Source organism: Saccostrea cucullata, unplaced genomic scaffold (genome assembly GCF_032062105.1).
Source record: "Saccostrea cucullata isolate Sc308-1 unplaced genomic scaffold, CSIRO_AGI_Scuc_v1 ctg253, whole genome shotgun sequence".
Classification (NCBI taxonomy): Eukaryota; Metazoa; Mollusca; class Bivalvia; order Ostreida; family Ostreidae; genus Saccostrea; species Saccostrea cuccullata.
Window position 1 is genome coordinate 21,807 of NW_026930548.1, and position 114,336 is coordinate 136,142.

General features: G+C 32.7%; 7 protein-coding genes and 1 long non-coding RNA gene across 9 annotated transcripts; 6 read left to right on the forward strand and 2 right to left on the reverse strand.

Moving 5' to 3' along the window:
- Positions 1–9,831: 9,831 nt before the first annotated feature.
- On the forward strand, positions 9,832–13,185 carry LOC134228992 (uncharacterized). Its single transcript, XR_009984112.1, has 2 exons — positions 9,832–9,901; positions 12,808–13,185. It is a non-coding gene; the product is annotated as an uncharacterized LOC134228992 (long non-coding RNA).
- Positions 13,186–14,900: 1,715 nt separating this feature from the next.
- On the forward strand, positions 14,901–23,331 carry LOC134228993 (nose resistant to fluoxetine protein 6-like). The gene is made up of 14 exons (XM_062710702.1): positions 14,901–15,278; positions 16,517–16,701; positions 16,883–16,949; positions 17,037–17,142; positions 17,375–17,544; positions 17,827–18,091; positions 18,334–18,432; positions 18,680–18,842; positions 18,948–19,027; positions 19,127–19,249; positions 19,615–19,738; positions 22,438–22,630; positions 22,799–22,941; positions 23,180–23,331. Exons 1-14 carry the CDS (start codon positions 14,942–14,944, stop codon positions 23,300–23,302), a joined length of 2,178 nt encoding a protein of 725 aa, XP_062566686.1. The 5' UTR covers positions 14,901–14,941; the 3' UTR covers positions 23,303–23,331.
- A 2,735-nt stretch (positions 23,332–26,066) lies between these two features.
- On the forward strand, positions 26,067–31,388 carry LOC134228994 (nose resistant to fluoxetine protein 6-like). Its single transcript, XM_062710703.1, has 15 exons — positions 26,067–26,441; positions 26,532–26,710; positions 26,821–26,887; positions 26,969–27,074; positions 27,263–27,459; positions 27,671–27,838; positions 28,008–28,101; positions 28,197–28,295; positions 28,928–29,090; positions 29,361–29,440; positions 29,564–29,686; positions 29,890–30,013; positions 30,330–30,522; positions 30,631–30,773; positions 30,939–31,388. Exons 1-15 carry the CDS (start codon positions 26,090–26,092, stop codon positions 31,059–31,061), a joined length of 2,211 nt encoding a protein of 736 aa, XP_062566687.1. The 5' UTR covers positions 26,067–26,089; the 3' UTR covers positions 31,062–31,388.
- Positions 31,389–33,796: 2,408 nt separating this feature from the next.
- Positions 33,797–36,846, reverse strand: LOC134228996 (heat shock 70 kDa protein 12A-like). Its single transcript, XM_062710704.1, has 5 exons — positions 36,550–36,846; positions 36,070–36,317; positions 35,759–35,974; positions 35,182–35,341; positions 33,797–35,096 (listed from the first exon to the last, which is right to left on the reverse strand). Exons 1-5 carry the CDS (start codon positions 36,797–36,799, stop codon positions 34,018–34,020), a joined length of 1,953 nt encoding a protein of 650 aa, XP_062566688.1. The 5' UTR covers positions 36,800–36,846; the 3' UTR covers positions 33,797–34,017.
- A 6,293-nt stretch (positions 36,847–43,139) lies between these two features.
- LOC134229003 (RNA-binding protein 42-like) lies at positions 43,140–81,330 on the reverse strand. Its single transcript, XM_062710712.1, has 9 exons — positions 81,211–81,330; positions 78,822–78,922; positions 78,086–78,211; positions 77,519–77,779; positions 76,563–76,715; positions 66,618–66,817; positions 66,112–66,235; positions 64,137–64,331; positions 43,140–44,536 (listed from the first exon to the last, which is right to left on the reverse strand). Exons 1-9 carry the CDS (start codon positions 81,276–81,278, stop codon positions 44,424–44,426), a joined length of 1,341 nt encoding a protein of 446 aa, XP_062566696.1. The 5' UTR covers positions 81,279–81,330; the 3' UTR covers positions 43,140–44,423.
- LOC134228997 (uncharacterized) lies at positions 48,810–54,900 on the forward strand. 2 transcript variants are annotated; one of them, XM_062710705.1, is made up of 4 exons: positions 48,810–49,077; positions 51,352–51,574; positions 53,872–53,994; positions 54,585–54,900. In XM_062710705.1, the coding sequence occupies exons 2-4, from the start codon at positions 51,367–51,369 to the stop codon at positions 54,656–54,658; spliced, it is 405 nt and encodes a 134-aa protein (XP_062566689.1). In that variant the 5' UTR covers positions 48,810–49,077; positions 51,352–51,366; the 3' UTR covers positions 54,659–54,900. The 2 variants fall into 2 exon arrangements, with proteins under 2 accessions (XP_062566689.1, XP_062566690.1); XM_062710706.1 differs by having other exon boundaries at positions 48,816–49,077; positions 51,352–51,565; positions 54,585–54,878.
- Positions 81,331–83,721: 2,391 nt separating the features above from the next.
- Positions 83,722–84,352, forward strand: LOC134229006 (late histone H2B.L4-like). Its single transcript, XM_062710714.1, has one exon. The coding sequence runs from the start codon at positions 83,785–83,787 to the stop codon at positions 84,160–84,162; it is 378 nt and encodes a 125-aa protein (XP_062566698.1). The 5' UTR covers positions 83,722–83,784; the 3' UTR covers positions 84,163–84,352.
- Positions 84,353–86,613: 2,261 nt separating this feature from the next.
- LOC134229001 (glucose-6-phosphate exchanger SLC37A2-like) lies at positions 86,614–106,666 on the forward strand. The gene is made up of 19 exons (XM_062710710.1): positions 86,614–86,798; positions 90,251–90,332; positions 92,304–92,400; positions 92,953–93,031; positions 94,534–94,669; positions 94,832–94,908; positions 95,079–95,245; positions 96,239–96,288; positions 96,995–97,033; positions 97,249–97,266; positions 98,846–98,893; positions 99,570–99,659; positions 99,788–99,878; positions 100,171–100,233; positions 100,587–100,603; positions 101,159–101,207; positions 101,550–101,702; positions 102,057–102,154; positions 105,162–106,666. The coding sequence occupies exons 1-19, from the start codon at positions 86,725–86,727 to the stop codon at positions 105,225–105,227; spliced, it is 1,494 nt and encodes a 497-aa protein (XP_062566694.1). The 5' UTR covers positions 86,614–86,724; the 3' UTR covers positions 105,228–106,666.
- Positions 106,667–114,336: the final 7,670 nt, after the last annotated feature.

Consider the following 114,336-nt stretch of genomic DNA (forward strand, 5'->3'; position numbering starts at 1 on the left):
ATTTTTTAGCATATTCAAATGTAAATTATAAATATTAAATTTCAAATATAAAATGAAAATTTGAAAAACTTTCCATAATTTTTAAAATTGTACCTTTCTGAACTAATACCTATAAACCTTTATAACTTTGGTAAAGATAAATCACATAACTATAAAACTTTGATTGAAAATTAAAATTATACGCGGTTATAATTAATTTTACTTACTGTTAGTGTTATTCTATGATTTTTGATTAAAAAAAGGATTTGATTGTTCATCTCTGCTTAAAAGATAATGGCCTAATAAGGTTAATTAAAATGTGCATAAAATCTCATAATTTCAAACAAAGGATGTCAATTGAACAAAAGAAAAATCTAAATCATTCAAAGTATAAATATTACCTTCTCATCGGCTGTATACTTCGTTAAAACATGAAGAAATTTTAAAATTTGTGCAACTCACGAGGGCCCCAAGGCGTAATGCTTATTGGAGTAAGTTTATATGCATCAGGGATTTTTTTCTTCCTTATAAAATGTATGAATAATGTTGCAGCGATAACTTGGGAATTTAATTTTTATGTATCTTACATCAAAATCAAAAGAAAATGTGAACAGAGATATCTTTTTTTTTCTTCAAAAACAAAATCATCTATGTTCTAATAATTTTAATTTAAAAATTAGGGAAAACAAAATCTTATGTGGTGATAATGAAAAACAACATTCATTACGAGGGAGAGGAGTGTGTTTGCACTTTATACATGTCTTTTTTGATGTTCCATCAATGTCGATGGGACACAAAGGGCGATATTTGACTTATCATAATTTTAAAAAATGAAATGATTATTGCCTGTGGATTGTTCACTGATAAAACTTCCTGAATTACCAAAGTTATATTGAACGTGGCATCATTTAATGAGAAAACAAATTTTCTTTCCTTTTTTACATTTTCACTCAGATTTTAAGTATCGTTTTAATACTTTGTATAAGACATATCAGTCATTTTCAAAATGAAACATATGGAGATAACGAACAGACTGAGTATTCAAGTTCAATAATCCATAAATCAATACAAAATAGGAGCAGACCAGCACGGACCCCCGAAACACAAGAGGTGGTATCAGGTACAGTGGAGGAGTGTGCATCCCCTGACGACGGGTTACATCCGCCGTGTGCTTCTTGTCATGATCGGGAAATAACGGGAAAATCCGTCGTCAATTCAGAGCATGGATAATGAACTACGAATTAGTATTAAAAACGTCATTCAGCATTTGACTCAATGATAAATTGTATTTGCTGACAAGGTCTTTGTATCGACAATAGATCTAGAACTAGATGAAATAACTAGAAAAGAAACTCGTTGCGAGCAACGAGAGGTCTTCCGTCCGATTCTGAAAAAAAAACCCGCAAAATCGAGCAGAAAAAAGTGATAAAACTTGTTATGAAAACAAAGGAGATTGAACCCGGATCGTTAGCGTGAAAATCCAAACCACTTACTATTACGCTATAGGGATCAAAGCTCTAAATGTACTTGTATATACTTCTGCAACAGTACATCTGTTTTTGAATAATGAAAGGCAGGTCACTATTCATAATTTGGCGTCAAACGCCACGAGTAAATCTTCGCGCCTTTTCTTTGGAATGTTCCATTAAATAGGTGTGAAATCTTCGATGGAAATGAAACAAGAACGTTCTTATATCTTAAATCTCAAGGTTACGAAAGTATATTTAGCATATTTACACATTCCATATCGTATAAAGATAAGTTACACTAAATCAGTGAATATGGTATACCTTTTAACTTTCTTTTTTCTTTAAATTTCCTGTTTATCCCCACTATAAACTATCCTGATTAGTTTAACTTTCATGAAAAGGTTGAAGTGTTTCGCAGAAAAACATGCCTACTACAGTAAAGGAATCAGATAACATTTATGTTCAATAATTTAAATCAGATCTTTGAGACAAGAATGTTAATATGAACTCCATTTAACGATCTTTCGAAAAATGATTTTCTTATTTTTGTCTTTTCTATTAGTAGAATATGACACAAATCTGCATGAGCAAAACAGTGGTTACGTTTAATACTTACTATATACATCAATATTGTGTCTTAAAAACTATTACTTATAACTATGATTTAAAATCTAATTTTCCGCAAAAAAGATACTTGGTATCGTATTTCATTTACACATTTAGTCTTTTCTTTTTCTACTTTGAGAACCAGCCAAAACCAATTATAGAAGACGTTTCAGACGACCAAGGATTAAACCTTAGTTTGACACAGAGTTACAACGTAACAACGACGTGAGAATCCAAGTATTCCTTTACATTTCATTCATCCTATTTTACTTTCATTCCAGCAAACGCTCGGCTGACTCCGTAAATCCTGAATTGCGAAATGTCGGAGTTGACAGGGACAGCCGCCATTTTGGACCCGCTTCAGATTTTTAAATGTTAATATCTAGAGTTTGGATTTATCAATATTCAAACAAATTATACAATAAGCATTAAAAGAAAGGTTTCTATTAACATTCCAAAAATAAATGAAAAATATTGAAAAACAAAAATGTTAGAAAATATGGACTTTTTAATTTCACTTCCGATAGCAACCGGAAGTAATAACGACGCACGAAAAGGCAATTCCGCACATCTAGAAGTTATCATCTATCATCTCTAATAAGTCTCCAGTTAATATCTTCAGCCATTTTTGAAAAATAGGGGGAACAAAAATCCATTTTAAAATCAGAAAACTGTCAATATCTTGGAACCGAAGGTGAGTATTCCAAATTTTTCTTGTCATGCCACAACTTCATATAATGACGCATAATTCCTGAAAGTTTCACTGAAAACCACTAAATAGTTTTCGAGAAATCGCCTGCACAAAATTTTGGGGAAAAAATAATAATAATAACTAGATATGAAACTCGTTGCGAGCAACGAGAGGTCTTCCGTCCAATTCCGGAAAGAAAACGTAAAATCGAGCTGAAAAAGTAAAAAAAAAAAGATTTGCATACAAAGGGATTGAACCCAAGTCGCCAGCATGAAATTCCAACGCACGAAATATTATGCTATCGGGACCACTACTCTAAATCTATTTGTATATACTAATGAAACAGTGCATGTCTCTTAAAATTATGAAAGGTGGGTCACTATTCAAAATTTAACGCCAAACGCCAGGATTTAATCTTTGCGCCTTTTCTCTGGAATGTTCTATTGAATAGGTGTGATAGCTTCAATGAAATTTAAAAAAAAGAACGTTCTCATATCCTTAGATTCTAGGTTTAGGAAGTATATTTAACACATTTTACAAATTCCATCTTGTATATATGCACGTAACACTAAAGAGGTGAAATGGTTATGAATTTTTAAATTTTTTTCAATTTCCTGTTTATCCCCAAAGTGAACTATCCCGATTAGTTAATCGAAAAATGTTAAAAGGTTTCGCCGAAAAAAATGGCTCACCCTACGACGGTCAACGAATCAGATATCATTTATGCTCAATAACTTGAACCATGTCTTTGAGACGAGAATGCTAAAATAAACTCCATGAAGCGATCTTTAAAAAAATCGTTTTCTTATATTTGTCTTATTTATTAGTTTAATATGACACAAGTGTGCATAGGTAAAACAGTGGCTAAGATTTAAAGTTACAATATTAATTGATATTCTTTTTGAGAAAGTATTACATATAAGTATGATTTAAGATCTGTTTTTCCGTGATGCACAAAAGATATTCGGTATCGAATTTCATTTGCACATTTAGTCTTCTCTTTTTCTACTTTGAAAAGCAGCCAAAACCAATTATAGAAGACGTTAGTTTGACACAGAACTGCAACGTAACTACGACGTGACAATCCAAGTATTCCTTTACATTTCATTTATCCTTATGTTACCTTCCTTCAAGCAAACGCTCGGCTGCCTCCGTAAACCCCTATTGCGAAATGTCGGCGTTGAGAGAGACAGCCGCCATTTTGGACCCGCTTCAGATTTTTGAATGCTAATATCTAGAGTTTAGATTTTTCAACATTCAAACAAATTATAAAGTAAACATAGAAGTATGATCTCTATTAATATACCAAAAATAAATGAAAAATACTGAGAAACAAAAAAAGTTAGAAAATACGATTTTTTTAATTTGCATCCCGTAACGACCGGAAGTACTGACGACGCACGAAAAGGTGATTCTGCAAACCAGAAAGTCATGACCTATCACCTCCAATAAGTTTCCATATCATATGCTTAGCCATTTTTGAAAAAAAGGGGCGACAAAATCGCATTTTAAAATCAGGAAATTGTCCATAACTTGGTACCAGAAGTGAATTTTCCAAATTTCTCTTCGGATGTAACAACTTCATATAATGACACATATTTTGTGAAAGTTTCATGAAAAACCGCCGAATAGTTTTCGAGAAATCGCCTGTACAAAATTTTGTCAAAAAAAAGAATAATAATAATAATAAGAATAACTAGATGAGACCTCGTTGCGAGCAACGAGAGGTCTTCCGTCCGATTCTGAAATAAAAAACGAAGAATGTAGCAGAAAAAGTGATAAAAAAATTGGACATTCGGGGGAGCGAACCCGGGTCGCCCGCGTGACAATCCAACGCGCTAACCATTCGACCATTGAAACCACCGCCTCAAATCTTTAAATGCGAATATCTCGAGAACGCCTTTTTCGATTCTTAAAAAAATTACATATTATGCATTTGCTAATAAGTCTCTATTTAGATTAAAAACACAAAAGAAAAATATTGAAAAACAAAAAAATTGAAAAATTGCGTTTTTAAAATATGCTTCCAGCAGAAACCGGAAGTGTTGACGACGCACGAAAATGCGATTCTGCAAACCACAAAGTCATGATCTATCATGTCCAATAAGTCTCCAGTTCATATTCTCAGCCATTTTCGATAAAAGTGCGCGACAAAATTGCATTTTAAAATCAGAAAATTGTCCATAACTTGGCACCGGAAAAGAATTTTCCAAATTTTTCTTCGGATGTAACAATTTCATATAATGACACATATTTTGTGAAATTTTCATGAAAAACCGCTGAATAGTTTTCGAGAAATCGCCTGCACAAAATTTGTCAAAAAAGAATAATAATAATAAGAAGAAACAATAGAATCACTATAAGGTCTTCCGTGAAGACGGAAGACCTTAATAATAAGAAACAGTAGAATCACTATAAGGTCTTTCGAGAAAACGGAATACGGAATAACTTAATAAGAAACAGTAGAATCACTAGAAGGTCTTCCGTGAAGACGGAAGACCTTAATAATAAGAAACAGTAGAATCACTAGAAGGTCTTCCGTGAAGACGGAAGACCTTAATAAATAAAACCCTATGGCCATTATTTTGAAGGAAATTTAAAAAGTCACACTTTATCTACGTTACTTTAATAGTTAATTATCACTTTGCGTCATTTTTATCCCAGTAAACTTGAAAAAAAGATCTGAAAGATCTTTTTCAAAATTAGATATTTTACTAAAACCAGTGAAATAGTAAATCCAACAATAAAACTTCAATTTTTCAACCGTCAGCTTCCCTTACGTGTAAAGCAATATACCTCTATCATTTATGTGAGGTTCATATCTCCCATTTGATTCGATACGCAAGAGCATGCTCTACATACGGACAATTTTAGATCTAAAAAAAACACAAGTTAATGACTAGTTAATGAAAATGATACAGTCAGTCTCGGTTCAAGTTCTATGGGTCGAAACGAAGACCTTGTCAGCATGCACAATCTATCATTAAGTCGAATATTGCTTAGCTTTTTTGTACCAATTGTAAGACCATTCTTTTCAAATGGAATTTGTCTAAAGATCTTGCAATTTGCCCTCTCATAAGTAACACACGGCGGGTAAGACCGGTCGACAGGGGATGCTTATTTCTCTATGACACTTCGTCCCACATATGAGGTCTTTTGAAAATCCACTAAACACTTCTTTAAGAGACATGTTTTTGCACTGCTACCTGCTTGTATTGTGTCAATTGACTTTTGAGCTTGAATACTCTCCGTTGTGTCCACATTTATAACACACTCATTTACAAAAAGAACCAGATATATTCCCGCGTGCGGCAGTGGTAACAGCGTTTGCTCACTGCAGGTGGTGGAGACTGGTCCTTCGGATGAGACCAAATAAACCAAGGTCGCAGTAGATGTTAGCACGAAAAAGATCCCTCACTGGCCATGGCCATGAGTGCCGAGTAAAGGTAAAAATTTCCAGCCCTCCACAAGTAAGTGGTAGTGTCTCCATATGTAAAAAAAAAAAAAATCTCGAGAGGGACGTTAAACAATAAACAAACAAACAAAACTTAGATGTACCGCTGTATTTATTGTTTTGGTTAGAATAAATTATGAAAGTCATGAAAACAATTGCAAGTTTGTGCTCAAGATTTGGGGCAATCTTGTATTTCTTCTTGTGTTTAACATGTAGTGAAGTACAGTTATATACTAATTTTTCTTGTCAAAATAAAATCAAACATAAATCAATAGTTATTTATAAATCTTTTTTTAATATATATTTCATTCATTCGAGATATTTATATAGATTTGACGTAAAAAGTAAAAAAAAAAAGTATTAGTTTTACGAATATACCATTCGGTGGGTTTTAACATATTTTATTGTCATTTAAAATTACAAAGGGATTGATCACAAGTAATTTTAACTAATCACGCACTCTCCCTGCATGTGAAATTACAAAAAAAATTAGATTGTCAAAGTAAAACACTGCACTTTTAAAGTATACAATAACTGCAAAATTTTACAACAATACCACTTTATTACATGTGTATTTGCTAAATACTCAGTATTAGACTCCCGCCTGACGCAGTGGTAAGAAATTTTGCTCTAGATTTGATTTGATTTTGATTTGCAAGGATCTGATCCTTACTTTGTCGGTTTGAATACTAGTACCTTTGCGGAAGATGGAGACCGGTCCTTCGGGTAAGACCTTATTTATAAACGAGGTTCAGTGTCGCAATAGGCGCTTGCACGGAAAAGCTCCCACTGCTCAAAGGCCCTAAGTGCCAAGCATACATCTTAATTTACAGTACTCCGCCGCAATTGATAGCGTCTCAATAAAAATAAAAATTAATTTTCTCAAAGGGATATCAAAAAGCTTATTAATTAATATCAATCTTAACTGTTTAAACCAAAAAAAAAATGAATTAAAAGTTACATGTAAATACTGACTAAAGATACAGATAACTTGATCAGTTTTGATACATACTATATTTAAATGCCATCGAATGAAATACATATATAATATACAGTATATAAATACATGTATTACCTTATTGTAAGATGTTTCTCTCACACCAGAATAATATTAATAAACTCCATAAATCATAACTGTTATTAACGACAAATAAATTTTCTTTTCGTAAATTGGGTACGTTATTGATTGTTAACAATGTTATGCCTATATCACAGTTGCAAAAGTCAACAGATAAAAACAAACGTCGCTATTGTGACGTCACATAACGCTGCATATGAAAAAATCCTAAATATTTCTTTACCAGTATCTTCATACCATCACCCTCAGGGATGTTGTTTGAATCACTGATTTTGATCAATTCTGAGAAATAAGAATTAACTTTTATAGCATGCTTCATTTTTTTTATATTGAAATAATTTTATATCCGGTGTAATGTTCCAAGACATTAAGGGGGGACCTATGTCGTTCTACGTCAATGCAGTCGTCAATTTTTATTTTTTTTTTTAAACATATTATATTGTTAGTATAATTTTGATTCTCAGTTTTGACAAACAGATTCTCTGCAACCAAGCTGCAACAAAATTCAGCCATTGATTTTTGAGAGAAAAAGGATAAAGTTTTTACGGTTATTCATCGGACGAACTTTGATCAGAAAAGTCCTTTTTCGTTTCCTAGGAACCATAAACTCTTGGCTCAAGAAAAGATTTTACTGTTTTAATCTTTACATTTCTTTCTCATAGAAGTCGCCTGAGTGGCGCAGTAGTTAGAGCGTCTACCCTAGAGTCACGAAGTAAGGAGTTGACCCTTGAGATCGGTCCTTCGGATGAGACCATATAAACCGAGGTCTCGTGTCGCAGTAGGTGCTGGTACTTTAAAGATCCCTCCTTGCTTAATTGCCCTGAGTGCCGAATATAGGACAAAATTTGCAGCTCTTCATCGTCAAGTGGTGGCGTCTCCATATGAGTGAAAAATTCCGAGAGGGACGTTTAACAATATACAATCAATCAATCTTAGTTTGAGGATTGATCCAAAAGCAATTTCACATTTGTCATGTCCAATTTTAATAACGTTTTGTCTATTAAAAACAAAAGTGCATATCGTTATTTTCTGTTTCAAACAACCTGCCTTTATACCTTTCTGATATACATTGTGTATTTGCACTTCGTTTGCTCGTCATCTTTTATTCATGGTCTTATCGATATATACTTTTTGCAGCTGTATCATGATAAACACAACTTCCAACCACTTGTTTTGAAAGATAAGGTAAATGAATAAGTATAGACACACTAGAACTGAATTCGTACATTTTACTGACATTTGAAATTATCTTCATTCAAGCAATAATGCGGCGATCTATTTGTAAATGTATAAATGTAGCTAAAAGAATGACAAAGCTTGGAAAGGAACTATATGATGTTGCGGAGGTCCGTGTTTGCTCTGATCCTATTCTGTATTGTTTATTGGACTTTTTAGCTGAATTCTGTTTGTTATCTCCATATATTTCATTTATTTAAAAAAAAAATGTTGATTGCCAAAGATAGAAAATAAGATGAGGGGACAAGGTGGACGAAATCTCACAAAGACTGAAAACATTTGTCCATGAAAAAGCATACACACACACTAAAAAGAACAAAAACCATAATTTTCTCATATTTTAACAAATTTGTGGGTCTCCGCTCCATTTTTTTGAAAGATAATCTAAAAAGTTTGCAATAAAATATACATTTTTAGTTTACAAAAACATGGAGTGAAGACCCCTTATACCTTAAAAGTACACTTTTATGGAAAAAAAAAACATTCGCATCTTTCTGAAAAATACTTCAAGTTCATTAAGTCAAGCATCATGCATATCACAAACATAATTTAAATGCCCCAAATCATCATGAGCTATGTAGCATAGTGGTTAGCGCGTTAAGTCTCAAAGCAATATGATACTTCAGATTTCTATTGCTAGGGCTTCGAATCCCACGAATACCATCTAATAGTTCTATCAAATAAATTTTCGAGATCTTTTTTCTCTCAGAAAAGTTTTTTTCTCGTAATTTTATAAATTTCAATAATGAGAAGTTAATTTAAATACTCAATTCACATACTGAATATGATTTCTTAAATTATGATGCTATAGGCATTCTGCCTGCCTTGTTCCTCCATGTTCTTATCTAATGTATTTGGATTGATATCATTAATGTAAGTAGAGAATAAAGTTAAATATTTCAAGCAATTTCTTTTTTACTAAACAGCTAAAATTCTATTATATTAGCTTTCTAAATTTTAACATCTAAGATTTATTTTCCAAAACCATATAGTGACAAGGATATTGTATTTGTAGGAGAAGATGCGATAGACCTGGTTGGAAAACAGGTTCTTGATTTTTTTTTTTTCTAAAACTCTATACTTGTTTAAAGCAAAACTAATTTTCCTGATAATAATAAGGCGTGAAAGTTACCTTTCAGAGACATAAATGAATTAATTTTTACTTTTTTAACAAGGTCCATGCTACTTACGTAAAAGTCGATCTTTTTTAACTCGACAGTATAGACTATCACTCATTCTACTCTACTGTTCCCTGTGGCGTATCATTGAATTCACCCAAGCAGAACATAACCATATTGTGCGTAGTTTTTTGTTTACCTGTGATAATTATAACGAGACCTGCTGAAAGTTGCTGAGAAAAAAACTACGCACGGTATGACAAATTTAAGGTTAGTTGTATTAGTTCTTTGTTGTTTCCTGGAGGAAATGAAAAATTGTCTTGAAAAATAAGCAATGATTCACCACTCTTATGTACATTGTAAAAGTAATATTTGCTTGACATTAATTAGCGAAGACATCATACAGCGTGGTATTGACAATATAATGTATAAGAAATAGTTAAGTACTTTTCTACCTAATTTTAATCAATGTGATTGCATAGTTGAAGTGAACAAGGATATTAAGAGGTAAAAATCTGTACCAACTTGAGACATATCACTTATGTAAATTTATTTGCTTTTTCTTGTTTTAATGCATCAGTGAAACAGATTAATAGGCCACCATGTTTGTAAAGGTTAATTTTATATAGGCCATTAAAATCATTAAGTATGTATTTTTATATCTGGAAGTATCTGACCCATAATTTGATGAAATAAAAAAAATTAAATGATTATAAACAGTTATGTGTTCGTAGGTTATGGGTTTTCGATCCACTATCGCTCCCCGGGTAGTGGTCAGGGAATCAAGACCCTTGTTTAGAGAAAATAGATAATCTTCACGAACAACAATGCAAGGAAAAGTCATTTCATATTCAAAAAAAATTCTTGTAGTCAAAATGTTAGTGATCGATCTAATAAAAAATAATCAATAGACAATTCGAAGATACAAAGTGAACATTAAATACGGCCCCTTCGAAATGTCAGGGATGGGGTCAGGAGCTCAGGAGGAATGGGCGTTCTCTGATGGCCGGCACGCCCACCCCACTCTTTATTACTATTCTTTACTAATTCTAGATAATTTCAAGCAAATGGTTTATTTTCCGAAATGATTTTTTTTTAAAATTGCAACTCTTAAGACTTTAAATTCACATATTTTATTTAACTTTTGAAATTATTACCATTTAAGGAATAATCCAGCAATCTCTTGAAACATGATCACATGCATTTGTTAACTTATAGTTGCAAGACTGACAAAATAAGGAAGGGACCTGAATGAAACTAAGTAAAACTTATAGGTACACACTTTTAAAGCAAAGAATCCCTATAACTGTCAAAATAGGAAAATTAATCCTGATTCACTTGTATTTGGATTGATATCAAGACCCGAATATCACTTCAAGTAATTTCTCATTCAAGAGGGAAGACCGAGTTTTTCCAGAACTTAGTTGTTAAAAAATACGATATTTGGGGGTGGGGGTGCGATAAAGATCGAAGAGAAAAGGTTATCATTTTTGTTGAGGAGAGTTTTAACTCTTGAACCATATTTCTATTCATAAGGAAATACGTTACTTGCAAAATTTATACGATCAAATAATTTCTTGCAAAAATATACGATGTTTCGTATAAACTCTATTAAACAAGGCCAATAACATGTATTTACGTCAGATTTATTTTTTTTTAACTTGACAGTATGTAGATTATCATTCTCTTCATTATACTGTTCCCTGTGGCATATCATTAAATTCACCCAAGCAGAACATTTTTCCAATGGTGCATAGTTTTTATTACATTTACTTGTGATAATCACAACGAGCCCAGCTCCAGCTGAAGGTTACTGCATGAGAAAAAAACCCCAAATGCATTGTATGACATGTTTTGTATTAGTTCCTTATCTTTACATCTTTGTTGTTTCCTGTAGCAAATAAAAAGTTCTGTCGAAATAAAGCAATGACTCGCCAACCTTATGAACATGTACAATGTACATTGTAACAGTTACATCTGTTTGACATTAATAAGCGCATATTAAAGAGTGGTATTGGCAGTATACCTATATAAGAAGTAGTTATAACAAGTGCTTTAGTCCCTAAATAAATCAATGTGAGAGCATAAATTCTAAGTGAACAAGAATAATAGGATGTTAAATTCTTCAACAACTTGAGCTAATTTAGTCTAGTGTTGTTTTTATTGCTGTTTTCATCTTTATAAGCATCAGTGAAACAGGTTAAAATATATAAAAGATACAATGTCATAATTTTAAGGATAATCTTCAGTAGGCCGTAAAAATCTGTATCTGACAAAAAATTTCCAAAAAGATTAAAATGTATTCATAACAAATAGTTTTTGAAGTTTAGAGTTTTGCGATCCATCCCCGCTCTCTGGTAAGCAAAGTAGAGAATTTAAAACCCTTGATTTAGCAGAATGAAAAAAAAAAAGACCAAAAACAATTAAATTGTTTGACAAATGAGATAACTTCAGATTTTTAACCTACAAATTTCCTTCTTTATATCTAGTAATATTACTCCATATGATGTTTACGTCTCCCCGCTCAATATTCACTATTTGAAAGAATGCCCTGAGTACTGGAGATTAATTTTAAACTGAAGCAACTTAAGTATGGGTAGCCTCCTTAATGGAACAAGTCAAAATACGACTCAGTAGAGACTTTATATTTTGCTAAATAGGTCATTAGAACGACTATAGAATTTAAGAAATACTGACCTGAAACGAAGTTCTTGAAACTTTGTTGCTACAAAACTGTGTTTTTAAGCAAAGTTTTGGTACAACCCTTGTAAATGAAAAAAAAAAATTACGAGCAACCATGCAAAACCATTTCTTTGATTTTCAGAATACATATATAAAGTCTGAATTAAAGTAAGGGGGCTATTTTTTTTCCATTGAAGTTTGCATGTGCTTATGGTGATATATGGATCCTGAATGTTAAGGCACTTAGGGGTTGTTGTTTTTATTTGTAAATCATGAGATGTACACTTTAAACAAACAAGAAAAGCATCTTAATTAATTAAGTAATAATTATAGTATCAGTAGTAGTAATAGTGATGATGTAAGTATAATTCGTTTTATAATTATTATTATTGGTTTAATGTTAAATTATTTTCCCCCTAATGAAATACTGGTATACATCCGTGTTTTCCTTATTTCTATCTTTATTATTAAAAAAATCTCTTTTCATTTTGCAGAGTGTAACAAAATGTGATATATTTCAAGGATACTGGACTCAAAAAAGATCTCTTTATTATGTCCCATACCAGATTAACGGGTAAACACAATAACGAGGATCAAGTCAAGGGGATTAACTCGGTAGAACGAGAGAAAACTCCCGTTATTCTGGTGCAAGTATTTTTCTTGGTGATGTTATGCTTAGGAATCGCCATCGTTTGGCAAGTCCATATTCTGAATCGACTTCTCTGGGAAATGAACGGAGAGCTTGAAAAACTTAAATCGCTTACAAACGGTGCTATAATTGACAAAACATTGAAAAGTATTATGAATGTAGACTAATTTCTTTCAGAAAGAAAAATTGTGTTAGAAAATAAATTTGTTTTAATGATGAAAGATTCCTTTGTTTTGTTGATTAGTTAGGCTTTACTTAACGTTGATTTTATATAATATGGATGAAAAATAGGGAGATCTCAAACAGTATTCAAGATCAAAAGTCCATAAAACAATACAAACACGGACCTCCAAAACACCAGATGTTGGATGAGGTGCCATGGAGAAGTGAGCATCCCCTGCCGACCGGTTACACCCACCATCTGCTCCTTGTCATGGTCGGAAAATAACGGAAAAAAATTCGTCATCAATCAAGTGTATAAATAATGGACTAACAATTAGTATGAAAAACGTCAGTCGGCATCTGATTCGATGATAAATTGTATTTGCTGACAAGGTCATTGTATCGACCATAGAACTTAGGAGATGACTTTAACGAGACTTTTACTTTTCGTCAACTTCCCTTACCTAGGCAGCAATGTACATTCATCATCTGCATACGTAGTATATATATCTCAGTTGATTCGATACGCAAGAGCATGCTCTAAGTATGAATAATTTCTAAATTATTATAAATTATTGACAATCAAGTTGATGAAACAAGAATATCAGTAGTCTCGTTTGAAGTCATCATTTCGTAAGTTCTATGGTCGATACAATGACCTTAATGTCAGCAAATACAATTTATCATCGAGTGAAATGCTGACTGACGTTTTTCATACTAATTGTTAGTCAATTATTTATACACTGAATTGACGACGGATTTTTCCGGTATTTCCCGATCATGACAAGGAGCACACGGCGGCTGTGACCGGTCAACAGGGGATGCCCACTCCTCCATGGCTCCTGATCCCACCTCTGATGTTTCGGAGGTCCATGTTTGCTCTGCTCCTATTTCGTGTTATTTTATGGACTTTGATATTGAACACTGTTCGTTACCTCCATATTCTTCATGCATACATATTTCATGTACAAAATAAATGCAGACATTCATGGATGTTGTAAAAAATGCCTTTATTGCAAGATGTATTGATAATTAACTTTTAAAGATGACAAAGTTGGTCAGTTGTATGTGATTTCAACATTGTTAGTTAATATCTAAAAGATCACTCTAACTGCATACAATTAGCAAAGACTTCGACATATTTAGTGCATTGTATGTAGTTCAATATTTTTTCCCAAATTGCTATTTTCATGAAGTTGACCTCACATTTTGAGCGTCACAGTAGTTGAATTCCCACCTTCTTCTGTCGTGCGTCTGAGAATTTTTCTTTGTTTTTATATTTTTTTTATGTTTGCCCTTATTCCAAAAAAAATTAGTCAACTAATGAGATGAAAATACTCAAAAACAAAAGGTTTGTATTGCAATTATCACCACAATTTAAAAAGTGTACGAGTTATGTTTCATTACCTTATATCATGTATTATTTCTCTTTCTTAAAAATCAAAAGCCCTAAAAATGATTTCTTGAGCAACTTTATAAAGCAAAAAGGTTCAATTTATAGATACAGGTGAATGAAATTTTTAAACATTTGAAAACATGTTTGCGGAAGACTTGGTGAAATATTTTTAATTTCCTCGTCGAGTTAATATTAAGTTTGTTTGTATTTCGCAAGTGATGGTTAATCATATCCAGATTGACCCTCGCTCTATCAGCATATACACTGCTGGAAATGTAAATAAAACGATCATTCACAAAAGTATTGTCACGTGGAGATTACAAATTAAACTGTCCCCAATATTGACTACAAAATTTACTTAAATACCCTTGAGGTTTCCCCTAGTACTTCAGATTTCTTGTAAATTTTTGATATTAGAGAAATGATACGGTCAGTTGATTTAGTTTTGACCACGATAATTGTGCAGTCCCTGGCTTTCGGCGATTTTCCTTCCTATGAAGATAGGTTGACATTCAAGGTATATCCATATGGACTCAAAAACAAAAATGTTACAAAAGCTCTTTCTGAGCTAAAATTTCTAGTTAACAGCGCACTTGATGCCGAATTTCTAAAGAACATGGCGGAATCTGGTGACAGAGACTTGTTTGGATTAAGCTCGGGTCTATCGGCCGAAAATTACACTGTATCAGAAACCTGCCGTAGCCAGCTGAATCATACTATAAATGGATTAATAAACAGCGAATTCTGGGCTCTCAAAAGTAAGTTAACCTGTAAAGGCATGTGGAAATACTGATTTCTATAGTCATTTTTATCCACATTCAACTGTCAGGCTTAAAATTTTCATCCGCATTTCAGTTAATGCATTTTTGTCCCCCGCTTGAAAAGTGGGGGATATTAATTTGGGTTTGTCCGTCCGTCTGTCCGTCCGTCCGTCTTTCTGTCTGTCTGTAACGCTTTCGTTTCCACGCGATATCTCGAGAACCCTTTGAGCGTTTGCAATGAAATTTAGCATAGCAACTCCCTATGGTCTAAAGAAGACCCCTATTGATTTTGAGGTCAAAAGGTCAAAGGTCAAGGTCATAAATTCGCATATTCTGTCTGTTATAACACTTTCGTTTCCACACGATATCTCTAGAACCATTTGAGCTATTGCAATGAAACTTTACATAACAACTCCCTGTGGCCTAACAAAGACCCCTATTGATTTTGAGGTCAAAAGGTCAAAGTTCAAGATCGTAAATTTATACATTCTGTCTGTGTGTAACACTATCATTTCCGGGCGATATTTCAAGAAGATTTTGAGCTTATGCAACGTAATTTTATACCAAAACTCCTTAGGACCTCTCTCACCCCTCTCAAAGTGCCCCGCCCCGTTTGTTTTATTAGTATTTATAGTATTACATGTCGTTATTTTTAGCACAGGGGCATGAGGAGAGTTATTGCGTATAAAACAGGTTCTCGGCGGACTTTATGTTCTTAATACATCTATTAGAACTGTTTAATAAAGGCTAAATAAATCAAACACCATGGATTGTGTAAAATTTTGAGAATACCGAACATAAATATATACATGTATGTGACTTTAGTTCTGCATTTACTTCAATTTATGTAAAGTGAGTCCGTGGTCTGGTGGTATGTCTCTCGCTTCACATGTGAGATGTCCCGGGATCGAAACTCAGTCGATCCTTTTTTTTTTTAAATACTTTTCTTTTTTTTTTACTAAATGATAGTATTCAGCATGTGAAATGAAAAATTTATGAGGTTATAAAATCATCATTACAGTGTGATAAATATTCCATATAAAAAGAATCTTCTATACACATAATAAAGAATAAGCAATCAAATCTTTATATGCATATTGACATACACGTATTTTATTTGCTTCAGTATACATGTATACATTTAATAATTCTACAAATTCAGTCAGGGGGATCCGACTTTTTCCCTAAGCGGGGGACACGAATTCTCTGAATTAGCTTGTGTTTTGTTCTTCCAGTGTTGGACGCTTCAGCCAAAATAGACTCGGGTATATTGGAAGGAAATACAATATGGCTTGGATCTTATGACGAATGTTTACAAATAGACGAGACTCTGCCAGGCATGCCTCCTTCCAATAGTGGCATGGAAACACATTTCTGTGCCGTCCAAATACCAATAAAAATCGCATATATTCCTTTAACTGTAAGTTTTTCTTCTTGATGTCATAGAAAAGACATGAACATGTGTCTCTCACTTGCAGATCTCGAATGTTTTTCACTTATTGTGAGTTAATGATTATAGTAAGTTTATAAGTAACCGAGATCACATTGGAAAATAATCAAATGTTTGATTGAATTATTAGATGTTCGGTACTATTTTACAGGTGTATGTTGCTGTATGTATTCCTAAACAATGTTCACCTGAAGATCTGACATATCTCGCTAATGAATGTAAGTTTTGAAAGTGCTTTTTTTTTTTTAAAGAAATCATATTTTATCTTGCATGAAAATTTCAAAAATATATCTTTCTACTTACAGTAATCTCGATGATAGAAAAACTTCTTCCCATTAAAAATCCGATCCGCATCACCAATGCCTTTTGTAAAGCAGTACCTGAAATTGATACAAGGGCCGTTGTTGCAATGTAAGTTAATGTTCTTCAAAGTATATCATATAAAAATCTATCTAACTAGTACTTTAGGTATTAGAGTTTGTATTGCAACTGCGTTGATCATAATTGCATCAAAAACTATTTGAAAGAAACTTTTCTCAGTTGTAAGCTGTATTAAGTACAATTATCAATGAACAAACTTTCCTTACTGGTAATAGTTTTTTTTTTTGGTTGGATCTTCATTCGTTATATAATTTACTTCCAGAGTCATTCTAGGAATATTTGCTGCGCTGTTAGTGGTTAGCACACTGTATGACATTATTTTCATTCAATGGCCCATCAAAAGAGACCAAACTTTACAGGAGCATGCATCAACTAACGAAGAAAAAACACCACTTCTGCACGAGAAAGAGAACTCGGCTCCAAAAAATGAATGTACGAATCTTTTTTTATATTTTGATTCAAGTTATTATGGATTGCGTTTTTCTGTTGTTGTTTTAAATAAAAAATTGTAAATAAAAAGCCAGATGTTTTTCAAGTTTAATGTAAAATACCATTGTACATTGAACATCTTACATGTATATCGTAGGGTGGGGAGTTCAGTACAATTGAAGTTGAATAGATTATTCGTATATTTTATATGAAGATGTAGAGATACTTATTGTAACAAAATCGTGACAACAACTATAGAAACTGTATCTTTTGTTTATATTTTAGCTATCCTAGAAAAACTTCTTCTGTCCTTTTCGTTATATTCCAACGGGAAGAAGATCTTACAAGTCAATAAATCTGCTGGGACATTAACTGCGTTGAACGGTATTCGTTTCCTCAGCATTTCCTGGGTTGTACTTGGACATTCGTTTGCGTTCACAATCACCAACTTTAGGAACTACTACACAGCTGCACCGAAATTCATGAAACGTTGGTCCTTTCAGGCTGTCCTCAACGCTTTAGTGTCTGTAGATTCTTTCTTTGCTCTAAGGTAATTTTTATTTTCCGTCTGTGCTTTTGGGGAGAAGATTCGTCTTTTTTTTATACATTTATTTTCTTAAAGGAATCATCCTGTTGATTGCACCGGTATATGTTCCGAACGTCTCATTTAGACCAAGTTTAAACCATATTGATAATTCACAAATTACAAAATAATTCAGAGACATTTTGCAATACTCAGTACATGCTTCAAAATAAAAGAGAATCATTAATTTCTTTTTCATCATTTTTTAGTGGTTTGTTAGTAGCTTACCTAACTCTCAGAGAAATGAAGAAAGGAAAAGGACTCCTCAGAATCAACTGGTTCATGTTTTACTTTCACAGATTCTGGAGGTAGTGCACTGAAGTGTTATCTAGTCATTAAGAAAAAAATATTTTAGTTCAATTTCTTTTGACATAAATGTCGAATTCTAAAATTATTTCAAGAGATTTTCAGGGTCCTCATTTCTCTTTTATAATTATAACGTCAAAGTTTGCATTAATTTTAACATTTAGATAAAAAAAATTAAATGTACATGTATTCAAATGTATGCTTGTAACATTAAGTAGAAAATCACATTGTTACCTGTAATCTTTTTAGGCTGACCCCTGTGTACATGATTATGATAATGATCAGTGCCTGTCTTAGCCGATACTTCGGTGATGGGCCTTTGTGGCCAGAGCAGGGATTCGAAAAGGATTACTGTGAAAATACATGGTGGAAAAACCTTCTCTACATCAATAATTTGTTTAACACTGATCTGGTACGGTTAAACTTCTTGGTTTAAAATATCTGATGTGTACATGTACATATAGTGATACAGACCCTAGGAAGTATATGCAATTAAAACCTCTGTTTTCATTGGCAGTGCTTTGGTGTGTCTTGGTATTTAGCCAATGATATGCAGTTTTATATCCTGAGTCCACTGATGTTAATTCCATTGTATTTGTAAGTTGTATTAGTTTTAATTTATGCTTGATATTTAACTCTAACTTGATATTTAAGATTCATATTTCAAAGAAACAATGTAATATTCGCGTATTCCAGCTATTACCCGCTAGGGATAGGTGTTTGTTTTGTTTGGTTGTTGGGGTCTACAATCACACCAGGCGTGGTCTCCAGTGTTTTGGATCTCCCGCCATCATCTGTAGGCGGAGGTGGATCTCCCGAGTAAGTAAAGAACTATTGCATGGCCTCTGTTTTAACTTGTATGCAAAATATATTCTTAAGGAGGCTAGGGGTCAACAGTAAACCATCAGATATTACAATTTTTTTTAGATATGACATCTTTAGCTATAAACCATCATTTGGCAAAGAAAAAAATTCATACATTTTTTAGATTTAAAATTTCATCATTTATGTATATCTTTATTTGGAACTCTTTCTCTAAAAGGAGATCAATAAAGTAAAAAAAAATGACCACAACCCCCAGCCCTCTTAAAATTGTCAACATCATTTAAAATACAATACATTGTTCATTTACAACGCTTATGCAATTTTCGAAGATGATTCTTTAATTATATCTCTTTACACAGGGGGAGAGCAGATTACATGGTTGATTACTACATAAGACCGTACTGTCGAATGGGACCTTATATTGTCGGAATAATTGTCGGGTCAATATTGTATAAAACAGATTGTAAAGTTAAAATCAACAAGGTAAGTATGCCATTTGTAAATTGAACGTTTCATGAATTTTGAAAGTGTATGAGAGAGAGAGAGAGAGATTTGGATGAGATGATCCATTTTGCAAACCTGCTACCGTATATACTCGCCTATAAGTCGGTTTTTTGGGAGTTAATCTCTGGTCTAAAACTCTTTGTTCGACTTATAGGCGAGCTATTAAAAGTATGGTTTTATATGAGGTCAGTCCATCTGATATGCAAGCTTTTTAAACAGGTCGGAGAGAATACTCGAAATCGGGTATTATCCGTGAAATCGCGTATAATACTCGATATTAGGGTATCGTTGAATCCGCGAAATCGGGTATTCCGTGCAACTTTCTATAAAAACTAAAGAATAAAGCAACGGCGCATTATGCCAGTAACTGTTACTTGTACTTCAGTATCTTGTGGATTTATTTTTATTAACCTAATTCAGACGGTTGTCAAATAATTTTAATATCACACGACAAACACCGCTGGGGTTACAAAGAAGACACGATGGCGTTTTTATTTTTCAATATAATTTCTAAAAACAAATAACTGCACTTCATTTGTCTTTATTTCCCAATAAAGTATTCCATTAACTTAATTTTCTAATTTGTGCACTATTCACAAAACGTGAAATTTTAAAGAAATTAAACGACTAACGCCGTGTTATGTATTTTTACTGAAAAATGTATGGCGTCCCTTTCTTGTAAAATATAAATTATTCCTAACAGTTAGAGAGTACAGTATAAGCGAGTCATAATTGTATATCTCTGCCATAATAGAATACCAACGTTATTATAAAGAAGAAAATAAAATAATTTAAATAAATACCCACAGGAAAACAGTTTGAAAATAGCTAAATGAAGGTGAGTATCTTTTTTATGTCAATTTAGCATGAAATTTTTATTCAAAGACACCGTAAATTTTTTGGTTGCATTTTAATCGATACAAGATTTGCTATTTTACCTTTATTGTATGCATTTGTGTGAAAATTGAGAGCGAGAAGTCATATGAACAGGATTTTCTGGGGGTTTTTTTTGGGGGGGGGGGTTATAAATAAAAGTCAAATGTGTACATCTTTTCATGAGCTTATAATACAGTTTGAATTTCTCAATATAGATCGAGGTACGATCATATTGAAATATGAATTACATAGTCAAGTTTTCACATTTCTAATAGTTTTTACGTTTATGAACATGTTAATGAACAAACTGAAATAATGGAGTGTTCAATTGCCTTGGAAACTCTTGTCTTACTTTTTGGGAATATGATTCCTCATCGGACATTAAAATTTCATAAAAATCGTAGCCACTTCCTTTCTTTATTATACTATTTGATAGACAGGGTAAATTTCACCTCTTTACCTTCTATCTTTTTTATATCGCTATCTTATACCTCATTATAATATGCTAACACAACGCACTATCTGATTGGTTCTAGACAATATGTCACAGTTTTCTTTTAGTTATTTTATCTATGGTATGTATTACTCATGTCAATAACTTTTCCAAATACTCATCTATAATGAAAAAATGTGTTTAAAAAATAAAAATGAATTCTAGTTACTTGTAGTCTCATATTGTGTTAGAAAAAAAAACAGATTGCTTTTTGTTTACCTACAATGTATATGATTTTTATTTGATGAATAAATCTTCCCTACGATTAAAAATATATGACCGAGTTTAACCGACCGTGACATTCAAAGAGAGGTCTTTGGACCCATGTAGAACACAGTCGAGGTTGTTTCAGAGGTGGTCAAGAAAGCCCCCCCCCCCCCTTTGAAGTCGCCAAGAAATGGTAAAATGTTGATGACTTAGCGAAATTAAACGATCAACAGTTGTGTTCTCTCATAAGCTGTATTCCTGAAACTACCACTGTCTCTGCTAAAATGGTGAAGACATATTCTGCAAATATGTTTGAATGATAAATAAAAAAGAAACGATTTTCAAAAAAAGAGAAAAAGGGTTCTTTTAGCCGAAATTTGAGACATTTTTATCACTACATTATTTATACATTCATAAATAAATTTGATTTCATGCACAAGATGAATGTGTAGGTAATTAATGACGCATAATTAGATACGATAGACAATCCCTTGTTTATACATGGCATCATATCTGGTGTGTGAAATGTGTTTCCGTATAATTTCATTTATTTACAAATTGTTCATGTTTGTCGTGTTGATGTGGAATTATTATAAATTTCCGAATTCTGATACTTTACAATTCTGTTGTGTTGGAAATGAACATTAGAAAGATGCATATACTTTCAACATAAGGAAAAATATAAAGCAAATCGAGCGCCTTTTCGTGTGCAGATCATGAAATGTAATGAGCTCCACGGGTATTTGTTGTCCCGAGCGCATTAATCTTGTCGCCCAAATTCTTACTTGGCAAGTGATACCTTTAGAAAACATGTGTATCTAGATGAAAGTTAACTCGGCAACATGCGCCATCCCATTGTTTAAGTTTTATTAGGTGATTACACCTCCTATACCCGATTTCGCGGATTCAACGATACCCTAATATCGAGTATTATACGCGATTTCACGGATAATACCCGATTTCGAGTATTCTCTCCGACCTGTTAAATACAGCCGACTTATAGGCGGACCGACTTATAGGCGAGTATATACGGTAAATATTTCTTGCAAACTTTTCTGTCAATATTTATATATTTTTTTTATAGTTCCTTCTTTTGTTTCAGTATTTGAACCTATTGTTGTGGTTCATCTTTGCAACACTTGCTATCTTAGTTCTCTATGGACTCCGTGATGCTTTTGTCTATCCGGAGGATGCCCTCAGTCGTGACGTGTCGGCTCTATACAACGCTACTCACAAAATCGTCTGGGGAGCATGCGTGTGTTGGGTCATATTTGCATGTGCTACCGGAAATGGAGGTGGGGTGTTTTGTCAATCAGTTTAACTTATACATCTTCAAGGCGTATTTTTTTATATTCCAATATAAACCTATATTAGGTCATTACAAAATAAATAAACATATTAAATACTATATTCAATAAACAAAATTAAGCCTCATTTAGAATTATAATATGTGTGAATGATAGGTTTTGTCAACACTTTGCTGTCGTGGTCGGCGTTTGTTCCGCTAGCCCGCCTCTCCTACTGTATATACCTCACTCATCCTTTCATTATGTACACCTACTCCGGATCTCAACGAACTCAGCTGTATCTAGACGACTTTAACATTGTAAGTATTATTTCAAAATACATCTTTGAAACCTCTATGTATCTGTTATTATCGAAATTGACAAGGTTCATTTTTACAACAAGACTTTTTAAAAATGCAGAAACAAATGTAGCTAAGGATTATGAATTTCTTTGTACAGTGTCTAACTGATGCATTTGTAGCATGTGTATGTCATTGAAATACTGGTATACATGTCTAATTGATATGAATTTTATGGGATTTTCTCTTTAATTCACAGATAAATATTTTTCTCGGCCATCTCGTCTTGTCAACGTTGACTGCCTTCGTAGCCTCGTTATCATTTGAGGCACCGATGATGGGTTTAGAGAAAGTTATCCTGAAAAGACAGCGAGCACATTAACCAGAAGAATTTGTAGTATTTTTTATACAGAACAGACACTTTAAATACTATGTGTTTCTTTTTTATTCATTGTTATTTTTACAATTTGTTTTTATTTCATCGTTATTGTTAATAAATATATTTTAAACGAGTCTTAATGCGTTGTCTTCTTTGAGAATTATGTCCTACATCAATTTCTGTGCATTGTTTGTCACACTTAGTTTAAGTTTACAGGCACATGACTTTCCCCAATATTATTTTACCTATTGAAAGTGTCTATGGAATGGTTGCCCCCCCCCCCCCACTTCTTACCACAGTATGATGATATCAAGGAAATGTAGTATTGTACGCAAAAAATTAGAATTGAAAGGAAGTTGGTCTTGAAAGAAAGTTAGCCACTGCCATTTTCCTTTGTCATGTATAAGTTTAAACATTTCCCGCAAAACTTTTTAACTTTTTTTTTAAGTCTAAGGCTTGAATTTATTTTCATGTTTTTAGTTTTGTACCAAATCGCGAGTTCTGGCCATTTTTTAACAGTTATTAAAAGAATCTTTACACACATTTAAAGGTCTTTTCACAATGAAGAGACTTGGATAGTATGAAAGCCCTAGAACCCCGTCAAAAGTTAGAGACAAAGTGAAAGTGACAAAGTGAAAGTTTGGTAATTTTTTGTAAAATTGGCTCTAACTCCAAGGCCAAGACGTCAAATTTGGTGGTATCTGAAGAAAGGTCTTTAACAAGGAATACACCTGTGAAATATGAAAGCCATAACCTCACCCACTCAAATTTTATTTGCAAGGTTAGAGTTTTTGAGAAGAAACAGGCAACAGATAAAAAGACAGAAAAACGAACGGACAAGGCAAAAACTACGTGTATATACCCCGAATCTTTGATTATGGGACAAGGCAAAAAATTGAAATGGGACTTCTATATATCACATGTATCTCACTTTTGTTCAGCTGCCAACTTTTTTTCTGCCTTTTGACCTTGACTTTGGAGTTTGGTCTACTTTTTGAATACTTGTTCAAAACTTTTGGACGTTTGTCTGTTAATCTTTCTGTCTTTCAGCAAAAACTTTAACCCTGCCTTTAACTTCTGATTGGTTAAATCCAAAGTCTTAATATTTAAAATTTTATATTTCTTGTGACAAGACTTTTTTGGGATCTGGATGTATTAGATCCCCTGACCTTGAACTTGATGTTTGATGAACTTTTGTTAAAAAAAAAATCAAATTTTATACCTGGACTTTAATTTTGTTCAATCATTGCTAGGGCTTTCATCTTCACAACTGTATTCATTGTGACAGACCTTTTCTTGTGTATTGAGTATATGCTTTCCTTAGAGTTTGACTCACTTAAAAAGATTTTAACCTTGACTAACTTTTGAACAATTAGTGTTAATGCTTTCAATTTTCCTTTGTATATTTCTTGTGACAAGACTTTCCTTTTGATACCAGCAATTTACATTTTTGTGCCTGGTCATGGGTTTTTACGAAGTTTTACTTTTTTGAAAAATAAACTTTAGTCTTGGCCATAGCAATTGATCATTTGATGCTAGGGCTTTCATATTTCACATTCATATTTCTTCTGTTGAGTCCTTTTCTTGGGTATCAATTTTTTCGACCCTTTGACCTTGACTTTGGATTTGGTTCACTTTTACCTTAGCCATTCGATTTTGGGTGATTCTTTTGGGTTTTCATATTTCACAGGTAGTATTTTTTTGACAAACAACTTTTTTGATCTCTTGAACTTTACCTTTTAGTTTAACTTGCATTTAAGAAATGTACATGTAGCCTTTGCCAAGGCTGCCATCTTGATTTAAATGTAGCAACTGTCCACCTTGGTCTTTATTTTTCACACCAGGGAAATATGTATGCTTATTTTCTCCCTCAAAATTAGACCTATTAACCTTTCAGGAAAAACATCACGATTAAATAAAGTATCATTATTACAAATTCAGGAAAAGCTTTAGTGTAAGATATTTAATTGCAATACTTCATAAGCATTTCTATAATATGAATATAATAAAAATGTTTAAATGCATTGTATGATTCATTTCACAATAATAAGGACAAGTTTGATGACGTCTAGACATTTCCTACACCGGACCGATAAAAATGAGTTACACGACATGGGGGAGTAACGATGATAATTTTTTATACTTAAAAAAAACCCATTGAATTTATGATTGATTTATAATTTAGTCAGCGATGTTTTACTGTATTGTAATTTGCCGATAAAAATATAAAATCTTTATTTAATAGTGTAAAGACATTAATAATACTTGCTCTGTAAAGGAATAGTGATTCCAATAAATTATTTGTCAAAAAACGTATAAAACTTAATACTGTGTTTAAAAGTGTGATAAATTAATTTAATTGGTTTTCCAGAGATGGAAACTTGCAACTTTTCAAGACTTTCGTGTAATTTAGGCTCATAATTATGGTTTGATAAAATGAGCATCGGAATTTCTAAAGAACAGTAAGTCTATTTTTGTTGAATACTTTAAAACAATTGCCACTAAAATACAAGTACATATGATACAGTATAGCTCATCTATACAAATTTCGAAACGGCTTATATAAGTTCAAAACTTATCTTCATAACTGGCCATTAAGTGAATGATATCATTTTGCCCTATTAATCACAACACATAGGTATGATATAGTACACAGAAATAGCCATAAGTTTTATTTCACAACACGGGTAGGATAGTAAGATAACACAGTTCACCAGTTATATATTGAACATCAAACTCTGAAACCAGTCTATGTGCACTAACCTTATACATAACAATCGACATCTCAATATGAAAGCAGTGGGTTTAAGTGTTGTTTTTATCGCCTTTTGTTCGATTTGTGGAGCGGATGTTCCTTTCCCATCTTATGAAGAACTTGTATCGTTTGACTTGAGAAAATTAAACCCAAAACCACAGAGAAACAACACATACAAATTATTAGAGCTGAAGTCGGTGATCAATCAAGTACATGATGTCACTTTCCTGAAATCGTTGGTAGATTCTAACGATGGCTTTTTAAGATCATCCACAGAAGATGGGCCTAACCTTTTAGCCGACAACTACACGGTGTCTGAAGGATGTCGAGAGAGCTGGAATCAGACAATGACGGCGTTGACCATAAATGAGTTTTGGGCTTTAAAAAGTAAGTATATTTTTTGGTATTCATTGATGCTGCTTTGTTCTTAGTTATATATATATAATCACCATTCAATTCAATTTTGTATGTCTTCAGTGATTGATGCTTCCGCCAAAATTGAACCTGGGATCTTAGATGGTCATTCAAAGTGGCTTGGGTCTTATGACGAATGTTTTAATTTGGAAGCCCCCGTGAAGCACTTTTACTTCGAACCCGTTGAGACACAGTTCTGTTTTGCCCAAATTCCAGCTAAACTGCAATATATTCCTTTGGAGGTAAGTCAGAGAAGAATAGAACATATTAACAAATATAAAAGAAGATAATGATAAATATTATTCCTTATCATGGAAATATATGATTACTATTTTCTAAATTTTACTTAAAGATAGATATGGGGTTATGTGTACCTAAAGCTTGTTCACCGAGGGATATAATGAAACTTTACAACGACCGTATGTATTCAGCCAATTGATCAATTTATCTTTTTTAACATATATAAGGGAATTATAAATGGGGATTTCTGTACATTTTAGTATTTGCTACAATTGAGAGGTTCCGACCTACTGCCAATCCAATACGTGTTAAACGTGTATATTGCCCCGAGAAACCAGAAATTGACACAAGAGCCATCGTTGCTATGTGAGTAAAATTTGTTCAGTAAGCAATAATAAAATAAAATGACATGATCTGACTAATTCATTAACTGTTTAATATCAAGAATTAATAGTTTATCATTAAGTGATCCAATATTTTGGATCGGAAATATAAAAGTAATTATTCATAGAATTATATTTTGATATTTGAATAAATCCAATGTGCATTTTTAGAGTAATTCTCGGAATATTTGCCGCCCTAATATTATCAAGCACTGCATATGATGTCATCGTCAAGCATTGGTTGCGTCAGCCCGAAGTGAATTCTTCGAAACCTGCGTTATTAGAACAATCTGCAGAGACCGCCTTACATAACGAGAAAAGTCCTTTGTTGATGCAGGATAGGGCAAATATTAAACAAAAAGAGGACTGTGAGTAAAATATACCTTGTCAAGTTTTACCAAAATAACTAAACAGAAAGGTAGATAATGATAAACTTGAATATAGCTTACTGATAAAAAAAACGATAAAAAAACCCAAAAAGTACTAGCACGGATCAAAAGATAAATTCTTAAATTTTACCCTATATTTTATATGTGGTATAAATTTCTTTTATCTTTTTTCATATTCATATCGTTACAGCAACTTTAGAGAAACTGATACTTTCGTTTTCGGCTTTTTCCAATGGGAAGAAGATTCTTCAAGTAAATCAGTCCGCGGGAACGCTGACAGCCTTGAATGGGATAAGATTCCTCAGTATCTCCTGGGTTGTTCTGGGACACACCTATGCATTTAGCATGAATGACGCAAGTATGTGGGTTAAAAGCACCTTCATCAATATTAAAAAAAAAATCACTAATATGAATTTAAAAGTACTATTATTTGTCATATTTCAAAAAAGTTTATCATATTCTATAATTTTACTTTTAACATGCACCGTTTGTATAGTAAAAACCTTGTTGATTAAATTCTAATTCAGGTAACACAAGTTCTGCATATCAAGAGATCAAACGCTGGACCTTTCAAGCTGTCTCTAACGCCTTAGTTTCCGTGGATTCTTTCTTTGCTTTAAGGTTATTGTTGTAAATTTTTAATTTTCAATATTTAATTTCAGTCATAATTTATTGTTATATGATATTAAACTTTTTGTAATTATTTGACCATATAGCGGACTGCTTTTATCATACCTAACACTGAAGGCTATGAAGAATGGGCATGGAAGGCTAAGAATCAACTGGTTTATGTTTTATTTCCATAGATTTTGGAGGTATATTTAATCATATTCAATATTCCATTGTTAAAAGTTGTGAAGAGATATGTTTCATTTGTTACTATGAATGTATATTTATATATATTAATTAAGTAAAAACAAGTATGAAAAGAAAACGAGAGAACAAAAAAAAAAAAAAATCGAGAAATTTTATGGTAACTTCTCTTTTTATATCCCTATGATAAAGTTTTATTTTGTAATTGAGACGGAAAGAAATATGAAAAAATTCAGTTGAAAAATTATACTTTATTTCTAATTTTCAGAATAAATCAGAATAAGACAACGTTTCTATTAATAAATTCTTGCAAATATTGTTGTTTGGTCATAGGTTTTACCTGATTAAACTTATTGTTGGTTTGAACATATTTTATTGTTTTTGATGTTATAACAAAAGGATTGGACACAAGTTCTTAAAAACTTAGAACGTCCTCTCCTTAACCTATTGTTCAATTTTTTAACCAGTTCAAGCTGTCCAATTGTATATCAAGTTTTTCAAAGTTTTATATTAATTTTTGAAAGCTAAGTTATACAGAGACAATAAATAATTAAAAGGTGTGTTTCTCAAGATAAATGAAACAAAATTAATGATGCTTTTATAAGTGGAATATAACAGTTTAAATTGTTTGTAGATTAACACCTGTGTACATGATAATGATAATGATCAGTGCCTGTCTAAGTCGTTATTTTGGAGACGGACCTTTGTGGCCAAAGAATGGGTTCGAGCCAGATTTCTGTAAAGACACGTGGTGGAGAAACCTTCTTTATATCAATAACCTGTTTAATAAAAAACAGGTAATCTAAGATAATATACAAGTAATATATTAAATTATGTTGAATTTTGGGAAACACAAGCAATGGGCATTTACTTTCACATTTAGTTTAAAAAGAATTTATTTACCGGTACATTCCATTATTGTCACGTTTAAACAGATTGTGAGATTTTCAAATGTAGCATCATGATATAAAGATACATGTACTAATAGTACTTTGTTTTTCATCAAAACAGTGTATTATTTATATTTTACCATTCAAAACTTCATTGTGCATAATTACAATTTTTAGTGCTTTGGAGTTTCTTGGTACCTTGCCAACGATATGCAGTTTTTCGTAATAACTCCGCTGATGCTAATTCCATTATATTTGTAAGTCCAATTCATCCTTTGGAAATCGTTATGAAATTCATGTAATTAAAATGATATAGAGATCTACTGAAGATATTTTTTTTAAGATTTATGTCATATCATTCTATTCATTCTTTCCTGTAGCCATTATCCATTAGGAATTGGCGTTTGCTTTGTCTGGCTATTGGGTTCTGCAATTGCGCCAGGGGTCGTCTCCAACGTCTTGGATCTCCCTCCCTCTAGTTTTGGTGGAGGCGGATCACCAGAGTGAGTGCAATTTACTATTTGATAAAATCGAGCACGACCAATATCTTTCTTCTCGCCCCATAGAAGAACAGAAGGTTTCTTTTATTTGATAAAATAAATTGTTTGTTTTTTTCGTTTGTTGTTTAACGTCCCTCTATGTTTAATGCTTTAAACTTCCTTTACACAGTTTTATTTTTTTGTTTTCACTATTTAATTGTATTTAGGGGTAGAGGAGACTACTTTAACAACTATTACATCAGACCTCACTGTCGGATAGGACCTTACATTGTCGGAATTATTGTGGGATCTCTTCTGTATAAAACAGACTGTAAAGTAAAAATCAACAAGGTAATAAAGATTATATTTTGCTCCACTGGTTTGGAGACTAACGTGTAATTTCAAAACAATGGAGTATTTTTCGTAGAAACATTTCAATATACCCTTGATAAAATGTTATATCTCTGAATCTTCATGTTCTTTATAGAGTTTGTATTGTAAAGTATATTTTTATCAGATTTGATAGATGTACTTCTTTAGCAAATGAAAGAAATTATAACTTCCATCTAAAGCAACACAGTTTCTAAATGGTGTCAAGAACAGCGGGAAGAAATATTGTCTTTTCTGTTGAAATAAGGGTGTAATATATTCATATTTTTGGCAACAGTTTCTGAACCTACTGCTGTGGCTTATCTTTGCAACACTGGCCATTCTTGTCCTATATGGACTCCGTAACCCCATCAACTATCCAGAGGATGCCCTTAATCGGGACGTCTCGGCTCTCTACAACGCCACCCACAAAATCGTCTGGGGAGCATGCGTGTGTTGGGTCATATTTGCTTGTGCTACCGGAAATGGTGGTATGTTTTTCTTGAAAGTGTCAAAAGCTTTAAGATGTAAACAAAACACATACATGTTCTTTGTCAAGACCATATTTCACAATCTTGTTGATGTATCATTTATTTTAGGATTCATTAATACTCTTCTTTCTTGGTCTCCATTCGTCCCTCTCGCTCGACTCTCCTATTGTATATACCTAACTCACGCCATGGTTATATGGACTTTCTTAGGGATGCAACGCACTAACATATACATTGACGACATAAATACGGTGAGAATCTCAAAATGTGGTAGTACAATTATAATAAAAAGGTTTCTTGAATATTATAATCCTAATTTTTAACATGCTTTAAGACAACTATGATAAATATATTTTTTCCCTATTTCCCTATTCCTATGAGAAAAGAAACCAATATATTTTACTCTTTTTTTTTAGATTTATCTCTTCCTTGGTCATTTGGTTCTTTCCTGTATGACGGCATTTGTGGCATCGGTTTCATTTGAAGCTCCGATGATGGGATTAGAAAAAATACTTCTCAAACGGCCAAGTCATAAGTGATCATACTTAGATATAGAACACACGAGGAACTTAAATATCTCTGTTGTTAGGTTATATACAGTAGTTTTGTTATTTTTATGCACATTTGAGTATATTTTGTTCTTCAACATAAATTGGTTTATTCCACTTAGTTCAATGTTATTAATTTTATTTTTGAAAAAAAAATGGGAGAAGAGCTTGCATATGCATACGGCTCCGTGCACTTTTTCAACTCGCATGGTTTTTCACACAATTCAACGTCACATTGCTATAATGCGAAATTGGGTAACGAGGTTACAACATATATTCTAAAATTGTGATTTATAACGAATTTATTTTTATATCACTAACTTAAAACACAATTCACACATAATCATCAGTAAAATTTTGATATGTTCTTGGCTGATAGATTTTGACAGTTCCCAAATGGTGTTTCATGATTTCCCTTCAAATGCTGCCGTCTTTGTGTCCTTTCTTTTGAAAGCAGTCTTTTGCGTTGCCTACACAAAAATAGTGCAGCTTATGTAACTTCTGTATTTTTTATACATTAACATGACTCTGAAGCGCAAGATGATGAGTATTTCTCATCTGTTTGACTGCTTTACATGTTAAAAAGCCGGCACTTTTAGGGTTACTTTCTGAAATCTAAGCTTTATAAAGAAAGATGCGCCCCACCGCAAAATTTCAAAGTTTCAGACCGTAAATGTAAAAGAATGATTTTTTTCAATAGTAACAATTTACTATTTTATAAGATAAACAGTGCTTTATTATTCTATTTTTCATGATTTCTATATGCAACATTGTCATTTTTTAGCACTATCTTTCGACAAAAACCAAGAGAAGAATGGAAAATGTGCAAAGTACTTAGAAAAATTTATTTTCTCTTCTTTGAGAAGTCATTTTGAAAATTTCAACTAAATAGTATCAAAGAAAGCTCGATTAATTTAATTTTTAAATACCTATGGTATTACAGATGTAACATAAAACCATTTATTGATAATGTCTCATTTAAAACATGGGCTTTGAAACTGTTAGATAACGTTTTTAAAAAATATGTACTTGCCATGAATATTTAATACATATTAGGGTTATGTCTCGTACTGAAGTTCGAAAACGTTCAGTTTTAATGCATGAAGAATGTGATGTCAATTTGTGCGAAAAAAACCACGCGAGGTTTTAAAAAGTAAACGGAGTTATATGTGTGAAGTTATTTATATGAAAGTTATACATGTATCGAGATCGATCGAGAGAAAGAGAGAGAGGCATAATATAATAAATTACAAGGTGAAAATTATAGTCAATAATTTTGTTTTCAATATGAGCTGAAAGTAAAGTTTTAAAAAAATACATTAAATGTGAAATATATGGAGATAACGAACGGTATTCAAGCTCAATAGTCCATTTGTATTTAACGAAAGGATATCTCTTTTTGTACTTGTTGCAAAGCAAAAATTTTAATGTGCTTCGCAAAATGAAGTTTCGTGTAAAATTGAAGATTTGTTACAAATAGTTTTTAAACATAATTTTATACAAGATAATACTGGCTTAGAAGCATCTGCATGAATCATATCAAACAACCGTGGGCTATAATTCAAGGTCGTAAACTAGGACCCAGAGGTACATGTACTAGTATCACCTTCTACACAGTATTTATCGATCTTTGCACACCACTCTTTGTTTATTGAAGGAAACAAATGATAAAAATAAATTGTAAACTATAATTAAGCGAGGGAGAAAATTTCTCAGAAAACGAGAACAAATCTAAAACAAAAATTCGCCGTTAGGCCAGGTCTTCTCAAGTGTTAAACTATGCTTATTTATTAAGTAAGTGTGGGTCCAGAGCCTTGGATTGACGTAACTATCTTAAAGAGAAATTGACTAACTGAAAAGATTGATAACTCTTAATGGGTTAAATGACAATATTTTGTTTAATTCAAGTTGGAATACACTATATATGTATATCAGTGAAATTTTACGCCAGAAGTGAGACTGAATTTGCTTGCATTTTCAATTTTTAATTAAACATAAGATTTCTTTTTGAAAATCAACGGAATTTAAACAAGATGTTTAACGAGGAAACCGAGGGAGGATAAACATAAACCTTCAGTTTAGATTTATGGAAAAAGGTACCTGATCCTGAAACTATATGTTTCAGTTTAACTAAGTTTTTGAATTGTAAGGGGTACTTTTCACCAATCATTTTACACAGATGACAGAGACTTTTTGCAACATCGGAAAATAACCCTTTGCGGTTCTTGTAATCAAATCATAAGCAAATATAAAAATCAAAATAATACATGCTATCTAATCCGTCTACAATCTTCCCATCTTCCCCTGACTTCCAATAACGTACCGATATCTTTCAAAACTACTATAATAGCATTATGACGCATAGCAAAATACCATGTTATAAATAAAAAAAGTTTGTGCTTAAAAGAGCTACTTCCGAAGTTGTTTTGATCCTTCGATACACATGAAATATGTGAAGAAAACGAACAGTATTTGAGCTCAAAAGTCCATTAAAATAGGAGAGGAGCAAACACGGACCTCAAAAACATCAGAAGTGGGTTCAACTGCCATGGAGGAGTGAGCATCCCCTGCCGACCGGTCACACCCGCCGTGTGCTGTATTACAGCCATTACGTTTATCATAAAGCTTTGTTGTTAAATAGTCATTGACGTATTTTTCTAGTAAAATACATACAATAAATAAAACTTCAGTTAAAAGGAAACAATTCAATCATTTGCTCCATTTTATTTGCTGATAGATACTAGTATTCTCACAGATCAGAAAACACCAGGTGCATGACACTGTCCTATAGTGCAATACAAATATTGGCGATGAACAGCAAGGCCATTTTGAAATTCAAATTTAATTCTATTGATTTTTCAACATAAAGTTGCTCTTACGTCTTTCAGTACACTAAACCAAATTGTAGTTGCTTAGGAAAAGAAACCAAATCCAGTTTTGTTGCTTTTTACGAGAGGAAGTCTAGATAAATCATGTTGACTTCCCCATTCTCTTTGTTAACAAATCTTCCAAAGATTTCAGTTCCTGCTATTTCCATTTCTACAAATCCAGAAAACCTCTCGGGCCACATTCCTCCTGGGGGTTCCATGACTATCTCCCCATGCTTTTTACAGTTGGAATCAGTTACATACAGAGGGTGAGGGTCATTACTGGTGTAAATTTCGGTAATTTTCGGCTTTTTCCGCATCTCCTGGCGAATTTCACTTTCGTATGAATTGTGAATGGGATACCGAAATGTTTCTCCAATTTTTGTTTTCTGATCAACCGAGAAAAATACTTGAAACAGGTTTTTACAGTAATATTTTCCGTCAACCAACACCTTATTTTCTTCTCTGTGAATTCCATCAATGAAGGGTCTTGCAATTCGTATTCCATAAGTACACTTGCAAATTCTTGAGCAAATGCACTCTGGGTTTTGTCCAAAGAGAACAGCACCTTTTAATACAGCCATACTCGGTTCTTTTGGAGTTATAATCATCATGTTGGGGAACGCTTCCCGAATAGCATCGCGAACAAGGGGTGATTCAGTAAATCCTCCAACCATCAGAATTGTAGCAATATGGCGACCGGAGTTTTCCTCGAATATTTCCTTCATATGTTTGACAATACTGTCAATGGTTTTCTTGAAGAATTCTCTGAAAATATTGGGGTCTATCAGAATTTTGTCACCTTTCACAATTACTTTACCGTTGTATTTTGTCTCGCGAATCACCTCCTCTAATTCAAACCCAGTTTTTAGTTTTAACTTCATCCGAAGTTCCGCCGGAATCTTGAATGGAATTTCATCAGTTGTTTCCTTTGAAACCTTTCGTTTCTTTATTTCAAAAGATCGAACCATCTCCAAATACTCCGACGGATTCTCTGTCCAGCACTCATTTACAACATCCTCGCCAAAAATTTTATTGAGAAACACGTTAAATTCTTCGTTCACCTTGCCACCTCCCCAAGCCCCACCGGTCGCCTTCCGGATGTGTTCAATATTTCCATCATTGACAACTTCCATGACTGAGATATCACAAGTACCACCTAAAACATGACAATTCAATGAAAACTGATTGTACAAAGAAAAAATGGAAAAAGATCAAATGTTCATGTGGTTTTTGCAGCTTACCTCCAAGATCTAGAACCATGAATTTTCTTCCCTTGTTAAATGACTGCAAGAGATCCCTCCCTCGTAAGCCAACTAGACTTTTCTTCGGAAGCATTCGACAATAAACTGCCGCTACCTCTGATTCAAAAGCTAAAGTGAGATTTTCACAGGGAATTCCAGCCTGCAACAAGCAAAAAACAAACTTTGATAAGTCCCTTCAAGATTTTTTTCACTTATATTGAAAGGCCACCATGCACTTATCGGTGGATGAATTCAAATAAATACAACTGATCGGCACTTAAGGCATGTGAGCATTAAGGGACCGTTTTCTTGTCAGCATCTTCTGCGACATGAGACTTCGCTTCATAGGATCATTCAAGTCCCGCAATGGAACCTGCGACGTAAGGATCAACTCCATACTCCGCGATTCTAGAGCAAACGCTATGACCACTGCGCTATGCGGGCGAGTTTAACTAATACCACACTTTTAAGGATTAGAAGTTAAAAAGTCAATACTTAAACATATGTTACTTTTAAAGAAATTTCTATGAATGTATTATCAATATTTGACCAAGACTAGAAAAACACTTTAGCATACCTCTACAGCCGCTTCTCTCATGAACTGTTTGGCAGCGTCCGTCCAAACTGCAGGAATTGTGATGATGAAGTGAACATCTTCAATGGTATACCCAGAATGCTTTGTCATTGACTTCAAAATCTCCATCTTCAGAAAGTTGATCGACAAAGCAAAAATTGTTTGGGCGGGCACCTGTTTTCCATCAATGTCTTCAAGCATCCTTTTTCTGGTGACATCCTTCCAAATAAGTATATTGCACACATTTACAAATAAAGTGTATCAGTGGGGTGTTACAAGAAATTTCGTCTGCTGAATTTTGTATCAAAACTTACCATATTTCCTTGTAGCTTCATTTTAAACTTTTGAAAGTAGTACCACTCCTTGTTTATCCCTTTTTGGGCTAATTCAGTATAACGTTGGTCTGCGTCGTAACCGAAGGCGTGGAATTTCTGATCAGGATTCAGTAGGATGGAGGTGGGAGCCTTTAAGGACATGCTTCCTGCTCCTTTAACAACCCAGTGGTTCGTCATAATCCGTAAAGGTTTGATTTCAAAGTCATTCTTCAAGGAATACGCAAAACCTGAAGAAAATTGTGAAGAAAAAATCCAGAAATTCGTGTGCAATATTACTATCAGAGGCATTTAGACGTTAGGAAGAAGCGCCCAATTCTGTTTACAGGTTCAAATTTTAACTGTAATTGCTTACACCATTTCGCAACCTGACTGTATGCATTGCTCGTTTCCAAATATTCAAGGATAAAAGGATACATAGGAGGAGACGAATTCCTAATTCCTAAAGAACAATATTCTCACCTGAGTAGGCAGTTCCAAAGTCAATAGCAGCCACTACCATTTTGTTTTTCTTGTGCTCATTGATGATCATCAGACTTGGGTCATTCTTGACAGGGGGTCTTTTGGACACCGCCCCTTTATCCCTGTCCGTTACTCGACCACTGTCCTTCTCAGCTTGGGACATGGGTTCCTTCTTTTTCTCTGTGACTGGTTCATCATCTTCATCTTCTTCGTACTGCTCTAACTCTTCGATTTTTTCCAAGCTCGACATTCTTTCCAAGGATACAAATTAAACAAGACCCTTCGGTAATTATGCAACCAAGTCAATGCAACTGGAAATTAAAAAAAACAGAATTAACTTAACATCGAGTAAATAACTTTAAAAATTTATTTCTTCCAAAAATTAAGATTAAGTTTTAAATTAAAAGTTTGTTTGTTTTAAAAAAGTAGTAATATCTTACCTATAAATCACATTTTACTGCATACTTATTAACAATTTAACAATCCCATCCATAATTTGAGATTAATATGCACCATTACATGCGTCAGAAATAATTAATGTTAAATCCTTATTAGAGGAACATGTTTTGGATGATCATCAATATTGGTCGGTAATGTACAGGGTAACACGAAAGTAATGCCATGATATCAAAATACTTATTTAAGTATAAGTAGGTACCTACAATAAGCCCAAATCATTGACGGTGTACGAAACATGGTTGAAATCCAATATTTATTGATTCTTGCATGAAAATTATCCTTGGAACAGTTTAAAGTGTTGAAGAAGGCATAACTTTTTTTATGAGTTGTATAAATGTTGGAAAAGATCTTTTGGAAAATCCTGTTCCTCAAATTGCCTCTGTCTATTGCTGAACCGATTTAAATGTAAAATTTTAAGAATCTTACGACAGATTAAGTTAAGGTTTCTTTTGGAATTAACGGGGACTCAATTTATACTAAGTATATTAACCCTGATTAACACAATCCCTTGCGAATAAGGACTGACAATTTAAATGTTTATCTAGTGGTTGGCCGAATATGCAATTGAGAATGCAGGTTCACCATATGTTAGCCTGTTATTGGTGTGATAGGAGACCCAAGTTATATTTAAACCCCTAATATCCTACATATCTAGTGTATGATGAAACGATATTATTTTATACGGTTATGTGAGCAATCAAAGCTTGTCTCGGCGATTAGTATGTGGGGGAAAATAAGGAACAAATAGTTTATAATTCAGTGGAATTTAGTGCAATAATCTGGTCATATATCCTTCTTAAAGTAGTCTATTATCGATTTATATTTTTTATGGTAGAAGGGGTGTGTACCAGATAGTCCTTTCTTTTTCCTTCTCCCATTTTCCTTTACTTTCCCTTGTGTAATGTCTATACCTTTCCTCCCCCATTTTCCCCACCTATCTCTTCTCCTTCATTCTACTCCCTTTTTCTCTCCCCATTATTTCTCTCGCCCACTTCCCTTTTACCCTGAAACATAAAGAGATGACTGTCACCTTTATATTTTCTTTTTTCTGTTAAATATAATTACTTTCATAAAATTGATGACATTGAAAACTCAGCAATATATACTACAGAGGAGAATGGGTGAACAAAGCGTGCAGAATTCCTATATAGCTTCAGATTTAATTTGTGAATTTGTATTTAGAGTAAACTCATTATTGAAATTTATTGAAATATGATAAACAAAACTTTTCTGGGGAATATTTTCTATGCAAACATTCTCTGCTACTAAAAGAGTGTACGCTATTTCACGGACAAATATTTTAATCTTTGCAAGATTTTTTTTCAGTTGAATAGATTTCGGATAAAATATCCTTTAATGTTAAATGAAGGCAAAGAAAATTTTGTCATAATTGAAATGTATATGTATTTTCAACACTATGATTGTCGAAATATTGGCATTTCGCTCGCCATGTTCGCCAATCTTCTTGAATGCAACTGACATTCAAAACTTCATCACCGTGAAAATAAAAGAACATTGGCCAACCTTTCTGCACTTTTGCTATTTCAAAATTTCGTACTAAAGTCTGACTAAAATTACGTATAAAACTATATAATCAGTTTTACGAGCATTTATAAATCTGCTGCTAGCAATAATTGTTTTGAAAACTCGTAAACAGTCCTATAACTACAGAGTATAATGTCAAGGATTAGCCCGAATGCGCTAAACAACTTCAAAAGTGAGCCTTATCTGTGATTGGCTGAGTCAACTGTGGGCAGTGTTCGAATATTCAGAACCCTGTGCAATCACACAGACAGAGTTTCCTTTCCCGGCAATAAAACAGTCGTAAAAATATCATAAAGCTCGCCACTTGTTAAATTTATGTAATCCTGTGATTTTGTTTTCCCTATGATTTCAATATTTTATTGACGATTACACTTAACTAATCATCCTATATCAATGTGGGTTTGGCAAATGAAAAAGCTTTTTCTCTACACCGTTACTGAATTATCAGAAATGAGCTGTTCTTTTTCCAAAATGGCTGTATGAATTATATGTAAAGTACAAGTTTTATAACATACAGATCCTTATGTATTACTAGCTCATAAAATCTAGTCGTAAAAATAAAACTGATCCGGTAGAAAAGACGCCAACACTGACACGTGTCAATTCCGCGTTAATAAGCGCATTGGTGAGCATCAAAAAAGCGCAGACTCTACTTGGAACATCCACGTGATCATTATGTTTCCGTTATTATGACTGCATCCTTTAGAAGTAAGCTTAACTTACATCATATTAATTGATATTTTCGTGGAGTTATGGTGGTTATGCCATTTGGCGTGGGAGAAAAAAGTCTCTCTTAGGGGGCTAAAAGCTGTTATCATTGTCAGAATAAAGCAACACGTTAATGTAGGATCTTCTAAAAATACATGAAATATTTCAACATTTTGTCCATGACTATAAATAGACATGGTTGAAAAACAATTTTGAACAAAATTAATGTTCTTTGAAACTAATGTGTTCAGTTTCAAGACCATTTCATTCTATTTGATACACATGAGCCTTGAATTATTTCAACGGTCGTAGTACCACGATTTACTATCTATGATTCCGATATTTTAATTTCAAAAGGTTTCTTTATATGGATAACTGTTTTAAGAGTTCTGACTTTTTTATATTTTGTATGCAAATGGTAATCTTAAGTATATCAATAAGTTTAAGTGGTTCCATTTCTAAGGATGAATTTTTGAATCATGGATCAGGGTTAATTTTTTCCCCCTATTTGACAGCAAAGACATCTGCTTTTTCAATAAGATTAATTTACCTTGTCACTGGTCATTCACAAAATTATTTGTTAAAAAAACGCTGATTGTACACAAGTGCTCCGATGTTGATTTCAATAAAATTGTAGAGTTTCTGACTATATATATTTATTTTTGAAATTAATCAGGTCTTCCAACAATCTTTAGGAAATACAGTGTTCAAACTGCGCCGCTATAAGCGGACATATTTTTTGCATTGATATGGAGCAGAATTATTTTTTTTTAAATCATGAGAAGAAAACACTTGTCATTGCAAGCCTGGTTTTTAGCACAAATTAAGTTCACATTCTTCTAGCAATAAAACTAAGCATTATCGAACTTAATTTCAAGACATTAGCCTAATATGTGTTACATATCTCATGGCAAAGGTACATTATATTCTTTAAAATCAGCTCAAGTTTTCAAAGTTGATATCTTAAAGTGGACTTATTGAATAAGTCGTATGTTACATCTGTATGATTCTATCATATGTATTTGCAAATTAAATTTATCGACCTTTGATATATTTATCTGAAATTTTCCAAGTAACTGACTTCTTAAAGATCAGTGTTTTCTTCTGAGTACTTTGCAAATTTACTCGTCTTGATTTTGTTGAAATGTGGCATAGAAAAATGACAATGTTGTCTAAAGAAATTAAGCCAAAAGATGGGATATCAACGTATGGCTTATCCCTTAAAATAGTAAATTGTTTACATAGAAAATTATTTTACATTAAGGGTCTTAAACTTTCAAACTTTGCGATGTGGAGTGTCTTTCATGATGCTAGATTTCAGAAAGTAATTCTTTAAAATGCTAGCTTTTTAACATGTAAAACAATCGAACAGATAAAAACTACTGTTATCATCTTGTGCTTTAGAGTCATGTTAATGCATAGAAAATACAGATGTTACACGAGCTGTACCATTTCTGTTTCTAGGCAAGGCAAAGAACTGCTAGCAAAACAGATACAAAGATGGCTGCATTTAACGAGAAACCATGAAAAACCACTTGAGAGCTATCACAATGCATCAACCAAGAGCTTATCAAAATCTTACCAATTAATTTGTATAAATCATGTCGTAAGTAAGTGAAATAAAATTAAAATTAAGTTAATTTTTTATAATATTTTGTTGCCTTGTTACACAAATTCGCAGTGTGACCTTAATTTATGCGAATAAGCATGTAAGTTTAAAAAGTGCGGGGAGCTGTAGATGCTTTATTATTCAATGAGGTATTGAAAATTATTTTCATCAGCAAAATTACTGATGCCTAAACTAAATGATTAAATTTTTAAATTAACATTCTTCTTAAACAAATAAACAGCTCAGCGCACTTTTTAAACTAACAAAGTTTTTCGCACAAATCAACGTCATATTGTTACAATGCCAAATTGTGTAACAAGGCAACATGATACATTTTAAAAAAGAATTATAACTTAATTTTAAATACATTTCATTAACTTAAAACATAAATTCACACATAATCATCGGTAGGATTTAGATATGCTCTCGGTTGATAGATTATGACAGTTCCCAAATGGTTTTCGTGGTTTCTCGACACATGCTGCCGTCTTTTATCTGTTCTTTAGAAAGCTGTCCTTTCCCTTGCCTACACAGAAACAGAGCAGCTTATGTAACTTATTTCCTTTAAGATGACTCTAAAGCGCAAGATGCTAACAGTATTTTTCAGTTGTTTGACTACTTTCCATGTTAAAAGCTGGTATGTTTCAGAGAGTTACTTTCTGAAATCTAGCATCATGAGAGATATGTCCCACGCAAAATCTTAAAGCTTCAGACCCTAAATGTAAACGAATGTTCATTTTACTATTTTAAAAGATTAACAATACTTTATTATCCTATCTTTTGGCATATTTTCTATATGCAGCATTGTCATTTTTCAGCGCTAAATTTCAACAAAACCAAGACGAGTATGGTAAATATGCAAAGTTCTTAGAAAAATACTCATCTTTATGAATTCGGTTTGAAAATTGCAAATATAAAGAGTATCAAAAAAAGTTCAATAAATTCAAATTGTAAATACCTATGGTAGAATGATACAGATGTAACATCATACCGTTTGTTAATACAGCCCCCTTTAAAGCATCGACTGTGACAACTAAACAATGTTTTAAAGAATATGTACCTTTGACTTGAGATGTTGTCGAGTATTTTAAAACTGAACTTCCTTCTTACTTATTGAAGAACTACATTTTTTTTAACTTGCAGGACAATTTATCATTAAAGGGGCATGGGCATAGTTTCAACTGAAATTTTTCTTACCAATTTTAATGTTTACAATTCCTAACTAAGGCAATTCTAATGATCAGCAAGAATTTGAACACCATTTGTTAATTTACTAAGGAGATGCAGAACTTAGAATTCTTCATAATGTAAACAAGGCTCATGCCTTGTTTTTGTTTACATATAGAAATATCATGTTTATAACAAAACGAGATTCAGCAAATCACTAGAAACTGTCTAATTGTAATTAGAATTAACTAATCTGCTTTGAACGAACATATATTAGCATCTTTAACCTACTGGTATGTAAACAAAAACATGGTAACTGGGCCTTGATTCGTCACCACATGCAAAACAAAGGTTGGGAGCTCGTGCCACACCTGCTGTCTGTCTTGTTTCGCCTTTTACGACAAGACAACTGAAATTCGAAATTTTGATGAACATTAGAAATACATTAGACCTTAGTTAAGAATTTGTAAACATAAAAAATGGAATGAAATTTTTTTGGCTGAAACTGTGTCCATGCCCCTTTAAGTCAAATGCTGACTGACTTTTTCCATACTGATTGTTAGAACATTATTTACACACTGAGTTGTCCAAATTTTTTTCTTTTTTTCGCCAACATGACAAGGAGCACACGGCGGGTGTGACCGATCGGAGAGGACGCTCACTCCTCCATGGCACCTGATCCAAACCCTGATGTTTTGGAGGTCCGTGTTTGCTCCGCTCCAATTTCGTAATATTTCATGGATTTCTGACTCGAATACTCTTCGTTATCTCCACATATTTCACTTAAAGTAACTTAGTGGATTGTTTATAAATTTTTAAAACCATAATGTCAGATTTCACCTGAAAAGTTGCAATCTGATGAATCTTTCACCAACGGACAAATTTCAATCAGAAAGCTGTTGTGGATTCTGCTAAGGTGAGGTAAAGGAAATGCGCTGTCATGACACATTACACACCCCTCAAACATTAATTATTAAATAAATTAGTAAGCTTCAGAGAAAATCATTTTAGCCTTTGTACAAAGAGTTCAATAAAAAGAACAAGAAATGCATCATATATTTCTCAATTAATAGTTGTATTGGAGTAACACAAAAGCCAATTCTGTAGCTTTGTTCATTGTATTTTTCATGAATAATGAACAATGTCAAAGCCTTATAAAACGTTGATATCAAAATGCTTATCATTATTTTTTTTTCTTCTAACGAAAATGTTGAACTTTATTGCAACGGTCTTTCATTGTTTGAGACACGGTACACTTCAATTTGGTAGATGAGATATAAATAAAAATGAAATTAGAAAAAAAAAATAATTGTAAACCAAACTAATATAACTCTTAAGTTTTGAAGATGAAAGTCTGGCTATGAAAAAACTATTAGTATCTATAACTTATTTTGACAGATGCTATTAGTTGCAATCAAGAGACTAGTCAATTTCTCAGGGCAATTCCCAAAAGATATGGATAAATCTCATCAATATACTCATTCTAATAATATAAGATGTATATCGTCTTATACTTTTTTTTTGTTTTTTTTTTACATTTTTAAGGATAATTTTCCTTTAAAACTAAGCTGAAATTTTTCAAAACTTGACATTAATTGAAAGTCATAATGACCTTGATGCGGGATGCAACACACCCACTACCTTATAATTTGGTAAGATGCATTGAATGAGCAAATTTGATGATTCTACATCTTACCGTTTTTCCATATCATCGTAATTAAAGTTACATGGACCTGTTTTTGATGTGCGATGGATGGACATGCACATAATACTGTAATGGTTCCAACCCAAAAATTGGCGAGAAAAAAACGGTAAAAGGCAGGAAGAGAAATATAAAAAAAAAATGAACAAATTAAATTGGGTCTTAATACAAAAATACCTTACTAAAATGTTTCAGTTGAAACGCTGACATTTCATCAATGCTTTGTACAGTGTATAATACCTTTTACGAGTAGTCACTATTTATTTCTGTATTACAATTCATCAACTGACAACTACAGAGCCCTAGGCTTATAGAATTCATTATAAAAAACACTCTCTTGGAGCTTCTAGCAAATCAATAAACATAATCTTTAATCTTTTTCATTCATAAAATCATGAAATAAAAAAGAGAAAACAACCAAACACGTAAAATCGTTCAACGGTCATTTTCACAATTTATAATTTTTTCAGTGATCGACTTATTGTCCCGTATAGTAATATATACACAAAACAAATCAAAATATTTATAAAGTTTGTTTCATTTACAGTTTCCATTTCCATCAAAACACTAGAAACATGTTCTTTAATTGCTTTAACGTCCTTAATTATGTCATAAAACAAGCAACAAAACAGCTAATTTGCTTGACACGGCCTTTCGTCGTTAATTCCTCCAGCCTACCCACTGTTACCGCAGACCCAGGCGTTTCTTTTCTTTCTCCTTCTTCCGTACAATTTCAATATTTCTGTCTTTCCATGAACTCTTCCTTAATTTGATTGGACGGTTACCCACGTATTTTCCTGAAAAGATAAAAAAAACATTCACTTTTGCTTTTCGAATGAAATAACGAGTGAAGGCCAAAACAAGTTTCAGAAATATTATATATTGAATTGTATACAGTAAAAAAATATATAATAAATAAGACAATTTTAGTTTAAGTCTTTGTGTGAAATTTTCAAAACTTTGACATACTTGCTTTTAATTTTTAGCTTTACCTTTATATGCTTATTTTTACACAGGAGCACGTGCAAAAACAGTGTGAAATGCTAAAAATAGATTATCTTCAGACATTTTTACTTCGAAATAAGTATTTAATTTATATGACTTTATTTTTAAAAAAGTTTCATTGTAATTCACCTCGCATGAAAAATTATAAAGGAGGTATCACCCCGGTCGTATTTTTTACAATTCCGACATGCATAACAGGTAATATATCTTTGTGTGAAAATGTTGTAATTAATATAAAATTTGCGAGAAATATGATGTCTGTCATAAATTTCTTTCTTATATAATAATGATTATTATAATAATGAAATTGAAATAAATCAATAAAATTTGCAGTTTTATCCAGAAAATACAAGTTGGTAATCATAAAATTAAACATATTTCCCTGATTTTTTTGCATATATTTTTTTGCATTTTTATATCAGCATATCAAGGTATTTCTTCACAATGAAATTGCTATGCACCAAAGGAAGAGAATTCTAATATTAACAAACTCCATAAATCAAATAAAACTGTTATAAATGATGAAAAAAAATTCTTTTTGTAAAATGTGTACGTTATTGCTTAATAATAATGTTATGCCTATAATCACAGTTGCAAAAGTCAGCGGGAGAAAACAGACGTCGCTATTGTTAAACCTGCGGTATTGCATTTCCATCCCAAACAATGACAAAGTATAAATGAAAGTGCCTATTTTTCCTTCATTGATGCTTTGCAACTTTAGCTTGGTCAAATAAAAAAATGAAAAATATTTTAAAGTGTCATTTTTAATGAAAAATTAAGAAAACCAGTCATGAAAATGGGAGTTTTTTTTCGTATTCGGCAAAGAAAATGCATCCAGATTGCCTACAGTCTTTCAGAAAACGGTAATTAGTATGTTCATGGCCTTTTCTGTAAATCAATATCAAATTTAATATAGGTATCCGGTTTACTTTTCATATGATTTCAAATTGAATGACATGAAAAAACCCTATCTTCTACATAATTCTGCTAATGCCGTAAAGTACGGGAAAAAGAAAGTTGAAATTGATTATGACGTCATAATGGATCTAGCACCAAAAAATTAGTCTCAAGTTATTTACTAGATCTTGACCTTAATAAGATTTTTTATTAACAAAGTTTCAAATTCCTCAGGAGGAGGGGGTTCATATTAAATATCATATAAAATTTGCTGATGTCTTTCCTTATATAATAATGATGATGAAATTGAAATTCAAGTTGATATGACATGCAGTTGGTCACATGATCCGATTGTCTTGCATATGGAAAGCTAACTGCACGAGCCATTTGGAAAGTTCAGATAGTGACGTCGTAGAAACGTTATGTTGCATTTCCATAACAAAGTCTAAATATTGCCTTTTTTTTCTTGTCACACGAATAAAAAAAGAAAATATAAATATAAGAAATACAAGTTTCACTTGTGATGCTGAAGTCGGTAGTGATCAAATATATATAACGAAGGGCTTGCAAAATGTGAAACGGACTTCATTATTGGATAAATATCTAATATTACAAATCACTTGCGAAACAAAGTGTGAAAATATATCATTAAAAACATTGAATGTATGTAAACTTAGTACTGAAATGTCGGCAAAAATGTCATGAATCTTTGAAGAAATTTTATGATCAGAATGTTATGAAACTGATAGACGATAAACACCCTCCCACAACTAGTCTAAGAGAGGTTTTCACGTTTTGTTTGCTCAGTACCATTGCATGTATGTACAATATCAGACCTTGCTACATCCTAGACACAGGGTTTATTAAGCAATAAATCGTGCGCATACAGTTCTCAATTTTACTACAGCAAATTTCCAGAAGTCGTTATCAACACGCACCAAGATCATAATACAATGGAACTCCCCTTTACACCCTTTCTGTGATTGTTTAGCACCTGTTCATCCCACAGAAGTACAGTAATTCTGTCCAATAAGTTCGGGAATTTATAAATACCAATAACTAAAATGATCATTTTAATTCACTGTCTTCTACCATTTTCTCTCTTACAAAACAGTTTCGAACTGATCTCATTATTTTTTTCATTTTTGAATGAAAAGGGTGAAGATAACAAACAGGGATCGATCTCAAAAAATCTTATATATCAATAATGTAAACTGTGAACAGTGCATAAATACGGACTCTGGAAATTTCAAAGGTGGGATCAGGTGCCTAGAAGGAGTAAGCATTCTCTGTCGACTGGTCACACTCTGCCCAGGAGCAGAGGAGAAGATTTTCAAAGATTGCATTAATTTTAGTGGTTTTGGCCCCACCCCTTAGGACCCAGGGGGGAAAGGGACCATGAAATTCACAATTTCTGTTCCCCTTAACCCATAGATGGTGTATACCAAATTTGGTTGAAATTGGTTCAGTGGTTCCAGAGAAGAAACTAAAAAATTTCAAAAGTTTACGACCGACGTACGACTACGGACGAAAACAGATAGCTATAGGTCACCTGCGTTTACTCATTTGGATCTTTTTTTTAACTACCCCACACAATTTCGTTGTCCCTTAATTATCTTTTTTTTTCGTAAAGAGCTGGCTCCCTCCTTAATCGAACAAATATATTAATCACTATAAAGTAAAAATACGATACGAGTATTTAAGATAAGGTTTGATTTGTTTGTTTGCTATATAACTTCCCTTTTGAGAATTTTTTTTCAACTTGGTGGAGCTAGATGCCATCGCATTTACGCATGACGACGGATGAAACTCAGAGTAATACAGCACATGTACGTCTCTCGAGTGAAAAAAATCTTGGAATACTTCAAAGAAAATTCTCAGTCATTATATACTTATTTCTTACCCTTATTGAGACGCCACCACGTTTACGCGTACGAAACGACGCACGGCGACGGACGAAACTGAGACAGTATATGTACGTCATTCGAGTGAATAAAAAAATCTTGGTATACTTGAAAGAAAATTCCCAGTCATTATACTCATTTTGCCTGATGGTAATTTTCCTTTTTTATCAATAAAATAAATGTGTCTCTTCCAGTGAAACTTTGTTTTGTTCACGACCGCGAAAATATTCATGTATGAAACAAATAGCTTGCAACCCCAAGAACATCGTGTATTTTTATTATCGAAGAATATTTACATATGATATTATACTAGTGATTTTTTTTATCTCGAACAAACAACTATAGGTACCTTATTTATGAACAATGGGATGAATTCCGTCGAGTTTTTAAAGATGATATGTAGAATCAAATCGTGCAATTTTTCAACATCCTTATTTACTTACTAAAGGAAAATTTCGAAGGTTTTTGTGATCTCCTGATTAGCATATCTCGGTTTCAGAACCTGTTGATCTTTTTCATTTATTCATGCTGGGTACTTGAATTAGAAAATATCAGCGACTTCTTTTAAATACGTAGATAGGTGAAAAACCCTCATGACCCTTAACAAAAGGTGATAAGGAAGATATAGGTATTTTTTTAATAACCAAAATGAAATTTACATCATTGTAAATTTACTGGAAGAGGTGAATTACCAAATCATAATTATGCCATAGAGCTATATATGGAAAGGTAATTAAAATTGACGATGCAGAAATAAGCAAGATTCAATGACTGTTTTTTTTTACTCTGAGGAAATGTTCGGCTCCAAAATACTGAGTATATTACAGCAAACTTGGATATATAATTTATTTTATTATACCTTTTACTTTACAAATAAATCGCAATAAAAATCTAGTATTGCCAAGGACTTTGCCAAAGGGTAATAAGAACAAGGAATAGGAAGATACCAAAATAAAGAAATTGTCGTTTTATGAACTTACTGTATCACGAATGTATGATGCATTGAATAATCATTGCGCAGTGTATGAATGCCATAGGAGATTCTAGCGAATATTTATTGAAATATCCTTGCTTTATTAATTTAAGTTTTAAAGAAGGTTTGCTTCTACAATTATAAACAAAGCATTTTTTGAACTTTCGAATTGTAATCAAAAAATCATAAAAAGAGGAAAATTAACGCAAATTCGTGATAATTTAAATTACTCGTGTTAAGCAATGTTTCGCCTCTTTTTTTCAAGGACAAGAAAACATCCGACAAATGAAATAATGTACAAGTTTCTTATGAGTTGTGAAACAGAATCAAGGTAAAATGTTCCAAATATTTTTCTTAGCTATAAAAACCGAGTTTCAAATAACTAATCAATCACGTTGCAATGAAATAGGATTGGATATGAAATTGATTGTAGCATGTCATAGGCGCGCATTATGTACTAGTTCTGTAAGCTGTATAAATATTGGCTTTGCTTTCGCTACACTTCGCATACATTTACTAAGGTAGGATCACAGCAACATCCAGGATCTACCTCTAAAAGGTAACTCTTACTCCTATCAAGGTTTAGCCGAACTTTACAATCACTTGTAATTAAAAAGTTAAATTCTATAATCAATAAAATAATTTATGATAACTTTTTGCATTCATTTTTAATTGCTATTTTATTTGTTTTTCATTTGTTTTTCAAGTTTTGCCTATAATTTTCTTTTACTTTTTCATTTTTTTTTTGGCTGGATTAGTATAAGAGGGGAAAATGATTGCACTGTGGCAAAACATATATATTATTATTTCAGTAAAGAACAAGTAAAGAAATAGTTTTTAGGAATCTTTATTGGCCTTTACATGTATATAATATAAACTATATAAAAAAAATTCATGATACTGAAGTTAAAACTGGATTCAATGACATTTTAATCAACATTGCTGTGAAACGTTCTGAATGTAATCAATAAGTTACAAGGCACTTAAACCAGAAATTAGCGATCGCCAGGGTCATTAGGTTGTGGTTTTGAAATCTTGATAAGCTTTTCGCGTCAATAGAATATATTTTTTACTGCACGATACTCTTATATGTTGGCGTTCGAAAATATATCAGAATGTGCCCAGAATTTACTCGAAGAAAAAATTCCTTCACCTACCTTTACTATTTTTCTACTGTACGTCATGTGAACATTATATGTTTAAATTTATGAATATTCAAGGAACGCAAAAATTAAAGCATGCCATCTTCTAGAGCTCAATTTTGTTTTTGCATCCATCCTCCATAATTGAAAATATAAAGCACAAGACGTAAAGTAAACCATTCCATTTCAAGTTTTGTTGATCAAAATTAGTTTTCAGTAGATGTCAAAATTTTAGATTTAAACATATTTCATTTAATTTAAACAAAGCTTGAACAAGTGGACAATATTGAGGTGGCATCAAAATAATTTTATTCAGTTGTCGGCAATTTAAAAGAAAATGTTGGTTTTTGATTCAAATTGCTCTTTCACTACCGATCTTTTCTGGAGAAAGTTGTTATAAATTTAAAGAAGAAAAAACGTATTTTTCTTTTCTGATATTCAAAAATTAGTAATACAGTTACCGTAACATAATTTCATAATTTATTTTATACATACAGAATAATTATATAGTGACAAATGGTGAAAGTAGAATTTCTGCTCAAAAGCTCAAATAGAAATCATTCTAACAAACATTCTACCACGAAAATTTAAAAAATAACGTTATCACGCAGAGGTAATAAAAGGTGAAGAGTTACTGGAGAACTTAGACAGTGTTAAACTCCAAATACGTGTGTATATAGACATCGTGATGTCTTAATCGTTGGAATCAACTTCAGTCGGGTCCAACCTATGGCTAAGGCTTCAAATTCTCATCTTAATAGTACGTAATATGTCATGCCGCCTGAAAAACTGATGTTTCTTGCGAAGGGTTTTGGCACCCTTGTTGTTCTCGTCTTAATAGAAGGTCAGGCCACCTTAAAAACTGATTTTTTTTGCAAAGGGTGTTGGCACCATTAAAAAAATTTACAAAAAGTGCAACAAACCACTTTATCTATAACCCACCACGTCTCAATATTGTTAGAAAAAACAGCCTCAAGGATGTTTGGCTATATTTGTACTCTAAAACCTTATATCATTACAAGTACTTTTTATATTACATATTCGTAGTCTGCGGCCAAGTCCATCTAATACATGTATATGAAAACACACCTACATGAGGTACTTCATCAGCAGTTGGTGATTACTAAATGGGAGTAAAAAAATATATCATCGGGATGTATATACATGTATACTACACATCTCAAAAGTATTGTATGTCATTTTGTAGATACCGGGTATTATTTCATCTTAATTAATGAATGCACACCTTTGTATTTTTAATAAAAGTAAAATTAAATTATCATTGGGAAGATGTTTCAGTTCAGACTTATTACTTCAATGGTTAAATAATGCACTTTACCTAATAAGTGAAACAAAATATGTATGTGAAGCATTGATGCCCTCGCATGCTGGCATTTGGCGAAGTTGTAAATTTATCGAAGCAAACCCCCAAGGTCAGGTCAAGAGATAAAAAATATTGTTACCCAAAGAAAGGTCTTGTCCCAATAATTCTACAAATAAAGATCCTTTTAAAAAGTAGGTCAAGGGCATGTTCAGCAAATGCGTGCATAATCTCACATGGGGAAATGTGTTTGAATTCGTTCAAAGAACACAAGAATTATATACTTGTACATTTTTTTTCTTTCCAGGAAAACAAAATAAGAAAGAAAACAAAATTTGGACATGAATTAAAACGTTTTATTTCTTTCCAGAAACACCCCTGTATAATGTCCACTTTCCACTTGGTTTTACTCGGCCTTTTGATTGCTGTTACTTTCTGTGACAAAAGACAGGGTGTGTTTGGACCGTGCCAGGGGTGGGGCGCAGGCTGCACCAGTTACCATAGTTACAGACCGATTCCACAGCCCCCTACCCGAAAAATTACGAGAAATGTTCACAAGACTCCTAGTTACATGTTTACGTCAGGTGAGTATGGTGAGCAATTCACCTAGTTTTATACTAATCAGCTTTGGTAACTGCTTAATTAATGGAATAAGAAGGAGCGTATTTTTTAATTAGACAAATAAGATTACGAGGCAATTATAGTAAAACTTGTGACATTTGCCTTACTCGTGTACTCGTTTTCCGGTTAATGCGATGCGTTCCAATTCCCTTTATGGTAACCTATATTTTTGTGTTGCTCACATTTTTTTATGTTATATACGGGCGGGTAGCATCTACATGCAATTAAATTTCAGAAAATGTACACCTGTAACATTTCATATGTTTCGGCCGTTACAATAAACATTTAATACTAGTAGTTTCCAACAAATTTGTGATTTAAGATTCGCTCATTGCTTGTATCTCTAAAGCAATGGCAAAGTCCTTATTTGCTTCTTAACTAGATCAAGATGTATGGCTCGCTTGAGGATAACCACGAATAGCTGCATATTTAGCTCAACTCCGAGGACATAGGGATGGTTATGAACAAAGAGTGTAACAACTTATAACATCCATACAGGAAAAGATAATTTTCTTCAATGTTTTCCCACTAAAATGACCATCTTACCAAGAGCATTCGGGATATCCTTCTAAGAGAGAGATGGGATGTTGCAATACCCCTAGATTCGGGGTAACTTAGAATATTCAAGAATAGGGGTCTTAGGAAGAACATTATTTCGTATTATCCTTTATTTCGTATATTAGGAGTGTAATAGTTGAGCAAAGTAAATACGAAATAAATCATAGTGAAATTTAACTTCCTGTCATAGACAAGGGTCGGTAAGCTATTACGAAACGTTCAATGGGCTCACTTGACGATTACGCGCCAACCCTAATGACGGCCTGAAGCAGACGACACCTCTTGATAAATGTAAACTTTCAAAATTCTTGAGAAAATTGGAGAATATTTTCACAGAGTTGCTTGAATTATCAATGGAGAATTAATAGGTAGTCATCAATCAAATTTCTGCAGATTTTTCCTTATGAAATATGAATGTTTTAAAAAAAACGTTGCTGACTTTGCTCTACGGGCAAAAAATCGCGTATTTTAGCTATTTACAGGATAAGAAAGAGGAGTGTAAATAATAGCCTCTGACTCTTTCTAGTTCTTTACAACCAAAAGTAATCTAAAAGTGATTAGTCCTACCAGAATTTCCCCCCATTTCAATATGATTATCATTATATCGTACGTTTCTCTGCTCATTAGTTATACTAAAGGTACTAGGGATGAAATGATTTTCAATTCATAGCTTCATCGGGTCGTTTGTCTCTTTTGACAAGCAGAAAGTGCTAGGACTTGAAACATTAATTACAAAGAAAATCAAAGAAATCAATTAGCGGATTCGTGTTATAGATTTAACCTTCCTGGCATGAATGACTTTCGTTTCCTACACAGTTTGAACATGATGAAGTTAGGGGCATCAAAAGTTCAGCTTATCTAAAATGAAAGATTCTCATCCGTCTTAAAAAACAGCATCGTTTGAACTTTCTCTTCAAAAACAAAAACGTATTTTAAAAGTATTTTAATAACTTTAGTAACCTTTAATTTTTTTTCTATGCTTAACATTAAGAACATTTCTTTTATATTTCAATGCCTCCTTTTTGAACAAAAACTTAATAATTAATATAAAAATTGCAACAAGTAATAACAGAATGCCCTATGAAAAGGGAATATTGGAAAAGAAATTCTTTAACAGTCTACATGTATGTAACTTTGGAGATTGGAGGAAATGAAAATGAATCAAAGGATTGTGCAAGACAATAAAATTCAGGATAAAAAATAGAAAACATCTGCGACATTTAATGAAAAAATATTACTTTTGAAATAAATGTAATGCAAAATACGTAATTTATTCAAGAAAAAAAATACAACAATATAGTGCATCTTGAAATAAAATCAACAAATTGAATATTTTATGGGGGAAAAGTCACTATATGTGATTGATCTTTTTTATTATTATAGCATAAAGTGCAGATAATAACTAATTCATCCCTCTACTCTTAAAATTAACATTTTTCAATTAAACAAACATTTCACCTATGATGTCTTTTGCATAATTTTTAATTTGTGGGGGATGCACTGCATACAATTGCTAAAAACAGATGATTTCTAAAAATGGATCCATAAAAGAAACAACAGCAAATTTTTATTGCTTTACAGATATAACAACTACGATCTAAATCAAACAGCATGACCATCGTAAACTTAAGCTTATACTCATTTTTCTTCAAAACTGGTTTTTTTACTCATCAAACTTTCATAATAAACCTTAACTTTTATAATACTTTAGGTTCATCATGGAAGCCAATTGGAAAACGAAGAGATGACACAAAGAAGCGGACCTCCTGGTTCACCGACATTCCATACCTTAGAAACCCCTTCCTCTCCTACCCCCGACTCAAAAGTGGATCAGGTATGAACACTCAATGAAACATTCATATAGAAGATTAGTTTGACTACAGACAACATATATCTATAAATACTGTATACAGTGAAACCTTTGCCTCTGTTTTTATTTCGGCTCCTTTTGCAAACACAAAAGTGGGTGAATTCAAAATGGGGCAAATTAAAAATTCATAATTTCTTAAACAAAATTCTGACTGGGCACTTGAACAGGGCAAAATTTTCTGCAAATGTGAAAGGGACTTTATAAAGTGGGATAAAAATAATCCTGTAAATAGCTGGTACTTTAAATTACTAGTAGATATACATAATTAAGCTCCCATCAACCAATATTTTCTTGATTGTTTATGAACACTGAAACCCCCTGCCCAATGAATTAAAAGAATTCCATAATACATGTATATAATATTGGAGAGAGACTGAATTAAAAAGATTCTTTTAAAACATCCTATGCTGCTTTATAAATTTATAAATTATATCCAAACAATAATTGGACCTCCACATTCTTAAAACAAGAACCTTGTTGAGGAAAGTTTATAATAGGTAGATGGCCACATTGCTTTGGGTAAAACTAAAACGTCTACCACTCTTTTTACTCAGGTAGCCGATTTAACTCTCTACACCGAGTGGCCTCATCACAGCAACAAAGACAGCCAGATTTGGTGGAGGTCTAATGAAATCTGTGATCCCTTTCTCTGGAAGGAACAACTCTTTCGAGGGAGAACAACGAATTTCCAGAATTGTTCAATTCAAATGCAATAAAACTGCTCATATAACTTGGTGTCTTTATTTTATAAAAGTCACTATTAATTTTTATGATATAAAAAGTGCAGAAAACAGTGGTTAATCCCATACATCCAGTTAAAAATTCACATACAGGGCAAAAACATGGACCCCTGGAACCACCAGTGGTGGGATCAGGTGCCTTGGAGGAGTAAGCATCCCTGTCAACTGGACACACCCATTGTGAGCCTTACGTATCTATCTTGTAGAGGGAGTACTTCTTAGTCAAAATTAATGACAAAAACAGCAATATCTTACAAATGGTATGAAATATGTTACAAAAATTAAGATTTGACCCAACAATAGGTTGTGTTTACAAACAATTTGTTGTAACGACTAAAGAATTTGTATAAAAAAGAAAGAAAGAAAGAAAAAAGCTGACTTTTGAGGGGTTTGCTGAAATCCATTTAACATTCACCTGTTTGTTAGTAGCTTGCCTCCCTTTTTAAAAACTGATCATATTCAGAGCTTGCTCTTGCACATTGGTTAAGATCAGATTGAGATATAACCACCACATGTAGGTGATGTTTGAATACATAAATAAGGGAAGTTGATGATGGAAAAGCTGAAGTTCATTCTATTTGTCATTTGGTATAGTAATTAGAAAGATATCAAGTTGACATTTAAATAAATGTAACAACTGTTTAAAATGCTAAAACATCAATATATATCTAAATGTTGAGTTGAAAATCACAGCAAGTTTTCTTTTGAGAAGGTTTTGATCAAATTCTGGTTCATAGAAATATATAAGTACAGGTCAGCTTAATAAAGGGAGCAAAAGTCCCTGGCATTCAGATTTCAAACAGATTTTTGAAAGACCTGGTCTCCAAAAACTTAAGCAACTTTTGTCAATAAGGAACTCCTGCTTCTTCAGAGTATTTATATTTAGATTGTAAGACTGATCGAGGGAAGATTTACAAATGTGAAGAGTTTCTGGTATATGCCAGGCAATGAAAAGGATTAATGATCATTGATTTTAGTATTCTTTTCTGTGCTCTGTTACCAAGAAAAGATTCATCAGCCCTGCTTTTTTCCAACACCCTAAATATAGCTAATATAATAACAGTCTAGAAGATGTTCTAAAATAAATTGACATGATTCTCTACAATTCCTTGTATGCACATCACTTAATCATTCCTTGAAAACAAAAATAAAGAAAGGTCAAAGCATGGTCAAGACTAAATTTAGTCTCTTGTTTGATGTGAAAATGAAAAGTGAAAAACTAGTGGGTAGATTCTATAAAATAAGAACCTAAAATGACATTGATTTCAATTACTACATACACAAGAACAAAACAAATGTACCAGTATACATAATGGATAAATTTTTATCAAAGATAAATGTACTTTCAAAAATGAAAAGGACAATGAATGGTGGACAAAAATGGACAGCAAATTCAGATGACCAGAATGGACCATTTTATTACTAATTGAGTAGATTTGGATATTGAATTAAGGTACTCTGATCCTCAGCCAGGAAAGATAATTCTTTAATTTATAATTTAATTCAAAAAGTCTCAAAATGAAGCTTTAAAATTTAATCTTTTCATCCAACAATTTCCATTTTATACTTCTCATTGTGCTCAAGGTTCTTTGAAGTTCTCGGAAAGGTTTTAGAAAAAGTTGAAATTTTTACCCCATAAAAGTATTTTAAAATTACATATTAAAAGAACTTGATGTTCTTTGAATGTTTATAACATGAAATGAAATTAGAATTGATTTATGATGTTTCGCAATGATAAGAAAATCTTTATACACTATGCATTGTGAAATGATCGAAGTAAATAGAAGAAACTCAAGTACCTTATATGTATAAAAAATTGTGCCATTCTTTCAAAGCCTAGATACCTATTCATTTCTAAAATGTGTTCCTTGATGAAATTTGAATTTGAAAATGCATAGTAGGTGTTTTTATTCGTATTTCCTGAATCTTTTTTTAGATATACTAATTTTCCCTATATAGTATGATTAGTTTTAAAGATGAAGTTTGAAGTATTATCATTGGTAAAAACACAATACTTTGAGAATTCAGAAACATTTTTGCAAGCATTTTCAATTACAGTGGACCTTCCCATTTTTCGAATATCATTTTTTTTCACGATTTTTCATTGGAACAAAATTTTTATAAATTAAAAATTTTGATATTGGCTTAAAACTGGTAATTCAGATATACAAATGCTTCACATATCCCTACAAATTGACTAGGAACCATAAAAGCAGTTAAGAATTTTGTGTATGTGTGTGTACCAAATGACATATATCTTATGAACAGAGTGCAAAGTCTTTATTTCCATAAATAATGTTTATTAAATGCTTTATGCTATCACTTGAAATCAATATATAATTTCTAAATTATTTTCAGAAAAAAATTTCAATAGCAAGTGATAACAGAATTTTATATTGATGTGTAAAATTAAAAGATCCTAAAAGTATGGGCTTTTGTAAAATTCTTTAAAACAATTTGATGTTCTTGTAATGTTTATAAACAGAATCTGAAATTAGAATTGATTTATGATGTTTTGCATGATAAGAAAAATCTATATGATTCTAACTGAACAGATGCTGACAAAATAAGGCATATGATTTTATTAATGTTAAAAACTCTTTAGATTATATGAACTTTCTTTAAAGTCTTAATTTAAATAAACAAGAGGCCCAAGAGGCATATTGCTCACCTTACCACATTGGCTCTGAATCAATTAAGCAAGGATTAAGTACATGTACCTTGTATATACTATATACAGGGAATTTTTTGCCCCCGTTTTATTTTCACTCCTTTTGCCCTACCCTCATTTGGGCAAATTTCAAATTGTGCGAATTCAAAGAATACAGTATAATTTCTTAAACAAAACTATGTCAGGGCAAATTTATGTTTGCTAGTAATTCAGGGTGAAAATAACCTGTATACAATAAGCAGTCTAAAACAACCCCCCAAACTAAGGGAAATGATTTGTTCAAACTGAAATCTACATTTACTGAGTAATTTTTGAATATGCTATCACTTGAAATCAATTTCAATTTCTAAACTAAAAAAAAAATTGGAGGTGCTTGCATGATTTTGTCCTGTTACAAGGTTTCAAGCCACTAAAGAGATCCTAATTGTAGCCGATCTTCTAAAACAATTTGTATGCTTGTAATCTCGGAATAAGAAGATTTTTAATGATTTTCCTCATTACATTTCTTTGAACAGATGCTGACAAAATAAGGCATATGATTTTATTAATGTTATAATGTAATAAAAACTCTTTAGATTATATGAACTTTCTTTGAAGTCTTAATTTAAATAAACAAGAGGCCCAAGAGACATATTGTTCACCTTACCACATTGGCTATGAAAGATTTTTTAAAATCATTTTTCAACAATATTTAAATATATAACTTTGATCCCTGTTGTGGCCCCTCTCTGAGGAAAATGCTGTGTCAATTTGAAAAAAAAAAAAATTGATATATACATTGGCTATAGGAGACTTTGATTTGAACTATTTTGATGTGATTTATGGTTTTGCTGTTCTTGAGGAAAAATTTTTATTGATTTTTCCTATACTTTTCTTTACAAAACTTTGGTACCACCTTAGCCCCTATAGACATGATTTGAACAAACCTGAAAGTACACTAGCTGAGGATGTTTCCATGTAAGATTTTCTGTACTATTGGTTCTTATTAAAGGGAATAATTTTTTTAAAATGCCATATATTTTTCACTTATTCATTACTATCTACACTAGGAAGAAGGCCTGGCCCTATATTTCGATAAATTTGAATCCCCCAAACCCCAGGATACGTTGTGGCAAGTTTGGCTAAGATTGGCCCAGTCGTTTTTGAGAAAGATGAACACCATGCACACAAAAAAAGCTCACTTGAACCTTCTGCTTAGGTGATCTAACAAGAGGCCCATGGGCCACATCGCTCACCAGAGTAACTTGGGTGATGCAGTTCTTTACCACATTTCCCCTCTTGCTGTACCTATCATGCCCTCTACCCCCTTCCCTTTTATGATTTTGATACTTTAGAATCTACACTACCCAAGGATGCTTCCACATAAATTTCAGCTTTCCTGGCCCAGTGGTTCTTGAGAAGAGGATTTTTAAAGATTTGTTCTATACTTTTCTATGTAAAGAGAGAGAGATTCGTGTTGATTTTATGGCCCCGCCCTACCCACGGGGTCATGATTTTAACAAATCAATATCTACACTACCCAAGGATGCTTCCACATAAGTTCCAGCTTTCCTGGCCCAGTGGTTCTTGAGAAGAAGATTTTTAAAGATTTGTTCTATATATTTCTATGGAAAACTTGGATTCCGGTTAATTGTGACCCCGACCCTACCCCCCGGGGTCATTTTTTTTTAACAATTGAATATCTACACTACCCAAGGATGCTACCTTATGAGTTTTTCCTTTTGATGCCCAGTGTTTATTTCGTATAAGATTTTTAAAGATTTGTTCTATATATTTCTATGGAAAACTTGGATTCAAAACTATTGTGCCCCTCCAAAACCCCGGGGGTCATGATTATTTTACAATTTATATATCTACCAAAACCCAAGGATGCTTCCTATAAAACATAAATTTAATGAATTTCCTGGCCCAGTGGTTCTTGAGAGGAAGATTTTAAAGATTTGTTATATTTCTATGTAAAACTTGGATTCCCTATTGTGGCCCCATCCTACCCCGGGGGTCATGATTTGTACAATTTAATATCTACACTACCCAAGGATGCTTCCACATAAGTTTCAGCTTTCCTGGCCCAGTGGTTCTTGAGAAGAAGATTTTTAAAGATTTGTTCTATATATTTCTATGGAAAACTTGGATTCCCTATAGTGGCCCCGCCCTACCCCCTGGGGGCATGATTTTAACAATTGAATATCTACACTACCCAAGGATGCTTCCACATAAGTTTCAGCTTTCCTGGCCCAGTGGTTCTTGAGAAGAAGATTTTTAAAGACTTGTTCTATATATTTCTATGGAAAACTTGGATTTCCTCCCCGCCCTACCCCCGGGGGTCATGATTTTAACAATTGAATATCTACACTACCCAAGGATGCTTCCACATAAGTTTCAGCTTTCCTGGCCCAGTGGTTCTTGAGAAGAAGATTTTTAAAGATTTGTTCTACATATTTCTATGGAAAACTTGGATTCCCTATTGTGGCCCCTCCCTACCCCCGGGGGTCATGATTTTTACAATTTAATATCTACACTACCCAAGGATGCTTCCACATAAGTTTCAGCTTTCCTGGCCCAGTGGTTCTTGAGAGGAAGATTTTAAAGATTTGTTCTATATATTTCTATGTAAAACTTGGATTCCCTATTGTGGCCCCATCCTACCCCCGGGGGTCATGATTTGTACAATTCAATATCTACACTACCCAAGGATGCTTCCACATAAGTTTCAGCTTTCCTGACCCAGTGGTTCTTGAGAAGAAGATTTTTAAAGATTTGTTCTATATATTTCTATGTTAAACTAGGATTTCCTATTGTACTTGCCCCGCCCTGCCCCCGGGGGTCATGATTTTAACAATTCAATATCTACACTACCCAAGGATGCTGCTTTCCTGGCCCAGTGGTTCTTGAGAAGAAGATTTTTAAAGATTTGTTCTATATATTTCTATGGAAAACTTGGATTCCCTATTGTGGCCCCGCCCTATCCCCGGGGGTCATGATTTTTACAATTTAATATCTACACTACCCAAGGATGCTTCCACATAAGTTTCAGCTTTCCTGGCCCAGTGGTTCTTGAGAAGAAGATTTTTAAAGATTTGTTCTACATATTTCTATGGAAAACTTGGATTCCCTATTGTGGCCCCTCCCTATCCCCGGGGGTCATGATTTTAACAATTTAATATTTACACTACCCAAGGATGCTTCCATATGAGTTTCAGCTTTTGAGGCCCAGTGGTTCTTGAGAAGAAGATTTTTAAAGATTTGTTCTATATATTTCTATGTAAAACTTGGATTTCCTATTGTGGCCCCGCCCTACCCCCGGGGGTCATGATTTTAACAATTTAATATTTACACTACCCAAGGATGCTTCCACATAAGTTTCAGCTTTCTTGGCCCAGTGGTTCTCTTTTTGATTATGCTTATGCAAACTGTGAACTTTTGTAGAAAAGTTTTCATTGCATTTTCCTAGAAGAAAATGTATGAACTTCATGAACTAATAACTAATACATGTATACAGACCTGCCTACCCTTTTCATTGCAAGGGTGTAATTTCAGAAAATTTTTGGTGTAATTTCAGAGGTAAAAGCGTAATCAATCATGTTTTCCTATTTTTTTGTTTTACTTTAATACTTTTTTTCTTTAAAAACAACCGAAATTGTACATTACTAAACAAAGCTGGCATAAACTTTTCTTTTTCGAATCATCTATTGGTGAAAATTGTGTTGTAACATACCAGTATCCTATATTAAACACAAAACAACTGCACACCAATTTGTATCAAATAACTTAATTGAAGGCTTGCATTTGTATGTTTACAAAAATCGTATATATATAACACTGTTTTTTATCTTTTTAGCACTCATATTTCTCTACCTTGTTCTAAGTAATGTTAAAATAAACTAAACTCATAAACTGAGCATAGTTAACGTAAGTAGTGCCTTCTCGTGTTCATCCGAATCTTCGCACTACCAGTTTACATGTAACTACTAGGTATATTATGTACGTTTTCGAACTGGTCCTCTATTAATTGCTTTTACCAGAACTTCTCATTTCATTTCAGTAGGTGGTACTTTGACTCTAAATTTAGACGTTCATAATGGATCTTAAACGAAAATATCAAAAGCGTAAAATTAATATAAGTGGCGTAATAGCGTAATTTTGTGGTAAAAAGCGGAAGAATTACACCAAAAGTGGAAGGGTAGGCAGGTCTGTGTATATCATTTGGCAATATTAGAAATTAAGTAAAATGACATTGACCTGATTTAAATTCATTATGTCAGAAAATATTAAAGTCTTCTTTGATGAAAAAGAAACCAACTTTTTGCTGAATAGTGTTTTCTTTGCATTCAAGTCTTTTAAATAAAAAGATTAATTATTTTTGTCAGAATGAAGTAAGAAAATGCCTTTTTAAGTTGTAAAATATTTTTTCCTGGCCTACATGTAAGATAAACTTTTGTAGATTTTGAAAAGATTAATTACTAGAGTATTTCATTTCTAGATCAGTCTTTCAGATTGCAAAGGTTATGAATTTTACTCTATCTAAAAAAAATTCTAGCAAGGTGATCTTCTAAGAAAAACCTCCACCTTTCAAAGGATCTCTTTCGATCTAATTTATAAATGCTGCTTAAGAAAAATTGACATTTTGATGTAATTATCCCCTTGCAATGAAGTTGGAGGGGGCATAATAACACACTTGTGTGTTGATGGTAGGTGACTGCGCTTATAACGGGGTGAAGTAATTTATATAAGGATCAATGGCATTTGCTGCCTAATGCTGAATTGAATATTTTTTTTTATTTCTAACTTGTTTTTCACAATTTCTGTATTGCAATCACAGAAATATAAATACTACAAATTAAACATAAAATTCAATATTTTAGTGTCATCCCTCTTTTTAACTGAATATTGAATTTTGTACAATTGTGATGAAAAGTGAATATTGCTAAGCAATCAAACAAGTGATTTTTCTGTGGTAATTCTTTTTTAAGTTAATATAAAAATAAACCTGCTGTAATTTTTTTTTATCTTGAAGCATGCAGTATATGAATGGTAAATAATAGATCACATTGATCCAGAACAATATAATGATCGAAGTTTGATTATGGTTATCAAACTTGATAAAGATCAAAATTCATGAACTATGGAATTTAAGCATCTTCTTCAAATAGCTGAAGGGATCTTATTAAGGTTTCAGTTTTCTGTATCTGATAGGAATGCTGTAACAAATAAAACAAAAGGCCCATGGGCCACATCACTTACCTGAGCACATATGCTTGAAAAAGCAGAAATAAGTTCAGAATTGAAACAATTAAATACAGATGTGTTGCAAATAACACTCTTTGGGTGACATTACCTGAGGATACTTCTATATTGATATTACTGAACATGGTTTTGTTGTCCTTGAGAAGTGCAGCATTTCATTTCCAAGATTTTTAAAGTTTTTTCCTTATATGCATTTCAATGTAAAAGTTTGATTGTTCAATGTTGCCTCCTTGGTGTTAGGAGTTGTATAAATTTGAATCTTCACATCCTGAGATTGCTTCTGCATTGATATGACCAGATCTGGCTTTACTTTTCTTAGGGAGAAGTTTTTTAAAGATTGTTCCTATGTTTTTCAGTGAAAAACCTTGATCCCAGATCGTATGAAAGCCATCAGGAAGCCAGTTCAGCTACCGGTACATACAAAATGAATAAGGTTAACAACTTGATTTGAAACTTGGATACTGTCAAATCACAAATTTTCGTGGGGGTTTAATTTTCATTGTTTTCGAGGTATGAAGATGTCCACTATGAAATGTAAAATGTTACATTCATAACTACTCAACAATTCTCCATCCATGAATTCAAATCCATACAAACCAAGAGTTTTTCCTCAACCACGAAAATTTGACCCTACGAAAATATGTGATTTTAAAGTATCTGAACCCTCTACAAGGACAGGGTGACCTTTTGCTACCCTTGGCAGCAACTGGATGGTCAAATCATTAATATATAATCAGCGACAGTTCAAAACATAAACATTCACTTATGTGAATAAAATTTTGTATAAAAAAAAAAAACATAAACATGTTTGTCTTAGCCATGATTATTCCATCATTGGTTAAGTCACATTATGGGAAATAGAATGATGTGTAAATGAAAAGAACACAAATGAGGGCATATAATAAAGTTGTTGACAATCAGTGATTAATAAATTTCTAGGTAAAAATAGCAAGTAAATTAAATAGATTGTTTTGTTAGCAAAAAATAGTCAATAACAATGCAGATATTGTTCTCATTTTTCATCCCCTTTACCAACATCTAACAGGCAGTTTGCCAAATCAGAATCTAAGTTTTCCCAGACAATTTCAAAATTTTCTGGTGATTCAGCATTTTTGCCAATTTTATCAGTCTAATGTACAAATTTAGAATAAATAGAAAGGATAAAATTGTTTTATTCCATTTTTTCCCTTTTTTTTCATATCAATATCACTTTCTTCATGTCAAAATTTTTTTCCTGGTTCATAAATTTTAAGATAGTCTACTATCACCGAAATGAATTAAGCAAGCCTAACCAAAAATAAGACATTTATGATAATAATTTATTCCATCTGTTAAGTGTCATCAAAATTTGAAGCTTTATTTGCCACAAAATGAAATCAATTTACATTACACATATTTTTATAAGTAAGAAAATTTAAAACACCACTCGTAAAACAAATACTCGGACTTACCATTCATTTCTCTCATGGCCTGTACAAAATCATTAGGATCTTTAAAGCTGACGAAGCCGTAACCCTTTGTTTTGTTTGTTCTCTTGTCTCGTACAACTTTAGACTTTAAAAATGAGGGGTATCTACTGAACGCACGAGCTAAAACCTCATCTGTCACTTCATTTCCCAAATCCCCACAAAATATCCTAAAGTCATCTGTAAACACAAAATGATCTAGTCTGAAAATTATTTAAACAATAAACAAGAGGCCCATGGGCCACATCGCTCACCTGAGAAGCTTTGACCATTCTGTTCTTCACCAGATTTCACCCTTGTTATACATAATGCATCCCCACCCTACCCCACTGATCATAATTTAGACATTTTGAAATCTACACTACCGCATGATCCTTCCATGGGCACATATGTTTCAGCTTTTTGGCTCAGTGGTTCCCGAGAAGAAGATTTTCAAAGATTTTTCCTATATATTTCTATGTAAAACTTTGATTCCCTATAATGGCCCCGCCCTTCCCCCGGGGGTCATGATTCCTAAAATTTAGAATTTACACTACCCCAGAATGCTTCCACATAAGCTTCACTTTTTCTGGCCAAGTGGTTCTTAAGAAGAAAATTTTCAAAGATTTTTCCTATATATTTCTATATAAAACTTTGATTCCCCATTGTCGCCCCACCCATCCCCCGGGGGTCATTAATTGAACAATTTAGAATCTACATTATACCAGGATGCTTCCACATAAGTTTCAGCTTTTCTGGCCCAGTGGTTCTTGAGAAGAAGATTTTCAAAGATTTTTCCTATATATTTCTATGTAAAAATTTGATACCCCATTGTGGCCCCGCCCTTTCCCTGGGGGTCATGATTTGAACAATTTAGAATCTACATTATACCAGGATGCTTCCACATAAGTTTCAGCTTTTCTGGCCCAGTGGTTCTTGAGAAGAAGATTTTCAAAGATTTTTCCTATATATTTCTTTATAAAACTTTGATTCCCCATTGTGGCCCCACCCATCCCCCGGGGGTCATTAATTGAACAATTTAGAATCTACATTATACCAGGATGCTTCCACATAAGTTTCAGCTTTTCTGGCCCAGTGGTTCTTGAGAAGAAGATTTTCAAAGATTTTTCCTATATATTTCTATGTAAAACTGTGATTCCCCATTGTGGCCCGCCCTTCCCCCGGGGGTCATGATTTGAACAATTTAGAATCTACACTATACCAGGATGCTTCCACATAAGTTTCAGCTTTTCTGGCCCAGTGGTTCTTGAGAAGAGGATTTTCAAAGAAAAATTTTCCTATTTATTTCTATGTAAACTTTGATTCCCCATTGTGGCCCCGCCCTTCCCCCGGGGGTCATGATTTGAACAATTTAGAATCTACACTATACCAGGATGCTTCCACATAAGTTTCAGCTTTTCTGGCCCAGTGGTTCTTGAGAAGAAGATTTTCAAAGATTTTTCCTATATATTTCTATGTAAAACTTTGATTCCCCATTGTGGCCCCGCCCTTCCCCCTGGGGTCATGATTTGAACAATTTAGCATCTACACTACCCCAGGATGCTTCCACATAAGTTTCAGCTTTACTGGCCCAGTGGTTCTTGAGAAGAAGATTTTTTAATGACCCCACCCTATTTTTGTCTTTTCTTGATTATCTCCCCTTGCGAGGGGATATGTCCCTTCATTTTAACAATTTAAATTCCCCTTTATCCAAGGATGCTTTGTACTAAGTTTGGTAAAAATTGGCCCAGTGGTTCTTGAGAAGAAGTCGAAAATGTCAAAAGTTTACAGACGGACAGACAGACAGACGGACAGACGGACGGACGGACGGACGATGGACAAAATGTGATCAGAAAAGCTCACTTGAGCCTTCGGCTCAGGTGAGCTAAAAAACATTTAAAGTAAAATTAAATGTTAAATATTTTTCTATATATGTGTGATGGAAGAGCCATTGTTCAAGTTATTAATTCACATCTCGTACCTTTCTCCCAATCTTCTAGGGACTGATCTTCCCATGTCTCCCCGGCTGCCGTCCGGATTATCTTCTTCGGTTTCTTCTCTTTTTTTTCCTTTTTATGGACAACCTCCACTACAGGTTCAGGTTCCTTCCAAACCAACAATAACGTAAGTTTTAAGATTGAATTTATTCTTTTATTATTACTCACAAGAATCTTATCCAAAATGTGTACATCAATACCTCATTATTTAAAGTACCTATACCTTACTTAAATGCATGCTTAATTTAAACAATATTTTACTCACAGGCATGAAAAAAGTTAACAGGATTGGACAGCAGGCTCAGCCTATTTAAGCCCTCTCCCTGCACCTTTTACTAGTTATTGACTTCAGAGGAAAGCATATCAACCTCGCAAAACATGCTCAGTCAATATGCTTTTCTTTAATGTCAATATGTTTATGGATTGACCTAAAGGGCTATATTTGTATAATATGTACATGCATATCAACCCACACTAATTTATTACTTACTGGGACATGTGTGACAACCTCAGGTTGTGGGATGGGGGTCACCACTGGAGCACTACCCCCTGGGGGTCCTGTTTTACTCTGGGTTCCTGCTTCTCCCTGAGAACCCCCTTCCTCAGAGCTTTCTTTCTTCTTTTTCTTCTTTTTCTCTGGCTTATTGATGACAGGGGCTGAGGAGTAAACAACTCTGGGCTTCTCTATAACTGCAAAAGTCATTTCAGTGATGTTTCAGTAGAATAAAATGATAAAATTTTCAAATGGATAACCCTGGCTATTTCATATGCAAATGGCCTTATCCACCCAAATTTATTTATAAAAAATATGTAGTGAGATATAGAACTGCAGTTATAATTAAAAATATTTAGAGAATATCCAACGTTCTGTAGTTGGATTTAAGAAATGAATGTAATATTTTTTCCTTTGATCGATGTATCAAAGAAAAATTTGGACGGAAAACTTCATCAATGCGCGTAGCGCATTGATGAAAAAGTTTTCAAATCCAAATTTTTCTTTGATACATCGATCAAAGGAAAAAATATTACATTCATTTCTTATCATTTAATTATGATTTTAAATTAATAAAATGAAACTTTCTTTCACCTAATCTATTAAATTTACGCATCTAAAACAGTGCGCACGAATACATCACAATAACGTTAACGTTGTTGAAATTCAAAATGGCATTGGCTCAAACGAAGAAACGTTCTCAAATACAATGTATTGTCGTGTCATTACCAACATTCACTGAAATAATTTACAGTTCTTTAACACAAAAAACTTACCTGTTGTGTTATCCCTATCGATATATTTTCCCCGGCAAGTTATCCAAGTTCGCATATGTAAAGGGAAGCTACTCAAAATATCCTAACAGTTCTAACGTTAGGTCACAGAAATTTTGGATTTCATTTGCACATCTTTTCATCTGAATTTCAAACCGAACATATAAATACGTATCACAACCTGTCAATGCTGTAAATTCTGAAAGAGTCTGCTGCCGGCTCTTTAAGATTAAAAGGATCTGTCCTCATTCGTGAATGCAGTGTCATTTTTCTCGATCATTCGTTTCCCAGGATTTAACATATTAACGGTTTACCTCTCTTTGGTAGCATAAAAAACGTTTTTTTCAGAAGTCTATTATTCATACCAGAAATCTCAAATCCAATCATCTAACAAAAGTCTGCCGATTTCTTTCCTTCTTTCCCAAAACTGTATTGTTGTTATGCAGACGATTTGATTTGTTTTGCAAAGGGGGATAATTCAAAAAGAAACGAAAGTAGAAGATAAGTCAGGAACGTAACGGACAGGTTTCGAAATTCAGGAAAATATTTATAAAGTAAAAGTATTTGGTTATTCCTTCAAGAAGTAGCCTGGAAGCGGGAAATATAAATGTAGAGACTGCCAAAGTAGTTACGGCTGCTTAGTGCAAGCGAACTCTAGATTTTATTGATGCAGGTATCAAAGGAATTTTTAAACCAATCAGAACTAAGTATTTTATAGAAATTAAACTAGAGGTACTGTGAGCAATGGGCTCACTAAATGATACCCCCCGCTTCCCATATGTGTATAAATGGCAGTGTCCATGTTTTGCTATGGGAAACCCAAAATATATCAAAAAGTAAAATAGGAGGTGCACAATGGCAATATGTAATAAAGATTCTGTGAAAGTTTCATCAAATTTCATTCAGTGGTATAAGAGGAGTTGCGGATAAGAGATGGGTACCCCCAAAGCGTAACAGACGGACGGACAGACGGACGGACGTCCACACACGGACGGACGGACGGCTCAGGTGACGGAATTAACGATTACTATATACCCTCCCGCTTTTCAAGCGGGGGGTATAATGATATGGAATTTTATTTCACAAGTTGGACAGGATTTTTTTTTGATTTTCATGAGTGTAAAGCACAAGTGAAAATATCAAAAATCAAATGTATTCCCCTTCCCCCTCCTCAATACACAAATCAACAACTTCACTGTCACTGAATTTTTTTTCCAAACTGCTCTGGTGTTTCAGGGATATACTCATAAACAATTGGTTACATGTTTTTACATCAGAAATTATCAAAACAAATTTACATTCCTTTTCTATATTTAAAGATTACCTCATATTTTTGTCTTATGTATACAAAAACATCATTTTCCAAATATTTTTCTTCTGTTTTAGTAAAAATGTATAAAAAATATGGAAGGTTTGTACATTTGCCAAATGAACAAGGGACAAAGAAAAATAATCCATTATAAAATAGTGTTGTTATTATGTAAACAACAAATGTACAAATCTCCAGATTTTTTTATTTTACCTGTAAAGTAAGCTGTATATTTTATTTCAATAATTTTATGATTGATTCTTCTGATGAAGACCATCCTGATGGTTTAAACAGGTCCATAAAATAAATTTACTTCTGCATTATTATGATCTTTTAATTAACTGTTAATTTCCAGTAGTTTACAACTTGAGATCCACTGAGCTTACTGATAATTGTATGGTATTCACCCATGAAAATTTCACAGTATTTGTTTCCAATGTCTTTGTAATAATGAAAAACAATTTTCATGGACATGAAACATATCTCAGTAAATCTATTGGCATAAAAATAATATGGAAGTACTTTTGACATCTGACTCTCGTAAAGAGATTAATTGTACTATTTGTCTGATGTAGTGCAGTAGAAAAGATATCGCACTTCAATTGATATACAACACATGCGATAAATTCATTTGGATATAATGGCCAGAATCTGATTAAAAGCACCCAATAAAACAACGATTGATTTCATATATCTTTTTTGTTTCCATGCTTCTGGACAAAGGTTTGAAATTTGATAAGATGGACAAGGGTTATGATCTTTGTCTATAAAATAATCATATAAAATGGATAGTCCATGAAATTAGATTTTCCTCCTATTGGATTTGGTTGACATTTTGTCCAGTCTATACATATACAGGGGTACTTTGTGGTGGTGAGAGCTCACAAAAAAAAAAATAAAACAAAAAATTATGTCCCCTGCTTAAGGAAAAAATTAAATTGATGAAAACAAATATAAGAGGGCTTGGCCCTTTATTTTCACAATTTCAACTCCCCTTCACCCATGGCTACTTTTTACCAACTTTGATTAAACTTGGCCCTTTGGTTCTTGATTGATTGTATATTGTTTAATGTTCCTCTCGAGAATTTTTGACTCATATGAAGACGCTTTTGGTTCTTTGGTTCTTGAAGAAAAAATGTGAAAAAGTTCAAGTCGGATGAACAGGGGGGTCAATGTTAGTGGGTAAATTTTAGGTAATCATGGGGACCTAATTTCCTGGGTTATTCATTTATACCACTATAGATTTAATGAATCAATATATTCAAAATAAAAGTTTGCAGGGATGTAAATTTGGTGGTTTAGGGTAACCCACAAAATCGATGAACATTGGTCCCCAACAAACAATTACGATTCCACAATATGTATTAAATGAAGATCTAAGGGTTTAGTTTATATTACATGTACCTCATTAATAATCTGATTTAAAGAAGCTGGTTTCATCAAAGATTTTTTTTTTTAAGCAGATTCTAGTCTGGACCTCTGTTTCTAAAATTCTGCATCATATTTTAGTTCTAACAACAAATTTTGATTATACAATGCCAATCAAACTCTATTCAACTTCTAAATGTATTGAGGAACTTTATTTTGTGGTTAAAAGTTTCTGCACCATAGCACTAGAAGATGCAAATTCACTACACTTTTTGTCAAGACTTTTCCTTAAATGATATGTAAAGATATCAATAAAAAATATAAAAAATTAACGAAATTTCTTGTATTCAACTGTTTGAAACAAAAAAAAATTGTGGAGCTTGTAGTACTCTTGTAAAAAATATATTATATGTTTATCATTTATGAGTAAATGAATGTTAGCTAAATTCATACAGAATGCATCATTACTGAATTTTATCTAGTAGGTATGTAGTGAACATGACTGGAAGAAATGGCCTTTATTTTCTTTTTTTTATATTAAAGGGACTGGGTGGTCATGGCCATTTTTAGACTATTTCGATCTCCTTTAGAAGAAGAGCTCCATATAAAGATATACAAAAATGTTCAAATTTTAAAACTAATATGTATGAAATTTTTCTTTGTCAAATGATAGTTGACAGCTAAAGATATCATATCTAATGCCCTGTTCACACAGAGAGTTTAATTCGCAGTAAATTAATGCGAAGTAAACTAATGCGAATCAAACTAATGCGAATCAAACTAATGCGAATTAAACTGCGTTCACATGACAGCTAATGCGAAGTAAACTAGTGCGAATTAAAATTTCACTTCTGCAGCCCGGCGTCAGCACGGCTATTAGAGAGGTTTAGTTACAAGTGACGTAACAACGTGTATGCGTAACATTGACGTACACGTTCTATTTTACGTCAACGTCAATAACATGATTTAGTTATACGTACACGTGTACGTTAATTGAACGGCATTGTATTTATTATTTTTAATTGAGACAAATCAATGGTGAAATGGAACATATACTTACTCTAGTCATAGATATCATAAACTATGAAAAATTATTATATATATTGTCATCTCAATGCAGTGAATCGCTCTAGACTAAATATTTTGTCACCTAGTATCTCTAGAGGACAATTAAGCTTTTAATTCTGCATCACTTTAAAAATGGAAGCAATCATAAGAATTATTTATTTGATGATAAAAAACCGACCATATTTTGCACTTTGTGGATAATGAAGGGGGGGGGGGTCCAAAAGAAAACCTTTTGAAAACAAGAAATTGTGAAGGCTCAATCATATAACGTCTAGAAAGGAGAGGCATGGAATAAAATTTGATACATCAATAAATTGTTAAAACCAAAATCAGACACCGCCCCGTTTTTTTTAAATACGCGTCTGCTCTAGATCTTTACAAGTGATCGTACAAAAGAAAAAAAAAATAGTTAATGAAATATAATTTCAACAAGCACTTGACGTTACACATAGGCGTACTACCTATAACTTATTAGGTGAGGGGTTGTATTTTTTGTTATGTCACTAGTGCCTGTGGATGTTATATAATAGTTCTAAAATATTTTAACATAAAAAAAATTAAGAATATAGAGTTGTTAAAATAGGTTTTAATAAAATTAACAGAAAAGGAAAAATCACCAAGAAACCATGAATTTTTATTTAGTGCATTGGCAGGCGGGGTCTTCTTCAAATGAATCCTGCGTACAAAATAAACATGCATGCTGTTTGGTACCAGTTTGAGTTTAACTTTTCATTGATAAAAATACTAATACTTTGATGGAATCATCGAATCATCATTCATTAATTTTTTTAGATAGACTAGTGTTCTTATTTTATTGCACAGAAATCAATCAACTGCATCAAAAAATAAAGAATTTAATCCATAACTTTACCCGTTTACGTCGTATGTGTAGAGAGTGTATTACACGTTCTAAACTTGTAGCTACACGTCGGATTTGACGTCTTGACGTCGAAGAACACAACAATTGATGACGTCACCCGTACAAGTTGGTCACAAAACGTGTAACTAAACCTCTCTAATATGACCTCATTTGCAAATCACGTCACCTTATGCAGAAGCAGATCCATTTTACATAATGGCAAAGTGTCTGTATACACATTTTACTGATTAACAAAATTTTCCTTAGTTTTTCACTCAAAAATAGCACAAGTACCTATACACCGTGTATATCCCAACATGCGGGGTGTATACTACATGTATGTTGTGCGCGGGGTGTATGCTTCCGAAGCGAGAAAAAAGGGGTTAATGTACGTTCTTTGTCTATTTTCTCAACTTACGGATATTTTTCGCCAGAAAGCATATGCCTACGGAAGAAAGCATTATCTAAGGAGTACATGGATACCTATGAAACCACTGGAAACCTTCTAGTTTTATCAAACACTTCAACACAATTCCGAGGATCGGAGGCAGATGGACGCTAGACTGTGTTTATGATGAAATACCAGAAGAAAGCTTTGCTTTATCATCACTTTTATTTTATTGTTAAATACATGTTTACAATATAAACGTTTGTACAAATTGTCTGTAAATAAAACAGATCGTATATAAACTAAAGATATTGACGAAAAATCAATGTTGTGTCCGGGGTGTAGGCAACATGTTGTACGCGGGGTGTATACCCCTCTTTTTACTCTATAGTATCATTGTCTGAAATATCATTAGAAAATTTTAACAATTGACTTTTGTGAATGTTCTATTTATATTTTAAATTATTCACCAGCCTTGTAATAGCACAACTTCAGGTACATGAATTCGATTCACTGAAAAAATTGATACACTTTCATCGTACTTTTGGCTTTGCAGATGGAAGTAAATGCACAGGGTGTTTTGTTTAACTATTAAATGTGATGACCAACAATTCATCTCTTTTCGATTTAAAGGCACCTTATTCAGACCCTTCCTTAATAAATGCTTCACACATGCATCATTTTGAACATTTAACATTTTCTCATAATTTCTGTTCAACTGTTTTCAAAATTTTTTCAATGACATTGAAAATGTTGAGCCTTTTGTAATGTCATAAACACCGAAAAAAATGTTCTCCTTCAAGTATTTATATGCTGTGTACTTTTCCCCCAGGAGCCCATAACTGGCAGTAAACTATTCTAGGAATGGGCCCGGGGAGGGTGTGTTTGTGTCTTAGGTCATTTTTTGTAAAAGGGGGGGGCGGGGGGTTACTTTACTACGTGTATATACCAAAATAAATTAGAGGGGGGGGGGGGTGAACATTAATTGATATTATATACATGTCAACATAAAAGTGTAATTTTACCCAAAGCATTTTTTTTCAATTTTGCATGCCCTCAGAAAATTGTCATCCCTTATTACATTCTGTACAAATGTGCATTTTCATAGGTGGCTTTACATGTATATTGTGATTGTAAAATATGAAATCTTTTCAGATAAGGAAAAATGAGTCCACACATTGCAAAAGTTGAAAGGGAAATTAATACTGCATACAGACACGTGTAGTATCACCCCCCCCCCCTTTTTGTTCCAGACACAACTTTACACCACAGAAAATATTCATCAAAAGTCAGGTTGCCCCCCCCCTTTTTTGTTGCAGGATAGTCAAATAATGGTTATGTAGTATGTTGTAAAAAAGGAGAATTGGAACCAAAAACGATGGGATCTACAACCCAATCTGAAATACGAGTTTTGAGTTTCGAGTTTAGAGTTCCCCTTTTTATAGCTAGTCAACTTATGTCAGGCTAGGGTTTTTTTTCCAGGTATTCCCCCTTCAAAAAAGATTTTACATCACTGTCATAAATGCTTAAGAATACATGTATTGATAAGATAAATGTTGCAGACGCACACAAAAAAGATTTATTCATAATACACCATTCATGTAGTGTCTCTATTATTTTTAACAGGCGAAATATTAAGATTAAAACGAGCTGAAGAAAGGGCAAAGTGTCCTCAATGCAGGGATTTGGGGGGGGGGGGGGCCTCCTTTGGAGAGATTTTATGATAACGTAGATTTATACCATTGCGCCATCTACAATGTAGCATTAATTCAGATAAAATTGCTCTTTGCACACCTAGCGCCCATTATGTTTGAATTCTTTTTAAATTCTTTTTTTTATTCTTTTGATTTTTTAAAATTTAGTTTGTTTTATAAATACTTAAGCAAGGTTATGGAAATTACTTTTTGGTTCGGCATTAGTAGGCTTTTTATCAACACTATACGTCGCTTATAAACCTGTATAAATAATATTTCCATTGATACTTCGCACTAACAATCTAGAGAAAAATATGAGGTATACACCCCGCGTACAACATGTTGCCTACACCCCGGACACAACATTGATTTTTCGTCAATATCTTTATATACGAACTGTTTTATTTACAGACAATTTGTACAAACGTTTATATTGTAAACATGTATTTAACAATGATAGAAAAGTGATGATAAAGCAAAGCTTTCTTCTGATATTTGATCATAAACACAGTCTAGCGTCAATCTGCCTCCGATCCTCGGAATTGTGTTGAAGTGTTTGATAAAACTAGAAGGTTTCCAGTGGTTTCATAGGTATCCATATACTCCTTAGATAATGCTTTCTTCTGTAGGCATATGCTTTCTGGCGAAAAATATCCGTAAGTTAAGAAAATGGACAAAGAACGTACATTAACCCCTTTTATCTCGCTTCGGAAGCATACACCCCGCGCACAACATAGTATACACCCCGCATGTTGGGATATACACAGTGCTATAGCTGACCACTGACAAGTGGCATTTGACTAAATTTTGCCATTATGCATGCATCAGAATTTAATTCGAATTAGCTTCGCTTAGCGTTCACACGGATCTAAGGCCAGGTAAAATTAATCTTTAGATTCTCATCCTAATTTGCTAAAAAATTGGGGCGGGTGGGCGGGTTTTATTTTTTATTTTTTATAACTGTTAAATTGTAAGTATCAACAAAACATGGACTCTTCGTACACATTTTTTCATTATGTTAATGCCAATATAAATATATTTTATTTTTTCGTATTCTTTTAAATATTTAAAGAAAATTCTTGCTTAAATAATTAGATATTTATTGTTAATTAACAAATTATCAAGTACACAAAAACGGCACACGCAACACAAAATGAGGTGGGGTTCTGATACCAATAAATTTTGTATGCATGACTTCTAATCGGCCTTTTCCTACATACCCTTTAGTTTTACCTACAAATCCCTCTGTTTTCTGTAAAATATCATAGATTTCCACCTTCCTCAAAAATTGGATTGTTCCTGAGACTTGACATGTTCGACAATAAAATAGGTCATATTTACAAAATCTATAATTAAAAATATTCTAATATTAAATATCCTTCCGAAAAAACCTAGGCCTGAACAGTTTTAAGATTTAACATTTTCTTAGCACTAAACATTCTCTAAAGTCTACCTACGATGTTTTATTTTTTTTTTTTTAAATCAAAATCACACACAGTTGGAGATCGTTAAAACTTGACGAGGTGTCATTTTCCATGTCTATTTTTTATACTTAGTCTTAAAAAATCTTAAAAACCTTGCTCATGCCAGTGATGGTATCTAGATCTGTTTATGCTATTATTTTTTCTCTGCCTTCTCTATACTGACAAGTAATCTTTTCCTTACATATTTAAACTGCTTTTATTGCCGATTTTTCTCCATTCTTCACATGGCTCCTTTGCTATAAATAGCGACACGCGACTTTTAATACAGACGGGAGATAACTCTTAAACTTCACCCAAATTCTTACTGAATAAAAATAGTTGAAAATGCCTTTATTTACACCCAAAAATCAAAATAAAAAATGCCTGGGCGGGACACTTTGAGAGGGGCGGGTGGGGATGAGAATCTAAAGATTAATTTTATCTGGCCTAATGCGAAGTAATTTAATGCACAGTAAACTAATTCGAATTAAACTAATTTGCATTAAATTCTCCGTGTGAATGCTAAGCGAAGCTAATTCGCAGTAACTTTACGTTTAACTCGAATTAAACTCTCCGTGTGAACAGGGTATAAAAATTTAAGTTATATTTGGTGGTTAATTTGTCGTTAATTTGTTGACCCTCCAGCCTCCTTAAAAAAATTACATAATATTTTTTATTCAAAATCTCTGATCACAATAACAGCTGTTGAGTTGATATTTGGCCTCAACATCCTTAAACTTTTGACACTAAAGCTGAAATCAAACCAGTCTATTGTGAGGAACAATGAAGCATCCTATCACCTTCACTGTATCACAGCATCATAAACACCTCATCATTTACTGACATCCTCTCCTCATACCCTTAATATTGTTTAATTTTCCATCAACACTGTATTATCATGCGATTGTTACCCATTCAATTCATGAACTGGACCTACAGCATGCCTTGTAATATCTAAGGCATCTAATTTTTGTAAGATTTGGTTATACATATCAAAAATATCATATTATTTTTTCTCACCTGGATCTTTTTTCTGCTCCACAGGTGGACCCCCAGGAAAGGGAGGATTGGGTCCCATTGGCATGGGACCCTGTGGACCGGGTCCCCCATATGGTGGCCTCATCGGGGGTCCGCGGTTAGGCATGGGCTGTGGATGAGGTGGCCCCTGAAATCCTAGTAGATAATACATATACATGTACTATAATAATCAGCAAACACTAAAATAAATTAAAAACATTTGAAAATTACATTGCAGATAGATACAAAGTTTTGCTGACTTAATTTGGTCAATTTTTTTTATCTGTATCAATCTTAGTGAGATATGAATACTAGAACATTTATTCAGTACTGTGAAGATTTATCTTCTCTCTGCTCATCCATGAAATATTTTGCTTGCTGCCTCCAGTGTTAATGATTTCCCAAATGAAATCTAATTTTCATAATAAATGTACACAATTTCAGCTCAGCAAAATTTGATGGAAATGGCCTTTTTAGTTAACAATAATTACCTTGCAGTATCTAACTTAGTGAAACTTTTTTGCAATTAAGTAAAGAAATCTGTAAAGTATATATCATTTTTTGGCCATTTTACATTATTTTAACTAGTGATAATCTAATGATTCAAACAATGAGCTTGCCCAAAGTAAAACTTACTACCAATATTTGCATATATGTCAAAAGGTAACTTATCACAGCAAGAGTTAGCTTTCCTATCAGAGGGCTGATGAATCTAAAGTATCACTGATTTTATTTTGTTCATGCTTCTCCAGATAAATTTTTATTGCTTTTCATTAGTATTCTCATTGCTAATTAATGAACAAGTCACTATATATCAAATAAAGAATAAAAGATTAACACCATCATACTGTTCAATATTTATTCTGTTCTGCAGTTTTAAGGACAGGACTCCATGGTTCCTAATGAGCCTGAAATGACCAAGACATTAAACATGCTAGAAATTTTACAAATCAACTTACCTCCTGAGTAAGGGCCGGGCCCACCTTGTCCTCCCATGAAATGAGGCGGGGGTCTAGGGGGGCCTTGTCCTGGGGGTCCAGCATGAGGGGGTGGGGGTGGTGGCATCCTCTGTCTTATCTGATGAGGAACAAATGGGAGATTTTGATGCAGTGCCGGAGGGGGTGGTGGGGGTGGGGCTAAATTTGGCACTCCCGATGATGAGGAAGGGGGTCCTGATGATGAAATTAAAGATGGAGGAGGTGGTGGGGGTGCTGCTAGCACTGAAATAATTTTAAAAAGCTTGATTAAGACAACTGACTAAAAATAATACAATTTTTTTTATTAATTTAAAATCATAAGGGTAAAAACTAGGTAGGGAAAAAAATCCTTCAAATACCATAGTACATTTGTACTAAAAAATTCAATCCATTTGCATAATACATATATTGATATAAAAGCACATATAAGATAGAGCGTTTTCTTTTATATCTATACACAATTGTTTAGATCACTTGAGCTAAAATATGCACAGTTTCAATGTTTTCAATCAATTAAAATAATTAAGTGATGTCTATGCTTGGATGTACCTGATAAAGGTATATTGGGATCGGAGTATTGGGAACTCTCTGGTTGTGGTGGCTTTGGCCCTGGATGAGGCCCCGGACCTGGGCCTTCATGGCGGGCCATTTTGTGTGGTGGCTCATCAGGTCCCCCTGTTTAAAAATCATGAATAATTACATTAAAAAAAATCAGAGATCAGAGAACTGTGAAGAAATAATATTTGCTTATAGAACAATTATTTGAAGCATGAAATCAAAGGAACATTCCACTTACCAGTACTCTCCGTATTAAACTTTAAAATCCCTACACATGTTTTTTTTTTACCTTTCTTTTTTTTTTCCTTAATCTAATTTACAAATTGAATGTAACCAAGAGAAATTTAAATTAAGAGAGACCCAAACTACCTGTAGTTACATTCACTCCTTGAAAAGAAAAATATAACTCCATATTGACAAAATAAATAAATAAAATAACACTGTTTCATAGATATACTGAAGATCTTTTGCACTGAATTTCATTGATAAAGTCAACTTTAAAACAATGTTTGTTTGCCCTTTCCCAACTCAACAAAAAAATGGATCAATAGGTAGTTTTTTTCCCAAAAAAATTTCAACATTGATGCTGAATTTTCAAAATATATTCTTCTGAATACATAATAAAAATAATTGCTCCCAGGAGGTTAAAAAGGTTTTCAACTTTTGAGTCTAGCCATGAACTCTCGTCTTCTTTGCAATTTTGTGATTAATTAAAAAAATTACTTACCTCTAATCTGAGCTTTGACCTTATTAAAAGTTCCAGCACCAATAATCATCCGATGTCCTCCCATCTCATACTCTTTGGGAACCAAGATCTCCTGTTCAAAGCTACAACAAAAAAATATGAGTCAATAATATTGCCAGATTAATAACTTAACTGCTCATTCATTAGTAGGGAAATTCATAGTTTTTGTATGATATTTGCCTCTAAATTATTCTCCTTTGCTGCCATCTTGTACATTGTAGTCTTTTTATGCACCAGGATCAACAGATTTGAAGCATATATTGCTTTTGTCCTGTCTGTTTGTCTGTATGTTGTCAACCTTAACCTTCATCATAACTTTCAAACCATGATCATGATGATAGTTAGAGACTTCATATTTGGTATGCCGACTCCAATTATTAGGCTCTTTCGAAGTGACACCAAGGTCAATGACCTTGTGACCTTGTCTGTGACCTACATGTATACGCTAAAAATATTTTTTTTTAACTTTAATCATAAATTTGAACCATGAGAGATAGAGACTTCATATTTAGTATGCATACTCCACTAATTAATTTCCTTCAAATGACACCAAGGTCATGACCTTTTGACCTTGACTGTGACCTTTATGGTAAAAGTAGCTTTTTTGAACTTTTGTCATAACTTTTGAACCATAGGAGATAGAGAATTCCTACTTGGTATGTGTACTCCACTAATTAACTTCTTTCAAATGACCCAAAATAGCCAAAAATAGCTTTTTTGAACTTTATTGCAGCTGGGCACATAGTGTTTCACAAACACATCTTGTTGAATAACTAATTTTCAATGGTTTATTCTACCTATTCCCACTTTTTGAAAATCATGTAGAAAAAAGAAAGATTTTATGTGGGAAAAGGTGGAATTTTGTGTAAACAAATAATTAACTACTGCAGTATGTTCTTAAATTTAGGTATTAAGTTGCTTTTTCTTGTAAGATCTTTTAATTATTTCAAAAATCCGAAATAAATCATATTTTCTCATAGATGTATTCATTATTTTCTGTCTTAAAATGTACATAATACAGGTAAATCTAAACATCTATTGTTATTTGCAAGTGGGAATAGGTGGAATTGAGATTTTTAAAAAGTGGGAATAGCTAGAAGACACCTTTTCAATATGTAAATGTGGTGCATAACAACAAGTTGGTTTAGACATAGCATCAACTTAAATGAAAAAGATACATAAAATTGGGGGAACTCTTTCGCATTGGAAGTAGAAAATGTCTGTTGGATGCATGGGGACAATTTGCTATTGAATACAATGCATAATCGATCATTGTGGAGTTTATAAAGACAAACAAGAAATAAATCCTGTTGAAATTTCTTGCTAAACATTCCCTGAATCAACCTAATAAATTTTCAAGAGGAGCTAGTCTTCAGATGATACATTTTTTATGGTATTTTTCAATAAGCAAACTCTTCTCATGTAATTTTGATTGAAAATTGTTACTTTTGATAGCTAATAAAATACTCTAAACTTTCCTTATTAGGCAATCTACGGCAATACATTGTATCTACAGCATAAATTTATAATGATTGTTCAAATCATTCGATTGTCTCTACTGTAAACAATGTTATGCCCCAATATCGCAAGATTTAGAGCTTTCTTGACTTTCCCAGAAAAGAGCGGTAGTAAGTTGGATAACTGCAAGGCATTTACAAGACTACTATGTATTACAATACTTGAATGGTGAAAAACTCTAACAGTTTCAATTTCAGGAAGTTTTGAAAAATAATGCATTATTTCATTTATCTTAATATATTTTACTTTTGATTATTCTGAAATATTTATCGGACACCGTGTCCAGCGTGGTTCTAGAAACTATCAGACTTGGACGAAATTTACTGGAGATCAATGGCGGGCGGTGTCTTCTGCCAACTCTGCTTCATAACCAGCATCAAAACTCTGCTTGCCAAGTGGAAAGTCGAACTCAATCATGAAACGATATATGCTAATCTTGAGACAGATCAATGATTCAACAGTAAGTTGTGTATAGAACTGTGCTTGCCCCAATGGTCACACCGTAACGTAAAACATATTTACCATGGGTTAAAATTTATTTCCGAAACAAGTGCCTAGCTGTGATAAATATACATAAACTAAGATGTATCATCACACTACACAGTCTAGACTATGTGTTCTCTAGCTTAAACTTTCAAATGTTTTAAAAGTTTTGAAAAGTTGGATCTCAACCAATATTAACAACTGTTCTTGCCCCAACAGTATCACTGTCGAACTTTCTAAATTAGTCTACGACAGAGACGGAAAAACATGTCTCTGCTGTAGTTAGTCCCGTATTCTATGGCCTATCGGTGAGCTAATTGCAGAAGTACTCTATTAATGATGCAATTTTATGAGATAATTTTATAATTACCGGTTCATTTCCGCCTCCATCTCTTTTAAACGTTTTTCAGTCAACAAAGCCATCTCCGGATTCGCCATCTTTTCGTTTCCTCAATGTCAATCTTTGGCTTCAAGTTATGCTACCATTTCCCTTTATTCAAACACACATATGACTAAGAAAAATATAAAACGGTATACACGCTTTTCATATCCGGAAAAGTTTCATGTTGATAAGGTTCTATTAATTAATTTGTGATCTTATAATTGAACATCGGGGGTATATACTAATAGTTTTTACCCTGTCCTTCTGTCTGTCTGTTTAGCTGTTTGTCAGCAAAAACTTTAACATTGCCAATAACTTTTGATTGGTTGGAGATAAGTATTTTTGTCTCTGGTAAAAATAAAAAAAAAAGTTTATATACCTTGTGACTTGGGTATCAACATATTTGACCTCCTGACCTTGCCTTTGGAGTTTTACCAATTTTGCAAAAATTTACCCAACTTTTAACCTTGGTCATAGCTTTTGAACAGTTGGGGCTAAAGTTTATATACTTCCCATTTTATACTCATTGTAAAGATATAAGTATTTTTGACCTTGACCCTTGCGTTTGACCCACTTGCAAAGACCTTTAACCTTTGACACAGCTTTTGAACAGTTGGTGCTGGGACTTTATTTCATTTGTGTATTTCTTGAGTTGTCACAGGGCCTTCCCCTGGGAAACTTTTAAAAATTTAACCCTTTTATCTTGACCTAGAAGTTTGTGCCACATTCAATTATTTTTTTCGAATTTCACAGGTATATTCACCGAGAACAAGTCCTTTCTTTGAGTAACAACATGTTTCATCCATTGAACTAGCTTGGAATATGACTTGCATTTGAGAAAAATTTGAGAAACTTCAGCCTTCACCAAAAGCTGACATCCGAGAGCATCAGTGTTTCACAAACACATTTCTTTTTATATTTTTTTTCATTTAACTATCAAATTATCGTTCACTGATTAATCTTCAATATCAGTATTTAAAAAAAAATCTTCCCTAATCATGCTTATGGAAATGGCGGTAGACTTCATCGATCAAACATGATACTCTCCCACACACGTCATTTTACCCCCCCCCCCTCCCAAGACCCTGAGGATTTGAAGATCACCATGACCACTTTCATGAATTAGCTTCAACTGCTCTTAACGCATCATTCCAACACACTTTTCCAAAACAATTTGGTATCGCCCATTTGGTTTTGGGTACCTCTTCCAAGTTAGGCCTAAGAAGTTTTTCTTATTCTTTTCCTAGAACTTCCCATTTTCCTCAAAATACATGAAATGTTTCACAAACACATTTCTTTTTATATTTTTTTCATTTAACTATCAAATAATCGTTCACTAAACCTCTTCCAAGTAAGAAAGGAGTTTTTCTTATTCTTTTCCTATAACTTCCCATTTTCTTCAAGGTACATGAATTTTTAGAGATTGCGTCGGGATCACGATCTTGTCTAGTCAAGCATCTATAAATGCGTTTATACAACAAAGGTTGCAAAATGTTTACATTATCTGATACAGAAAACACTTTCAATGGGGAGGGGGGTTGGCAGCCATATATTTTCAGCTGAGGGCACTACCAAAAATTCCTTGACAAGTGAAAAAACGGTTTTTAGGGGCACGACCGTATAGTATCGATGCTATAGTATACTATATCCGGGAAATTTAATTATGGGGGGGGGGGCACAACTCTGTACCCCAGTTCCTAGGCCATGTGATAATAATATCGTAATTGAATACTTTTTACAGGAATTATTTGCTTGCGTGTTGTCATACTTTTTGCAGTTTTTTCACCTTTATTTTCCCCATATACTTCATTGATCAGCTACTGGGCAGGCCCGTAGAATGGACGGTGGCAGGAGGAGCACCCTTTTGTTCTGAGTATAGACTTTTGCTCTAGTATATTTTCATTTAGCCCCCCCCCCCCCCCAAACGAAATAGCATTTTTTTTTAGTTTTACCCTCTCTTTTTCTTATCAAATTTCTTTGGGGACGGTGTCCCTTCCACTTTTAAAACTACTGCTACAAAAAAAAAATTTAAAAAAACAAAAAAAACCACCCCAAAGCATTTTACTCGCTTGAAAACCACTCATCGTGACTTTACATCGTCTCAAACCACGTACGGTTCGGAGCCTGCGAATATTATTAGCTATCTGGGAGAGAATCATACATTTTGGCCGTGGTTTTCGACGATACATAAATTGTCTAGAAATATTAAACTGCATTAGGTATAAATTATGCAATTTCCATTTTGCATGTTTGTTTGATTTTGATCAAATTGTAGGTATAATCATTATTTGATTTATTTTTTTATTTTCTATGGAGCAAATTATCTTTACTCAAATCACAGGAGTTCTCAAACCATGACACTCTTCTTTTTTTTTCTTTTTTTTTTTAACTTCGGTAACTGTTTAGCCTCTAAGGAAATGCACTACATGTATGAGAACTGACTGGCTACTCAATAAAGGTCATGACCCGGAACTCACAAAGGCATGAAAAGCCCGCGTATAAGAACACATTTCGCGCGTTTTGGAAGTCATTTTATGTGCCCATAGAAGGGAGAACACAAGCATGCCCCCCAAAACGCCTGGTGCAAGCAAGGGCTCCAAGAAAGCTATATCCAAATCAACTAAACCACCGGGAGATAAGAAGAGAAAAAGACGAAGAAAGGAAAGCTACGGAATCTACATTTACAAAGTTTTAAGGCAAGTTCACCCTGACACGGGAATCTCAAGTAAAGCCATGTCTATTATGAACAGTTTCGTTAACGACGTGTTCGAAAGGATTGCTTCCGAGGCCTCCAGATTGGCAAGTTACAACAAGCGTTCTACTATCAGCAGTCGAGAAATTCAGACCGCAGTGCGTTTGTTACTCCCTGGAGAATTGGCCAAACACGCCGTCAGCGAGGGGACCAAAGCTGTGACGAAGTACACAAGTGCGACAAAGTGAGCAAATTCGAACGGTGATACCAACCCACACTGAAATGTAAATAACATTCATTCATGATGACAGTTCTATTACATTGTATTTCACTGACTTGTTTGTACGTAGTTTTTGAACACAAACTGTCATAGACATTTATGAATCGTTTGATTTGTTGAGTTATTGAAAAAGACAAATTAAATTGTAATTAGTGCAATGTTGTGTTTATTATCATCTTTCAGAAAGTTGTAGCAAGAGAGCAGTAGAGGTCTTATAAGAAGCCCTGTAATACCAATGCATACAGACAAGTTGTTTTGCACAAATGGTACTGTGATCTGACCTTAAATAAAACGTATTAATGTATGTTATGTTACATATGAAAGGTGAGGATGGGTTAAATAACACTTTATTACCCCCCCCCTTTTTTTAAATGGGAGGGTATTAGTATATACATTATGTAGTGATTGGGATGTACGTCCGACCGTCTGTTACGCTTTGGGCGTACACATCTCTTATCCGCAATTCCTCCTATACCACTGAAAGAAAATATTATACTTTTACAGAATATTTGTAACACATTTAAATAGTGCCATTGCGCAGCTCCTATTTTACTTGTTGATCTGACACTAATTTTGGGTTTTCCAGCGCAGAATACGTGGACTTTGCCATTATAATCATACGAGAGGTGGGTGTGACATTTACTGAGTTCAATCCCCACATGTAGTACCTTTTGCATTTACTTTTCCATTTCGGGGTAAAATCTGCGAACCCAATATTGAAATTGAGGAAAAGATATTTACAAATTTACTTCCCTCTAGACGATAATTTTCTCGAAGTGTTACTGTGAGCACTGAGCTCACTAAATGAAACCCCCTGCCTCCCATATGATTACAATGGAAAATCGATGCTTTGCTTGGGAAACCTCCTTAAAAGTGTCAGATCAAAAAGTAAAATAGGAGGTCGAATGGCATTAAAATATGAAGAATCTGTGAAAGTGTCTTGGAATTTCATTCAGTGGTGTAAGAGGGGTCGTGGAGAAGAGATGGGTATACCCCAAAGCTTAACAGAAGGACGGGCATCTCGATCACTGATGACCTCCCTCTTTTCAAGCGGGGATATATAAGAGCAGAGGTACCGTGAGCAATGGGCTCACTAAATGATATCCTCCGCGTCCCTTATGATTATAATGGCAAAGTCCATGTTTTGCTCTGCAAGATTTGATATTAGTGTCAAATCAAAAAGTAATTTAGAAGGTGCACAACGGCATTATGTAATGAAGAATCTGTGAAAGTCTAAATTTTATGCGGTAGTATAGGAGGAGTTGCGGATAAGAGATTCCGAGATTCCTCTGACGCTAACCCCTGTTTTCATTCAGTGGTTGATATGGAAACATCCTCAGTTGGTGTAGATTCAAGTTTGTTAAATCCATGACCCCCGGGAGTATGGTTGGCCAGAACGGATGATCAAAGTTTAACATAGTAATACCGGGTATATAGGTAAAAATCTTCTTTCTAAGAACAGCAAAGCCATGATTGGTCATATCTTTATGGAAGCATCTTCACGTTTGGCCGGGGCAAAAGGGGGGGGGGGTCAATTTTTTGCAAATTAATAAATTGGAAAAAATCTGCTCAAGACCACAGCGAATTGGCCCATTGACCTCTTGTTTCTCATTTACTGTGGTCTTTTAAAGAAAAATATCGTTCTCTCTCTATCTCCTTTTTTCCTTTCGTAAATTCTTGGTTGGTACAAATTTAAGTACAACCTATTATGAACCAAAAGATGTTAGCACGCATCCATTATGTTTTTCTTTGTTCATTGGACCGTGGTGATGTGGGTTGTTCTGTCACTATGGGTCAAGTTTTATTAATTATTTGCTCAAGGCGTTTTCAACCCCAGGAAAGATAAGATTCACAGAAGAAATAGTTCTTATCTTATATCTCTAATTCTCAAATTTGTATAAAAGAGATACAGTACCTTCTATACAGTTCTTTGAACTATCTGTGGGTTGAGAAACAGCCATACACGTATCTGTGAGTAAGACCTTAGATGTAAGTTTTTTTATTTTTATTTTTTTTAAATAATATTTAAAATTATATTTATTAATAAATTCATATCATTAAATGAAATTACACATTCATATTTAACTAAAAATAAAATTTAATTCCTCATTTTTCTTTTACTTCCTATTATTTTTTCTTGTCATTTCAATTTTATTACCAATTTATGGATTTTAAAAATTCACACTTGTACACTGTAAAAAATTCGCTATTTATTTCCTGTATCGATATAAATATTTTTGATTCCTATTTTTTCTAGCCACTTAAAAGTCAAGAATTTTGAATATCCGAAGTTCGTGAAGAACTTATATTCACTTTCGGGGCCAAAAAGTATATTTGCTAGTGAAACAAAAACTGGGTTTTTATTGTTCCGGAATTTTACAGTCCATACTTCTTTCTTTGAATATATCGCGTACCGGAAGTTACGTTTGTTGAAGAGGTCCAACTGTTTGTGGTTGAGGGAGAGAGACGATGGTTAGGTGATAGTTGGGGACACAATTTTGTTTTCATGTTTGTTTTATAGAGCAGCGAGATGACCGTCATTCCACCAATTGGTATACGTCTGCTACCATCACTGAGTGGAACGAACTCAGTAAGAACTGTTAGGTAAGGCTTGATATTCTTTTGCTCTATTCTTCTTCCAGTTACGAGTTTAAACTTTAAAACTTAACTCCTTCACTCTATTCCTCTTTCTTTATAAGCATATGAATCATTAAGCACATTTATCAACGTTGATTGCCTGTGGATTTATTATAAATCCATTCTTTAATATTGCTTCAAGTTATTTAAGTTTTTAACATTTTTCTTTGCATCATTTATATTTATCCAATGTTGAGCACTTTATGGAGTGGCTATCACTCATGGGATGTTTTTTTTTTTCAATATCTCACATCTTCAATGTGGAATCACCAATAACATAAAGGAATTTTTTCAATTTTTTGTGTGTGTGTTTTTAATTTTTATACCCTGGCCAAGGCAAGCGATAAAAAAACCCACAACATATTCGATAAAAACCCTTTATTATTAAATTTATTATGGATTTGTAGTCGCATCATAAACAAGCGATAAAATGTTCAAACATAAAGTCTCATTTATAACACATGTTCCTACAACACAAAGAGTGTATAATGGAATTTTAATTAGTGTAGCTTGTTCTTTCCTGTTAAGAAGCCCACAGGTGGTTGATTGCCACAGGGGGTCATAGATTTTTTTTCACACGTGTGTTTTGAGTTTGCCAAGCACACATTTATTACAATTTACAGTGTATAAATTTTTATTCAAAGTTTATACTTAATAATATTATTATTTTAAAAAATATTTATATTCTGTTTTGTATAAACTTAACAAATGACTTCATGAGCAAAATATGATAGTGCATATATAAGAATTAGAATAAATTGTTACTTTGGAAGTTTATAAGAAGCGTTACAGAGATTATCTATTTATTTTGTATTGTAAATTTGTAACACTTAACAGTGTTTATCATCTAAGAAAATTGTGTCACATGATTTAGTCCATCATCATTATCTGATTCATGTAAACAAAGTTATCAAGGCTCTTTTAAATCCATAATTTTGTAAATTTAATTGATAACATGTCACATATGAACATGTTATGTGACCTAGACATTGACAATGACAATCACGTGTTAAGTTCAGTATTGCCATAGTGTCAATAAGTGGACACACAGATAGTTGACCTATGTGAATATATCTTGAGTGTAGACTTTATAAGTTATTTGATAATTAGTATCACAAGATACCACATGAAGAGAAAGCTTTAAATTATTTCTATAAGTTATAGATGTTAAGCTCAAGTGGGAGCACTGTTCTACTGTATTTGGAAGGTTGCACAACTTTTCTGTGTAAATAAATTGATTATATCCTAAATCACAAATCTGTCTTCTTAGGTTCTGTGCTCAGCTCTGCATCGATCACCAAGTTATGATAACTTTATTGCATGACAGCTTGTAAAGTATATTAAAAACAGAAAGAGAGGATAAGATAAAGCTGGTTACATTTCATCAAGAATACTGAAAAATGCTGTTATAGAATTACTTGTGTGATATTAACAGGAAACAATACACTAGTCTACACTATAATCAAACAATAAATATTTGAGAATGATAAAGATGCACTTTATTCTTTAAGGGTCCATCATGATGTAAATGTAGCATGACAGTGTATGATTATGAGATTTAAATAAAATGTGAATCATCTTTTTTAAAAAAAGGACTTCTTAATATTGCTTCCTGCTAAGAGTTTAAGGCATTGATTCATTGTAAACATGGTAAAATAAATTCATTTCAATCTTGAAATGTTGATATTAGGGATAAATTGTCTTCATTTCAAATTATCAAGGGGGTTGAAGGAGAAAAATGTGCAAGGGTAATAAGGGTATTGTAAGCTAGGACAGTTCCTGATCAAGTTAATGGTCAAGTGCAGTATGCAAGATGTACATTATTTAAGAAATAAACAACAATGTTAAAAAGTTCTCTGGGAAATGAACTTTTGAGTTGGTCATGTGATCAAATCCTGTGAAGCCCGAGGGGCTTCTCAGTAGATTTGATCACGTACCAACTAAAAATTCATTTCCCAGTGAACTTTTTAACATTGTTGTTATGGCGTCGGGTTTGCCCAATCGTCATCTAGCGATCAGTCAGGTTTACGCGACCGCACGTGTCAGTGGATGCATCCGCAATAGAAAATAGCAACAGCTGTAAACCAGTTTCTTTTAAAACGTTCACAATGAATAATAGCTTGAATATAAAATTAAATCAATTGTATCTTCAATTAATACTACTACAAAACAACGATATTATGTTTAATTTTTTACGCAAGAAAAACGTTATGGTTGTTGCGGATGAATTTTTTGATATCGAATGACATGAATCACATTTTGGGACCGATTACTGTAATACAAACAATCTTAAATACGTTAAAATAATTACAAAATAAACACGAATACAACAAGACTATAAAGATTGAATTTCTTAATCTTAGCTTTACTTTTACGATCTTCAATCCAATTTTAGCCGAACAACCTACGATATTGACCAGTAATGCCAGTATTACTGTATTTATCCATTTCCTCCATTTGTTTACCGCGCCTTATCGTAAGTCACACTTGTAACATTAGAGTCATGGTTGTAGTTAAGATGCAATCACTATAGAACAGAACAACACTCTGACAATGGCAATTAATTAAAATAATTTATGAAACCCTTCATATGTCTTCGATTGACTGAAAAGAAAATAGATTGATATAGAGGATGGACTTTTCTGACGATGTCTGGTCAATTCGAACCCTGACTCATTCGGACCAGGACACAAGGCTATCAGGCCCTATACTGTATTTGTGTTAAGACTATTTTTTTAAAATTTTATTATTATGTTACTGGAGTCACTCACGACCTATTTGCAGATCTTTTGAAATTGTTTTTCTTGTTAGATGCCATTGAAGCCTTTCAGGCTTTTGATTTATTACTTATATTTACATTTGAAACTAATACATTTCGAGTTAAATTGTATTTATTACACGAACGGGCCAACGTATTGCTATATAGTGACACGCAATGACCTAGAAGTTGTTTGGTCAAAATATCACATCGCTCTGTGATCGTGTTATGACCTCTGACCCCCAAATGAAATTTACACAGAATTGAACGTATTTTCTCTTCAATAGGTTCATCTAAGAAAGATATTTGCAAATGTAAATATATAAAATTACAATGTTGCTCTTTCTGTATCATGATGAAAGGTTTGATTTTATTAAAACTGTGAACACTAGTTCATTTATATTTTAGTTCTCTTGAACTCAAAGCTAAATTGAGCTTTTTACAACATTTTGCTTGCGATGGGTTAAGTCTATGTCAGTATGAATTTTAAAACCATAAAACAAGAGTTTTTGATCAAGGTACTTTTTTTTCTTTCTGTATACTTTTACATGCATGAGTTCAAGCCAGTAAGGCTAGAGTCTCATCAGAGACTTCGGTTTCTAGTTGCCACATTTTTATTTTGATATTTGTAATTTTCTTTTTTGTAATTTTCTTTTTACAGATATAAGATCTTCATCCTGATATTTACTTTCCTGTGTTATACCAGCTATCACCTATCCAGGAAGCCAATTAGTGTTGTCAAGGTAATATAATCTGACCATGATCTACATCTATTATACTAACAATTAAAAAAAAAATCTGAGAAAATCCTCTCTAGAACAACTTAACGAGAAAGAAAGAAACTTGTGCAAAAGCTTCCTAAAGTTGTGTTGATTCTTTTATTAAAACTGCTCTATTCATTTCCCAAGGGATAGGGCTTGCATCACAATAGAGAATTAATTTTTTGCATAAAAGTAAAAATATTAGTCTCTCTTTCTTTGAAAATCTTATAAACAAACAATAGAACCATTAATTTGCAAACAATCCCAATTTTTTTAGGTATTTATGAGGGGAGTTGGGGTTCAAATCATGACCCTTAGGTTGGAGCTAGCTTAGTATCAAAGTTTGGATTACGCATGTTTACAGGAAAAGAATTTCATTTTCCATAACTGACATAATGACCAGGCCATGTTAGTCATATCTCTAATTCTCTATGGTGTGTGAGATACTAAGAGATCCCTAGAGTTAGGATTCAGGGGCTATAACATCATTATGGAGTCACAATTTTTCTTGGGAAAGAATCTTTTAAAATCTGATTTGAAGGACAGTAGGGCTAATTAAAGTATGTTAGGTGAGCATTAATTGGCCCATGGACCCCTTGTTTTTTAGACTTTGAAGCTAACAGCATACAATATTTGACATGGGATGACATAGGATGTTGATGAATTGTAAATCTTGAACTGTACTGAGCAGATAAAACCATTTAATAATCATTCTAGATGAATATGTAAATTGTTTAAAATTGCTCATTATGTTTTGACAGCATGAACTAGAGTAATCTTAATATCTGTAGGTAAAACAAGCATAATAAATATTTTCAGATATAAATTAGTTATAACAGTAACTCAACTCAATAGTACAGTGTATTAGACAATTTGCTAATATTCTAGCATTTCACGTCGCTAATTTTAGGTACCAGTACTTGAGGAGGTCAAGGTTTCCATTTGTACTGTTGCCTACAATTGTCATGTTGACCTCAGACTTGGTGCATGTTTAGTATGTCTGATCAGAGAGTGCTTTATAGAAGACTGTTAGAGAGGTTCTTCATTTTAGCCTTATCAAAAACGAGATTAGCTCAAAATAAATTTGTTCCCCAAGTTCTGGAATGTGTCAGATTCTCCCTACATGCTTCACATAAAGGTTGATACCAATTTCAGACAAGGTCTTACTGTCAGTCGTAGTTCTATCTTATTGGTTTTAGGGTTAAAAGCAAGGCCTTTGTCTCTTTGTGTCTAAGTATTTAGAGTGATAAAATGACATACTTTAAGATGTGCAATTAGAAAAAAAATATATAGCATCAAATAATCATTTGATTACCGGCATAATCAATAAAATTTCATTTTTAGAGTTTAATTGAAATATGACATGAAGTTAGTATGTGATCAAAACTACTATAGTGCTCTTACGGTGTTATAGAATTGGATCATGTGGCCAACTTCTTGTCATATCCCAATGAAACTCTAAAAATAATATTTTATTTCTTAAATAAAATAAATTATTCATCCTTTATTTTAAGTTCACAAATCGATCACTATGTAACATTTTAATAAGCTCTGAACACAAGAAAACAGCATGATCAAATGAAGAAAATCATTTTTTTTTCCATTATAGTTTAACTAAAAATACTTTATACCATGATATACTTGCTGGTATATGATTTTATACATCACCCTATGTTACATTTTATTCTTGCATCTCAGTACTTGTATATCAATAAATCTATATCATTGCACATGTAAACATGCAGTAATACAGACTTAATTTATTCATGTAAACCACATGTAAACCACACAATGATACACAATAAAAACTTTTACTCAAAGTTCAAGTTCTAAACATCAAGATTTTTTACCTATAAGCATATACTGTATGGGTTGTATGACAGTAATGACTCTGTCAGTTTTTATTTTGTACATTTAGCAATCAGATTAACTGATATTATTGTGTTTTTACAGAGTGTCCTGAACAGAAACTGCTCTGTGTCCTTGAATCATGAAAATCTCATCATCCATGAAGGAAATGACACCAAGTGGTGTGACTGGAAACCGTTTGGTAACCTACTTTTATCTTGTTCTTTAAACATAATTAATACAATAAAACACACTTGTAAATAATGCATAGATGCTTATAACAAAGTGAGTTTGATTCCCGTTGACTAAAACAAATTATAAATTAAATGGATATAATGGATACTCAATTACACATATAATAAAGCAAAATCATTAGTCCCTGCCACATTGTTATAAGTGGGTTTTACTGATTGAAGTACTAATTAAAAAGTTACGTTTTATCATTTGCATATAAAGGAAACATCTGGGAAATATATTTGCTATAAAAATCTTTCTTGCCTCGGAGGATGTATGTTTCCTAATGCTTAATATTTATTTTCTTTTCAAATATGTACCAAAATTTATTTAAATTTTCAATTTATTTTTCTGAATAAATGTAAAAATGAAGTTGAGAGGAGCTATTCACAACACAAATTTCAATTTATGTGTGTATATATAAGAGCAGTATGTTTACTTGGGGGGATGATATTTGTAATATGCATTGCATTTCTTGTGCTAGTTTATGTTTATAAAAGATTGTTATTTTTTATTCCAGACAAAGACAATGCAAATTCCCTCCTTGGGAGTCTTGACTTGGCATATTTATTTTCCTATGCAGTTGGAATGTTCCTCAGGTACATAAGCATGAATATAGTGGGAAAAAATTTCAAAGAATTTCCTTTCAAATTTATCATTTCTTGAAAATTTTGAAACTATCTAGGTACCACAATGGTTGATTCTCCAATCAGAGTTGCTTTAAAATCCCCCTCCAGTATAATTTTGTTTACCATTACCATAAGACTACAGTTAATTAAGTTGCTTGTTTTTTTTTTCCTTGAAAAAGGGTTCAGAAATTTTTCCAATACACCACTATCACTCTCCAGGTTTAAAATTTATAGCAGCATTGAAAAATACGAAAGAAAGAAAAATATTTGTGTGTTTTTCTTTCTCAAAGGAATTTTTCCTTTATCACCCAATAGTAGGGACTAATTAAGAACAAAAATGCCATACATTGTAAATACATGTATGTCTATCTATTACACACAAAATATACCAGGTATATGAAAGGATACTGTCTTTTCTTATTTGAGAGAATTTTGAACAGATGATAAACGTATTTTGAAAAGGATTTAGAAGCATTTTATTTTGAAAAGGATTTAGAAGCAGGGATAAGGTTTGCCACCTTAGTAAGTGTACCCAAACTTTTCAATTCAAAGGAAACTCTTTCATTCAGGATATTGACAAGAGATAGTAAAATCAATGTGACATGACCTTGAGAGATAGCTGAAGGTGACTGTGACCATCTACTGCGCACTTCTGGTTTAATGCTGATAAAGTGCTATTGACCCTAAGAAAGGGCTCCGGTGCCTTTCCTTATCTTTGTGAAAGTGGGGCGGTTTCTGTTATGTAACAAAGAAACCTTGACTCTATAGGTCACTGACCTGAAAATCTGTGTCAACCAGGATATGTGAAAGTAGGGGGAAATGTTACCATAAATCCCCAATTATTATTCAATAAATATTTGGCAATTTTGCATTTGTCATGTTTATAAAGATGCATTTGAATTATATATTCACACAGTGTCTGCTGACATCAATTTAACATATACCAGTATTAATGTAAAACAATTTTACATTGATGATAATCATAAATCTTTTAATTTTTTAAATCATATATGCATTTTTAAAGACCTTGAATCTATTATTTGTATTAAATTTAGTAAAATGACCTAGAATATTTTAAGCAATAATAAATTTTTATGAAATTATCTGAATATAAAGCTTAATTCTTGCATAACATTCTTAATTACATGATTTTTCCTCATTCTGAATTTTTATTTATTTATGTTTTATTTAAAAAAAAAAAACACTTGAGGTGAATTAAATCGCAAAATTTAGAAACAGTATATGCATTATTAAGCATTTTGATCCAATTTCATGACTGAGTTTTTGGTCTTAGTCATAAATTCTTTTGAAAAACAGGTCCCAGGCTTTCAGATATATGGTACACCTAGGCCTGTGAATACTTTGATGAGATGATGCTTTGATTGTGTTCTTCCATGAGAGTAGGGGTTTCCCTAGGATAATTGTATTTTTAACTTGTTGATGATTATAAAGACATGGATTTCTGTTTTTAGTGGCCACATAGCAGAGAGGATGAACCTGCGGATATTCTTATCCATGGGCATGATAGGCAGCGGTATCATGACGGCCATGTTTGGGATGGGGTACTTCTGGCAGATCCACTCCCTTGCGTTCTACATAGGAGTGCAGGTGACAGAGTCAAAATAACTTGCACAGCTAATTTAATCTGCATATTTGGTTCAAGGATTTTTCATTTTTGAGTAGCAAGAGGTTTTTTTATTTGTTTGTTTTTTGTTTTTTTTTTTAATTTTGAATTATTTGTAAAATGATTGTGAGGGATTTTTATTTCAGGTGATTGGGGGATTATTACAGAGTTCTGGTTGGCCCTCAGTTGTAACATGTGTGGGGAACTGGTATGGAAAGGGAAAGTAAGGCATTTTTGTTTGTTTGTATATTAATAAATACATGTATTGTATACCGGTATTTTGTCTTCAAATATCATTGATGCTTAGCAATAGCTTTTATTTTAATTCCATGTACAAAGTCAAAGGTCTTCAAATTCTTTAATTTTTATCAATTATTGATGATTTTTTTTAAGGCGAGGACTGATCATGGGAATCTGGAATTCCCATACCTCTGTGGGGAACATCCTGGGATCACTGATAGCCGGGATCTTTGTGAACTCTGTCTGGGGATGGTCCTTCATAGTCCCGGGGATCATCATTGGATCCTTAGGAATCCTTGTCTTCCTGTTCATGGTGCCAAGTAGGATCTGTTTTAGAATACATTTAAGATTTTAAGTTTACTTGAAACTTGAAAAAGATGCCTGATGGTCAGAAGAGCTTTTCTGATCTAAGATTGTCCGGTTATCTTCTTCAATGCAATGGTTGTATTTGCATGAAAGTATCCCTTCTGTTGTAGATTCAGTACTGTTCAGATCCCATATGATATGGATGTAAGACACATATTAAGGTTTACAAAACATTTTTATTGATTTGGATTTTGGTTGATGTTCTGATGATCTATGTTTTTTTTTTCTTTGTGAATTCAAATTAATATGATTTAGAACCAAAAGAAAGCAGTGTTTTGTACTATATAAGCAATATTTAAGCAAGTAATCAATTTTTGCATTTTTAACCAGGTTTTTGAGATTGCCCTTATTTACTTTTGCCAAGAATTCAATCAGCATTACAAATGAATTGCATTTCTTTACAAAATAAAATTGCAAAAAGTATATAATTACAGCTAAAATGAAACAACAGTAATATTTTATGACAAATTGCTGATACAAGCTTACAATTTAATTTATTCATACTGTATAAATTATTAATGCAGTAATTTTAAAAAAGGTATGAAACAATCGCATGTTTTATTGTGGAAGATGCCATATACCCTAAGAATGAAAAGAATCTACAGATATATGTAACTAGACACTTTAGTGTTAAGCAGCCAATTAAATTATTCATAGTTTGCAGAATCACTGAAGTAAAGCTATTGTAAAATTAAGATTAGTCTAAACAGAACCAAATTCTTGTAGAATTCAGATTGAACAGAGATGTACTTATCTCAGTCTTAAATTCACATGTCTTATCATCAGGATTGAAGTTTTCAGATGAGCATTGTGGCCATTAGGCCCCTTGATAATTCTGTCAAGGGAAAGATGTAAAGGATTTTTTTTTCAAATATCAGTATAATCTGATATAAATTGAATATAAATGCTGTACACATAATTTAACTTATTTTCCTCTTCTTTCTCAGCTCCTGTTGAAGTAGGATGCGATTTGCCTGATCAAACAATCTCAACTAAGGTAAGTTTTATGCCAAAATTTATTTTAGAAATTGTAAACATTCAATGTATTTTGCAAAAGTGACTTGACCTTTCTCATTTTCATCTGTAAAGCATTTCATGAGTTGATTTTAAAATATTTACTTTTTTAATTGTTTTCTCTGTGATAACTCTTTGAAAGCTAGTAGAGTTGATTTCTTGATCATTCTGTTGGAATGTAAATCTCACCAAGCAATAAGTCGGGAGCTAAGGAGGCCTAATATGCATGTAAATCTCTTGCATCTGTCTCTGTGTCTTACACTGTAAAGGCCTTATATATATGCATTTAAATCTCGTGCGGCTGTCTTTGTGCATGACGTCAGTGGGCTGGGACTATTGAGATGGCATGGGAGGCCCCCTGTAAATTTAATCTATTAGTCTATATTTTTAAAATCTATAAATTTACAATTTTATTTCACAATAAAATGGAAATATAAGAAATCACTGTCTAGGTAGTAGAGTATGCCAGGGCATCAACAATAGTTGGAAAAGTGGGATAATTTGCATAACTGGCAAAGCACACAAGAATTTTCACTTACATATACCTTTAATTGTATTTTAGATTGTACACTGGAACAGATATATTACATGAATTTCTTAATACCTAGAGTAGATGGGAAGCATTAAGTAACATAATGATGAATAAAATTACTCTCTGTTATCTAATATAAATGATATCATTTGTTTAGATACAGTATACAGAGGAGGCCTCAGAAAAGTCCGATTTGGTAAGTTTTTCTCAAAGAGGTCATGTACTCTTCCATTCCAGTTCCCTTAATCAGTTCTCCACATCAGTATTATGTATCATTAAAATGACGTCTTCTGATATTTTTCTGGTTTATTTCATGTTATTTATAAAATCTAGCATTTAATATATATATAATATATAATATACATGTACAGTATTATATGATTGTAATGATTAATCATAAAATGATTTCAGAATGGAGAAAGTTATATGGTAAAAAAATATTGCACAGCTGTCATTGAGAGAACTAATTTTTGCTCTTATCATATCAATATATCCTGAAAAAAAAATTGCTTGTCCCAAAAAGATACTAATTAAACTCTTAACAGTCACTTTAATTATAGTAAATGCCACTCATTAACATTTGATGTATAATGCATGGAGATGCTCTAACTCATTAATAATTACTTAATGCACTAATCTTTCAATATTTTTGACGATTGATTGAATTGGCTTGATTTTTTTTTTTTTAATTGAAACAGGAAATTACAAATGAAGTTTGTATGTTCTTTTAAGTTGAAAAAAATGAAGGAGAAAATATATGATAATGAGGCATTCAAAACTTGTGACCAATTTGAAATGATTTAAAAAAGTTTATTTCAATTTCAGCTGTTAAGAGGGGTACTGTATACAAGGTTATCTTTGTCCCATGTTATATGCACCCTTTGGCACTAGCAAACAGAATCAGTTATGAAATCTTTCTTTTTGCACTGAATAAAACAAAATATTTCTTTGCAAATAAGAACAATTTATTCAAAATCATTGTTTATATGTTGTAAAACAAAAAATAATAACTCAATTGGTGTTAATTATTATTTATTTCATATCTGTTTTATATTTGCCCACTTGTGATAAACCAAAAAATAAACAAAAAAAAAACAAAAGTCAGAATATTTGTGTGAAAATTTCCCTGTGATATATGTAATTGTACATGGAACAATATAGGGTACATAGTTGCACATAAGTGTGAATGTTGTCAAGTTTATTGTAATTAAAGTTGGATGTTTGTTTCCATAGCCAAAAGAGATTGGCTTTATACCCATGGCCATTGTTTGTGAAAAACCAGCTGTCCAAGTTTGTAAAGGACTAGTAAGAATGAGTTTAATTGGCTAGTTACATTGTACACTGTAATCTAGCTCTTGAAAGACTTGTCTGTTAAACCTGTGATGAAAAAGTCTCCTGTTAAAGGACAATATGAAGGGATGAATAATCCCAGATTACAGTTTACATTAGATTATTATTAAATAAAAAAAATGCTATAATGGCAGTGGGTATAGGCTCAGGGATGGCTTTTATTACTTCAAAACAATGTTTTATCCTTTGAGTTATTTAACCAAAATTCTTTCTGTTGTAAAATTTTCTTGATTGCATCAATATTCAGCAAGGGTTAATAAATTCATGAAGGGATTTTATCATTTTATTTTAGAATGCAAGGTAATACAGTACATGTATACTGATATATTTGTTGTGATTTTTACAAAATCCATGCTATCTTTGATGATTTTTTTTTTTGTTTTGGTGTGCCATCCCTGAGTATAACAGCTTACATTGATATAGCTGCTAGAAAAAAAAGAATGTAAGAGTCATCATGTTACAACCTGTGTTTAGTGGGTGTGAGACTATGAGTGGAATATACAAAATTAATTACTAGTATATGTTATGATATTGTACAAGAAGCAGCTTATGCAATTAAAGATTGTGTGTGAGGTACATGATAATTATAATATAATGGTACAAATAAAATAAAGAAATATATATATCGATATATAAAGGTACTCTCAAACTGTTGCAGGAGGATGACCCCTTGATAGAGTCACTTAAAAGCATCAATCGAAGTGCCGTATGTCATAACACTAAAAATTGCTTGCACAGTTATCTAAAGTTTTTCACACCATTCCAACCATTTTTTAATTTAATTTAAAGCACAAAATTATTTAAAATAGTTCATCAAAGATTCACCATGTTTAGCCATTAATTAACACACTAACCAAAATATTTTCACCAAGGATGCTTTGATTTTCAACTAACACAAAGTTTATTCACTATTAAGCTCTTGTTTTTCAGTTAACAGTTTTAAAATTAATACCTGAAAACAGGTTATTTTTATGGAAAAAATATATATATATATACACCAGGCAAATTGTGTGCTTCAGTGCTGTAAATGGAAAAATATGTTTTAGCTTCAGTCAGATTTCCTATTGCAGGAATTGTGATGTTGTGTTTGATAATGCATTTACAGTATGTTTGAACCCACCATTATAACCAAACTAACCCTTGCTTGTTTCATAACCATCCTGTAGAATAAATTCATAATTATTACTATCTTAAGTGATACATGTACTTAAAAGTCTTTGTCATTAACAGTGATGTCATATATAAATTTATAATGCAAAATTTTACATATTTTTATCAACTTAAAATAATTTGTAAATTGGTCAAGATAATGAAAATCACTTCATTTGAAAAATTGTGCATTGAGAATATGAAATTATATCACTTTGACTGTTTTATTTTAGGAATATGGGACAACAAATAGCCAAACCTCATTGGTTTCTTTGGACAAAAAAGAAAAGCCCATATCCATTCTACGCGCACTTATGATTCCAGTAAGTTTTGGTCATTGCAGCATAGTCATTTCACATAAAATCAAACCAATTATGTCAACAATTTAAATCAATTTTTCAAAAAGTCAAGAAAATGTACAGTACCTAACGAGTTCTCATTCTGCTTGTAGGGAGTGGTGGAGTTTTCTCTGTGCCTTTTCTTTGCCAAACTTGTTAGTTATACATTCCTGTATTGGTTACCTAAATACATTCATGTCAAAGGTAAGTAGTACAGCATATACAGCAGACATAGGGACCTGCCAAAGTACAATGTCTGCACAGTTTACAAGCTTTGATTGATAGTATTTCTAAGACATGTCAAATTGATCTTTTCAGATAAATTGTTAATGATTGTTTATCGTGGTTAGGTGAAATGGATTTTCACATTGTATAAGCTATGGATTTTTGTAAGCATTTTTCCCATATTGTTGGAATTAATTATTATTCCAAGGAAAATTGAAACAATGGTAAAGTAATAAATAACTTTGACTGACCCCTGCATTTTGTGTTTTAGCTAATTATGACCCAGAGAAGGCTGCAGACATCTCCACCCTGTTTGATGTGGGAGGAATTTTTGGTGAGGGATAGACACTTTTATTGTTTTGTACATGTAGTTTTATGAAAAAAAGTCTAAATATGCACCTACACCTTTAAAACATTTATTTAGAATTTTGCATTTAGGAAAAATGTTTTTTGTCATGATGTTTTATTTCAGCTTTACAGACGTGATTTTGTTTTAGGGGGAAAATTTTATAGTGTGTTATTATGTTTTTCTGTTTGTATTATAATATATAATACATATACTTATATATAAAGGGTGTTAAGAAAGTTCGTTCCACATGTTTATTTATTTTCAAAAAGAAATACGATGAAAAGATTATTACAATTTGTGATATTTCATGTTTAAATGATAAGGCTTTTGAATTTTAGGTATTAAAAAAGATGATGTCTGTTCAGAATAATTATGGATGATGCATATTTGTGACATATATGTAACACGCAGGTCAAAACATCCTTTCAAATACTATGCAAAAAATTATCAAATCTGTAAAATATTTCAAAATGACAAACCTATTCTATTGAAAAGTGGGCTTAGCCACCATGTGTTATTATGCAGTAAATTATCCTTTATTTACACTCAAAGTGACCAACATTTCTATCATTCGGGTGCTTTAAAGATATTATATATTGTTTGTTATGGAAGAAAAATCCTATAATTTCCAGCTAGAAATGATTTGCTATAAATCTAAAGCACATGATTTTACTTGAAAATTCATCTTTTATATATAAAATATATACCAAATTTTTAACACACCTTATATATATTTATAATATACACTAAAATAAAATCCAAATTTTTTTTATTATTTCTCATCAGGAAACCAATTTTTTTTTTTTTTGGTTACATCTTTTTTTTATCATTTTTATTCTAAAAAATAACTGATTTTAGGACCAGCTTGAAAATGCTTTAACAACATAATCTGAATTTATTTTGTTTCCAGCTGTATATTTATAACCTGTATGGCAGTATTAGCTTAGCACACAGCATAGGTAAGTATGGACAGGATTTTAATTATTGATGTACAAAAAAAATACATAAATGCTTAATACATACCATAATTGTGAATGTAAATACACATACCTCATTTTATAAGGTTTTTCAAGAACAGCCATTATAATCAATGAAAGTTTAACTGTTATTGATTATATCAGTGTCCTGTGTTTTGAATGATTCAGACATAATTATGAATGTTCACCTCTTTATTTCAAACTCCATATTATAAAACTTTTGATCAATTTTGCTATGTTCAAGGTGGCTAAATTTTTATTCTATTATATTTGTAACCTCATAGATGTAGTACCACAGCATTTTAAGTGTGGATTAATTTTCAGGTCTCTCTATGTTATGTGGGTTCTTTGTTAATGGTCCCTATGCTCTGATTACCACTGCCATTAGTGCAGACTTGGGCACTCACAAAAGCCTACAGGGGAATTCCAAAGCCTTGTCAACTGTCACTGCCATTATAGACGGAACAGGAAGTATAGGTCAGTGTGTAATATCCAGTCTTACTTTGATGTCTGTAATATGTCTGATTTATCTTACTTTAATACTTTACACAATTTATTCCTTAAAAATGTTCAGGGCTTTTATGAGCTGAACTTTTTCTGCCATTTATTTCAATTTTGGCAGATACAAAAAAAAGTAAATTTTTTTAAGCATTTTAAAGGGTTAACTCTAGAGTACACTTGTGAAACAGATAAAATGCAAATAATGCATGAATTTAATAGCCCTGAAATACCGAAGAAGAAAGCTTATCATATAAAACTAATACATATCCTTATCAATTTTAGATTGAAAAGTGAATAGATTATAATTAATTGTCAAAATTTGGTTTGTAGGAGCTGCAGTAGGCCCCCTATTGGCTGGCGTGATTGAATCCTCTGGCTGGAACAATGTCTTCTACATGCTGATTGGTTCTGATGTGATGGCTTTACTGGTAAGCTCGTACATTACATATCATCGGGAACGGGATAAGGTTCAGGAAAATTTCCAAATCGTCCAGTTATACATATCAAATGAACTCGGTGAAACTTTCAGATTGTTTGTCAGGAGGGTTAAAAACATGGATTGGTTTTCTCTTGTCTCTTTTGGGTTTGTTTTCTTGATGACTTTTATATTGTATTTGAATTTTGTGTATAATTTTTGATAGCATGACAGTTTAGGAGTTAATTTAATTGTTTTTTTTTTCATTTATTTGATTTACATATTTGAATAATTATGTTGGTGATATAATATTAGTGTATGCAATATATAATGTTTGTTTTAAGTGTGTTATTTTATTAATTTTGATCAAAGGAAAATTCAATTGTGATACGTTTTGAGCCATTGAATAACTGAATAGTGCTATATTATTTTTGTAAATTTTTTGATAGTAAGAATCTCATTTACACTTACATGTATTTACATTGATTTTACTTGCAGAGGAAATTATATAAAAAATAAATTATGCATTTAATTTCATGACCCACTCGTCTTTATTTTTGATTTTATTTTTCGCCGAGTGGAAAAGTAGAATTAAACCATGAAATGGTATGTGCTAAGTATTCCCAAAAAATGTTCACAGATATCCTTGTAATTGTTTTGTATTCTCAGCCTCAGAGTTCTTTACTATACCTTTTAAAATTTTCCTCACCTACAACTTGCAAACTTGCAAACTTCCATGTTTGTCTAAAGCGAAAGTGAAAAAGAGGCAGCTTTTTGCGAGTCATTATTTTTTTATTAAAAAATAATTACTTCGTATTGACCAATCAGATTACCGGATTTCACAAAGTTATATAATATTAGTGTATGTGATATATACCGTAATGTCTGTTTTAAGTGTTATTTTATTCATTTTGATCAAAGGAAAATTCAGTTGTGATACATTTAAAGCTATTGAAAAATTGAAAAGTGCTATATTATTTTTGTAAATTTTTTGATAGTAAGAATCTCATTTACAGTTACATGTATTTACATTGCTTTTGGCATAATAAAAAATAAATTGTGCATTTAATTTAAAAGGCATATCATTGAAAATTTTTATATTTTATTCCAAAAACATATTTTGCATCACTGAGAATATACAGGTTTCGTCTTGTTAAAAAGAATTCCATGACTGATAATGTTTCTCATATAATAATATATTCTTGAAATTGATTTAGAAATATTTATGGCTGTCCACTTTCATTTTTTAAAATTGTTTATTATCAAACTGAACTGTTAAAGAGAGAAATCTGTATTTAAAAATCAAAGTTAAAAATCAAAATTTTTTTTAGGAAATATTCCTGTTACTTAAATGGAAACATGAAGTTACAAACTACATGTAAATGCCTCCTTTTAATAATCATAACTTTAGCAGAAATGTACAATATTTTAAACAATGCAAGGAATAATCTTATCAAAGTAACATTACATGACTGAGGAACAACACCATACAAACAAGGTTGCACTCATCTATCATCTCATGCTATCTTAAAATTATCATCTCATTGTATCTAATTATTTTCTTTGATATGCAGAAAATACATTTAATTAATATTTACTTACCTGTTCATATTAAGAATTTTGTTGTCTTTTAATTGTTATAGTTCTCTAATTAGAATGGGTTACAGGCATAATTGCACATAGTTTTACCTAGCTTATTTTCACAACCTTGGTTTTTTGACCACTCCAAAACCATTGGGCCAATTTCGACCAAACTTGCCACAAAGCATCCCTTATTGAATAGGATGCAGGCTTTTCAAATGAAGAGTCATATCCTTTTTAAGGGAAATTTATAATTAGGAAATACGGTAGTGATATTGACTAAAGTCATTAAAAAATTTGCAGTTGGCCTAAAATGACAAAATTAGTAAAATTAATTTGTGATCAAATAACGGACCAAGGAGCTAAGTTTTACATTTGAATATATATATAGTGTTAAGAAAGAAAAGGTCTCAATTAGCTTAGAGTTTGATGAGCTTTTTAGTATAGAATAAATTCATGCAATTAAGTTTTGTCCATGGATAGCATATTATACAATGTTATACAGAAATAAAATGTTTCCTAAGAAGTGTAGATTAAGCCTCAATGTTTATGTTAACAAGGACTGACTTAAAATAAATATAAGCTTATCACAATATACCGATACATTGTAAATTTTTGATAGGGTGGTCAAGTGAGTGCTAGCAAATATGTCTTTTTTACTCGAATATGCCCAGTCAAACTCATGGTTGGGCATTCAAATAATAAATACTGTCAATATTGTTTCATCAGCCAAAAATACACTTCATTACCTGAAGTTTCATATTTTGCGGTTTTTCCTGTGTGTAAAAGTACCAGTATCTTATAAATCATAAATTGCATTATAAAAGTTCTCTCAAGGTACTCAGAGAATGTAAACATTCATCTATTCAAAAATTATTCCGTATTTAACATCTTACTAATCACTCCTCATGTACATGATGTTGATTTTTGTTTATAATCTAACACAGTTACATGTATATGTATAGTTCTGAAAATCTTCATAACTTCAGTCAAAATTTGGAATTTCTTATATGTCATATACATATACTTTAAATATCATTTGGAGTCTGTCTTTTCTATTGAGTTTAATGTCTATATTATAATGCAAGTTGAACAAATTTTCTGACCCTCACCTTTTTAGATATTTTAAAATGACAAAACAATTGTATGAAATTTATGTTAATTGCTGCTACTGGCTTTTAACTTTTGTATTTATTTATTAATATATACCGGGGGTATGCATATCTTGTTTTGTTTTCTTGGTATTCTGTATTTGTGTTATTTCTAGGAATTGCTGAAATTAATGAAATGCAAATTGATCTTTTACTAATTAAGTCAATTAACTTTTTCCCCAAAATAATTCATGAATTTACATTATTTTAATAGGCATTTTTATTTTCTTTGGGTTGCATGATATACCAAAGAATCACAGAGTAACAGCATTTTCTCTTTTCCCACAGCTTTTACTGCGCCTATTTTACAAAGAGATGGTTGCCCACTTTGGTAGAGGTACCGCCGTTAGCTAACCCCCGTCTCCTGTGACCTTGAACATGACTGATCTCATTAAGGGGACACCCGGGCCCCCCTCTACTGTGATAGCAGAGATTTTTGCCAGCTTAATTTTTCCACGTTTCCTTTTGTTTTTAGTGACAAATTCATTTTATTTTCTTTCTTTTTAATGAGAAAAAGAAAAGAAAGCTTGTAAATTTTTTAGAAGACTTTCACAGTTATAAGAATTAACTTTAGTTTTCAGCACAACAATGATTTTTTTCTTACCGGGTACATGTACTATATTGTAGAGGGAAAATGGGTTGCATTGATTGAACCCAACTAAGGGAAATAACTCTTTTAAATGAGATAGTTTTCTTTTTGAAAAATATATTTAATTATTAAATCCTGCAATAGGTTGTACAAATTTTTTTAGGATTTAGAACTGATGAAAAAAGCATGAAAATTTTCAAAATGATTTTTTTAAAATTACTCTTTACTTGTTAATCAAAAAAGTACTTAAGAGATTGGGAGAAAAGAGATTTTTTTGCTACCTTATTGAGAGATTTTCTTTACCTATTCACCTCAGTTATGGCGATAAGACCTTTACTTACCTGTACATATTAATCATTTTCACCTCACTACTTACTTGTATACAGTCACAATTTTATGTCACCTTGTGGGATTTTCTTTTTTATTATTTTTACCACAATATTATGGCAATTAATCTTAGTAATATAAACATTTTAGATTTTATATCACTTTTAATATCCCAAGTTATTTCCTTTCTGTCTATACACATGTATATACATGTACATTTGTTTTACATTTGTCATTCAAGCTCTTTTAGCTCTTTTTAAAAAAAGAAGTGAAAGTTACAACAGGAGTTTGTTAATTAATTTTCTCACTTTGTCAGAATTAATAGCATTATTTAGTCATGGTTATAGATACAGTTCCCATTATTTTGATTCTGTGAAAAGTTTTAAAATATTATGTTAATCCATGGAATTTTTTTTAAAAAATATGTTAAAACTGAAACTTGATTGTTTAGATGACATTGATCAGTATACTTTTCTTTTTAAAAAGACTTGATTCTTAAAGAAAATACTTTATGTCAAGTACCATTTTGTTATGATTTTAAAGTTGCTGCTTTTGATAATTTACTGTTAAATTTTACATTCTAGAGATCTTTGTTTGATATTTAATTTTAATGGACACAATTTAAAAGATGGAAATTAAAACTATTAATTTTCATTTACATTTGAAGATTTCCTGTTTGTTTGTTAAGAAAATTTGATGAATTTTCTATAATAGAATCCTCTTTTTTTCTCTGTAAAATAGAACATGTTTACTCATTGGTTCAAAAGTTGTTAAATGTGAATGTATATTAAACTATTGTTACAACATTGTATTGACAGCATTTTATACTGAGGGAATATGATGTATGACACATATTAAAGAAAATATTGTTACAATATTTCAAATATCTTTTTTATTTATCCATCACAATTTCTATGCAGTTTGTGAATACAATAAAAGAGCTTCATGAAGGCATAACAGTAAGCTCAGTGATAAATGAACCAGGGAATACAAAATTGGAAGGGAGGGGGATCTTTCTATGAATACCTAATTGTCATACCCTAAAACCTTGAAAATAAGCCATGGCTTATTTTAAGTTTTGATAAGAAAATGGGGGCTTTTTTTCAAAACTGTCTTTAATATTTTTGTCCCCCGCTTGAAAAGTGGGGGATATTAATTTGGGTTTGTCCGTCCGTCCGTCCGTCTTTCTGTCTGTCTGTAACGGCTTTCGTTTCCACACGATATCTCGAGAACCCTTTGAGCTTTTGCAATGAAAGTTAGCATAGCAACTCCCTATGGACTAAAGAAGACCCCTATTGATTTTGAGGTCAAAAGGTCAAAGGTCAAGGTCATAAATAAGCAAATTCTGTCTGTTAAAACATCCACACGATATAGAACCATTTGAGCTATCGCAATGAAATTTTACATAACAACTCCCTGTGGCCTAAAGAAGACCCCTATTGATTTTGAGGTCAAAAGGTCAAAGTTCAAGGTCGTAAATTTATACATTCTCTCTGTGTGTAACACTATCATTTCCGGGCGATATTTCAAGAAGATTTTGAGCTTATGCAATGTAATTTTATACCAAAACTCCCTAGGACGTCTCTCGCCCCTCTCAAAGTGCCCCGCCCCGTTTGTTTTATTAGTATTTATAGTATTACATGTCGCTATTTTTAGCGCAGGGGCATGAGGAGAGTTATTGCGTATAAAACAGGTTCTCGGCGGACTTTATGTTCTTATTACATCTATTATAACTGTTTAATAAAGGCTAAATAAATCAAACACCATGGATTGTGTAAAATTTTGAGAATACCGAACATGAAAACATGAATATATACATGTATGTGACTTCAGTTCTGCATATACTTCAGTCCGGGTAAAGCGACTCCGTGGTCCAGTGGTTATGTCTCTCGCTTCAAATGTGAGAAGCCCCGGGATCGAATCTCGGTTGAACCTTTCTTTTTTTTTTTTTTTTTTTAAATACTTTTTTTTTTACTAAATGATAGTATTCAGCATGTGAAATGAAAAATTTATGAGGTTATAAAATCATCATTACAGTGTGATAAATATTCCATATAAAAAAATCTTCTATACACACAATAAAGAATAAGCAATCAAATCTTTATATGCATATTGACATACATGTATTTTATTTCCTTCAGTATACATGTATACATTTAATAATTCTACAAATTCAGTCAGGGGGAGCCGACTTTTTCCCTAAGCGGGGGACACGAATTCTCTGAATTAGCTTGTTCAAATTATGGCTTATCAATACACTGGTAAGGGACCAGAGCACAATCATGGATTATTATCAGTGCAATAAATTATAATCAATATATTGAAAACTACATGTTCCTCCTAAAAATAAAATTTCCAGGTAAACTTATGTCAGAGTGTAATGAAAAGTGTTCAAATATTTTTAATTCTGCATGGGTGCCCTTTTTAGTAAGCTTTTACTTGGTTTTAGCAATGGAGACTGCTAGACATATTCCTATTCCAAGGGAAAAAAACACAGTTTCCTAAAAAACATGACTGGCTTATTTTCAAAACAGCCTTATTTAATAAAAGAGTTATTTTAAATGCCAGAAATACATGTAAGTAGCTTATTTTTGAAACCGGCTTATTATCAAATTTGTCTTATTTTCAAGGTTTTAGGGTATTGTATGTCTCCATGGTGAACAGCATGATTTGACTCTTTTCGTTTTAAGCCTCCTGTATGAAAGTGGAAAAGACAGACATGCACAAGATTTACATGCACATTAGGCTTCTTAGCTCCTGACCTATCATTTTGCCTAATTTACATTCTGGTAGAATTATCAAGAAATCAACTCCACTAACTTTCAAAGAGTTGTCACAGAGAAAACAAATAGAAAAGGAAATATTCTAAATTCAAAACATTAATTTTTATAAACATTCAAGTGGAAAAAGGTTTGAGTATGAAGCAAGGCTTTTTTTTTCCCCAAATAAAAAAATGTCTATTAAACAATCTTATGAACAATTTTTGAAAAAGTAAAAAGAAAAAGAACTAATGAAGTATTACATGTACAACATAAAATTGTCAGGATACCCATAAGAGATCAAACGTGGGTATAAACAGTTAAATTAAAAAGGTGTTTGTGAAACACTGATGCCCCCATATGGCAGCTCTTCGTGAAGTTTCTCATATGCCAAGGTAAAGGTCAAAATTTCAGATTTGTTATTACCAACAGAAAGGACATGTCCAGGAATAAACTTGTGAAAATGAATGTCCAAACACCAACCATTCAAAAGCCAAGATTAAGGTTTAGGTCAAAGGGTCAAAATACATGTAAGTGCTAGCCAGGGGAGCCCTAGCGATATAAGATGAAAACATAATAAGATGTGTTTGTGAAACACTGATGTCCCTGTACGGCAGCTTATGTCGAGGACTGAATTTTCTCAAATGAATGACAACTCCAAAGGTCAAAAGTGTTGGTACCCAAAGTAAGGATCTTGTCATAAAGAATACACCTGTGAAATATGAAAGCCCTAGCTCCTACTGTTGAAAAGTAATGGCCAAGGTTACAAATTCAAAAAAGTGGGTCAAACTCTAAGGTCAATGTCAAAAATATTCATACCCACTGAAAGGTCTTCTCACAATGAATACACATGTAAAGTATGAAAACCCTTCTTCAACTGTTCAAGAGTTATGGCCAAGGTTAAAGTGTGGTATTTAGAGGTCAAATTTGGTGGTACCCAAAGAAAGGTCTTGCCACAAGAAACACACCTGTGAAAAAAACGGTTTGAAATGCATAGCCCCATCCATTCAAAAGTTATGGGCAACGTTAAAGTTTTTGCAGACAGACGGACAGGTCAAAAGCTATATACCCCGAAAGTTCGTTCACGGGGGCATAAAAAGAAAAGCCCTAGCAACAACTATTCAAATGTTATGGCAAATGTTTTTCAAAGGCAAGTTCTACTCCAAGGTCAAGGCCAAAAGATCAAAATTGTTCAGTATTCAAAGGTCTTGTCACAAGGTAAAACATCTGTGAAATATGGGAGACCTAGTTCTAACCACAGGTGCTAGAGGACAGGACCCCCCCCCCCTTTCGATATAGACCCCTGGGCTTTTACGATTTTTTTCTCATAAAAAATCTTTCATTGCCATATTTGTGATAAGATCTATACCAGCAAATCGAAAAATTCCCTAAAACAAACGTTCTATTAAATCTACCCTACATTCTCTATATAAAAATCAACTTAATCAACGTTAATTTATATATAGAGAGGGTAGATATTTTTATAAAATGTATAAGTTTACGCAAATTTTCTGAATTGATAGGACAGACTATATCACAAATGTGTCATACATATATAATTTATGTGAAAGATGTCTAACAGGCCCGGGGGTCTATATTTAGGGGGGAGGGGAGTTCCTGTCCTCAAGCACCTGTGGTTCTAACTGTTCAAACATTACGGACAAGGCTCAAGTTTTCAAAAAAAGTGGGTCAACCTCAAAGGCCAAGGTCAATAGTATTTATACTAATGGAAAGTTTTTGTCACGATGAATACACAGGTAAATATATTAAAGTCCTAGCATCAATTGTTCAAAAGGTATGAAGTTTGGAAATTTTTTTTTCCTAAAGTGGGTCAAACTCGAAGGTTAAGTGAAGAGGTAGCATTGAAGGAATGCAATTGGTCAAAGCTCCAACCGATCAAAAGATATGAGCAAGATAAAAGTTTTTTCGGACAAATTGACAGCAACACAGACAGACGGGTAGAGATAAGTCATATATTAATTCCGAAGAATCCTCAGACTGCGTAGATTCAAATTATTCAAAGTATATTCTCGAGGGGGAGGGGTGGAAGGTAGAGGCTAGTCCGAAATATCTGACGTTTTCCAGTCTTTTTACGAATTTGATATTTTACGTGCCCTTATGAAAACTGGGAATTCGCCGCCTCAACCTGGAGGCGGCATTCTCAGGTTGATTTTCGACATTTGCGAACCGAATTAAATGCTGGATCCACAAATTATCAGTGGTACAATGTCTGAAGTACTCGCAAACATCTTTTTATTGTTAGTTTATAAAATATACAGTCCTGTGAAAATATTTTATCATACCGTTGAGTTTTGTTTTCATTTCGTGCATTTTAAAATCTTGCAAGATATAGCCTATATATCGAAATGTGGAGTGATATTTTCTTTTCATTGATATTGGTGCTATTGATTAATTGTAGTTTCGACATTTAAAGGCTCCGGTTGGAGACAGCGAAATTTCCAGTTTTTATAATGGCGCCGGTTCTGACGTTTTCTTGGCACGTAAAATTTCGTGAAAAAAAGCCTGGAAAATGTAAGGTATTTCGGACTAGGTAGAGGCCAGAATAGGAGATCAAGCGCATAGAAAAAAATCTTTGAAAACGTTTAAAACCATTATAAGTAAAATATAAAAAATACGAAAGCACCTTCAGTATCAAAATCCTTTCTTGGGGGGGGGGGGGGGAGGGGAGGGGAGAAGGGGTGTTTGTGAACAAATATAATTATATTTAATCTTTTCAGTACTTAAATTTCTGCTTTTTCTTCAGCCATTGAACATGTACTCAGGTGAGCATTGTGAACCATAGGCCTCTTTTTTAACGTCAGTTAGGAGTGTAAAGGGAAAAGAGGATTAATCTTTGGAGAAATCTTTAATCTGATGACGACAAAAGATGTGTTTTTTAAACCTCAGATAATACCGATTTATACTGTAGCATGAGTACATACATCATTATGTAGTTTTTGTCATTCAAATATAAACTAAAGTCATATAAAAATTCTGTTTTACATTCTTCCTCATTATATCCGGCGGAAATTTTTTTTGTTTACTTGTCAAAATGTAAAACATGTTCATTAAAACAGCTAGAGCCTAGTATCGTTTTCTTACAAACTTTTCCTACAGACTATAAACTTTGGATCTCAGTCTCGGAATTTACAAACTAGACAGAGACCGACCTCAAAAGTGTCTAGCTCTGGTGCACTTTCTTCGAATCGTGCACTCGTATTTTATTTTATTATATTTTAGCAGACATTTCGATTATCTCAGGTAATATTTTTCACTGATCCATACACTTGCATGTATGTAATATGTATTTTATTATTTGTCTTTTGTATGTAAACATGGTTGTATGCAAACATGTTTGGTGAATCACTAAAGAAATTGAAATTTTTGGTTAATTGAAGCCATTCTTATGCATTTCCTTTATTAATTCAAATTTATTTGCAATTTTTTTGTGAATGAAGCGTGGATCTTAAGACAAAGAGACTATACGTAATTTAAATTACTCTGTTTCTTATTATTATATCGGGAGTGATCTTGTAAACTACACATCCGACTTAGGTAAAACCTTTTTAGGGTCAGTAGACATGTTATGTAGATTTGCGGAACAAAGATCATTTTGCGCGCACGTGCTTGCAAGAGCGTGCACGTGAAAAACATGTCAGATTTGCGGAACAAAGATCATTTTGCGCGCACGTGCTTGCAAGAGCGTGCACGTGCAACACGTGAAATGACAGATTTAATTGATATAGGCGTAACTTTTTACCTTTTTGATGAAATGCTTTGAAACTCCAATATGACATGGTCAAAATACAAGATCTCACGCGCATGCACGTGCGCTTCGCTCTGATTGGCTGAAACTAAAAATATCTTTCTTGTTTTTTAAGAAATCCTTTGAAATTTTGAACATAGCCATGGAATAGGATATCCTACAACATGATATATAACAATTATCATGAAAACACGTGCGTGCACGTGCGCTACAATCTGATTGGCTTAAACTTTAAATAGCTATAACTCCCTTGGTTTTCAACCAAACAGGATGGGATTTGGAACATAGATAGATATAATAGATTTCTACAAGAAGGTATGGTCACTATGCACATGCATACACGTGCGTGTACGTGCGCTGCAATCTGATTGGCTGAAACTTTAAACAGCTATAACTCCCTTGGTTTTCAACCAAACGGGATGGGATTTAGAACATAGATAGATGTAATGAACCTCTTATATATGCATGTGCGTGCACGTGAAATGAGTAAAATCAAAAATACACTTGAATGGCGTATTTTTTAATACTTTTGGATTAAATACTTTAATATTGTGTAGACAAGATGATATGGTCATAACGCACATGCATTCACATGCGCACGCGTGCATTGCTCAAATTTGAATGAACTTGATACACTTTTGGGTAAACGTTTTAAAGTCTCAAATGCAGAGAGTTTGTCTTATTTAATGAAGCTTACAGGGAATATGGCACCAAATGGGCGTTGGGGAGCGTTTGGGGAACATCTGTAACGGTCCCCGTTACAATTAGCACTAGTTTAAATTATTAAATATCAGAGAGATCAAGCCAGTTTGACACGGATTTTGTCTCAAAGGTAAAATAAGGGCCAGTTCACGGGAACTATAGAGCGCATTGATTTACAAAGAAACCGTCTGAATTTAAAATATCAAACACCAGAGAGATCAAACCAATTCGACATGAATTTTGTAACAAAGGTAAAATAAGGCCATTTTATGGGAACTAGAGCGCGTTGATATCGACATAGTGCCCTATTCAAACTTGGAGCATTAGGTGGAAAAAATATAAGCTAAAAAAAAATCAATCGTTCATTATATAGGACGGTTTAAAATCTTAAGCATCGTGTTTAGATTTTAAGATAATGCTACTAATATTTTAAAAGTGGTTCTTCAATATCTATTAAGAAATCGCATAATTATATATTTCGAAAGGTGAAACGTAGGTATATCTTGATCCCAAAAGTTGGTATAAACCTGTTCCTATTTGGGGATTTGGGTCAATGTATAAACTTTATTGCACAGTACGTAAAGTTGACAAAAATTTGAGGGATAGCAAAAGGTCCAATGGTTATATATCAATATTTATAAATACTTTATGTTCGTTACACATTTCAACGAAATTTAGAACGCATTTTGAATTTTATATAAATATGCTGGGAATGCCATAACTAGTCTGCTGAATGATTTTCAAATAATTCCATGAATATATCTTGCACGCAAAATCTGGTGATTTCAAATAAAGCGACTTATCCGATTTTTTTTCTTTACTTTCTGGAAAAAAGGGTGGATAAGAACATTTCATAAGTTGATCAGAGGTCGAGCGACTTCTTCGTACAATGGAACATCAAAACATTCAATATACATTTAGAAAGTTAGGAGTTAATCTGATTAATATTATCTGGTGTGTAGAATTAGATCGTGTAGTATTTTCTGGTTTAAATCTTAAGAAATTATATAATCTAACTCTGCTACAAAGGTTCTGTCGTGCGGTTTTCCGAAGTTTTAGGTGGAAATGGAAAGTTACTTTTTTAGCAATGAATGGAAATTTAAAAAAAATACTCTACGTTTAATTAAATATGAACTGGTCAGATCTCTCTACGGTTTTAAATACAAACCTCAATGTTTTAAATATATTCACCGTGACGTTCGTAATGCTTAACATTGTATGTCAAGCATGCTATAACAAGTTGACATGACCCAACCTGAAATTATTACTCATATAATTAGAATTTCCTCTTTGTTTCTATTGATTCTAACTTAAAAAAAA

What these genes read in the sequence shown, in the direction of transcription:
- LOC134229001 (XM_062710710.1), top strand. Translation starts at nt 86,725, where the DNA reads ATGACCGTCATTCCACCAATTGGTATACGTCTGCTACCATCACTGAGT. An exon ending in AACTCAGTAAGAACTGTTAG is followed by an intron (nt 86,799 to 90,250) that starts GTAAGGCTTGAT and finishes TTCTTTTTACAG; the next exon opens with ATATAAGATCTTCATCCTGA. An exon ending in TAAATACATTCATGTCAAAG is followed by an intron (nt 99,879 to 100,170) that starts GTAAGTAGTACA and finishes TTTGTGTTTTAG; the next exon opens with CTAATTATGACCCAGAGAAG.
- LOC134229006 (XM_062710714.1), top strand. Translation starts at nt 83,785, where the DNA reads ATGCCCCCCAAAACGCCTGGTGCAAGCAAGGGCTCCAAGAAAGCTATA.
- LOC134228997 (XM_062710705.1), top strand. Translation starts at nt 51,367, where the DNA reads ATGTCCACTTTCCACTTGGTTTTACTCGGCCTTTTGATTGCTGTTACT. An exon ending in GTTTACGTCAGGTGAGTATG is followed by an intron (nt 51,575 to 53,871) that starts GTGAGCAATTCA and finishes ATAATACTTTAG; the next exon opens with GTTCATCATGGAAGCCAATT. An exon ending in CCGACTCAAAAGTGGATCAG is followed by an intron (nt 53,995 to 54,584) that starts GTATGAACACTC and finishes CTTTTTACTCAG; the next exon opens with GTAGCCGATTTAACTCTCTA.
- LOC134229003 (XM_062710712.1), bottom strand. Translation starts at nt 81,278, where the DNA reads ATGGCGAATCCGGAGATGGCTTTGTTGACTGAAAAACGTTTAAAAGAG. An exon ending in GCCCGGCCCTTACTCAGGAG is followed by an intron (nt 76,716 to 77,518) that starts GTAAGTTGATTT and finishes ATTATCTACTAG; the next exon opens with GATTTCAGGGGCCACCTCAT. An exon ending in GGCCATGAGAGAAATGAATG is followed by an intron (nt 44,537 to 64,136) that starts GTAAGTCCGAGT and finishes TTATCTTTTCAG; the next exon opens with GAAAATACGTGGGTAACCGT.
- LOC134228994 (XM_062710703.1), top strand. Translation starts at nt 26,090, where the DNA reads ATGAAAGCAGTGGGTTTAAGTGTTGTTTTTATCGCCTTTTGTTCGATT. An exon ending in GGTGGAGGCGGATCACCAGA is followed by an intron (nt 29,687 to 29,889) that starts GTGAGTGCAATT and finishes AATTGTATTTAG; the next exon opens with GGGTAGAGGAGACTACTTTA. An exon ending in GTAAAGTAAAAATCAACAAG is followed by an intron (nt 30,014 to 30,329) that starts GTAATAAAGATT and finishes TTTTGGCAACAG; the next exon opens with TTTCTGAACCTACTGCTGTG.
- LOC134228996 (XM_062710704.1), bottom strand. Translation starts at nt 36,799, where the DNA reads ATGTCGAGCTTGGAAAAAATCGAAGAGTTAGAGCAGTACGAAGAAGAT. An exon ending in CTTTGGAACTGCCTACTCAG is followed by an intron (nt 36,318 to 36,549) that starts GTGAGAATATTG and finishes AATTTTCTTCAG; the next exon opens with GTTTTGCGTATTCCTTGAAG. An exon ending in CATGGTTCTAGATCTTGGAG is followed by an intron (nt 35,097 to 35,181) that starts GTAAGCTGCAAA and finishes GTCATGTTTTAG; the next exon opens with GTGGTACTTGTGATATCTCA.
- LOC134228993 (XM_062710702.1), top strand. Translation starts at nt 14,942, where the DNA reads ATGATACGGTCAGTTGATTTAGTTTTGACCACGATAATTGTGCAGTCC. An exon ending in TACTTTCACAGATTCTGGAG is followed by an intron (nt 18,433 to 18,679) that starts GTAGTGCACTGA and finishes TAATCTTTTTAG; the next exon opens with GCTGACCCCTGTGTACATGA. An exon ending in ATGTGCTACCGGAAATGGAG is followed by an intron (nt 22,631 to 22,798) that starts GTGGGGTGTTTT and finishes TGTGAATGATAG; the next exon opens with GTTTTGTCAACACTTTGCTG.